Source organism: Nothobranchius furzeri, chromosome 2 (genome assembly GCF_043380555.1).
Source record: "Nothobranchius furzeri strain GRZ-AD chromosome 2, NfurGRZ-RIMD1, whole genome shotgun sequence".
Classification (NCBI taxonomy): domain Eukaryota; kingdom Metazoa; phylum Chordata; class Actinopteri; order Cyprinodontiformes; family Nothobranchiidae; genus Nothobranchius; species Nothobranchius furzeri.
Genome location: NC_091742.1, coordinates 54,591,631 through 54,734,661, shown reverse-complemented (window position 1 = coordinate 54,734,661; position 143,031 = coordinate 54,591,631). Strand labels below are relative to the sequence as shown.

The 143,031-nt window shown below is 42.7% G+C and overlaps 4 protein-coding genes across 6 annotated transcripts; all 4 read right to left on the bottom strand.

Moving 5' to 3' along the window:
- Positions 1-29,998: 29,998 nt before the first annotated feature.
- LOC139066386 (zinc finger CCHC domain-containing protein 12-like) lies at positions 29,999-35,557 on the bottom strand. The gene is made up of 2 exons (XM_070548914.1): positions 33,176-35,557; positions 29,999-33,078 (listed from the first exon to the last, which is right to left on the bottom strand). Exon 2 carries the CDS (start codon positions 31,634-31,636, stop codon positions 29,999-30,001), a length of 1,638 nt encoding a protein of 545 aa, XP_070405015.1. The 5' UTR covers positions 31,637-33,078; positions 33,176-35,557.
- Positions 35,558-72,014: 36,457 nt separating this feature from the next.
- LOC139063767 (golgin subfamily A member 6-like protein 4) lies at positions 72,015-142,556 on the bottom strand. Of its 3 annotated transcripts, none has more exons than XM_070546573.1 (2): positions 142,434-142,556; positions 72,015-73,365 (listed from the first exon to the last, which is right to left on the bottom strand). In XM_070546573.1, exon 2 carries the CDS (start codon positions 73,354-73,356, stop codon positions 72,343-72,345), a length of 1,014 nt encoding a protein of 337 aa, XP_070402674.1. In that variant the 5' UTR covers positions 73,357-73,365; positions 142,434-142,556; the 3' UTR covers positions 72,015-72,342. The 3 variants fall into 3 exon arrangements, with proteins under 3 accessions (XP_070402674.1, XP_070402670.1, XP_070402673.1); XM_070546569.1 differs by lacking the exon at positions 142,434-142,556 and adding an exon at positions 73,683-73,793 and having other exon boundaries at positions 72,015-73,521; XM_070546572.1 differs by lacking the exon at positions 142,434-142,556 and adding an exon at positions 73,521-73,647.
- LOC139066385 (uncharacterized) lies at positions 79,057-88,345 on the bottom strand. The gene is made up of 14 exons (XM_070548913.1): positions 86,668-88,345; positions 86,192-86,281; positions 85,680-86,060; positions 85,493-85,594; positions 85,159-85,391; positions 84,902-85,080; positions 84,721-84,814; positions 84,297-84,635; positions 84,096-84,213; positions 81,975-82,066; positions 81,787-81,901; positions 81,399-81,671; positions 79,803-79,979; positions 79,057-79,729 (listed from the first exon to the last, which is right to left on the bottom strand). The coding sequence occupies exons 1-14, from the start codon at positions 86,882-86,884 to the stop codon at positions 79,518-79,520; spliced, it is 2,622 nt and encodes an 873-aa protein (XP_070405014.1). The 5' UTR covers positions 86,885-88,345; the 3' UTR covers positions 79,057-79,517.
- Positions 104,614-117,079, bottom strand: LOC129165205 (uncharacterized). Its single transcript, XM_054747774.2, has 9 exons — positions 112,655-117,079; positions 112,322-112,468; positions 111,949-112,112; positions 110,295-110,431; positions 109,543-109,636; positions 108,457-108,795; positions 108,106-108,283; positions 107,754-107,881; positions 104,614-107,671 (listed from the first exon to the last, which is right to left on the bottom strand). The coding sequence occupies exons 1-9, from the start codon at positions 112,773-112,775 to the stop codon at positions 107,357-107,359; spliced, it is 1,623 nt and encodes a 540-aa protein (XP_054603749.1). The 5' UTR covers positions 112,776-117,079; the 3' UTR covers positions 104,614-107,356.
- Positions 142,557-143,031: the final 475 nt, after the last annotated feature.

Here is a 143,031-nt window from a genome sequence, read left to right as displayed (position 1 = left end):
CTGAACGCATCAATTTCTAATTGCTAACACTATTACACAAAGTCCGAGATGGTACGGCTCCCATCTACCTGAATCCTCTTGCAAAGGCTTACGTCTCGGCCCGGCCGCTCCGGTCATCACAGGATCGTCAGCTAGCAGTGCCTACACCACACTCAGGACAATCCAGACTCGTCTTCTCATGCATCGTTCCACAAATGTGGAATGACCTTCCAAGCACTACCAGAACAGCGGCTTCTTTTTCAATTTTCAAGAAACTCCTGAAGACCCTGCTCTTCAGAGAGCATCTTCTAAACTAGCACCCTCCCTGCACCCGTCCCCCTCTCTACTGTCCACTCCTTGTTCCCTTCCCTCCATGATTCATAATGCTGCCTCACTGCCACCTATGATTGACTGAATAGTGTTTGTTGTTAGCCTCAAGGGCTGCATGCTGATTGTCACTTGTGAGTTGCTTTGGACAAAAGCGTCTGCTAAATACATAAATATAAACTCCTCGGCATCCAGAATGATAATGAAGTGTGCATGCGGGATGGTCCTGCCCCCTAATGGTAGTGTGTGTGTTGGACCGGTTTCGGCCTGAGGCAGACCGCCTTGGGAAGGGGGCTGAAAATGCATCCGGTTGCATCCAGTAAATTCCCGGGCTACCAAGATTTGAACACTAATTACCCTATCTAGGCTGTGTAGAAGCCATGCTAGTGTGTAAGTGCAATAATACAAAAATTTCTTGGAAGGTGCTATAAATACTGGCCAGTTCTAACTATGTTTAAAACAAAAACGGAACAGGGTTTTGATTTGATTTATAATAAATTTGTGGTTTATATTGCAACATTCCTCACTAATCCAGATGCTGAGGTACATGTCAAGCTAACTGTTCTGCACTTTCTCTTTTTGTTGATACATTTTTGTATTTCTGTAACATGTTTTACTGTTAACCTGGCAGCAGCCAGATCTCTGTGTCCCCGTCCTGTGTCGAGTCTACACATTTAGATATAGAATCGCTGCCACGGAAACAGTCTGAAAGAGGGAGGGCTCTCTGGTAGCAATATTTTAAACTGATTGGAAGATGCACAAGTTAGTGCCTGGCTAGTGCTGCTGCCAGGTTAGGATGCTTGATACAATCTAACTCCCTCTCTACAGCTTAGTGCTGACACACAATTGGTTGGTCTACTTTGGCCCGGAGTTCGGACGGTTTTATCTGGAGCGGTATAAGATGAATTCTCCTGAGTTTAAGAAAACTCCAAATCTCACGAGAATTCATCTAGCAGCGCAAGGTTATTTTATTGTATCAGTTGGGGTTCTAAATGTCCTGAAAAAATTTGACTAAATACTCCATTAAAGGGAGCATCTTTATTTTATTTTTTTTATAAAGAGGGAACTTAAATGAAGACGTTGATTTCTGTTTTGAATGAAGAATGCAGGAAGAAATACTAACTTATTTCTACCTCCCTTTCACCATTATTTAACAGTTTTGTTGGATTAGACCAGCGGATCCCAAACTTATTTAGCTGCGCACCCCCTTCTATGTCCCGACCATGTCGACGCACATCAGGGCGTGGCTATATATATATATATATATATATATATATATATATATATATATATATATATATATATATATATATATATATATATATATATATATATTTACATATATATATATATATATATATACATATATATTTACATATATAAATATATATCAGACGTCACGCTAAACCAGGGTTCGGCAACCTGTTCCCATCAAAGAGCCATTATTACCCATTTCCCACAGTAAAGAAAACACTGGGAGCCACAGCAGCTGCGGCATTGTGGGCGGGGCCTACCCTCAGACAGCAGAGAGCTGCTCACAACAGGTGACAGCAGCCAGTACCGGTCGCTCGTGTACGTCAGAGTTATCTTTCATAAGACGATAATCATTAAAACGATTTATATAAAGTGGATCCAGAAGTTGTAGCCCGTCTCTGCCTACAATATTTTGATATTTTTCACCCTGTTGGTGGTTTTACTGAGCAGGTGCCACTTTTGTCATACGTTTCTTTTTAAAACATGTTTAGACTGTTCAGAATACAAATCCAGGCTCTGTCACGTTTGATTGTTGTAATTAAACTTTGTAGGTGGGGAAGGTCAGAAAAGGATCCGATCATTTTGTTTTTCCCTCATTTACGGTGATGGAGATAACGGCGCAGTGCGCCTGGCTCTGGTGTTAATCAAGTTAAATTATATCTCTTTGCAACAATTTTCACAAGTAAACAAAACAGATAAAAGCAGGGCTTGTGTTGTGTTGACCGGATAGTTCCCGTATTTGGCCTTTATTTTTGACGGAGAAAGAATAGAAAGAATTACCCCAACGCATGCAGACGAACTGACACTTTTTTCGTTATGCGCATCGCAGATGTAGCTAAATCACTCAAGAAAAGATTCCCATCTGAACATCTGAGCTGGACACTGCTCAGCACAGCTCACTGTCAGCGTGTACTACATAAGGTCCACAGCGAGCTGAAGATGTGGAGAGGGGCTTGGAGCGCGTCGCAGAACCAGAGCGCATGCAGGAAGATTCCTCCGACTGAAGCGAGTGTTTTCAAAACGCTGTCTCTCAGAGAGACTTGTCACTTAGAAAATGTTCCCTGATGAAGAAACTTTGGCTGAATAGTGGTTGTTCCTGTCTCCAATGTGGCGACGCATCCATGAGCCGTCTGAGGAGAATCCCAGAATCTCACATCCTCTTCAGCTCATAAGCGCATATGATTACGCACAAGCGTGACGCGCCAACCCAGTCTCACATTAAGACCGGGCTGGACCTGTTCAGGTTTATGCAGACAATCTTTACATTTAGAATTGGCATACAGATGTAAAATTAATGCAGTAAAATATAAAGCATTTTATTTAAATATCCATTCATTATTTTACAAGCACATAGAGCCGCATGGATGGAAGAGCTGCATGCGGCTCCAGAGCCGCGGATTGCCAACCCCTGAGCTAGGGCATATGCGGGACACACACACACACACACACACACACACACACACACACACACACACACACACACACACACACACACACACACACACACACACACACAAGCAAAATATACTTGTTTTCAATTGCATTTATTGGGCCCACTTACATTTTCGTAGGCCCACCCACAAATGAGATTCTGGCTACGCTAATGGTGACTTTTGACAGACTTCTCTGAGCTCCGCAGCCATTACACTTTGCACCTCGCGCACCCTCTAGCGGCAGCTCGCGCGCACCACACTTAGGGAATCCCTGGATTAGACCAAGCCAGTGAAGGAAGTGAAGAAGAATATGTACCAGACACCAGTGGAGAAAGCACAGACAGCGAGGCCAGCCTAAAATATCTCAGGAAAAAAAGATTCCAGTTCCACTGGGGTTCAGTGATGCATACTGGAGGTTCTTGAGCGATCTTATTCAAGACAAGATTACACTTGCTATCAAGCAGGATCATTGCATACTGGATTATGGATACAGATTGTTCAAAAAGAATGAGAAATTGGTCAACCAGCACCAGTACATCCACCAAAAGCTGAGAGAACTTGGCCGACTACTACTCGAAGCCAAAGCTGTTTCTCCTGTGAACAGTGCTAAAGATCTGATCAAGCCTGAAAAGTACAGTCAGATAATCTCTGCTACAAAACACCTTGCTGGATTTAATGATGAAAATGGCAAGTACCAGAAACCATCCCTGGCTAGAAAAGTTGGTCACAACATTCATTCTTTAGCCATGTTTGTTAAGACTGAAGGACTAAAGATGAAGGACAAACAAACTGTCCAAGATGCAGAAGAATTTATTCAACTGTATCAAGAAAGCTGGAGGTATGACATTGCTAGTCAAGCTTTGACTCAAATTGAACAGAAGAAGTGGAATTCTCCTCTCCTTCTCCCATTTACACATGATGTCCAGATCCTTCACAGCTATCTGACAGACAAACAACAGAAACATTTAAATGCATTGAAAGAAAAGCCTTCACACTCAACCTGGAAAGATCTTGCTAAAGTGACTCTCACACGTCATTCTTATCAACCGCCGGCGTGCTCGTGAGGTTTCCAGGATGCCGTTGTCTGTTAACTTGTCAAAGGATGCCTTAGAAACGCACGAGGATGTTAACCTGGCCCTCACAGCACTTGAACAAAGGCTTTGCAGCTACTTTGTCAGGATTACCATTGTGGGAAAGAGGGGAAGGAAAGTCCCTGTTCTAAGCCCAATTATGAAAGAATCACTGGATACCCTTACTGAAAATCGTGAAGAATGTGGAGTTTTGAAAGAAAACCAGTACCTGTTTGCATTGCCTCACTCCATCCACTACCTGAGAGGTTCAGACTGTATAAGGCAGTTTGTAAGTGAATGCAATGACTTGGAAAAACCCTGCAGCACTTACCTCAACTAAGCTCAGGAAGCATATTGCTAACTTTTCAACAGTTTTGAAACTCAAGACCACAGAACTTGACCAGTTAGCCGATTTCCTTGCGCACAACATTGCAGTCCACAGAAAGCACTACCGCCTTCCAGAGGGTACCCTACAGTTGGCAAAAGTAAGCAAAGTTCTCCTAGCCTTGGAACAAGGACGCCTAGGCGAATATAAAGGGAAGAGCCTGGATGAAATCCACCTAAATGTCAATGGTATTAACATTTAATCATTTCTATTTTAAGGAAAATAAATCCACTAGCCTTCTTATTCAAGATATTTATAAACTTGTGATTTGTGTAAGAGAGTATTTTTTCTTAACTTTTCTTGTATTGGTTCTGCAGTTCCTGGTCAATAACATCCTTTGAAACTTCTTATTACCATTTCAGAAACTGTTGATATGGATGGGATTTCACAAGAGAAAGGTATGCATTTCTTTTAATTCTCAAATTGAATTATCATTAGTTATTATTACACTAGACCAGTGGTGTCCAACCCTGGTGCCAGAGGGCCCCTATGAAGCAAGTTTTAGTTGTTTCCCTGTTCCAACATACATAATTAAATGGTTGAATCGGCTGTCCAGCAGGGCTGCAAGTTCTGCAGAGGCCTGTTAATCACCCAAGTAGTCAAGTGTAGTGAATCCATTTCTCTGCTTCAACACATCTGACCCACTGGGTGATTAACAAGCTTCAACAGAACTTAAGAACATGCTGAACAGATAATTAAAACATGGAACAAAGTATGTTGCAGCTGAGAAAATAGTAAATCATGCTAGACAGGGGCTCTTGAGGATCTGAAAATTGGAATGTTACATGACACCAATTTGAAAAAGCTCCCTCAATCTATAGAGCTCCGGACCCCACGTGACTCTCAGTTAGTGGACGCCATTTTGGCATGCAAAAAAGGTAAACAAACACGGATGTAACCATGAACATGAACGGGATCCGCTTGGATTTTACTTCGTCGGAGTTTACTTCACACTTTAAAACAGAAGAAATCATTTTATATAGTCAGAAATTAAATAGACTAAACATCTCCGACCCTTACCGTGCCCCTGGGATACTTTTTAAAAATGCCAGAAGATGTCGGAGCGGACATCTTACCGACACAACACCGGACCTGACCGGGGAACCCCTTGGCTTAGCCGGTTAATTGCTGTCATCATAAAACACGGAAATGGCAGCACGCAGAACTCACGAGGCATCGTTTTACGTGATGTTTACTTGCTGCTGTGAGTAATAAGACAGAAAAAGCCACGCCAAAATAAGTTTAGGAAGCCCACTAAGAATCATAATAAAAGCATTTAAAATAAATACCACACACAGTTGAGGAAACGTTGGTTTAAGTACCTGATATGAAGTGGTCGCTGCATAAGCGAAATCCTTTACTCTCGGGATCCCACAGTTTCATTTTAGCCCGGTCACTAGTGTGTTTTATTACAATGATCCAACGTTTGCGGCGCTCCGGATCTTGGGGAATCCTGTAGATGGCTCATTCCTTATGTCGTCCGTGTCTGTTCTGCATCCTGGGGCACAACAGGAATCTACCATATTTCCCGTTTGATTGAGTTTTCTGACAATAATAGTCCAGCTGCGGGCTTCTGCATGCCAATATGGCGCCGTTTCGATTTGAACTGTTGCATGCCGGGAGAAGTGACGTCAACCAGGGCCGGAGTGGGACACATTTTCAGCCCTGGAGTTTCAGACCCCAGACCGGCCCACTTAACGAATTATTATTAAAATCATGTTAGAACTTTATATTTATAGTCTACAAAAGCACACTACTCGGTAAAGCCTTGTAATTCAGTGCAAGAAAGAGTTGCTTTACAATGTAGGTTTATTTGAACATCAGTGCACATCTCCAACATTGTTCTTTACAACACATTCTCTAACAATATAACAATCTGCCTTCTGTTCAAACAGTTGTTCTGAGATGTTCAAACCTTTAAAATGAAATGACTCAGCACTCCCTTTCACACTTTTTCTAGTTTCCCTATACTCACCTGCACACAATTAAAATAATCATCTGTAAAGCTTTAGCACATTTGATATGGAAAACACATTTTTTGTAACCAATTAAAATATTTTCTATGGCAAAATATGCAGGCTTATTTCATTTTACTTTCATTCTAATAGCGATCTGTTGTGGGCTTTGTGCATTTACTAATAAAAATACAACAGGTCACTACTATTATATGGACATTAAAATTATTATAATGAAACTAATGTTTGCTTGTTTGCACATGAGTTGGCTAACCTTCTATCCCAACAGGAGCAATACCCTCACTGCTGGCTCCTGGCTCTTCTTCTGACACTACATTGTGTGAAAATTGTCACAATTCAGCATTCATTTTCCTTCTTTACACGCTTTCTGATCAATGCTGAATCATCTAGCATTTTAGAACACTTTCATATAGAGCCAGGATAGTTTTCATCATATAAATTTTAATAATATTCAGTTCACTGACTCAATAAGTAATCCTACTTGTACATGTCCGCTCTGGAATGGTGGGTTTCTGCCTGGTGCTTATTAGGCCTACTGGATCTTGTGGGCTACAAGACAGTTTGGTGGCATCAGTCACATCATACTGTTAACTATATTACATAACGTTATGTCATGACGCCATATAAATCATTATTGATGCTTAATTAACTTGATTTGCAGTCGGTAAAGTTTAACATCTTGACTTGCCTTACCCGTTTTATCTTCATTTGAAGTTAAAGACCGCACGCTTGTTTGAGAAAAAAAAAGGTGCTCATTTTTGCACATTTAGCTGCATCTGTTTCCAGCGCTTTCCTCTTTTTAATTCTTGCCTTCTCCGCGCCACCCTTGCTCTTTCTACTTTCCATCTTTCCGTCAACTGCGTGGTCACGTGGTGCGCACAGGCGCATATAGGGAAAAAAGAAAAAAAACGAGCTGCAGCCTGCAGGTAGAGACAGCCGGGAGGAGCGTATGAGATCAGCCCGGCGGCCTCAGTGCCATGACTGAACACCGGCACCAAAAAAAAAAAATAAATAAAATGATAAAAAACAAAAACGAGAGCACCGGCCCATGCGGCCCAAACATCGCGCGGCCCACCGGGAATTCTCCAGACCCTCCCGATTAGCCACTCCGGGCCTGACGTCAACTCCCGGATATGGCGTTTGAAGCGTGCCACAACCCGTGCACGCGGATTGGGTCCACAGTGCGCGTGTGAACGGGAATCGCGAGCGAAAATATACATGGCAGCGCGCGTGTGAACGGGACTTGCGAGCGAAAATATACATGGCGAGAGGTCATTTGTGCACTGAGAGGGAGCAAACTGTGTCTGTGAGCGCACAAGGATGTGCACAAGTGACAAACCTGCGTGCGCGCGTTGTCAACGAGCACACGGCAGAGGAAAACGTGCACGCGCGGCAGCCTCTGTGCGCGCGGCAGCCTCTCTGCGCGCTCGGTTTCTGACTCCTGCTCGCTCGGCTGTAAGGGCTTTTGGCACTCTGGAGGCGTGGCCTGTGGCAGATCTTCTCTGTCCTCTGATTGGTTAGTTTACCCTGCACTTTACCCTCTACCTATCTATATAAAAAAGTCTGATATTCAGTAGTTGCTGGCATAGCTCAGCTGGGAGAGCGGGTGACTCTCCCCCTGGAGGACCAGGTTCGAGTCCGGGCAAGGAAAATGCAGTAGACGTCATGTTAATTTTTCTTAATTTCAGGTATTTTACAGTTGTGACCGTTCAACTGTCATTAAACGTCCGAATGTTTGCTGGGCAGTGTTTTAAAAAGTGCACATAAGCTAGATGGTTTTAACCATATAAAATTACATTTTTTGTGATACTGGAAAAATACATACTGAAAAAAACTACTGATTGAAAACTTTATGACTGTGGTTGTACAATATATGACTCACTAATACACTGCAAACTCCCTTAGAGTGGGGCTTCCAGAGAGAGAGAGAGAGAGAGAGAGAGAGAGAGAGAGAGAGAGAAAAGTTCTTGCCTCATTAATGTATTGTTTATTTTTTCAGTATTTAATTGACAAATTATCCTTTCAAATAATTAATTGATGAGTTACATAATTGTCCATTTAGAATTGTTGAATGGACTGAGTCAAGTTTGGTGCACTTTATATATTTCAGAACATGTTTTTTTTATTTTAATGATGCATATAAATAATTTAAATGTTAATTTAATGAAATATTTCTATTTTTTCATTACCTCACCCTTGTTTTGACAAAAACGGGACCTTGCTGGATAATATCATGGAGAAACTATTTGTTCACAGTACATGGCTCAGTGAGGATCTGTGTTCCAAAGGAGGAGATACTCAGAAATCTGTCTGCAGATTGTTACAACCCAGACTGGAAGTGGTGGGCTGTAATAAGAAAGGAGACCAAACAGAGGAGTGGGGGTTCAACAACTGATTTATTTAACAAAAGTAAGGATTTACTAAAGCAAGTTAGTGAACAGAAAATGGCCAGTGAGGACTCTCCACCACACAGGAGAGACCCAGTGAAAGCAGAAAAACAGTAGGCTTTGTAGGCAGCACCACACCCTGAGCCCAGGTGCCTCCAAGGCTGCTTAACGAGCTGCCTACAACAGAAGAAAAACACAATTAAACACAAATGAAAACCCAATGAGACGGTGGGGGCATCACAACACGTTCAGGACTACCCAAACACCAGTAATTCTTGACTGCACTAACTTGCTTTACTAAATCCTTACTTTGGTTAAATAAATCAGTTGTTGAACCCCCACTCCTCTGTTTGGTCTCCTTTCTTATTACAGCCCACCACTTCCAGTCTGGGTTGTAACAATCTGCAGACAGATTTCTGAGTATCTCCTCCTTTGGTATACAGATCCTCACTGAGCCATGTACTGTGAACAAATAGTTTCTCCGTGATATTATCCAGCAAGGTCTTGTTTTTGTCAAAACAAGGGTGAGGTAATGAAAAAATAGAAATATTTCAATAAATTAACATTAAAATTATTTATATGCATCATTAAAATAAAAAAACATGTTTTGAAATATATAAAGTGCACCAAACTTGACTCAGTCCATTCAACAATTCTAAATGGACAATTATGTAACTCATCAATTAATTCTTTGAAAGGATAATTTGTCAATTAAATGCTGAAAAAAATAAACAATACATTAATGAGGCAAGAACTTTTTAAACTTGAACATACCTACACCCACAAGTCTATTTTTACCTGGTTAAAACCATATAGCTTATGTGCACTTTTTAAAACACTGCCCAGCAAACATTCGGACGTTTAATGACAGTTGAACGGTCACAACTGTAAAATAATATCACAGGAATTAGGAAAGAATAATTTGACATCAACTCTTTGTTCCTTGGCCAGACTCGAACCTGGATCCTCCAGAGTGAGAATCACCCGCTCTCCCAGCTGAGCTATGACAGCAACTGCTGAATCTCAGATTTTTTTATATAGATAGGTAGAGAGTAAAGTGCGGGGTAAACTAACCAATCAGAGGACAGGGAAGATCTGCCACAGGCCACGCCTCCAGAGTGCCAAAACTCCTCACAGCCGAGCGAGCGGAATTAGAAACCGAGCGCGCAGAGGCTGCCGAGCGCGCAGAGAGGCTGCCGCGCGCGCACGTTTTCCTCTGCCGTGTGCTCGTTGACAACGCGCGCACGCAGGTTTGTCACTTGTGCACATCCTTGTGCGCTCACAGACACAGTTTGCGCCCTCTCAGTGCACAGATGACCTCTCGCCATGTATATTTTCGCTCGCGAGTCCCGTTCACACGCGCGCTGTGGACCCAATGCGCGTGCACGGGTTGTGGCACGGGTCTGACGCGATACCCGGAGCTCTATAGTGGAAGCACAGTTGATTTGACACCAGCTATGGGGTACAAAGTCAATGCAGACATAGCTTCATGGTTGACCTGCAAAGCATTGCTGCTTGTTGCACCTCCATTAGTACCTTTGCACAGGTGTGGCCTTCTAGTCCAGGGGTTCGCAAACTTTTGGGTGTAGAAATTTTCTAGGGACCCCACCCTATAATCAAGCTGATAAGATTTTCTACACTGCCTTTTGTAGTCCCAGATACTGTAGACATTAATTTTATTTCATTTCATTTATTTTATTTTAATTTAAGATGATTTTGTTTGTCGTCTGACAATATTAGAACATGTCAGTAATGTCTGACGTGCTTTTAAAAACACTGTATAATTAATACTCCTGGACAGGGTATGAATTACAAAATTGCTTCTGGGGAGCCCTAAGATGGGAGTGGGGTAGGGGGGTTGCCTTAGCCCCAAAAATGACTTGAAACGCCTCCTGGGTGTGTGACTGAGTTTTGAAGGTGATCTGAATTGTATCAAATGTATAAATATTATGTGCTGCTTTAGAAAAACGTAATATAAAATATTCTGCCCCCTAGAAGAGTACCATAACCAGTTATAGTGGAATGTAGTTTTGTTATTTTAACGGCTGCACCAGCGTAGCATCCAAATATGTCAGAGCGGTGTTCTCAACATTCACCGGGTAGGAAACTTTGGTCCGCCTTTATGTGGTACTGCAGGGCTGAGCGCTGGAGTTGTAACCTGAGACCGAACCCGAACCGAATCAGCCCGATCGGTTCTGTTGGATTTGGGCCGTGAATTATGTTAACTGAGTGGGTTGTCTCGCGGCGCGCTCCGCTCGCTCGAAATGAGAGAGAGAGTGTCTGCTCACACAAGAGAGGATCGGAGGACGCTCCTCCAAATACGCCTTATCATTTTAATTTTCTCCTGGATGCGCTCAGTCAGACCGAGTGTTGTGATGTCGGGAGGTCCAGTCTTGGGGAGGGAGCGGGGTCAGAGCAGCGTAATCATCCGTCTCTTTTATTTAGGGACACGGAGAAGTTAAAAGGAGAGAGAAATAGAAGATAGAAGTTTTTGTTCCACTTTATTCTTTTGTTTCATGATGATAAACTGATGTTAAATTCAGCTTAAAGTGAAACTGGGAGGAAGCTTTGGTTCATTTCAAGTAATATGAGATCTTGTTACCTATCTACTCCTCCGGAGACGATATGGACATGAGGGTTACATGATGAGGGTCACACAGGACAGGTTAGTGCAGTCACACAGGAGGGAGACAGGTGTTGTTCTTCCTAATAGTGCAAGCTTGTGTGTTATGTACATTACGGCCAGCGATCCAAGCTGCAGCCCCCCCCCCCCCCCCCCATAACCCCCCCCCCCCCCCCGGGCCTCTTTGCTAAGGGTCTTTCTTTGTTAAATATGAGTAAAGTTGACCTTGCCTTACTTGTATATTTATGAAATAGTTATTGTCCCTGTAGATCATCACATTACAAAGTGTAACCTGTTTTTTTCTTGTTAAAAATCTTTCAGAAGAGCAGACACCAGAAGATGTTGAAGGGACATCTTTGTCCCTCACACCAAGTGGTCCAGAAAGCAAGTTCACAAAGAAAGGTGAGCTTGTGAAACCACTATTTAGAGTCAGTATTCCTTTCCAATATTAAATATTTCTTATCAACACTTATACATAAGCTAAATATTAAAAGTCCATTATCATTTCTATCCTCCCATCTATGCTCCCACCTGTTACTTGCTTAAATATAAATGGCAAACAAAAACATAAATTCTAGTGGAAAGACTTCATAAATTATGATTTTTGTGGCGCCACAATGAGGGGAGTCAAAGGTTGCTCCAGAGTTTTACGCCTTCCACTCGCAGCCTTTTCCAGTTTTACTCTGACAAAAAAACAGACTGAGCAGAATGTTCAAAATCACCAGCATGTCTGCCTATGTTGTATTTTTGTGACCTACTGATCACCTTGTGCTACCCAGACTTCCCTCTCCCTAACCACTAAAGCCGGGCGTACACTGTGCGACTTTTTCACTTTTTTGAGCCGATTTTCCACTCGTGCGAGAATCCAAGAGATCGGGGCGAGTTTTGCGCGTCGTGCACTCCGAGCGTCGTGTAGTGTACAGGGGGTTACGAGAGGCGATTAACACCACGTGACCAGCTACCGATCAGCAGTCGTGAGCTCACACAAACTTCTGGTGTGTTTGAAATTTTGCTCATCCCTCATGAGGGTATCGCACTGTTGAAGCGGCGCTGCATGCGGCTGAGACCCAAAATGTATCAGAACCGCTCACGGCGCATGCGCAATCATGTATCAACACCGCTTGCCCGCTATTTCCCTAATAATACACGTTGTTCGTTTTTATTTCTACACGTTTTTTTTTACTCACAAAGATTGCCAAGAAAGCGTGTTTGTTGTGTTCATGTCAAATTAAACTGATCACAAAACACAGATTTACTTTCTTTATTTCGTTTTCCTCATCCAACCCCCATAAATCCCTGTGTGTCCTCCTGCAGCACTCCCGAAGGACAACAGGCAAAACAAGACAAAAAAGTCTGACGTGTTGAGTAAAAACTGCTATTTTTAGCGTATTTTTAGGTCTGACGTGTTGCTACCAGACGTACAGTGTGAGCAGTCAGATCGCAATCGAGAACTGGGTCGTACAGTGTGAGCACACAACTCGTGAGATTTGCCCTGCGAGGAAGTCGTACAGTTTGAGCTGAAGCTAAGTGCTACGAGTGAAAAAGTCGCAGAGTGTCCGCCCAGCTTTAGGCCAGCTCTTCCGGGGGGATCCCAAGGCATTCCTTTGCCAGCCGAGAGACATAGTCCCTCCAGCGTTTCCTGGGTCTTCCTTTGGTCTCCTCCCAGTTGGACGTGCCTGAAAAATCTCACCAGGGTGGCGTCCAGGAGGCATCCTGACTAGATGCTCTCACCGAGCTTCTCACCCTATCTCTAAGGGGGAGCCCAGCCACCCTGCGGAGAAAACTCTTTTTGGCCGCTTTTATCCACAATCTTGTTCTTTCTGTCACTACTTAAAGGTTGCAACCATAGGTGAGGGTAGGAACGTAGATCGACCAGTAAATGGAGAGCTTCGCCTTCTGACTCAGCTCTCTCTTCACCACGACAGACCGGTACAACGCCCGCATCACTGCAGATGCAGCACCAATCCGCCTATCGATCTCACGCTCCAGTTTTCCCTCACTCGTGAACAAAACCCCGATATACTTAAATTCCTCCACTTGGGGCAGGACCTCATCCCTGACCCGGAGAAGGCATTCTACCCTTTTCCGAATCAAGACCATGGTCTCAGATTTAGAGGAGCTGATTCTCATCCCAGCTGCTTCACACTTGGTTGTGAACTGCTCCAGCGAAAGCTGAAGATCACGTTCTGATGAAGCCAACAGGCCCACCTCATCTGCAAAAAGCAGAGACCTGATCCTCAGGCCACCAAAACAGGTGCCCTCCACACCTTGGCTGTGCCTAGAAATCCTGTCCATAAAGGTTATGAACAGAATCAGTGACAAAGGGCAGCATTGGCGGAGTCCAACTCTCACTGGAACGAGCATGACTTACTGCCGGCAATGCGGACCAAGCTCTGACACCGATCATACAGGGACCTAACAGCCCACATCAGAGGACCTGGTACCTCATACTCCCGGAGTACCCCCACGGCCCCCCGAGGGACACGGTCAAACGCCTTCTCCAAATCCACGAAACACATGTAGACTGGTTGGGCAAATTCCCACGCACCCTCCAGGATCCCCCAAAGGGTATAGAGCTGGTCCAGTGTTCCACGGCCAGGACAAAAACCACATTGCTCCTCCTGAATATGAAGTTCAACAATCTGACGGACCCTCCTCTCCAGAACCCCTGAATAGACCTTACCAGGAAGGCTCACGAGATTGATCTCCCTGTAGTTGGAACACACCCTGCGGTCTCCCTTTTTAAATAAGGGAACCACCACCCCGGATATTATCAGAAGACCACTTCTGCAATGTCGTCAGTTCCAGAAGTCACCGGTATCAACTCGACGGAGCTTTTTACATGCAGATGAAATCGGGTTCCCAACAGCACAATTAGAGTTTGGCTTCAGCCAGACCAACATTGTTCACATGCATTTAAAAACGACTAGGGTCGACAGAAGGCAATCCTGTTTTCTGACGCTGACTGAGGAGACCCTGGGGCTGATCCTGAACATCTAGGTGAAATAAATCCTGTTTTGTCATGATGCCATGAATGTGCTAATTTATGTGTTCAAGACTGTAAAGACCCATTAAGAAAACTTGGTTCAGAAAAGGCCCTTTCTATTTTTCAATCACACACATCAACAAATAAATTAAATCTAACATATACTACGAATTAGTTTTAAACAATAAAACAGAGTGCATGTCTCAGCCTGGCTGTCGTGCTAGTTTCACTTGAAAACCACATAAGAATAGAAAAACTATTGTTCTACAGTGACAGTGTTCTGCTGCCACCTGCTGGTGACGTCTGGTGCCAACCAGCCTTATTTATTTCTGAGTCTTATTTGTGCCTTTGACGGTAACACTTTAGTTTACAGAACACAAATTAACCATTAATTAGCTGCCAGTTAATATGCATATTAGTGGACTACTAAGTCTGAACTAGTCATTATTAAGCTAGTATTAGGTGCTTACTACCAATGCTGTAATTCTAATATTAACAGGCCATAAATTAAGAGTTTCATCAAAATAAGCCATTCATAATGGTTTAACTGAAAGTAAACCGTTTGTTGCTGATTAACGCACATACCAATCAGCTCAAATCAATATGTGGCTTTTAAAGAAGTAAATCAAGGGGACTAGTTATTCTGCATTGATAACCAAAATATTATGTTCTGGTATTATGTAAATAAACACCAAACTCCACATGTTAATAGAGCAGGCGTGGGAAACCCTGGTCCTCGAAGGCCGGTATCCTGCATGTCTCTGCTCCAAGTGGTTGATTCACCTGTGCAGCAGCTCATCAGGCTCTGCAGAAGCCTGTTAATCACCTGCTGATTGAAATCAGGTGTGTTGAAGCAGGGTTGAAGCTAAAATATGCTGTACAGTGGCCCTCGATGGACCAGGGTTCCCCACCCTTGTAATAGAGCCTAAACAACAATCAATTAACCACTTGTACACAAGAATATGTTTGACCCAGAAAATCCCGTTATTTCACTCCACAAAGCATTTAATCTTTCATAGATAACACATTTATTGTAAGCTACAGTACACATTAGAGCCCTGCACGGGCCTAAAATCTGAGCCCGTGTCCGGCCCGGCCCGAGGGGGTGGAGCCCCAGCCCGACCCGGTCCGAAAAGGTTTTCAGGATTCTCTGGCCCGACCCGAGCCCGACTTTTGTTTAACCAACTAAATGAAAACAAAGTGCGTCAATCCTGACCAATGTGTTAAAAGACGTGCAGGATCCGATCAATTTGTTTTTCCCTCATTTACCGTCACGGAGATAACGGCGCACTGGCTCTGGTGGTAATCAAGTTAAATTTGATCTCTTTCCAACAATTTTCACAAGAAAACAAAACAGTAAAAAGCAGGGCTTGTGTTGTGTTGATCGGACAGTTCCCGTATTTGGCCGTTTATTTTGACAGAGAAAGAATAGAAAGAATTACCCCGATGCATGCAGACGAACTGACATTTTATTCATTACGCACATCGCAGATGTAGCTAAAAGATTCCCGTCTGAACATCTGAGCTGGACACTGCTCAGCGCAGCTCGCTGTCAGCGCATATGTGCACAGCGAGCTAAAGATGTGGAGATTGGCTTGGAGCGTGGCGCAGAACAAGAGCGTATGCGGGATGGTTCCTCCCACTGAAGCGAGTGTTTTCCAAACCCTGTCTCTGAGAGAGACTTGTCACTTAGAAAATGTTCCCTGATTATGAGCTCTACAACGGCTCTGCTCCGGTGCGGAGACCTGAGGTGGGCAAACAAGCATGCGTTGGACTTTCGAGATCTTGCGATACAGTACGAGCAATAAACGCGGAAGTTAGATCCAAACACCCGTTGTGTGGGAGAAGCATCGAAATGAACTGTTTAATCTGCCCATCATTTGTGTTGAGAGATCAGCGGTGTTTGGATCAACAAAGTGTGACTATTTTGATAGTGGAAACTGTATTTGGCTTATTTTGTGCATTTAAAGTTCAGCCGCCATTGATAGTTGTTAAAGGTTGTTAAACCTGTGCATATGAAACAAAAAACGCCTTTTGTTTATTGATTTATTGTGAAAAACGGAAGTTGTTCTTGCTCCTTTTCCTGTTGGGCAGTTGTGATTCCTGTCCATTGACTGCGGAGGTGCTCCGGCGTCCGGCAAAAATAGGATCGATTCTATTTTTGCCGGACGCCGGAACAGAGGGTGGCGCACTGCGCCGCACTGCCGGCGCACGGCCGCAGTAGTGGAATTGCTCTGATTGACTACAACGGGACCGATTTTGCTCCGGAGTTCGTGCCGGAGCGGAGCGGAGGTAGTGGAATTTGGGGGTGAGACCTTGAACAATATCTCATGCAGACGAGTTCTTGCTGAGGAGAGGGGGAAATGACTTTTAGGTGGAAAACAGTCATTTATTTTCATCCCGTTACGATGGATGGATGGATGGATGGGTGGGTGGGTGGGTGGGTAGGTAGGTAGGTAGGTAGGTAGGTAGGATGTACTTCCTGAGGCAGTTGAAGAAATTCAACCTATTACCACAGTCAATGAGGCAATTCTACACCGCTATCATCGAGTCCATCCTCACCTCCTCCATCACCGTGTGGTACGCTGGAGCTACCACCAGGGACAAGAAGAGGCTGCAGCGTGTCGTGTGCTCTGCAGAGAAGGTCGCTGCAAACTCCCCTCCATTCAAGATCTATACACCTCTAGGACATTGAGGCGTGCAGGTCGGATAATAGCTGGCTCGTCTCACCCTGGACACAGTCTCTTCAACTCGCTCCCATCTGGCAGAAGGCTCAGATCCATTCGGACCAGAAACTCTCGCCACAAAAACAGTTTCTTCCCCTCTGCAGTTGGACTTTTGAATGAACATCCTAGGGCAGCCCACTCAAGTTGATTGGTCCCAGTCACGTGACCCGATGCTGTGCTTGAACCATTCAACAAATACTCAGATTAATACCTACACGGAGTAGATAGCTGCTTCTCTAATTCCTGCCACTTTTTACATTAATAATTTTATCATGAGTGTTTTATTAGTTCTTATATTTGCTTATCTCTTAATTCATTTTTTTTCTATCTTACCTTCTGCACCAAAATACCGCAGCAATTTCCTAATGTTGTCACTTGGCACACATATGGCAATAAAAACTTCTGATTCTGACTCTCATTTTCCACGTTTATTTCCCTGGCGATCAATGATGTACCACTGTTGCGTGATATCACCAATCCTATGAATAATAGATTAAATGAAGCCACAAAAATGAGACTGAGCGAGCGGTTTACAGTAGTAACAAGCAACAAGTAAGGACTCGTAGGCCGCGAACAGGGCGGCGACGGCGGTGATGATGTCACGATCACGAGCCCTAATAGGCCAGTCTGTGACCCAGTGACCCTACACACAAATCTATACATCCTTGTCCGTAAGCCAGCAGAGCAGGTAGGCACCCCAACACTGACAGACAGGCTTGCACTGGAGCTCCTTGAGGTTCTCAACACCAGCCTCATGCTGTCATTATAAGTCCCGGTAAATTTTAGGATACTACTTTGCTTACAGTTTTTATTGTCAGTTCCAAAGGCTCGCCTAAAGACGAGAGGAGATAGGGCTTTTTCTGTGGCCGGTCCTACATTCAGGAACGGTCTTCCTCTGCAGATCAGGACCTCACAAAATCTGGATGTCTTGAAGTCCTTGCTTAAAACTCATTTATTCAACCTGGCTTTTATGTAGGATGATTTTATTTTGTCATTGTCATTATTTCTCATTTTTATTGATTTTATAATTGTGTGATGTAATGCTGTTTTTATCCTAACTTGCTAATTTTTATGGGTTTATGGTTTTTAGTTATATTTTCTTGCGATTTTATCTTCTGTGTTGTACAGCACTTTGGGTTGTAGAAGCAATAATAAGTGTGCTTTAGAAATAAATGTGACCTTGACCTTGACCTATATCTACACCACAGGTGGGCAGTATACGTTGGTGTACAATACGCTTTAAAAAGTGAGATCTTCACAGGTATGGAGCACATGCTGAACCTCCTTCCCAGTGTATTAGCCTGTGCATACAGTTTCCTCCACTGCTGAAAAATATCCTCCTCATTAGACAGTTCATCATCATTAACATGCTCAAGCAGGGGTGGATTTAGGATTGAAAAATATCCAGAGCTTCGCCCAGATTTTTACTTGCACATTTGGATCACCTTTTTTTTTATTTATTTTTTGATCACCTTAAAGAGCAAGTCACCCCCAAAGTAGGGCTGCATGATATCAGGAAAACCTGTGAAATTCGTTAACAGCGCTTAATATTGCGATATCAATATTACTTGCGATAAATGAACAAATACTAAAGTATGCAGTGTTGATGTCGTCTGGCGTGTGATGTCTGCTCTGGGTTCAAGGGGAAAAAAAACTAATATATGAATTCCATTACAACATAACATTTTTATTGAAAAAAATAAGCAGCTGCACCTGCTACTGTATTAGCAGCAAAACAACAAACTGCATGCAGAGAAAAATCAGAGTTTTAGAAATAACGGGACACTCAGTAGAGCCATTATATTATATTTTTTACAAGTGTATGTAAACTTCTGACCACAACTGTAGCTTAACAAAAGGACTAGCTTGCAGCTAAATACAGCATTAGCGGGCAACATATTGCACAAAAACAAAGTTGCAACTTATACTTTAAGTACATACCAGCGATACAACCATAAACAGAAGATGTAGACAGTGTTTTTTTTCCAACAGGATACCATAAACTGTGTGCCGATATGTTTCCTTTCTGCTTGCTCGCTTGCTTTGCTAGACTGAGTGGACTTCCTGTTCAATAAAGTTTTTTAAAAAATAAAGCCGTTTCTAAAGTGCACCACTCGAAGAAACCACAGAGGGTGCTGTAAACACATAATGAATAACAACTGACTGAGAATGATATTTTAGTGATACAACATTTTACAACTTTTAGTGAAAACAGAACACTCCCCGCCTGATGTAAATAAACGCCACGATTAAATATTGGGGAAAAAAAAAACATGTTAAGAAGGCACCAAAGGTACAACCTCTGAGATAGGTCTGGTTAACACCTTTGTACCATCTGATTTGGCTACCTTAATTTCCATAGTACGTATTCCACCATCTTTACTTGGGAACACCTTGATTATGAGACCAAGAGGCCATTCATTTCTTGGAACTTGACTCTCTTTAAGTACCACAACACTTCCTGAGCTCACGTTAGGCTGGCTTGATTGCCATTTGCGGCGTGGCTGGAGAGTAGGAAGAAACTCTTTCCTCCATTTGTCCCAGAAGATGTTCGACAGGTGCTGAACTTGGTGCCACTGATGTTTGAAGAGGTCTCCTGCTGTGAATTTTTCAGAAGGAGCCTGAAGGGGTGCTACCTTTTGAGTCAGGAGAACAGCTGGAGTCAAGATAAAGGGGTCACTCGGGTCTGACGAAACTGGGACAAGGGGTCTAGAGTTTATGATAGCAGCCACCTCTGCCATGAAGGTGACGAGAACCTCATGAGTGAGTTTAGTGATCTTAAGCTGAAAAAACAGAGTCCAATATTCTCCGTGCCAAACCTATCATTCTCTCCTTACTCTAAGGAGTCCTTCTTTGTCCAGATAGGGGTCTAAGGTTTTGAGAGGACTGGTTTTGGGTAGTTTTCCATGTTTTTGCACACACTTGATTTCTTCAGCATACACGTCCTGCTGTACTGCTCGAAAGACAAGGTTCTGAGCTTGGTTTAACTCATCCACAGTAAGTTCCGTTTCACAGTAATGCCAGCCATTACAGCAATTGGCGTTGCTTGGTGGTGATTTGAAGTTGTGGATGACATGTATTAGTCTAGAAAGAGCACGTGTGAGAGATTTCCAGGTAGAAAACTTGGTGAATCTGTCTGAGCCCAGTTCTTTAGTTGAGGTTGTTGGTTTGAGTGCAGTTACCTGAGGTCTTACATCTGAGTCTATGCTGGGCTCTACAAGGTCATAGGAGTTGTTTAGAGGACTCTGAATCTGATGTAAAAGGTCAGGGCCAGTGAGCCAGTTACTAAGCGGCAGCTGGTATGCAGGAACAGAACGAGTGGCGTGATCTGAAGGGTTCTGACTGCTAGCTACATAGTGCCACTGACGTGGCTGAGAAAATCTGTGGATTCTAGTCACATGATTACTGACATAGACATAAAATCTTCTAGACTCATTGTAGATGTAACCTAGGACTACTTTACTGTCTGTGTAGAAGGTAGTGTTATCTAGTTTACGGTCAAGTTCATCTGAGATAAGATCTGCAAACTCAACCGCTAAAACGGCAGCACTAAGCTCTAATCTTGGAATAGTCTGATCTGGGCGTGGTCCCAGCTTAGCCTTACCCATTACAAAGCCTACTTGACTGTGTCCTTCTGCATCTGTCACTTTTAAATAGGCCACTACACCTATGGCTTTGGTAGATGTGTCTGAAAAAACACAAAACTCTTTTCTCACAGCTGTTGAAGAAGAAATGTCTGTGTATGCTCTGGGAATGGTCATGTTAGGCAGGTCTTTGAGTCAGTCTTTCCACTGGGTCCAGGACTCTTCTATTTCAGGAGGCAGTGGAGCATCCCAGTCCCCATTTTCAGCTGTAAGTTCACATAGAATTGACTTTCCCTGTATGGTTACTGGTGCTACAAAGCCCAGCGGATCATAGAGGCTGTTTATTGTTGATAGAACACCTCGTCTAGTAATGGGCTTTAGCTCATCAGATACTTCAAAGGTGAAACAGTCTTTACTCAGGTCCCAGAGGAGACCTAGGCTGCGTTGCATGGGCACTGAATCAGCTTCAAAGTCTAGGTTTTTTAAGTTTTTGGCGTGATCTTGAGTTGGGAAAGCCTCTAGAACTTCCTTTCTGTTTGCTGCTATTTTATGCATTCTTAAATTTGAGTTTGCAAGTGCATCTCAGGTTCTTTGGAGTAGAGATATGGCTTTTTCATCAGTAGGTAGAGATTTGAGTCCGTCATCAACATAGAAGTCGCGCATGACAAACTGCTTCACATCTGCATCGCAGTCTGGTTTGACGCGTAGGACTGACTGGTGCAGGCCATATATGGCCACTGCTGGCGATGGGCTGTTCCCAAAAACGTGGACTGTCATTCTATACTCCACAATTTCTTTGGAAATGTCATTGTCACGGAACCACAAGAAGCGTAAGTAGTTCCTGTGTTGCTCTCGGACGCTGAAACAGTAGAACATCTGTTCAATGTCTGCTGTGAAGGCAACGGCTTCTTTTCTGAAGGACCCCAAGCAATAGGTTATTAAAATCTGGTCCGGTTAACAGAACGTCATTCAGGGATGCGCCTTCATACTTGGCGCTCCTGTCGAAGACGACCCTGATCTGCGTGGGTTTACGGGGATGGTAGACACCGAATAGTGGCAGATACCAACATTCCTCATCCTCTTTTAGTGGAGGGGCAATCTCTGCTTGTTTGTTTTGGAATATTTTGTCCATAAAAGTGATGAAATGTTCCTTCATCTCTTTTTTCTTTTCAAAGGTGCAAAGAAGAGACATTAAGCGATTCAGGGCCTGTGGTCTGTTGTTAGGGAGCTTTTGGCGTGGATTTTTAAATGGTAAAGGAGCTGTCCAACTGTTATCTGTGTTTTTTGTTAGTCCTTCCTCCATTATTTTTAAGAAGGCATTGTCCTGGATGGAAGGTGAGATGTAGTTGTCGTTTCTGGTTTGTTTGAACACATTACATCCTAAATGATCAGGCTCACAAGCACTGTCTGCCAGCTGAGCGCTGAAGTTGAGTGGAACTTGTATCCCACAATGTTTCTCTTTTATGTTGAAAACATTAGGACATGGCTCAGACGCTGTGGGACGTCCCCTTTCAGTTGTATTTGTGAACAGAGTCCTTACTGCAGGAGTTTTGTGGATGTCACCTAAACACACGTTTCCTACTATGACCCATCCTAGGTCCAATTTTTGAGCATAGGGTGCGTTGTTAGGGCCACTTATCTGTTTGCAGACTTTGTGAGCTCTAATAACATCCCGTCTAAGAAGCATTAGTATGGGGGCGTTAGAGTCCAAGGCAGGATTGAGGTGAGCCACTGACTTTAGATGGCTGTGGTGTCTAGCTGCACGGGGTGTGGGGATCTCGTCTCTGTCATTTGGGATATTTTTACTCAATTAGGCTAGGCAGTGGGATGTGGACTGAACCATCTAAAGCTGCCACTACATAACCTGTAGCTCTTCTATCCATTGTCTCTTTGGTACCTGCACATGTCTTAAGCGAGTAAGGAGAACTAGGGTCGCAGTCATTAAACAACTCGAAGAACTCAGGACGTACAAGTGATCTGTTACTTTGTTCATCATGGATGGCATAAAGCCTTACTGCTTGGTGTGGGCGGCCTGCTGGGTAGACATTAACGTGAAAGATTTTAGAACATGATCTGCCTGCTTCATTCACACCACAAACCTGAGTGCATTTAGAAGTGATCTCCTCGGATTCAATGGTGCCAGGCTTCCCGCCATGCTCTGCTGCCGGTTCGGTTTCTTTTAGCAAGGGAGCTGGTCCTGGGTGCAAAGCCGTGCAGTGTCTCTCATCGTTGCACTCGGCACACTGTACCTTGGCTTTGCAGTTCTTCGCTATGTGTGAAGATGAGGCACAGCATCTGAAGCAAAAGTCGTTTTCTTTTAAGAACGTTTTCCTATCTAACAGTGTTTTCATGCTAAATGCTCTGCACACTGAGAGAGGATGGGCTTTCTTGTGGATTGGACAAAGCTTTTTGCCATCTACAATTTTGTTCAGGGACCTCTGTGTGTCTGAACTAGAGCGAGAGACAATATCAGTTTTGTGTATGTAACCGGATTACAGGATACAATAAGATAATTAAAAGAAAAAATAAACAAATGGGCCAATAATTAGGTTCGGGGAGAATTGGAGGTTGTTTAAGAATGACTGGAGTCACGGGTATAGCATGAAACGGTTTATATACTAAATTTTAATAATAATGGGAAATATAACACATAAAGATAACACACAAAAACAGATGAAAACAATCGACAATAGTAAAATGCTCGGTATGAGATTTGATCATATGAGTCACAAGTCAGCCGGCGTCAAGTCAAATCCCCACGCTTGGGGTGAAAGTCAGAGTCCGGTGGTGCGATTTTTTCCTACCACACCGTTGAGATTGTTCACAGAAGAGAGCAGTCTGCTCTTCAGTTACTTGAGATGTCCTGGTTCGTTCAGTGGTTAAGGCTCGCCATCTCCCTCGTCAGGAAGAAATCCAGTTCTCGTTCCAAGTGAGTGATCATAGGAGTCGGGATCAAACCCAAGGAAAAAAAAAAACCCAGCCTGTAAACAACAGGACTGTTAGCGAGTTGGCATCGACCCTTCTCGTCACATCACAGCATAAAGTCTTACAGACTTAAACAAATGCTTCACTCTATTGGCATAGCCAATCATGTTTGGGTTCACAGTTCAACTAACATAACATCAATTTGATTGTCTATTAAAATAATTCTCAGTAGCTCTGGAAATATAATTACATATGACAACAATTGTTCAGCTCAATAGGCTCAGTTAGATTCTATTACTCTACACTATTCAACAAGAAATACATTCATGACAACAAGGATACATTTAGTTGTGTTTCTATACAGCATTGTGACACCTTGTATATCTGTAACACAATAAATAAATAAATAAATAAATAAATAAATAAAATGTTCTATAACAAAATTCAACAAAATATAAATTCTGGTCCTTTGGTCCACCTTTGTAAAATAATTCCTCCCTAATCAGTTAGCTTTTATTTATTTTTATTTATCTATTTTTTTTATTATTAAATGTTTGGTTAAGGGACGCATTGCTAATTCTATGGCGTTAGCTATAACGCCCCTGAGGACCTTGTACATCTAGGCCGTACCGCCGTTAACTGGCGGTTTGAGCCGTTAACTCCTATATGCCCTACCACCGTTAACTGGTAGTTTGAGATGTTAACTCCTGGGATCTAACGTCTAGCAGCCCACTGCTGTCACCTCGGTTGCTGTAATTAGCTTTTTGAATTTAATAATTTACTGAATTTAATCTCATTCACTCACCAACGCGCTCCAACGGTTCCCTCCTACAGAGGATTGGTTCACTCTGTCGTCTCCACACAAATCTATAAGAATGGAATTAATTTGATAAGCTATTTAAGTTTCCTTTTTTTTTTTTTAAGTTGCATCGTTAGCTTTTTCTCTTCTTTTTTCTTTACTCACCGCGTTGGTTCCAAGTTCCTAGCTCTTATTAGAAGGAGTCAAGTCCGCCTCTCCCTCTATCTATGCGGCACCCAAATCAGGGTTCTTCACGGCCTCGACCGTTGTTTTTTTTTTCTCTCTCTCTCTCTCTCTAACCGCTCAGTCTTTGCTTTCTGTATCTGCGTGCTGCACAGCCGTTTGTCTCTCCTCTCGCTCAGCTGCGTCGCACGGTTTTATTTCGCGGAGGCGGGACTTATTTCTCTCAGCCAATGAAATTTCAGATTCCCACCTGGACCAATAGTATACAGCTTTCCTCTTCTGTTTCTGTTAGGGATGTTCAAGATTCTTGTTTTAACCGATGTTTAATATTAAACTCGTTATTTTAGTTATTCACCCTTCCAATAATTCATTATGAAATTATCTATTAGTTAATTAGATATCTATTAATTAGTATTGTTAATTTCCTTAATTTATATTTTATATTTTATCTAAATTGAGGATGGATCATATTAGTAAGCCAATTAGTTAATACCTCATTAAGGTTCTAGCTTCTGGGTTACATCCTCCCCCATTAAATATCATGCACGTCCCTGTGCATTGTTTCTACGGGGTACACAACTTCTTGAGTAAGAGAGTCAATAAAAGCTTTATTAAGTCCTTGGAAAAGGGACCTAACTACGGTCACTAGTGGATTGCCCAATTGAGAGTAAGTTAGTCTTTGAGGAGGCTGACTACTTCGTTCAGATCTCCTGACACACATCTCTGGTTGCACAGTATCATGCTCATCCGTTTCTGTTTGATTCTCAACTGAGACAGGACGAAGTGAGCTCTCTGTTTCCGACAGAGCTGATGAGCTATTCTCTAAGACTTTGGTCTTTTCAGATGTATGTGTCTGATCGTGTATGATGGGTTCAAAACTTACATCACGTTGCTGCGACTTTAGGACACCATCCAATTGAGGTAGGTTTGTGTTAGTTTCATCCCCCGTTTCTACGTCAGGTAAGTATACTTCGTTTTTTTTCGTTTTTTCAGGTAAGTATGTTGCTGCTTCTTTCACTCTTTCAGGTAAGAATGTCGCAGTTTCACTCATTCTGTCAGGTAAGAATGTTTCGGTGTTGATGCCTTTGTCAAGTAAGGACAATTCAGCATTTTCATTACCAGCTAAGGTTGGTTCCTTGCGATCCCCTGTGTGTAAGGATAGTGTGTTTTGTTGTTGAATATTATTTACCGGTCCTGAATCTGCTATGAGTTCCCTATTTGGCAAGGTGACCGCTATTTGATAGGATGGTCGGTTTAGCACTTGTGGAAGATCAGAGTAATAAAACTCATCTACCTCTTCGTCAAGTGGCTCATCTGGGTCAGGTTCTAAGGCTGAACTCTGTCTTGTATGAGGTCTGCTAGGTTTCGTAACGCGTTCTGTTTCATTTTCTAATGAAGAGAGAAAACCACAAGGCAGTAAAAGATCTCTGTGGAGTGTTCTGTTGGGTCCTTCTCCGTTCTCTGGTTTTACAGTGTATACTGGCAAGTTTTCCATCTGTTTGAGAACTATATACACTGTTTGCTCCCATTTGTCTGCTAATTTATGCTTTTCTCTTAAGCGAAGATTTCGGACTAAAACACGATCTCCCACACCTAGTGTGGACTCACGAATGTTTCTGTCGAACCGTTCTTTGTTCTTCCTCGCTGTTTTTTGAGAGTTTTTTATGACAATGTCATAACTCTGTTCCAGATGACTCTTCAGTTCTTTAACATACTGAGAATGAGTTATAGAGGGCTTGTTCAAATGCGGTAACCCAAAGGCAATATCTATAGGCAACCGAGGCTGCCTACCGAACATTAGCTCGTAGGGAGAGTATCCCGTCATGTCATTTTTTGTACAATTGTACGAGTGAGTAAGTGGTTTTACAAAATCGCGCCAGTGATGTTTCTCAGTGGCTTGTAAAGTTCCCAACATGCTGAGTAATGTACGATTGTACCGTTCAACGGGGTTGCCACGAGGGTGATAAGGGCTCGTTCTGACTTTACGGATACCAAGTAAAGAACAAAGTTCCTTGATTGTACGTGATTCGAAATCCCGTCCCTGATCACTATGAAGACGCTCAGGAAACCCGTAGTGGACTAAAAAATGTTCCCACAGGTTCTTCGCGACGGTGGTGGCTTTCTGATCTTTGGTTGGGATGGACACTGCATACTTTGTAAAATGGTCTGTAATCACTAAGACATCTTTAGTGTTCTTACTGTCTGGTTCTATGGAGAGAAAATCCATGCAAACTAACTCCATAGGTCTGGTGGTGGTAATACTCACCATTGGAGCAGCTTTGTCAGGGAGGGCCTTCCGACGGATACATCTTTCGCAAGTTTTAACTTTAATTTCGATATCACTAGCCATTCTTGGCCAGTAAAAACGGGACCGAATGAGATCTGTCGTACGTTCAACCCCAAGATGCCCCATATCATCATGTAGGCTTTGCATGACTGTTGAACGTAATGAATCAGGCAAGACTAACTGCAATGATGTCTCTGGTCCTAATTGGCGTCTCCGGTACAGTAAATCATTTTGAAACTCAAACCGTTTCCACTCTCTCAAAAGGTTAAGAACCACCGGGGGTTCTGCAATAGTATCAGTTGGCGGTTTATTGTCAGTCATAAGCAGCTGAATGACTCGGCCAATGGTTGGATCTTTCCTCTGCAAGGAGACAAGGTCAGCATGGTTATACTTGGGCACAGCAAAGAAACTGTCACTATTGTCTTCCAACTGGAATAGGTCTGGAATGGCCGCTGCAGACATGGCAAGTGACTGAACTAAACCACAAGGAGAATCAGTCTCATCCAAGACCATGTGCTTTTGGCATGTTGCCTTCACTGCTTCGGCTTGAAGTTGAAGCTCGACTTCTTTGACAGAGGATAAAAGATGAGATCGGAACTCATCTAGTCGTTGGCATTCCTCAGTGAATTTTGAGTTGTCTTCAGGTTTATCATGCAGCCTCCTAGACAGGCCATCCGCGTCAACGTTCTGTGTACCTGCACGGTATCTGATGTCAAAATTATAGGTGGACAACGCAGCTAGCCAACGATAGCTCGTTGCATCGAGTTTTGCCGTTGTTAAGAGGTAAGTTAACGGATTATTATCAGTAATGACAGTGAATGTGTTCCCATACAAATAGTCATGAAACTTATCTGTTATGGCCCACTTTAAGGCTAGAAACTCCAACTTGTGCGCAGGGTACCTAGTTTCACTAGAGCTTAAACCGCGACTTGCATAAGCGATTACCTGTGTGACACCGTTTTGCACTTGGTATAGCGCTGCACCGAGTCCGGTCGTACTAGCATCTGTGTGTACTAGATATGGGAGTTTTGCGTCAGCGTAGCCAAGAACTGGCGAAGTGGTAAGTTTTTCAATAATAGTTTGAAAGGACTTCTCACAGTCTTGGCTCCAACGATTCCCAAAGGGTTCTTTGGGGTTCAAGTACTTTGATCTACATGGTGGTGTTTTAAAGTTTTTCCGTTTGGGTGGATAACCAGCCGTGAGAGATGTTAGTGGCTTGACAATATTTGAGTAATCTTTAATGAAGCGTCGGTAATAACCGGTAAATCCTAAGAAAGATTGGAGTTCCTTCAAAGTCTGAGGCTTCGGCCATGTTTTGAGTGCTTCCACCTTATCTGGATCGGTTTTTATGCCATCTCGAGATACTATATGTCCAAGATAACGCACAGATGTCTGGAAAAAACGACACTTATCTGGTGATAGCTTGAGTCCGTATTCTCTAAGCCGTTCAAGAACGTGAGAAAGTCTGGTTTCGTGTTCTTCCAAGGAGTTGGAAAAGACGATCAAGTCGTCTAGGAAAACTAACACTTCCTTCAGATTAAGGTCCTTCATACACTTTTCCATAACCCGTTGGAAAGTGCTTGGAGCATTTGTTATTCCTTGTGGCATACGGTTAAATTCATAAAACCCAAACGGGCAAACAAAAGCAGTTTTAGGTTTATCCTTTTCACACATCTCTATTTGATAGTAACCTGACTTGAGGTCCATCACAGAAAACCACTGTGATCCAGCGAGAGCAGAAAAGGACTCCTCCAAGTTAGGCAGGGCATATGCGTCGCGAATGGTTTGCAGATTAAGCTTTCTATAGTCTATACATAGACGTACCTCACCATTTTTTTTCCGAACTACCACTATTGGTGAGGCAAATGGAGACTCCGACTCTCTTATTATACCGGTTTCCAAGAGGGCTTCCAAATGTTTTCTCACGGCTTCATAATCATGTGGATGGATCGGCCGAGATTTCTGTTTGAATGGGGTCTCGTCTTTTAAGTTGATGTGATGTCTTATCTGTTGTGTATGACCAAAATCAAGATCGTGGTGCGAAAACACATCGGAGTAAGTGTTAAGTTTGTTGGTGATCCTCCCTTTCCATTCTTCGGACAAGGGCGAAGTACCGAAGTCAAAACTGAGAGGAGGGTTTGAAGGTGAAGTCTGTTGCTGCGAACTACACGCCGCAAGTACTTTCTGATCACTTTTGTCAGGTTCTGGATATGGCATAACACGATCGGCTTTAACTAACTCAGCGATCACACAGTTAGTGGGTAATGTGATGTCATGGTTAGTTTCGTTTCTTAGTACAACAGGTACTTTGTATGGACCATGTGAAGGTAAGGAAATGAGGCAACAGTCTACAATTATACCCCCTGGTAGAGAACCATTGGTGGGTTGTTCAATGAGTGCATAAGGCTCATGCTTGTTTTGGCTGGGTTGCATAAACCCTTCTAGTAACAGTTTTTTATTTGCAGGGAGAACTTCTTGGGTTCTCCCTCGAAGCTTCACCACACCAACTCGTCCATCTTTGCTTTGTTTTTTTCTGACTGCTAAGGCTTTTAGCACGTGTTGGTACCCATAAGAGAGTGCCTTGGAATCAGGTAAGTTATTGGCAGACAATTGCTCATACAAAGGATCGAGTGTGTTTGTGCCAATGAGTAGTGGTGTATCAGAGTTTGAGCTTATATCCTGAACCACTAACGCAAGGGTAGGTAACTCAAGTCCAGACTGATCGAGCTCTTTTGGAAATGTGACACTTATCTCTATGTATCCTAAATAAGGAACTGCTTGACCGTTTGCGCACTCGACTTCTAACAGATTACTGATGGGTTTAATTGAGAGGTCAGGTAAGTGTTCTTGGTAAAAAGAATTGGCAATGGTGGTTACCTGGGACCCTGAATCCAGTAAACAATTACATTCAACACTGTTAACTGAGACTGTAGCTGTGCATCGCCCACCCACTAATCTTTTGGGAAGTTTTGGCACTGAATGAGCATGAACTGGCTTGCAAAAAAGTCTCTCTGTCCTTTCCTTAGAGGGACTTGGTTCTACTTTAGCACCTATCTGTCCCACGATAGGAGCTTCTACCGGTTTAAAGGAGGAGACTGAGCAATTGGCTTTGACATCTCCCACTCGCGCTGCTTCTGTCTAAGAGCAAGTCTTTTAGTTGCAACTAGTGCTGGATTTGGCTCGTTGCTACAGCTAGAAGCTATGTGCCCATCTTCTCCGCACTTAAAACAGTATCCAGGCTTTGGTCTGGGCACCACTGCTGTTATCTGCTGAATCTGTTTGGGCTCATCTGGAATTTTAGTCCCCACACGGGGTTTTGACTCTTTTTGAGTTTTCTTTGCCTTTTTATCTGTGTTGTTAACCTTAAGCTGTGCAATTTGGCTCCTGAGCTCAGCGATTTGTTTGCGTAAGTCATCACAGTTATCATCTATTTCCAGTTCACAAGTGTTTTTACTCTGAGAGCATGTTGTTTGCACATTTGAATACACTCTAGTTCGTTGTGCCCCTAAGTGTTGTTTCATGCGTGCTGCTTTAGTAGCCTGTTTGTCTTCTTCAGTGCGCAGTTTGAGGAGAAGTGCTGTAAAATGAGGCGGGTTGTCTTTCTTTTGTTCGAGTTGCAGGTTTGAAATCAGCGAGCTGTCCCAACAGCCTCTGCAAAACTGCTTGAGCAGCTGCTGGTCGGCGTCACTGGAGGAAATTCCATTCCTCTGAATAACTAGGTTTAACAAGGTGTATAACCTCTGAAAGTAATCGGAAGGTTTTTCACCACTGTCCTGGTTTGTGTTTAAGAAGCGAGCAAAGAGCTCGTCGCCGTCTTCGACAGCTGCGTAAGCTGAATCGAGATGTTCAAGGTACGTTTCCGGGTCGGATTTTGGACTAAGAGCTTTAACGATGCTCGCTGCTGGGGCTGACAGACTCTCCACGATTCTTCGTACAATTTGGGACTTGGTGAGTGAAGGATCATTTATGCATAACACTACACTACTACGCCAAGTATCATAGTCAGTTTCAAAAGAAGGGTGTGGAACTCGCCCTGAGAACGGTTTTAGTCTGTATTGTGAAGTAGGCGGAGGGATAACCTCACTGCTTTTAACAATGTGTTCCACAATAACTCGCTGAACCTCAGGTGTGTTTAAAAGATTTGGTGGAATGCAAGGGTTTTGTTTTCCAGTCTCTGTAGGTGGACAATTGTCCTTTGAGTTGTTCATATAGTTAACTTCTGGTGTTAAAGGCAGGGAATATGTAACTTGGTCACTATGGAGCATTGGCTCTGGTTCAGTGACTGGTTCAGATGCATGGGTATCCCTTCCTAAAGATTCCCCAATTTTTGCCAGTTCCTCCATTAGAAGGTCTTTAAATGATTGATTGCTACGCGCAGCTATGTCCCTGAGCTCTGACAGATAGGCATCAGTGGCAGATGTGCTAGTTTCTAGACTGTACGCGCTGGCTAGGTCTTGAATATGAAAGAAAACATCTGGGTTCCTAGTACAAGGTTTGTCATAGGGTAAACATTGTTTCTTTAATTCCTTAACAGTGGCTTCATGTTGAAACTCCACAATAATCTGATCACAGTTTGGTAACTTAATGCGCCTGTTAACTGGTCCGAATCCTTCCATAAACCCAAAGACTTCGTTATCAAGGTCTGTATCAGTTAACCCACTGATTAAAACAGCATTTGAAACTTTGACCTTTTCTGTTTTCACAACTTCCATTTTAAAACACTCAAAAGTACCAATAATGCCAAAATGGCAAACCACTGTGACCTCCAGGCACTCTTATGATGTCAGTCAATGGTTAGCTAAGGTAACAACTCTACAATTCTCCTGGCTGGCTCGCCAAGTTTTATGTAACCGGATTACAGGATACAATAAGATAATTAAAAGAAAAAATAAACAAATGGGCCAATAATTAGGTTCGGGGAGAATTGGAGGTTGTTTAAGAATGACTGGAGTCACGGGTATAGCATGAAACGGTTTATATACTAAATTTTAATAATAATGGGAAATATAACACATAAAGATAACACACAAAAACAGATGAAAACAATCGACAATAGTAAAATGCTCGGTATGAGATTTGATCATATGAGTCACAAGTCAGCCGGCGTCAAGTCAAATCCCCACGCTTGGGGTGAAAGTCAGAGTCCGGTGGTGCGATTTTTTCCTACCACACCGTTGAGATTGTTCACAGAAGAGAGCAGTCTGCTCTTCAGTTACTTGAGATGTCCTGGTTCGTTCAGTGGTTAAGGCTCGCCATCTCCCTCGTCAGGAAGAAATCCAGTTCTCGTTCCAAGTGAGTGATCATAGGAGTCGGGATCAAACCCAAGGAAAAAAAAAACCCAGCCTGTAAACAACAGGACTGTTAGCGAGTTGGCATCGACCCTTCTCGTCACATCACAGCATAAAGTCTTACAGACTTAAACAAATGCTTCACTCTATTGGCATAGCCAATCATGTTTGGGTTCACAGTTCAACTAACATAACATCAATTTGATTGTCTATTAAAATAATTCTCAGTAGCTCTGGAAATATAATTACATATGACAACAATTGTTCAGCTCAATAGGCTCAGTTAGATTCTATTACTCTACACTATTCAACAAGAAATACATTCATGACAACAAGGATACATTTAGTTGTGTTTCTATACAGCATTGTGACACCTTGTATATCTGTAACACAATAAATAAATAAATAAATAAATAAATAAATAAAATGTTCTATAACAAAATTCAACAAAATATAAATTCTGGTCCTTTGGTCCACCTTTGTAAAATAATTCCTCCCTAATCAGTTAGCTTTTATTTATTTTTATTTATCTATTTTTTTTATTATTAAATGTTTGGTTAAGGGACGCATTGCTAATTCTATGGCGTTAGCTATAACGCCCCTGAGGACCTTGTACATCTAGGCCGTACCGCCGTTAACTGGCGGTTTGAGCCGTTAACTCCTATATGCCCTACCACCGTTAACTGGTAGTTTGAGATGTTAACTCCTGGGATCTAACGTCTAGCAGCCCACTGCTGTCACCTCGGTTGCTGTAATTAGCTTTTTGAATTTAATAATTTACTGAATTTAATCTCATTCACTCACCAACGCGCTCCAACGGTTCCCTCCTACAGAGGATTGGTTCACTCTGTCGTCTCCACACAAATCTATAAGAATGGAATTAATTTGATAAGCTATTTATGTTTCCTTTTTTTTTTTTTTAGTTGCATCGTTAGCTTTTTCTCTTCTTTTTTCTTTACTCACCGCGTTGGTTCCAAGTTCCTAGCTCTTATTAGAAGGAGTCAAGTCCGCCTCTCCCTCTATCTATGCGGCACCCAAATCAGGGTTCTTCACGGCCTCGACCGTTGTTTTTTTTTTTTCTCTCTCTCTAACCGCTCAGTCTTTGCTTTCTGTATCTGCGTGCTGCACAGCCGTTTGTCTCTCCTCTCGCTCAGCTGCGTCGCACGGTTTTATTTCGCGGAGGCGGGACTTATTTCTCTCAGCCAATGAAATTTCAGATTCCCACCTGGACCAATAGTATACAGCTTTCCTCTTCTGTTTCTGTTAGGGATGTTCAAGATTCTTGTTTTAACCGATGTTTAATATTAAACTCGTTATTTTAGTTATTCACCCTTCCAATAATTCATTATGAAATTATCTATTAGTTAATTAGATATCTATTAATTAGTATTGTTAATTTCCTTAATTTATATTTTATATTTTATCTAAATTGAGGATGGATCATATTAGTAAGCCAATTAGTTAATACCTCATTAAGGTTCTAGCTTCTGGGTTACATGTACAAAAATCTCTTTTTGTCTGTTTGCCCTCCAAGGTACTTTGTCTGGTCTGGGTGCATCAGGTGATGGTGTGAGATTAAAGCTGGGGTCGTTTCTAGCATCAGCTTCTTGCGCAACAAAGTCTACTAGAACACTAAATGGTGGGAAGGAGACACATTTTGTGCGTTTGTAGTTGGCGCCTACTGTGATCCACCTTTCTTGCAGGAAGAAGGGCAGTTTTTGAATAACTGGATTTACTCCTCTTGCTGTATCTAAGAACGCGAGACCGGGGAGGTCTCCTCCAGCTTTAGCACACTGCACTTCCATGAGCAGGTCACTAAATTTTCTCAGTTTTGCAAAGTCTTTGGATGAGATTTTTGGGAATGTATCAATTCTTTTAAATAGTGCATCCTCGATCACTTCAACTGAGCCGTAACATTGTTCAAGTCTGTCCCATATCATGTTGAGGCCATTAACTGGGTTGTTGATGTGTATGGCTCTGAATTGTTCTGCATGTTCAGCCGATTCCTTGCCAAACCATTTTAACATCAAGTCCATTTCTTCACTTGCCGTTAGATCTAACCCACTTATAGCATTTTTAAATGAGCGTTTCCAAGCTCTGAAGTTTTGGGGCTTGTCATTAAACTGGAGTAGCCCTGTTGCCACTATTTCACGACAAGCAAAGTATCTGATGAAGTCACTCGCATTTCATTCTCTAGGCTCTTTGATGGAAGCTAGATGCTGACACCTGATTTGACCAATTGGTACTGTAATTTTTATTAGCATCATTAGGAGAAGGGAAAATGACTGGAGAGTTTTGGCAACAGTCAGGATCATCTGGTAGACCAATTGGAAATTTTTGTGGGTCATTATCTTTTTTAGGGCTTGGTGGCTGATCACAGGTGAGCTCTGGTTTACTTTGTGTTACATTTTCCTTTTGCGATTGTCGAAGAGCATCATCATTTTCCTTTTTCACAAATGCAGAATGGCCAATGACATATCGTTCAGTTTGTTCTGCTGTTACTGAGGGACAGATATTGCTGCGTGTTTCTGTCTGTGTGGCAGCAGCTGCTTCTAATGACTCTGCTTCAGCAATGGCTGACGCTACATCTTTTTCATGCTGTAAATATTCGATGGATGCCTCGACTTTAGCTTTTGCTACTTCTATTTGTGCTTTTTCTACCTTCAAATCCATTTCTTTAGCTGCGAAGCTGAGACGTGCTTTGGCTGCCTCAGCTTTTGCTCTGGCTTTGGCTGCTGCAGAACCCGTAGAGGAGGCACACGAAGCTTCGGACCAGGTCTTGAGGGATGACGCCTTGCTGGACATGTTGGAGTTGACTAGATGATGACTGCTGGCTCACCGTTACATGCCGTGTTGCTCCGAGGCGTAGTAGTGGTCAGCTTCACTCTAGTGTGCGATGACTGCGTTATCTTTGTTCGTGCGGATGCCGCCGTTTTACTGTGCCGTTATGGGTGCATGTCTGATGCAGGGGCGTTAACACCTTTCTTATATCACCACTCTGAAGACCGATGAGCGTTGTCAACAGGTTTACTGACATTCAAAAGGGTAAAACTAAAAACAAGGCAAAAAATATATACAGTTATGATATACATATGTGCAGCATAATATGCATTTATATACCACACTGCTACTACACAGCATATGTCACAGGTCTAATTATGAGAACTTGTGCTATTGACGCTATCCAGATGACCTCCAAAATCGCGGGTAACTAGCTTAGCAAAAGGACTAGCTTGCAGCTAAATACAGCATTAGCGGGCAACATATTGCGCAAAAACAAAGTTGCAACTTATATTTTAAGTACATACCGGCGATACAACCATAAACAGAAGATGTGGACAGTGTTTTATTTTATTTATTTTTTCCCAACAGGACACCATAAACTGTGTGCCGATATGTTTCCTTTCTTCTTGCTCGCTTGCTTTGCTAGACTGAGCGGGCTTCCTGTTCAATAAAGTTATTTAAAAAATAAAGCCGTTTCTAAAGTGCACCACTCGAAGAAACCACAGAGGGTGCTGTAAACACATAATGAATAACAACTGGCTGAGAATGATATTTTATTGATACAACATTTTACAACTTTTAGTGGAAACAGAACAATAATAGTTAACATCACTTAAATGCAACAGCAAATCCTCTTATTGCTACTGAGCATTTTCTCCACTTATGTGATATACGGTTGTTGCTGCTATTGGGAAGAGAACTGTGCTGGGCCAAACTAGGAGAATATTAAGATTTTCTGAGGGAAAGAGAAAAACAACTGTCTACCTTTCAGAAGAGGAACTGACAAAAAAAACTACATGGAAAATATGTGAAAACGTTTGTTTTTAACCCCAAATTGAACAAGTTTACCTAGATCTTAAAAAGCAGCTCAGATGATGAAACTGCAACTATGATTCTGATAACAAGCTAACAAATTGAACTAGCTTCACTAACATAACCGGCTAGAAGACCTTCTGACTGAGTTTATGTGCAGCAGCAAATCAACTATCCGGATTAATAAGGTTATAAAAGCTCATAAAGGAAAAATCACTTTGATGTGTGGGGGAACTGTTCCCGGCCCTCTTTAGCAGGGTGGGACTGGGAGGAGAGTGCTGTAGCCTTTTAGCTGGAAGCTAACCGGAGCCTGGGGCTAACATCACCACCCGGTGGAAAACTAGCGACGTGAAGGTGGGTTGGTTCACCGGCACGTGTCGTTGTCAGCCTGGTAAAAATGATTAACGACACCGAGCGGACTCACGTTCACGTTTGAAAGCAGCGCTGATTCCAGAAACCTCAGTACAAAGTGAGTGCATTGCTCTGAACCAGCATGACGAACAAGGGAACGGCGCCGCTAACTCAGTTTGGATGTTGCTTCCATCCTAAGGGTCCATGTAGGGGGCGGGCGTATTACGTGAACGGACCCATCTGATTGGCCGCATATCAGAAGGGCTACATTTGATTGGTCAAATAATACTTCTGCGTAAAAAAACAGAGCTGGTTTACAAAAAGTTGACCTATGACATGGATGGAAATGTTTAAACCAAACATTTATCGCCATTTTTGACGTGCTTTGCGATGGGCCTATCGCACGTCCTGTTATCCCGATGACGATAAGTTTTCGATATATTATGCAGCCCTACCCCAAATCAACTTTTTTTTCTGATAAACTATATAAATGTGTGTCTAATTGTGCTGTAGACACGTGTAGTCAATAGTTTAGCACTTTAGTGCATTTTAGTTAAAAATTTTTATTTTCTGCCTAAAACTGTCAGTGTTGTGCCGTTGTCAGGTAAAAACTCTGCACTGCATATGAATTTAAATCTGCCATCGCTATTGGCTGAGGTATCCTAGGACGTTAGCTGGTACCATATGATGTCACAATGTCGTTGTGAGCCTGTGTGTGTGTGTGTGTGTGTGTGTGTGTGTGTGTGTATGTGTGTGTATTTGTTAGCGGCTCTGCCCAACAGCATTTGTTGCATTTTTCAAACAGGAAGTGGGAGTGGAGTAAGACTCTGGTAGGAGGTGACTTGCTCTTTAACGATGACAAAAAGCACCAGATTACACTTATGAACTGATATAATAAATATATTGTTAACTTCTATACAGGGATATGAAAACAAATCCTCTCTTAAATCCTAACCCTAACCCCAAAACACAGCTAGAGTTTAGGACATTTTTTCTAAGTCTTCAGTTTGTTTAGGATCTGAAAGGTAGGAGGCAAGCATTTTCCGTTGTCTCCTTTTTCTACTTCTCATCAAGCAAACAGCAAAAACAATTAAAGAAAGTAAAGAAAACTCTTTTATATAGAGACTTTCAAGATAAAAATCACGAGATGCTTCACAGGAATAAAAATAAAATCTAAAAAATTATTAAAAATATAACGGAGAAAAATGAAAAAATGTGATTGAAAAATGTGATAAAAGTGAAAAAAAAAAGATTAAGAAAGGTAATCAGTGGATCCTGGAAAAGGCAGAATTGGTAGAAAGTAAAGGATTATATTTAGAATTATTTAACCCTTTGATGCATAATGGTCACTACAGTGGACAGGTACTCAAAATAGTTATTTATTTATTTTTGCTATTAAGCACAGCTGTTGAAGACTTTATTGCATGTGAGCCCCTCCATTTGGGCTTCAGCAAGTCAAGCCAACATATTTCATGTTCAGAATGCATGCTGTCCACTGAGATGGACATGTAATAAAGTATTTGTAAATTAACAAAATGTTACAAAAAATATTTGTTGAAATTTGTTTCATTCACACCTAAAGATGAATGAAAAAAATTGTTTAAAAAATCATGGTTGAAGATTTCATAATTCATGCATCAGAGGGTTAATAAAAAGCTATATTAAAAATGTTCTTGGGGCTTTTAAAGGCCTCGTGTGTGAAATCCATTGAAATCATGATGAAAAAATGCGACTCTTTAGCGCCGTGCAGTTCAGAGAAAGTATTGCAGCTATGGTGGCTCACTCATGAGTTTGACTGTATAATCAATTTCCAACCTGCACAGCCTAACCCACACAAAGCTTAAAACAAGCTACTCGACCTCCTTAAAAAAGCATTTATAATTACGACTGTTTTGTCAGCCTACCAGTTCTGAAGGATGCAAGCTAGTTCTATTAAGCTGTCACGATTCACACACGGTGGAGGGGTGACGTCAGCCGGGAGGTCTATGGAGCTAGGATTGGGACAATATTCAGCGTAACTTGTACCAAGTTTTGTAACTTCGAACATGTTTCATCACATGTAACATTGGATTCGTAACTTGTAACTTTGGATTTGTAACTTGTAACTTTAGTTTTCTAACTTGTAATTCTCAATTTGTACTTGTATTTCTTGTTTTGTAACAGGAACGTTGTATTTTGTAGATGTATTTTTAATTTTGTAAAATCAAACTTTTATTTTGTACATTTATTACTCATTTTGTAACATCAAACATTCATTCAGAAACAAGAAACTTTCGTTTTGTAACTAGCAGACTTCCAAAATACAAAAATCAAAGTACAAGTTTGAAATCAAAACTCTAAACACACATTTCATTCTTCAGGTACAAACCTCAAATCTACAGTGTTACAAATCATTTTGTCTCGATTCTAGCGTCAGTGGGAGGAACTTGGGTGGAACCAATGAGAGCACGAGTCTTAGCTACCAATCACGTTTCTCGAATTCCTGTCCAATCATTGGGAGAGGAGGGCAGGGTTTTGTCAGAGCTGTAGAGAGTTGAGAGAGAGGGAAAATGGCCGCGGGTAGGATGGCTGCTTGATAGCAGGGCTCTCACATCGCTTCAGCCTTTTTATGCTTTGGGGTCACTTTCAAGCCTTTTTTTATTGCTCTCAGAGGAGTTTACACCAGTTTTAAACAATATAAGTGTGGATAAGATGCCGAACTACAAGAAAAGCACCTCAGGGACGCCACTGCAGCAGACGTTGCTTAATGCTACTGCTAATGCTAGCTCTAAAACGGCCCAGCAGACGGGCCCGGTTGACGACTTCGCCATGGAACCAGATGCCAGAATAATGCAACTCCTTGAGAAGTTGGCTGCGGACCAGTCCAAGATCTTGGAGGATCAAACGAAGAATTTCGCCGATATCAGGAGCCAAATGGTGGAGACGAGGAGTGCGGTTTCAGACATGGAAGGGAAGCTAGCTGATGTGCTAACACGGGTAAACAGTGCGGAGGCTCGCTTAGATGTGCTGGAGGAAACTGAGAAACAGCGGGGAGATTCCCCCTGGCAACAGCGACTGATGTTGAAGCTTTAACGTGGAAGCTGGCTGAGTTGGAGGATAAAGAAAGGCGTCTAAATCTCCGTATCTTCGGCTTTCCTGAGAAGGCAGAGGGCAAGGATGCTATTTCCTTTCTTCAGAAAGTGCTTCCAGAGATTCTAAACATTCAGTTTGAAGGGGGCCTGGAGATGGAGCGGGCACACAGATCGATCGCACCGCTAAAGCCTGGAGCTCCCCCGAGGCCCCTGGTGGTCCGCTTTCTGAGATTCCAGGAGAAGGAGCAGGTGAGGAGAGCTGCCAGAGAGATGGGGGACGTGCGTTGGCAGGACCGCAAAATCAGCTTCTACCAAGATTTCTCCAGGGCAACGCAGGAGCGTCGTCAGTCCTTTGCTGAATGTAAGCGCTTGCTCCATCAGGCTAATATTCCATTCGGGATTGGATACCCGGCCACGCTGTTCTTCACAGCTCCTAACGGGACTAAGCATCGCTTTGAAGACCCAAGGAAGGCAACACAATGCATCAAAAACCTGAAATGAGCGTGGTCTAATGGGTAATGTGCAGACAATGGGAGGGTTGTTTCTTGTTTGTTTTCTATGCCTTAAATGAAGAAGTTTGCTGGCTATTTCGAATAAGAATCCAAAGAAATTCCTTTGTCTCATTTTGACATTGGGTGGGGTGACATTTGCAGGCTGATCTTGACACCAGTTTTGCATGATGTGTGGCGATGTGGGTGGCTGTGGGTATGTGGGACTTATTTTTTCAGATTTTGGCCCAAATAGAGTTGATGGAGGTTTTTGCTTACCTCCACTTCTCTAAGTTTTGTTCACAAGGTTTAGTTTTTGTTCTAAAAAGTTCAGCTGGGGTTATTTTTTGGGTCCGGAGCTTACGCTTTTACTTAGGAGGTTATCACACAAACTTATGGATAAGATGACAGGTCTCAACTGTATTTCCCTTAATGCCAGGGGCCTTAACATTCCGTATAAAAGGGGCATAGTGTTAGATTTTTTGCGGAAACAAAATACAGATTTTGCCATGATTCAGGAATCTCACTTGCTGTCTAAGGATGTAGGTCGCTTTGCGAATGAAGTGGAATAAAGGCTTCTAAAATGATGACGGACGACAGCGTCTTTATCTTGAACATTTAATGCTCATTTCATAACGTGAGCAACATCCAAACCTTTCAACGTCTCTTTTTTCTCGCCAAGTACAACACAATCAGCGAAGAAAAGTGCATTTCCTGAAGGTTCCCTTCAAAATAAAATACTTGCACAAATACATTTTCAGTGCTAACAACAGGACTGTATTTCTTTAGTAACTAAATACTTAAATGACAAATAAGTCACAACACACTCCCGTCCGATGAACAGATGTTCATCAACAGTTAGCCGTCCTTAACATACCTCTAAGGGATATAGTAACTGTACAGGTCTTCTCAAAATGGTACCTGTAGAACTGCAAACCTTACAGGAACGAATCAGTCCATCTCTGCCTGGAAAAAACTCTGTTATTCTACCCATTTTCCAGGTCTGTCTGGGTGTGTTGTCCTCTCCTATTAGAACAACATCTCCCACCTTTACTGTAGTGGGTGTTGTGGTCTCAGATGTGTGGGCTGATCTTAAGTCCATCAAATAGTCTCTGCGCCAGCGCTTCCAAAATCTGTTCAAAAGTCTCTGACGGTATTCCCATCGTCGTCCCAGCTCCTCTTTTTTGACAATGGGGGTGTGAGGCTGGGAAGATTCTTTGGTGGTAGAGAAGTTAGTCGGTTTCCAACCAGGAAATGAGAAGGGGTTAGTGGCTGAGGTTCTAGAACATCATTATATACATAAGACAATGGTCTAGAGCAGTGGTTCCCAAACTTATTTAGCCGCGCACCCCCTTCTATGTCCCGACCATGTCGAAGCACACACCCCCCCCCCCCCCCCCCCCCCCCGAGCCCCCACATCGGGGCATGGCTCTATATATATATATATATATATATATATATATATATATATATATATATATCAGATGTCAAGCTACACAGACAGGGTTAAAAAAAATCCCCATCACTTTCATTTTTTAAATAGTAATTAATAAACATTCGATACCATTACAATTTCCTTTGATTTAATTTTAAATAAATATTTAGAGTGCCCAGGTAGCACATAAACAATGCAATTTAACGGTTTTCTTAAAGTAGGAACGTTTAACCTGTGCGGCCAGAGCGCTCTCCTTCCTTCTGCTCTGCATAAGCCTGAGCTGATCACCTACTTGTGCGTAATCAAATGTCAATAGAGTCAAGATATAGCCATGATGTTCACTTTTACCTCAGACCGACTTATTGCTGTTTTATGGTGTGGCTGAATCTGCGATCCGCTGTCATGTGGACCGGAATAACAAATGCTGCAGTAACATGAGATGTGGTCAGGTTCATGAGGAGTCACTGGCTGGAGCGGACCGACTCATCCCAGAAGCTAATATCTTAATTTGACCTTGAATGAAAAATAACCTCTTAAAAGTTTTTATCACGGTGGAGGCAGCGTTCATTTCTGCCTTCAGTCTGACGGCGGGCCGGAGTTAAAGCAGCGTGTGCGCTTATTGAATCTGTGTGTGTGTGTGCGCGCGCGGCACTGCCGCTCAAGTCACCACGTCTCGCGCTATTTAAACCAATGTTGTAAAATGACTTCTGCCCAGCCCAGATGTGCTCACTTGTGCACCCGTGAGCCGTGGTTCAGCCGGAACGCGTCTGACCTCTGACAGACGCACTCTGAACTTCAGATCTTCAGCGCGCTGTTAATAGCCTGAATGGGAATCATTTCTTGTTATTTTGTTACATCCACAATGTTCTGTGTGTGAGGTTTACAACGTCAGAACACCTGCATGAGACAGTTGTTAATTACAATCTGCCAGAATGACTCACCACCTTCAGATTCCTCCAACACCGTTAAAAATGATCAAATACGGAACATATCGGCGTGCGCAGGCCAGAGTGCTGAAGCTCGGCGCATTGTTATTATTATGAAGTTAGGGCACATGTGGAGGACACGCATGCGCGCGACGAAACATATCGGCGTGCGCAGGCCAGAGTGCTGAAGCTCGGCGCATTGTTATTATGAAGCTAGGGCACATGCGGAGGACACGCGCGCGCAAAAATATACTTGTTTTCAATTACATTTATTGTGCCCACTTACTTTTTCTTTGGCCCACCCACAAATGAGTTACTACGCTAATGGTGACATGTGACAGACTTCTCTGAGCTCCGCAGCCATTACACTTTTCACCTTGCGCACCCCCTAGCGGCAGCTCGCGCACCCCCAGGGGTGCGCGCACCACACTTTGGGAATCCCTGGTCTAGAGTTCAACACTGCTTCAACCTCTGTCAGCACAGTTGTTAGTTCCTCAAAGTTCAATGAGGCCCTCCCCAGCACTCTTTTCAAACATGTTTTTACAGATCTCACAAGCCTCTCCCAGAAGCCCCCCACCAAGCCGCCCGCTCAGCAATGAACTTCCAGGTGATTCCTTTCTCGGTAAAGAACTTAGTGAGTTCTGAGCCTTTAATCACCTGCCACATCTCCTTCAAGTCCTTATCTGCCCTTCTAAATGTTTTAGCATTGTCAGAATACATGATCCTACATAGCCCTCTTCTAGCAATAAATCTTTTTAGGGCTAACAGGAAGTTTTCAGTGGTCTGATCTGATACCAACTCCAAGTGTACTGCCCTTGTTACAGCACAAGTGAACAATACAATGTAAGCCTTTGTCGGTTGACTCTTAGTTTTAACATACAAGGGTTCCGCAAAATCCACCCCAGTAACTTCAAATGCAGCTGATTCTGTTACTCTATCCTGAGGTAAAGGAGCAGTAATCTGCTGCGCCGCTTTAACCTTTAGCTTCCTGCAAATAAAACATCCAGAAACAATGCTTTTAACGAACTGTCTCCCTCTCAAGATCCAGTATTGCTCCCTCACTTGGATTAAAGTGTCTCTAACACCAGAATGCATCACCCTTTCATGACAAGAACGAACCAATAGCTCAGAGTATTTATGACTGCTTGGTAGCACCCAGGGGTGCTGCTCTCTGAAACTAAGATCAGAGTTCTGAAGTCTCCCTCCAACACATATCAGTCCCTCTTCATCCAAAAATGGTTTCAAATCCTTAATCTTAGAGTCTCTCTTCACATTCTGTTTCAGCTGTAACTGTAGGATTTCTGAGCTAAAGCTACTCTCCTGTGTCTGCTTCACCCAGTACCTTTCGGCAGCCCTGATCTCGTCCGCGGTCAACTCTCCTTTCAGTTTCTGACTGGATTGTGTGTTTGTCACAAATCTTTTAACCCATGCAGTTACTCTTAACACTGTCCTAAGTCTACTGTATTTTTCAATGTCAAACAGTGGTTCAACCTGCTCAGCATGTGTCAGTTGTACTACAACCTGGTGCTTAGTTTTAAGTTCACAGTTCACCTCAGTTGACACATAGTTCTCATCCACCTGTTCTCTTTCATCGGCTGCTGGCAATGATTTAGGTCCACTCCACCACAGCTGACTATCAATGAGGCTCTGGACATGCTGGCCTCTTGTCGGTAGGTCTGCAGGGTTGGTTTTGCCCATACAATGGGACCACAGCTCTGGATTTGTGAGCTCTTGTATCTCGGTCACTCTGTTGGCCACGAATGGTTTCCACTGCTGAGCAGAGCTATGAATCCAGTGAAGCGTGATCATCGAGTCCGTCCACATGTGAAGCTGATTTCTTTCCAGATCAAATGCCTTTAGAAGACTGTGTCCCAATCTGGCTCCAATAAGTGCACCCATAAGTTCTAAACGAGGCAAAGTCATTTTTTTTAATGGTGCAACTCGTGACTTGGAAGCAACAAAACTTGTCACGGTCTCTCCTTCTCTGTTTTTTCCTTTCAGATAGGCCACAGCACTGTAAGCCTTTTCACTTGCATCGCAGTAAACCTGTAAGCTTACGTTCTGTGAATCTGGATGCTCAATGTGATGCCACCTAGGAATGACCACTAGGTGGAGCAGTGGTAACTCAGCACACCACTGTTCCCATTTCTCCTTTAACTTAGGGGGTAGTTGTTCATCCCATTTAAGCCCACTTTCCCACATCTCTTGGAAAAGGCACTTGGCTCTGATGGTAAATGGTGTGAGAAAGCCAATGGGGTCAAATATGCGAGATGACGTCTGCAAAACACCTCGTTTTGTGTTTTCCTTCCCCTTTACAATGTCCATAAGTCCTCTTTGATCAAACAAAAAGTCATCAGTTCCAGATCTCCAGACTAGTCCTAGGACCTTGAGTACATTTCCACTTAACTCACTTTCTGTTGGGTATTTTTATAAATGTACCTTTTTGAGACCTAAAAGATGCCCATTACACATCATGAATCTCTGTGTTGGTATGTTCATAAAAAGGTTGAGTAAAGATGTTAAATGAGAGAACTCTGTACCTCTGTAATTTGAGAAGGTCCGCCTTCTCCCCTCACCCGTTGCTTGAATAAAACCACTGAAGGCTCTGGAGGACGGGGGGAGTCACCTGGCAGCTAGCTCTGGAGAGAGTTATGTGTCATGGTGATCTCCCCCCCATTTGGCTAATTCAGTGTAAAATGTCTTCCTTGTTGTCATGTGTGTTTTTTTCAGGTTCCAGGGTTTTGGAGGTTAAATATTATCTAACAGATAATTGGAGAATGCAGGTATGCAGAGCTGGTAAGAGCAGAAGGCTGAGGCTGGAGCAGAATGGGGCCTGGTTGAGCCACACACATGGACATTACAAATAATCAATTTACTCTCTCTATCAAAGGGTGTGTCGTCCTTTAAGGTAATATGGGATAAAATCAAATTACCTAACACTTTCCACACCATGCTCTAGTCCATTCTCCTTCCACAAGGCTCTGAGCTCGGGGGAGTTTGTAACCCACTTGCACAAGTTCATCCCGGCTTGGGACAGAATGTCTTTTGCTTCTGTTGTCACACAATGGGCTTCTTGCACATTTGATACACTGACAATAAAGTCATCAACGTATAAGGAGTCTCTCAGTGTCTGCACTGTTTTTGTCTGCTTGGTTTCATATTGTTTGAGATGCTTTCGGATTGTGGCGGCAAGCAGGAATGGGCTAGGAGACACTCCAAATACAACTCTGTTCATTCTGAGAATACGCACCTCATCCTCGCAGTCTTTGGTTGGGGGTCCATGGAGCCACAGGAATCGAACTGCATCCTTGTCTTTATCCGTCAGGGATATCTGCAAAAAAGCCTTTGTGATGTCTGCAGTAAAGGCTATCTCATGCAATCTGAATTTAATCAGCACATCCAGTAGATTTGGGTTCAAATTGGGCCCAGTGTACAGTCATTTAGGGATGGGGAATTTTTCTCATGTGATGATGCATCAAAAACCACTCTGAGTTTGGTTGTTGCCTTGTCTTCTCGCACAACAGCATGGTGTGGCATGTAATATTTGACTGAGTTCCCTGTCGACCATGTGTCCTCTGACAGATCCTCACAAATCCCTTGCTGCAGGTAGTCTTGTATCACATCATTTTAACTGGTATACAAAGCGGCGTCAATTCTCAGTTTTTTCTTTAGGCTTTCAAGACGTCTTTTGGCCACCTTTAAGTTGTCTGAGAGTTGAGTTCTGTCAGGTCGCCACGGTAACTCAACTTGGTAGCGTCCATTTTTGAAGGTTGTTGTCTGCTCGAAACTTTGCAAAACCTCTAAGTTTTCTGTGCTCTCTGCTGTGTCGTTAACTATGCCCAATGACTCCACTTCCCAGAATGCATGAAGTTGGTTTGAAATCTGAGTGTCTTCAGATAAGCTAATGTGCATACAAGTGGTATCTGTTACACTGGAGCTCGTCACTGGACCCTGGAGAGTCCATCCAAAAATGCTTTCAACAGCTACTAATGTCTTTGTGACTCTATGAACATTACCAGAAACAGCTTGCCAGTAGTAGTCAGCTCCTAATAAAACTTGCAGCTCTGCATCATTAGCACCTTCTAGTGGACAGTCTGTGAGCTGCAGCTCCCTTCTTTTCAGCTCTGCTTGAATCAGTCCACTTGGAACTTTAATCACAGCTGTGCATACCTGGGGGTCTCTATTGCTTCAATCTTCAATTTTTGCTGAGTGTTTCACACGTTCTCCAGCTCAACTCTCACAATGTTGCGCTTCTCTGTCACAGGAGTAGTGGATCCAAAAACATGGAGAGTTAGCATCTCTTGTCTGATAACTGGTAGTCCAAGGGCCCTAGCAACATCCTTGTGAATGAAGCTTCGCTGGCTGCCTCCATCCAAAAGACAGCGAGATATTTTTCGGTCTTTGGGGCCCACTGCCCATGCCTTGACGGTCTGAAGCAGTACGGTGTTCTGAGTTTTTATCCTTGATTGCGCAGGACTTGTTACTGAAGATAACACAGCATCTGTATGTACACTATTATTGCCATTGTCGACCTCAGGCTTCACTTCAGATTGCTCACACCAGGGACGAAATTTTGATTTCAGAAGTGGGGGGGACACAGCAGGCTTGTGCGGATTTGGGGTGGGGGGTGTTATGTAAAGACCCCTTGACACTAGGGTTGTCACGGTAACCGGTATAGCGGTAAACTCCGGTAAAAAAGTTGAAAATAAAAATAACCGTCCAGTTTTTAAAAAACTAAATTATCTCGGTGGGTTTACCGTGGCCGCGGTTTTGGCGCGGTGACCCTTACCAGCCACCGTCGCTTCAGCTGAAGTTCCTGCGGCGCGCACACGCACTTTTTAGTTTGCAACGGCACCAAAACTTTGAAGCTGAAATAATGGCGGAAGGAGGAGACGGCAGCGCCCAGGACATCCATCAGCCCTCAAAGAAGACTAAATCGGAAGTATGGGCATATTTTGGATTTCTGAAAACGCTGAGGGACAGTTAATAGAAGACGGCTATCCCGTTTGCAGAACGTGCAGGAAACAAGTGTCTGCAAAAGGCAGTAACACTTCGAATCTAATGGCACATCTGCGTGACCATCACCCACGTCTCTACAGCCAGTGCAAGGTAAGTTAACATTAGCATTTTAGCTTAAATGCATGACGTGAGGACTTTTGGTAGAGGGAGAATGCAACGAGTCACTATAAACTGCAGCCGCAGCGTCCTCTGCCAGCATTTAAACCGTGTCACGGACACCCTGTTGCTGGATGAAGCATCTTATTTGTTGATGATGAAGAGAAATATACAATTAGTTCCTTGTCATTGATTTGTTTACTTATTCAATGCCATTTATACTTGAACATTTGGATTTGATTACATAGTGTAGTAGTTATTTTAGTAATTTGTTTAAAGTGGCTATTTATTTTAAAGACATATTTTTTAAGGTTGACTTGTACAGTGCTCAAGTCAAGTGTGGACTGGAGTTTTAGATTTTCATTTTGATAATGAAGAAAACAAGTATATGAGAAAACAAGTGGTGTTTCTTTGATTTGTTTACATATTGTTTATGTTTCGAATGTTTGGATTTGTATAATTTAAACCTGCACTGACTACTGTAACATGTTCCAGAAAAAGAAGCTATTTGTTCATTTACTTGTGAAAAGTTGCACTTTTGCTAAGACTTTGTGTTATTTTAGGTTTAATAAACAATATTAAACCTTTTCAAAACTATTTCAGTTTGTGTAGAACAGGACTATCAATGCTTTCTGAACATATGCAACACCGTTTAAAAAATACCGCGATAATACCGAAAACCGTGATAATTTTGGTCACAATAACCGTGAGGTTAAATTTTCATACCGTGACAACCCTACTTGACACGTCATATATATATATATATATATATATATATATATATATATATATATATATATATATATATATATATATATATATATATATATATATATATCAAAGTTAAAAAGTGTACAACTCTATTATTATTTTTATTTATTATCATTATTGAAGTGCAGTTTTGGCTGTTGACAATGGATAGGCCATTGTATTTATTGTTTTGGGTCTTTTTTGTTTTTGGTGCAACATTTTCTAACAGGGAGTGAGATTCCTTTTTTATTTAATTTTTGTTTGTTATTTTTATTCATTTAGAAGTTCTGGTTCTGGACATTTCAATGTTAAATGAAGGTTTATTTGTTGCATTTTAAAGGGTGTACTTGCATTTTTATGATATATTAACATTATATTAAGTGGTTATTTTGGTCTAGATAATGTTGACAATGATATCGTTTATCATCAACAATTTGTTGGACAAAATATCGTCCAGATAAATGTGTTACTTTCCCAGGCCTAGTCAAAAGTATAAAAATTATTTATACATAAACGGTCCCTCCTGAGATCTGGCCGTTTGTTCATTTGCTGTGTTAGAGGACATGCTGAACTAATGTTTTACACATGATCATCACCCTAACATTTGAGTGTATAAAAACATATTAAATATGTTTTTTCCCTTAAAAGTGTTTAAACAGTTGTTGCATTTCAACACACAAAAAATAAATGGAAAAAATAAGATAAATCTAATGAAAAGTGTACATCTTTGACATTAAGCTTAAAAAATCTGTTGACGATGATGATACTGTTCATTTTTCAGAGCTTTTTAATGTGAAAATATGCATTGCAATAGATAAGTTTACAATAAAGTTAAATGATAAAAGTTTTGAAGTTACACTTCTACTACTACTAGTAATAATAATTATGATGATAATAGTAATAATAATAAAAATTATTATAATAATACGAATAAATTGTGTCTGAGGAGTCAGTTATGTGGAGGAGATGAGTTTGTAAAAGTTAGTTTTGAGTATGTGTGTGAAGGAGGAGGTGAGTCTGAGCTTAATGCAGGTCTGTCACATGTTCCAACTTACGTTTTGACTTTGAAAGAAGTCTCTTATATCCACTTTTCGTTTTCTTGACATGCTGCCTCCTGGCTGTGCCTAACTACCAAAGACTCACAAATGAACACTTATTCAAATGTTATGTAATGGAAGCTGAGCTGAGCTCTGATATTACACAGCGTCTAGTTGACGATGTGACTCAGTACCGGTGTTCCCTAGCGGCTCCAAACTAGCAAAACAACGTGAGCACGTTCTGACTGTTTACAACTTGAGTGACAGCAGCAACAGCCAATAATACGTTAGCAAGTATCAGCAGAGCCAATAGATTAGCTTTTGGGCGGGTCTAATAGTAAACCGGTTTCCGTTTCGGTCCTAGTGCTCAACCAAATCCATTTAATGGAGCGTAACATTGTTTTTGGACGGAAAAAAGTGCAGGGGACCAAAACTGCCTTTTGAAAAAGTGGGGGAGACATGTCCCACCCGTCCCCCCCAAAATTACGTCCCAGGCTCACACACTGACTGATGGTGTCTATGTCTACATAAACCACATGAAATTTTTGTTCTGCAAAACTTTGCTATGTGTTTTGGACCTAAACACACATAACATCTTCCAAGTTTTCTCAGCTTTTCTTTACGTGCACTTACTGAATGTTCTGGGCAATTTTCAGGCTTGTGGTTACTGCTGTCACAAAACACGCAGGTCTGGGGCACAGTGTTTGCTGTGTGCAAGGCAGTAGCTGATGGGGTGCTCCACCTTCTAGGTTTAACATCAGAATCATAGAATGGTTTACCGCCCTGCTTTGGGGTAGCATCCTTAACATCATGTCCAGGTCTGGTTAGCTGTAGCGTCCTTTCTCTGCTTTGCACCTCATTCTGCAGAAGCTCGATAAGCTCTGGAACCTTCCATTCGCTGTTGGAGTCTGATCGCCTGGTGTAGGCTAAGGCTATATCCTCTGGGATGAGCTGCAGCACCACTGGACATAGCAGGCAGCCATAGGTGTCACTGTGCACCCCCAAGGATTCCAAGCTACGAATCTGAATCTCACACTCATCATACAGGTGTCTCAAAGATGCCACATCAGATGATTTCTTTACTGGTGTCATAATTTGGACATATGAGCACTAATCACAATGTCCGTTCTCCCAAATCGACTCTGGAGTAATTCTATTGCATCATCATAGTTGTCATCTGTCATGGTGAGTCCTGCAATAGTCCGTGCAGCTGCTCCAGTTAGGTAGGATCTCAAGTATGTGAACTTGTCTGTTTTACATAATCCATCATTTTTGTGAATAGCTACTTCGTACTGAGACCAAAATTCTTGCCACTGACTTATTTCACCATTGTACTGGGTTATCAGTAACTTGGGAAGTTTAACAGTTTGTCTTGACTGTGATGCAAATGAACCAGAACCCACATCACTGACTCGCGCTCTTGTGGACTCACGTGACCTTTCAATTATTCCAGGAGCACGAAACTTCCATGTCAGAAGGCGGTCCATATAGTCCTGTGTGTTTGAAATCTCCGTCTCCAGTGCATCTGTAGGCGTCTCCTCTTCTATGCCCTTATCCAAATCTATTAAACTTTCCTCCTTGGAGATCAAAAGTGTCCGAAACTCACGTATCTTGTTATTATCTGGTGTCTCCTTGCCCACCTCACTCTCCAGGCGGGATAACAGCTTTGTCACCGAGGTCCGTATTGTAGCACGTTTCTTCTTCATCCGCTCGAGCCGGTCCGTCATCTTGGCTGCTAGCAATAGCAGTTAGCACTTCACTCAATTCTGAAATTTAGTGTAGTCCTTACACTTCTCGGATTTTCGGCACCAAAAACTGAAGTGTAATAAAGGCTTCTAAAATGATGACGGACGACAGCGTCTTTATCTTGAACATTTAATGCTCATTTCATAACGTGAGCAACATCCAAACCTTTCAACGTCTCTTTTTTCTCGTCAAGTACAACACAATCAGCGAAGAAAAGTGCTTTTCCTGAAGGTTCCCTTCAAAATAAAATACTTGCACAAATACATTTTCAGTGCTAACAACAGGACTGTATTTCTTTAGTAACTAAATACTTAAATGACAAATAAGTCACAACAGCGAATAAGTTTTACCGTGTTATTGCTAGCTCTTTGGCAATAACAAAATCAAAAGGTGTCTTATTGGTATGTAAAAGGAACTTGAAATTTAACTTTATTGACTCTTGGGCAGATAATAAAGGGAGGATCACGATTGCTAAAATATGTTTAAATGGAATTCGAATCGCCCTTGTTTCAGTTTATGCTCCAAATGTTTACGACCCTGAATTTTTCAACACCCTGACTCAAGCTATGTCTGGTCTGGCTGATTACGGGTGTATATTGGGAGCTGACTTTAATGTAGTTTGGGATAAAAACATGGATAGAACGGGGGACGCAGAATCCAGGGATCAACATCAGGCCACTCAAGCGCTACGGCAGTGGGCCAGTGACACAGGCATGTATGATATTTGGCGAAGTGTACACCCTTCTCTGAAGAATTTCTCCTTCTTTTCAGGCAGACACAAATCTTTTTCAAGATTAGATTTCCTCTTTGCTTCGAACAGATCACTTTTGAAAATTCATGATGCTTCTTATATACCTGTGACTTGGTCTGATCACAAACCCATTTATTGCTCAATTGTTTTTCATCCTGGGCTTACCAAAGCAATAAGATGGAGGTTCAATGTGTCCCTTCTGCAGGACAGGGAGTACAGGACCCAATTCGAGACGTGTTTTAAGGAATTTTTAGGTTTTAATGAGGGTTCGGTGTCTGATCCCAGGATACAGTGGGAGGCGGTGAAGGGCTTTATAAGATCAAATGCTACCTTCTATGCCTCATTTAGGAATAAGGAGAGAGCTAAGAAACTGGCTGCCTGGGAGAGGCAATATGCTTCTCTCGATGCCTTATTACAAAGGAAATTTAATGACAAATTGTACACTCAGAAAATGTTAGTTAAAAAAGAGATCAATAATATTTTAAGGCGCCAATCTGAATTTACTATGTACAAGACAAGACAGGTATATTACTTTCAGTCAGCAAGGCCAAGCCACCTCTTAGCTCTCAAACTCAAATCTGATGAGTACTTCTCTGAAATTTTTTGTGTTAGAACAGCAGATGGCACCATCCAGACTGACGCTAAAGCTGTTAATTCCACGTTTGCCTCCTTTTATCATTCATTGTATCGCTCAGAAGAGTCTTTTGTTCAGCCTACGTGTGACAGCTTTCTTAATACAGCAAATTTACCCTGTCTCACAGAGGACGAATCTGCCGACCTGGAGCTGGCCATTAGCCTACAGGAGTGTGAATTAGCACTAAAGGCAATGAATATGGGTAAATCTCCAGGGCCTGACGGGATCCCCCCAGAGGTCTATCGGACATTCTGGCCCCTTTTAGGCCCCCTAATGTTGAATATGATTCAGTTTTCAATCTCAGCAGGTAATTTTCATCGTGATGTAAACACTGCATTGATTTCGTTACTACTTAAGAAAGGTAAGGATCCGATGGAATGCTCCAGCTACAGACCCATCTCACTGTTGAACGCGGACATAAAAATTTATGCTAAAGCACTAGCCACGCGAATGCTAAAGTGCATAACAAAACTGGTGCACTGTGACCAAAAAGGGTTTATTCCCTCAAGATTGGCCTCAGATAATTTGCGGAGGTTATTACATGTTATAAAGTTCAAGACGCAAACGGTCATGCAGCCGTGTTATCTCTGGATGCTATGAAATCATTTGACCGTCTCGAGTGGCCTTTCCTCTGGGTTTTGCTCAAGCACATGGGTTTTGGTCCCTCTTACATCACTGTGATTAAGGTTCTCTATAAAGGTCCGTCGGCTGCAGTAGTGACTGGTAGGTCGTGCTCTTCTCCGTTTCCGGTTTCAAGGAGTTCCAGACAAGGATGCTCCTTAAGTCCTTTGCTGTTTGCTTTGTCTATGGAGCCCCTTGCTCAGGTTTTGCGATTATCAAATTATTTTTCACCGATTGTTATTAATAACACCCAACATCGCGTATCTTTATATGCTGATGACCTCCTGTTGTATATTGATAACCCAGTCAGCTGCATGCATAATATTTTATCTATCTTTAGTAAATATGGTGAAGTCTCTGGTTTCAAAATCAATTGGCAAAAATCGGCCTTGATGTGGCTAAGCGGAGCCCCAGATGTGGCTCAGGTTCCCCTTGCGGCTCCAGTGGTGGAACACTTCATTTATCTGGGCATAGATATTTATCCATCAATCTCAAACATCATAAAATACAACTTTGAAAAAACATTAACGAAGGTGATCTTGGATTTGGAGAAATGGGCTAAATTTAAAAATTCACTACGCAGCCGAGTCTCAGTCATTAAAATGAATATTTTGCCACGGGTAAACTTCATCAGCTCGATGATCCCACTACCTCCTCCCCGGCAATATTGGGCCAAACTACAAGCAGCTATCACGAAATATGTTTGGAATGGCAAAAGACCTCGGATTAAGATTCAGACGATGTAGCGTGAAAGGAAAGATGGAGGACTAGCTCTCCCAGACTTTAAATTATACAATTGGGCTTTCACGCTTAGACCTCTGTCGGTCTGGTTCCAACCGGATGTTAAAGTGTCCTGGCGGGAGTTGGAAGAAAGCTTGGTGAGCCCCCATTCTCTTCATCAAATCTTACATCTGTACCCAATGGGCTCCCGATCAAGTTCTTATGGCCAGATTATCACATATCTGCTAAAGGTCTGGGAGATTGCTGGAAAGCTTTGTGGTGGGCTCTTCCCATGGGATCCTGGGATCCCACTTTTTGGTAACAAAAGACTGCAAATAGATAAGCAACCACTGAGATGTGTGGCCTGGGAGGAAAGGGGAATTTCTGTTTTTGGAGATATATTCAGAGCTGATGGGCTATTGTCTTTTGCTGAGCTCTGTGCTAAGTTCAATCTTCCTCGCACAACATTTTACTTTTATCGACAATTACGTTCGGTTCTCAAAGCGCTTGGGGATCCCCTGCAGGGGTCATTGCCCTCTCTACCGGTCAAAAAACTATTATGCACACAAACACAAGTGGTTTATGCTATGCGTCCAAGCTCTACAAAATTTTACTACATTCCCTTTACAGACCTTTACAGACCTTTGGCATTGGCATCCCTATGGAAGGCAGATTTTAGTGATCTTAATCCTGATTTATATTGGTGTAGGCTATGGGAGAATGTTGGCCTGTCCTCCAGAAATCCTGACCACCAACAAATCCACTACAATTTTATACACCAGCTTTATCTTACTCCTAAAAAATTGCATGCGATGAAAATTATTAGAGATCCCAATTGCAAACTCTGTGATATGGATAGAGTTGGCACATTTAAACACATGTTTTGGGAGTGCCCCCCAGTCATGGATTTCTGGAGACATGTCGCAGGTAGGCTGCCTGCCTTGTTGGGTTGCTCGGTGCCATGCTTGGCGGGGGTACTCATCCTAAATGATTTTTCACAAATAAAGCTGAAAGTGGCGGTGCAGAGGGTGCTGTTGGCCGGGCTTACGGCAGCAAAGAAAATGGTGGCTGCACGTTGGAAACCACCACATTGCCTCTCTGTGTATGCCTGGACGACATTGTTTTTGGACATAGCATATTTGGAACTTTCTGTAGCAAGGGTACACAGGGCTGGGAGCGCTACAGTTGAGGCCTGGAGAACTGTTAATGATCACCTCCGGACAAATTTTGAGAGACAGTGTGCAGCAACTGAGGCTCTGGACTGATTTCTTCTTTTTTTTTTCGGGGGGGGTAAATTTTTGTCCCATATTTTTGTTTACTTGAATAAGGGGGTGCAGCTATTAATGTATCTTTAAATAAGCGGGATGTGACATGTCATGCTTGTGATGGGGACAGACAAATATATGTGCATGTTATTGTTATCTTTGGTTTATGGTTCTGATTTAAAGGAAAATAAAAAAAAGTTGATCCAAAAAAAAAAAAAAACAAAGAGCTGTAGAGAGTTACGACAGTCTTTGAACTCACCGACTCGCGGTCACGTGGTTCACGGAGCTCCCAAACATCACAGCGCCGTAAGTCAGTTTGAATGGCGTATGGTGGGACAAATCACAAAAATGTAATATAACCACATTTCCCTTGGCAATTTGTGGTAATTATTGAATAATACTATATATTATATTATATATTATGTCCTAACTCCTTCACAAAGTAGCCTATTTATATTTTTCCGAGCATTTGTAGGAAGACAAACACCCGTGACATTCATCTACATTACAGGAACACGACAGTCCACTGTAGAACACATTTAGACCACATACATTACTATATTATAGCAATAAATTTGATGTAGTAATGCAACACACTGCTCTAATATAAGTGTAGCCCTGTCTGCAATTATTCAGGTTTGCAGTATAAAGAAAAAGAAAAGTTTACAGTTCAAAAAATAACAATAATAATAAAAAAAAGATGGGTGAAAATATAAATACGTGATAAAAGGTTTAAAAATCATATGCTTGGGTACCCATGTATTTCATTTACAGTTAGAGTCCAAGAAATAAAAGGTTTTCATGATTTAGAGTTCACTGACTGTGCATAAGCAATATGTTTAAGTGTAACCCAAGTTGTCAGTTATCTTAATGTTGTATTGCCATTGGTTGTTGTGCTGACGAGCCAGTCAATGTCCATCTTCTCTGTTATGGGGGCGGGACTAGTAGTGAAATTTGTGTGAATCGGCAGAGCGGACAGACGTTGTGTGAATCGGCAGAGCGGACAGACGTTAAGTCCGAAGAGAGAGATGTGGTAATGCGAACGTGGTGTGGATGTTTGCATCTAAGTATATCATTGAGGTCGACTACCCGTGGTCCAGATATGACTTATTGTTTGAATGCTGTTAAGCATTCAAACTATTGTTTTCCTGTTTTTCTTTCTTCTTCTTCTTCTTCTTCTTCTTCTTCTTCTTATTCTGCTTCCGTACACTTTTTGAACCTCTTCTTCTCCTTCAAAATTTGAGCTATTTCAACAATTTTATAACAAAACGTTCAGCTCGTTAAGCTCTTTCCGGCTATTACTTTTGGCATTGATATCTTTAAAATTTTTCGAGTTATTAAGCTTTTTCTGCGAAAAATTTCCCATTGAAATGAATGAGATTCGTCAATTTTCAGCAAATTCCTATCACTTTTTTGACCTAAAACTGTATTGGGTTCCTTTTAACTTAGAGACTTCATTCAAAGTTTAACAAACTCACAAGACTTTCCTGTTTAACATATTAAAGAGGCTTTTTGATATATTTTACGGTTTTTCTAAAATCGCAGGTAGAAGTTGAGGTACGACATGAAATTTTCAGAAAAATTCACAAAAGTTATAATGGGGAAAGATAGGAGCAGTGACCCTCCCTTGCTCCATTTCTGGCGTTGTACCGAGAGAACCGTAGGTCCGATTGAAATGAGACACACACTGGCTTACAGCTAACAAAAATACCTTCGTTTTGAGCTATAATTCATGACTGTACTCCAAACATTGTGGTCGTACGGTTCATTTGTTTGAGAAAATTCAAATAAAAAAAAATGTCTCTCCCCACTCTAAACTGAAAATTCCGCACTCTAACTTTTGAACTTCACATCTTCTGTGAACAACTCTTAACTACCCCCAGACCGTTTGGACTACCAAAACAAATTATAACTCAAAACGTAGGAATTTTTGTCAGCTTTTCGGAATGGGTTTCATTTTATCTGTAAGTGTTACCGTTCTTTCGCTACAAGCCTCAGAAGGAGGAGAGACCCAAATTCTGCCTCAGTAGCCACGTTTACATGCGCATATTTAATCGGATTGAATGCCCATTCAGATTGAAAGTTCTGCATGTAAACATGTCAATCAGAATATTCTGATCCGATTCGGCCCGATCGGATTGAAATTTCAATCCGATTGAGAGAGGTGGTTTATTCCGTTCTTCATTCCGATTGACGTGCATGTACACAGCCATTCGGATTGTTGGGGTAAAATAATGCCCACTGCGCATGTGTGCAACAGCCAGCGGGCCTCTCCGCTGTCATTTGGACTGCCTGACTTCAAAAATGACGGTGTAATTAACGAGCGGCGGCTTTTAAATCCGACAACAAGCCGTCCCGTTTCAGTAATATTTAATTCAGAACTTGCATTTTGTGGAAGTAAAATAAAAATCTGATTATTGCACAAATCATTCGACAAAGATGTTCAAATCTTTACTGGAAATACGCAGGTTTATCGTGGGGGTTGCAGCGCACGGATCCCCGTTTCTGTCAGCTTTGAACACAGCAGCTTCTGCAGCAGGTGATGGAGACACGCTTGTAAAGAACACAGGATAATCTGGGTTTTACAGACCTGATTGGAGGCTGATGTTGGGTAGGAAAACGTCCTCGGTTGAATACTCTGGACGACAGTAAAGTCCGTGTTCGTTAAAAGCACGTAAACGCAGATGACCTGAGATGCGGTTCGTTAATGATGAACACAGGCTTCTAAACTTTCTGAACATCTTCTGTTATTTTGTTTGAACAGATTTTTCTCAACAGTTTCAGCTGATCGTCACATGTTATTAATAATAAGCCACAACAGAGCTCAGTAATAAAACATGAGGCTAACCCCCCCCCACCCCCCACCCCCGCTCTGTGCCGCAGCGCAGCGCAACAGCTGTCAATTCAGACCTGCGGACCAGCTGATCAAGAGGCAGACATAACCCTCCCTTATTTTAATCAACAATAAAATGCAGCAAAGCATATATCTGCAGTTATTCACTGAAGAAAACGTAACTTCTATGAGCTAAATAAAAATATTAAATTGAATAAATGGATCAGGAAAGCAGGAAGAATGGTTATTTCTGTTTTTACATTTTTCTTTTCGTTTCATGGCGTTTGTTTACAATTTTTCTTTCGTGAAAGGCAACTCTGCGCATGCTCAACCTATTTAATCGGATTAAATGCTTGGTGCATATGTACGCACGGCATGATCGGATCATTTCAGTTCATGTCCATGTGAACAGAGATTCGGAAATTCCGATCAACCAAGATTTCAATCGGATTGAGGAAATTTGCCACATGAAAACGCAGCTAGTGAAACCCATGTTAAAGGAGCAGAGATTTTCTCCTCTGATTGACTTTAGACAGCTAAAATGTTTTTGTCATAGCTTCTAGACAATTCATGGTAGGCACATAAAAATACACACAGATGAACATCAAAGCCTTCTGCCGCTCACGCTTTTTGAATTTTTCAAATCGTGCAGTACTTTTCGAATGGTGATGAGAAGTTTGACAGGTCCAATTTCACTTCTGAAGGACAGATTTAAAGGCTTCTCTCATTAACAGGAATACAGCTGCAGGCCTCCAACAGCCAGTGGAAAAGGCGGGAAAACAGTGCTGCTCTCTGATTGGTTGAGAGTGTTCAACCATTTTCTGTCCAATCAGGATCCAGCACCCACACACATGACACATCAAATCGACCAGTTTGGTCTCAGGAATCTTGTATTCAATTTTAAATACATTATCGGTTACCATGGCAACACAAGGAACAACATATCACTTTAACCAAGGAATGCATGTTAAAAAGCTGAATAATGAGCCAATAACAGACTCCTTTTTTTGATCTTTTTGAACTATCTGTACTTCAAACTATAAACAAGTTCAATTTGATTGACCATCAGAAGGTGGGAAAGTGCCCCGCTCCCACCCAGCCCCCTGATTGGTTGAGAGATGTCAATCGTCTTCTGGCTAAATTGAATTACACACCCACACATGTGTGGGTTTTTTTCTCAGCCTTCAGAGAGTACAGACGCTTTTTTCTCAGCTCCCTTATCGGCTTCCCCAAGGCTCTTGTCCCGTCTGCCTACAGAGCACTTCTCTGCATTTCTCCTGAAACCACTACTCTTTTTTGGAAATATGGACTTAATTAACTGGTCATTCAACGCGATTGACAAAATTTTTTCTACGATGAGAACGGAGAAGGGGGCTCCCACCTGTCCCGAGGGGACATTCGCATCGGGATATGCACTCGATTCTTGGGAGGTCTGGCGAATCGTGTGCCTCTCTCAGCTGTCCATCGAGGACGTGAAAGATTTGTGGATGTTCGGCCTGATGATCACTGGATTTCTTCTGATTGGAGTGGGAGGATATCTGGTTTTCTGGAAATGTGGGAAGCCGGGAGCAATTGGAGTGCGACCCGTGCCCACGGAATGTGCCGCTCGGGCGGTGACCTCACAAACTGGGACGTTACTCGAGGTGAACCGCAAGCTGGATAATGTCCTTGCGGCATTGGCTGTGATAGTACGTGTTGAGGGTCTGACCTCATGAGGAAATTACTATGCAGTGATTTTCTCCAAAATGACTGTGCTTAAATTGCTTTGAAAAGCAAATAATCACATCAGCGCCAAGAAACTTCATTTCCCATGATGCTTTGCACACGGAAGCATTGTGATGACGTCACCGCCTAATACCAGAAACACATTCTGTGCATGTGTGGGAGTCACAGAGCTTTCCCGCGAACTAAGACCATAAATCTTCAGCAGAGACAAAGAAACCTCGTTCTTTTGCCCAGGATACCTGGCGGTAAGGACACGCTTGTCGAACGCTCCGACTCCCTTGAGCACGCGGAAGCTCTAAGTGCCCAAGTTGAGCCACGCAACCGCTGGAAACCACTCCAACTCCATCGGGACCTGACTGGGAACGAGCGGAGCTCCATCCAGCTCTCAGAGACGCTGTAAGTTGTCAAACTCAGCACAAAAGAAACTTCGTTCTCTTTGTGTCCAGCCCGTGGAGAAACACTCACGGAGAACGCCAAACAACGGAGAAAGCGACAACTCCATCAAACCGACGGACGACGCCAAACTGCGGAGAAACACGGAGAACCGTCAAATCAAAAGAGGGAGGGACGCCTCGCTCTTCTGGTGATCAGAAACTCATCTCTTTCTCTCATTCTTTCCTTCTCCCGTTTCCTCTATAGTCCAGAATAAGCAATAAACCGCGTCTATTGCTTAAAAGTAGCTTCGTGTTTTTCCTCTTTCGTTCCCAAACACGTCCGTCGGGTCATTGTGAAAGAATAAACTGCTTATTGATCATTGTTTGGTATCTTTAAATGTTTTCTGCTTGGCCACGTGGTTAAACTAAAAGATATTATTCGTGATTAATCTTTTGTGTTGTTTCATGATCCTTTGAAATGTTTTGAGTGAATTTAAGGTTAAGTTACTTATGATTCTAAGTGCCTTGGAAGTTAAAGTGCAAGTTGCCACCCACACTTTAGCCAGACAAAGGGGTCAGCCATCTTGCATACAGACTCCATTTTAGAAACACACACACACATACATACACACAAAACACCTTGAACATTATTTTGAATATACATCCTTTTATTATATCACATGGTTATTATTCATTTATGCCACTGTTTATTCATTTGACAAATTGTTAATTAAACGTTATAAAATTCAGATTTTCGTCTCCAGTAGCTTTGTTGTGTCGAAGAGAAGTCTCTGCTCCGAGGATTCTACGAACTTCAAGAAAGACTGATAAGAGTTTTGGATTCAATTTTTCCCCCGTTAAAGGGGAATGGTGCCCCGTATATCTAAGAATATCTTAATTAATTAATAAATCAGTAAATATTCCCATATTTACAGAATTTATTGAAGAATCCAAAAGTAATTAATTAATTACTAATTACTCGCTCCTAATAACCCCAACATACGCAAGATGGATTTGATCTCGGAGAGGGTCGCCGGATGATGCAGGGATGTTTAGAACATAAAATTGGCTTCACTGGTGGACATGAATGACCACTTAGAGACTCCAAGGCGGAGAGGAAAATTATCTCTGCCTGCCCCAAACAAAGTCATGTTTATCCTTATCTGACGCCAAAGCAGCCTCTCAAGGCTGCTTCAACACACCCCCACGAGAGGAGGAATGCCGACAGATGCTGTGTCCCGACCTTCACCCTCTTCCTTCAGATTGAGAGGTCTGCGGCAAACTCAGTGTGGTCTCTGGTCCTTATCTCTCCCTCCCACCTGTTGGTCTGCAGCTGGTCGATGCGCCGCAGTGGCAGCTCCCATTGGAGGCTTCAGGATCCCGCCCATCCCCGCCTCCCCATCAGACTCTGATGTTGTATCTGTGCTGTTTGTGCTTCCATGTTAAAGGAGGTTTTTTTGTATAATAGAGTTACTCCCCGCTGGGGCTAACTCTGCTATGCCTTTTTTACCTACCCCCACTTATCCTCATGTAACACCCTTTTCATCTATCTATTAAGGTAGCGCGACTCATGTTGCGAATGACCGCAGTCACCAATTCTTGTCATTTGTCTTACCCACGTATGTCTGATCTTTGAATTGTGTGTGCTGAAACTCAATTTCGTTTCTCTGTATGTCCTGCACATGTGGTAGAAATGACAATAAATGACTTTGACTTGAGACATCAAATCGATCGGCTAGGCCTAAGGAATCCATCCATCCATCCATCCATCCATCCATCCAACCGACCGACCGACCAACCGACCCCATACACTTAAAACTAAACTAGCAACATAGCTGACATTTTAACACTAGTCAGAAGGCAGGAACCGCCCCCTCCTCCTTTGCTGCTCTCTCATTGGCTGAGAGTTTTCAATTGTCTTCTGCCTAAAAGGAAATGTGCACCCACAGATGGTACATCAATTCAACCTGCTTGGTCCCAGGAGTCTTGTATTAACTTGATATTGTGTTCTGCGTTACCATGGCAACGTGCTTAGCAACAACATTTAACAACATTTTAGACACAACTGTATCAACATACTTTAATATAGAAATGTTATTCAAAGTTTAAAAGAGTCATGTGACATTGTACATTGTTTTGAAAATGCAGACTCCTGTCATCTGTTACCATGGCAACTTAAGGAACTACAAATCACTTTAACCAACTCTCATAGGAATGAATATAAAAAGCAGACTATTGAGCCATTAACAGACTCCTGTTTTTGATCTTTTTGAACTGTTTGTACTTAAAACTAGAAATAAGTTCAATTTGATTGACCGTCAGAAGGTGGGAAAGTACCCCGCTCCCTCATTGGTTGAGAGAGGTCAATCATCTTCTGGCTAAATGGAATTACACACCCACGCATTTGAGACATCAAATCGATTGGCTTGGGCTAAGGAATCCATCCATCCATCCATCCATCCATCCATCCATCCATCCATCCATCCATCCATCCATCCATCCATCCATCCAATAAACCATCTAACATCCATCCAACAATCCATCCGTTATTTCATTCATCCAACCATTTCATCCATCCCATATCAAGTCTGAACATATGTTAATCTATCAGTTTCAGATATCAGCAAATATTTCTAAATTCACAGTTCACCCAATTGTAAAAATGTACCCGTTAAACTATTCTCATTCAAATGCCAGCCGTTTAACATTTCAAATTTCGAGGTTTTAATAAATGTTCAAAGATTAAAGTTTTCTGCTGTTTAGCATTTTTTATCCATTCTTCACCTATATTCTGAGCTTTATTACACTTGTTGGTGATTTTTGCTTCTAAATCTTCGTCTTCTTCGTCTTCGTCTTCCTCCGCTTATCCGGGTCCGGGTCGCGGGGGCAGCATCCCAATTAGGGAGCTCCAGGCCGTCCTCTCCCCGGCCTTGTCCACCAGCTCCTCCGGCAGGACCCCAAGGCGTTCCCGGACCAGATTGGAGATGTAACCTCTCCAACGTGTCCTGGGTCGACCCGGGGGCCTTCTGCCGGCTTCTAAATCTTTAAATTCATTCAGCTCATTTTGACAGTTTAGCTTAGTTTCAGCTTACTTCAGCTATTCAACAACTTCAGCAATCCGTTTCTGAATTCGGCTTATGCTACTCATTTCATAGTTCAACTAAATATAAAAATGAAACTGTTAAACTAGTCCTACTCAAACAACAAGTGTTTAGACCTTTTTGCTGTCCAGATTTTTAAATAATGTTCAGATTTCAGTTTTCTGAGTTTTAGGATTGTTTTGTCCATTCTTCACTTTTTGTGCTTTATTTACATTTTGGTGCTTTTTGCTTCTAAATCTTTCAAAACATTCAGCTCATTTTAACAGTTTAGCTTAGTTTCAGCTTCAGCAATTAGTTTCTGAATTCAGCATATGATGCTAATTTCACAGTTCAGCTAAATGTAAAAATTAAACTGTTAAACTAGTCCTACTGAAATAACAGGTGTTTAGACATTTTAGCTGTCCAATTTTTTTAAACAGTATTCACAGATTTGAGTTTTCTGCTATTTAGGATTAGTTTTCTTGATTCTTCACTTACTTTTTTTGCTTCTTGTTGCTTTTTGCTTTCACATCTTTCACTACATTCAGCTCATTTGACAGTTTAGCTTAGTTTCAGCTTACTTCAGCTATTCCACAACTTCAGCAATCAGTTACCAAATTTAGCATATACTGCTAATTTCACAGTTCAGCTAAATGTAAAGATTAAACTGTTAAACTTGTCCAACTGAAATAACAGGTGTTTAGACATTTAAGCTGTCCAGATTTTTATACAATGTTCACAGATTTAAGTTTTTTTTTTTTTTTTTTTTTTTTTGCTATTTAGCATTATTTTTCTCTATTCTTCACTTACTTTTTGTGCTTTATTTGCTTGTTGGTGCTTTTTGCTTCTACATCTTTCAAGACATTCAGCTCATTTAGACAGTTTTGCTTTGTTTCAGCTTCAGTTAAGCAGTTCAGCAGCTTCAGCTTACAGTTTCAGCTATCCAGCAATCAAACAGCATTTGTGCAATAAATGCAATTTTTCTAGTTTGTGATCTGCAAGAGGTAAATGAGACTGTGCGACTTGACATTTGTACTGTAACTATTCGTTATAGTTGTAAACTGGCGTGATATGTGATACTAATTAACGGCTTGTTAGTTAGTGTAGCTTACCGCGTTATGTGCTGTGATACCATGTTAATGCTAAATCGTTAAGTGGTAGCATTTGGTATTGTAGCTCAAATATTTTAATATGTTTAGAAGCCGACGGACGCTCTGAAAGTCGAGGGAGAGAGAGGTTTCTGCCTGGATGGACCCTGCTGTTTTCTGGCCCCTGATTTGTCATCGCTACGGTTGAACAAGCTCCTAACGGCCAGTTTCTGATTTGTGCACTAACGGACTCATTGGACTCGTGAGTACTAACTGGAACTAACGTGCACGTATTTTGTTTATTTCTCCATTGGAGTGAAGCGGCCATCAGTTTTAGGCCTCACCGCACCCGAGCTTCGAATCAGGCCTGCAACAAGCACTGTGCTATAGGTGTAGTTTGGATAGGGTAAAGGTGTGTGTGAGAGTGTGGGCCCACTGTTACAAGTTTGATTAAATTGTAAGTGTGTATTTGTCATCAAAGGTATTTAAAAAGGTTGAAATTCATTTTCTTTTAAATGTGTGAACGGTTGTAACCGAAATAACATTAGGCACCTAAGAAAGCTATATTTTGTTTTGAAAATCTTTTATTATAACCCATGCCGTCACCTTCACCGTGGTTTTGTTTGTTTATTTAAATTCAATTCATTTCATTTTATAAAAGTAAGTGTTTAATTTATTTGTTTCTGTGTTGTTTAAATAAATACCCAGTGAGAGATTTGAATTTGGGTAAAATACAGTGTGGTGGTCCTTATTAACTAATTTTAGAGGGTATCCGATACCATTATTTATAGCACTACGAACCCAGGCCCAGTCTCATTGTACTATATACTCTAGCTTTACCATAGCTATGTGGGACCAGGGTTACATAAGCATATTTAATAACTTTAAGTCCTACAAGAAGCCCTAAACTCGAGTTGTAATATCCATTTTAAAGTGTTATTGAAAGCTAGAATTCTGCTCCAGCTTACCTTGATGAAAATATGTATCTGTTTATGCTTTGAATGATGATCTGTTATGTTCAGTAGAATACATTTTACAGTCATTACTTTATATTTTTATGTGAAGACAGTACATCTATAACCCAGTTTATCTGGCTTCTATAGCAACTAATTTAAAAGAAATTTTCAATAAAACTGTATGGTTCATCACAGTAGATAAAAAGTGTTATTTGTGAAAAAATGAACACCAAACTTGTATAATAGCATTTTTAATAAAGCATTTTACCAACATTATGTTTAGTCATTACAGATGCACAAATAAGCTGAATCAATAAATTTGAGCAATGTACTCAAGACCTAATGAAACTCTTTTGAATAACTTTTTGATTATTATCAAAATAGAATGTGTCCGTGGGTTAAAATGTGAAATGACTAATTTTAGGGTTGGATAAAATTTTAAAATGTAATTTTACATCTCTATATTTTTGGTTTAGTTCAATATTTCTATATGTACAAAAATAGTATTTTAATAATCCCTTTCTATGTTGATTATCTTACATGGTAGGCTACCCTGCATATAGCAATCAGTCTGAGGGAGGAATCAGAATTATGGCTTACCCAAAGACGCAGAGAGAAGAAGAAAATGGTTGGCTCAAGTCAGCAGGAGCAACCTCACCATGACCAGAGATCACAATAACAAAAAGCTGTGTGCTGTGAGTTTAATGTGCACTCTCAAATGTTTTCTATCAAGGCTCTACATGTTCTGCTCTCAACTGCACAAGGCTGCAATTAAACTGTTAAATGTGGCAGGAAATAAACTAATACACCACTCTACAGGCACATTTTGAGGAGGGACAGTTTACTAAGCTTAGGCAAGGCAAGGTGAGACTCAGGGCTGATGCTGTGTTTGTTCATCACCCTGAACCAAGGAGGAGGAAGGACCCCACAGTGAGAAGTACAGCAGAACCACTGCATGTTGATCCACTGACCAGTGACCACACATGTTGTACTCAAGTAAACTGTGGTACGAATTTTTTGAAATATTAGACATTTGAATTTATTTTATTTTAAAATGATTCTTTATTCTAACAGTGTCATTATAATTTCAGAGAATGAGGAAAGCAGCAGCAGCAGTGAGGCAAATGAGATGAGGGAAAGTGAGGGGGGGCATGAGATGGTATCAGGAGAGAGGGACATCCCAGGAAGCCATGAGGAGCCGGCGTCAGGGCCAGGAGGAGAAAGGAACAGGTGATGCAACCAGGGAACCCAGCTGGAAAACCTAAGGGAGGAAACAGAAAGTCAAAAAGGCATGAAAAACACAAAAGGCATTAAATGGAGTAAACAGACAATCAAAGAGTCCGTACAGCTGGGTTTTTCAGTGGGTTCAACAGGCTACAGGTTTCTTCAGGACACGAGTATCCCTCTGCCTGATGTTAGAACACTGCAAAGACAAATGCAGCCCATTAACTGGAACCAGGTGTGTTAGGAGAGGTGCACAGCAAAAACTAATGTGTTAAAATTTCAAGGTTAAACATTTGTGAGTTGATTTTAACTCTCACAGTGTTGTTTTAGCACTTTTGGATTAAAATGGAGTCCAGTGTTTGAGTTTTTTTTCCCAGAGTTAAATGTACTGGTGTTGGATCTACTTTGCTAAGAGTATAATAAGCTCCTCCCCATCTGCGTCTCAGTCTACCCTGGTGCAATTTGAAAACGGGTCCATTTTGTTCATCTCCCGCTGTCTAACCTCGAACACGGTAAGTACAATTGTTTTAAGTTTTACCCAAACACTTTTAAAAGTGTGTGATGTAACTATTTCTAAAAGCTAGTACCTAACTGAACGGTCGCTGAATGTATGTTATTTTTGCAATAACTTCACAAACTGTATCTGCTAGCTAGCAGCCCACGTGAAGAGCTTGCTAGCTCATGGCAAGTTGGCAACTGTTAGTAGGGTTGAAAATGTTAATGCGTTATTGTGTGTCGACACATTTATTAATGCTAACAACTATATAACCGTTCGCTGACCCACATTTATTGAAGGCCGTTGCTCACCGGCTCTTAACCGTGTTGTTTCTTAATAACCCGCTAAAACCTTGGAGCGCGCGCCGCGCACGGTGCTTAAAGAACGCGCGCGCTCACCATCAGTTATTTCCGCGCGCGTGTGTTTCAAAGACCGTGCGCGGTGCGCGCACTCCAGTTTGGACCGCGCGTGCTTTAAGCACCTTGTGCGTCACCTTGATCAAAAGCTCCTGAAAAAAATGCTTCATGAGAATGTCAGCACTGAACGATCGAGTATCTGCATGGTGTGCAGAGAAGCTTGGTGAAAGACATCTGAGAAAACCATGCTGAACTAACCCAATTGGAAATAAAAGCACTGATGTTGATGCAGTTGTTCAGTAGTTATTTTAAATTAAGTATATAATGTGTCAAGCAACACGTTCTCACACCCTAAGCGTCGGAAACAAACGCTTGGTCACTCACTTTCTGCGTCAGATACCAACGCAGAAAGTGCCCTTTTTCGTATATATGTGACAAAAAGGAGTCTCCGTTGATTCTAATGCAAATCCCAGTGCAGCGACATAGTGACGAGTTTGGATGTTCTCTTGCGCTGCACTGAACACGCATATTTCCCCATCATTTGGATAACTTTGAGTATTTTTCTGACATCTGTGGAGCCACATTTAAACACGGACTTTGCGGCAGCTTATGCTTACATTTATATAAATTGTGTGGACTTCTGAACGTGACTACGAGTCATCTACGTCAGAATCGATTTATTTACAATAAAGTTATAAAACACCGGTATGTTTATTCAACTGCTGTAGACAACAATTTTCATTTATTTGTCAGTAGTAAGCCGTGTTTATTACTTCTTTGTTGCGTTATGGCAAACATAGCAAACTATGTTTCCCACAATCCTCGGCTGCGGACAGAGAACGAGCATCTTTTTTACCTAATGAAACGAGACTCGTGTGTTTCCGTTGTTTCTGCAGCAATCTCGTACGCGTGGCTGTGAAAGCTCTGCAACAAAAATGTTAAATTGTTATTATTTTTATTTTCAAGTCCCTGAAATGGAACTATTCCTCATGGATGTGACAGAAGAGCCACGTTTTTCCATTTATCAAGGTAATACAAAAACACCGTAACTGTTTTTTTTCCTTTGGGAATGCAACAGGCTCAGCCGTAGAGCTTAACAACACCTCTGTCTGTTTTCTGTCAGCCGATTGCCACTGACAGCTTTGTTTTCATATAGTAGAAGACTTTTAGCGTAGCATAGCATCTTTGTTTATTTTACAACAAAATCAACCATACGTCTCATCACACAAATAACGTGCTTCTGTTAACTCCTGGAAACAAATTCTTCCTTTTTTTATTTGTGTCAGGCATTCGTAGGCTTATTGAGTTGTAAGTTTTTCTTAAATTCGCTCATAGTAGATGCCCATAAGCCGTACCTTCTGACAACCAACGCCTAGCCGATCGCCTAGCCTCCACCGCTAGCTTCCAAATTCTAACTACTTCAACGTGAAATTATGTATTTTGGTAATTTCATCATTTGATTCAGTGTTGTCGCACTGTGTTGGCAAGATAGTAATATTTTCCTCGTTTTAAAATAAAAATTATTTTCACTGTAGAAAGTAGCTTACGTGCGTATGACGTCAGACGTCATTACAGCAACAACATTCACGCCTTGGCCCGTCCTTCCTTGGCGGCCTTTTGGTTAATATCGTGTGGCTTCCCTCTTTTCGGTAAGTCAAATTAAATTTACATATATAAAATGTATTATAAAAGTAGTATAGTTAGCTAATTCAGATACGATTTTATTGGAGGATGGTACAAACATTATTTCATGACAAAAAAAAGCAAACACTTTCTCGGAGCATAATTATTAAGGCTAGTACTGTCAAAGTAGCCTAGTAAACTAGACTGTCAGTTGTCTTGCTAGGCTACTCACCCTAAAATGTAGCTTAATAATGTACCTTCTTTCTGGACATTTGCCCAATTAAATTGTCAAAACGTCTATAATACAAATACAAATATTTAGAAGAAGACTTATTTAAAATATGCATTACTTAAATTGCATACATTTTCAAAATTATTGCTAGCTCATTATTTCCCAAACAGGCGCGCGCCCCATGGGAGGAAAGCGGTGCATTTGCAGTAGGATGAATAAAAAGTTGAAAAGTAAAATGTTAGGAGGCTGCTAGCATAATAGACTGGCTTTCGACATGGCTGACACAAAAATACAAAGATCTGCAGTAACAAGCAGGCTCACACCAGTCATTATTGAGAAGATGAGATATTAAATATGTCATTTTAGTTTAATTAAACCTTTACCATTGTAATTTCTTTCATGACATTGTGCAATAAAACCGATTTTGCACAGAGACATGTTTTAGTTTACTTAGAGCTGTGGTTAGTTTCTTGTTTTTAAAAAAAGATTGCCGTTTATTTTATTGTAATCTTTAGTTTATTGCTGTTACTTTTCGTTGTTCAAATCGTCAAGAATGTTTGCAGTGTGTAATAAACTGTAATGTAGTTAGAAAATGAGGTTTGTCTGTTTGGAGTGTGTTGAGAGGTACAGAAACAACATTTAAAATCAAGGATGAGGCATGTTTGGTAACCACTGAGCTAGCCTATTATAGTCTTCAATTAATCTTTTTTAATAAGCTAAATTATAAAATGGCTTGTAAAAGTGTAGTTCACATATTTTTATGCATTCCAGTTTGTTTTTTTTTACTGGAATATTGGAGGTTTTTTTTGTTCCTGTAAATCTTTAGAAGTAGGCCTATTTGGACAATTGGTCATAACTTATATTTACCACATGTTGTCATTCTTTTCAGACCATGACGAAGCCCAAACTTTTCAACTGCCCCTCCTGTGGGGGGAGTAATTGAGTCGGGCAGCGCACCTGTGGGCACTGTCTCGCCACCCTCCAGACCCCCAGAATAAGACAGCAACAAAGCCGCATCCAGGCCTGTGGATGGGCCTCAAAAGTAAAAAAAAACCGCAATGCTGGCCGAATTCTGGGTTCAGCAGAGCTTTCTGTGAGTTTATATGACAGTACTGCGGTGAGAATAGTTAAGGGGGAATTTTGAAAAGTGAGAGTACATTTTTTTATAATTGTAATATGTTGTTTTCTTTTAGGTCCTAAAACTACAGGAGCTCGGGATGTGCCCTGTTCTGTTTGTGGGAAAGCAGGGCAGGAATGGTCAGTTGACAGCGGATTTGCTCCAACATTTCCCAGATTTGGACTCTGTGGGCCAGGACATTCTGAGGAAAATGAAGAAGCTCTACGAGCATCTTCTGAAAAGTGAGATGACTTGTCTGTTTTTTTATTTATTTCCCTATAACTAAAGTGTACTTTAAATAAACGTACAATGTGAGTTACAGTCGCTATGTTTCTTAGACTTTGACAACAATATGATAAAAATTTAGTAACACTATTTTAGTAAGCCAAGATTAAAATGTAGCTTGATCAGTTTTAGTTAAGTTAGGCTCTGCAGCAGCCTCTTAATCACAAGCGTGCTGGATAACGGCCCTCAAGGGCCAGGCTTGCCCACCCCTGTTCTAGCGCATGTGGGGTTGTCAGGAGAGACACTAGTGATGCTGAACAAAAACTGAGCAAAATAATCCCATTGTTGTACAAACTGTCAGAACTTTGCTCATGACATGACAAATCAAAGGTCTGCATGAGGCTTTTACTCACAGACATCCTCTACCTCACTGTGCTCAGTCACGCTCATGCTGCTGTCCACTCTCCTCCTACAGAACGTCGTTGCCATGGCGTACCATCTTTGGACATTTAACTCTATAACTCTGTATTTCCTGGCTGCCTGACAGCTGTTTGATGGCTCTGCTGCATTGACCGCCATCATCTTAAAATTAATGTCAAAAGTCTGGTTCAGTAGTCTGATCATTTGCCCCACTTTTGATCCGCTCACCTCTGGACTGTTCCGTCTTTACTAAAAGCCTGCGCCGTTTGCTGTTGCAGTCTTGTAATGATCCAAAACAACTATCAGCATCTGTCACAGTTTAGACCCCAATCAAAGGTTGATCTCACATTTTTGCATTATTTTCAACCCAAAAAAAAATGTTGTCCTATACTTGGGTCAATACAGTATTTTGGGGGATTATTTATTTTTGAAACCCCATATAGTTAGTACATATTTACCCCACCTTTGCAATAGTGTTTTTCTGCGTACCTACATCCACATTTTGGGACTGCCTCTGTTCTTGTTGCTGTGGCACACTTACTGCCCATTGGCTACTGGTTGCTATGCTCTCTCTCTATGGTTCTGGGAAGGGCTGGGCAATAAATAGAAAATTTATCGTTGTCGAAATTTCTGTGAGGGAAAGCTGGAGCATGAGATCGATAGGCGGATTGGTGCTGCATCTGCGTTGCACCGGTCTGTCGTGGTGAAGAGAGAGCTGAGTCAGAAGGCGAAGCTCTCGATTTACCGGTCGATCTACGTTCCTACCCTCACCTATGGTCACGAGCTTTGGGTAGTGACCGAAAGAACGAGATCGCGGATTCAAGCGGCCCAAATGAGTTTTCTCCGCAGAGTGGATGGGCTCTCCCTTAGAGATAGGGTGAAAAGCTTGGTCATCCAGGAGGGGCTCAGAGTAGACCCGCTGCTCCTCCACATCGAGAGGAGCCAGTTGAGGTGGCTCGGGCATCTGATTAGGATGCTTCCTGGACACCTCCCTGGTGAGGTTTTCTGGCTCATTCAACTGGGAGGAGACCTAAAGAAAGACCCAGAACACACTGGAGGGACTCTGTCTCTCACCTAGCATGGGAACGACTTGGGATTCCCCCGGAAAAGCCGGCCCAAGTGGCTGGTGAGAGGGAAGTCTGGGCCTCGTTCATGCAAATGAATTACTGCCCCAAATACTGAGGTTATATTCATTATTATACTTATCTGAGGTCCAATATTTCTCTATTCCAAATCCTTGTTTTCTTCATTTATTGTAATTTTATATTATTGTTATATTTAGACTTTGAATGTAAAAAGTATCTAACATAAATTAGTTTCACCTCTTTGGTTGAATTACTGAAATCTGTGAACTTTCACCTGTATAATTGTTATCAAAAATCTTATTTTAAATCAAATGCTATTTTTCCAGTTATTAGGAGAAATTATAGTATATATTAATACATTTCCATAAAAAACATGGGATTAGGTGCTCGCCTCCATTTTCTTTTCAACACTATAGGATTATGTAATAAATATATTGAGTAACCCAGAAATAATATTAAGTTTCTGACAATGTAACTTTGTTGGTCAGAGCTTATCGTAATTTATTTCTTTGCTTTGTGTTTCAGGGTTATTTGTTCCTCAATTGCTGCAACCGTCTACTTCAGTGGCTCTTATTCCCCCCGTCGTTCACGCAGCACCAGAGCAAGAATTTGTGCTTCATCTGACAGCTGTTGACCCTCTTCCTTCATCCTCTCACCCTCAGCCTGCAACAAACACTCTTCCATCATCCTCTCACCCTCAGCCTGCACCACACACTCTTCCTTCATCCTCTCACCCTCAGCCTGCAACAAACACTCTTCCATCATCCTCTCACCCTCAGCCTGCAACAAACACTCTTCCATCATCCTCTCACCCTCAGTCAGTACCACACACTCTTCCTTCATCCTCTCACCCTCAGCCTGCAACAAACACTCTTCCTTCATCCTCTCACCCTCAGCCTGCAACAAACACTCTTCCTTCATCCTCTCACTCTCTGTCTGCAACAAACACTCTTCCATCATCCTCTCACCCTCAGTCTGCACCAAACACTCTTCCATCATCCTCTCACTCTCAGTCTGCACCAAACACTCTTCCTTGAACCTCTCACCCTCAGCCTGCACCACACACTCTTCCATCATCCTCTCACCCTCAGTCTGCACCACACACTCTTCCTTCATCCTCTCACCCTCAGCCTGCAACAAACACTCTTCCATCATCCTCTCACCCTCAGCCTGCACCACACACTCTTCCTTCATCCTCTCACCCTCAGCCTGCAACAAACACTCTTCCATCATCCTCTCACCCTCAGTCAGTACCACACACTCTTCCTTCATCCTCTCACCCTCAGCCTGCAACAAACACTCTTCCTTCATCCTCTCACCCTCAGCCTGCAACAAACACTCTTCCTTCATCCTCTCACTCTCTGTCTGCAACAAACACTCTTCCATCATCCTCTCACCCTCAGTCTGCACCAAACACTCTTCCATCATCCCCTCACTCTCAGTCTGCACCAAACACTCTTCCATCATCCTCTCACTCTCAGTCTGCACCAAACACTCTTCCTTCATCCTCTCACCCTCAGCCTGCAACAAACACTCTTCCATCATCCTCTCACCCTCAGTCTGCACCACACACTCTTCCTTCATCCTCTCACCCTCAGTCTGCACCACACACTCTTCCTTCATCCTCTCACCCTCAGTCTGCACCACACAGTCTTCCTTCATCCTCTCACCCTCAGTCTGCACCACACAGTCTTCCTTCATCCTCTCACCCTCAGTCTGCACCACACAGTCTTCCTTCATCCTCTCACCCTCAGCCTGCAACAAACACTCTTCCTTCATCCTCTCACACTCAGCCTGCACCAAACACTTTTCCTTTATCCTCTCACCCCCAGCCTGCACCAAACACTTTTCCTTCACCCTGTCACCCCAGCCTGCACCAAACACTTTTCCTTCATCCTCTCACCCCCAACCTGCACCAAACACTCAGCCTTTATCAACTATGCCTGTACTATCTTTGTGTCACCCTTCCTCATCAACCCTCTCTTGTTCTGGTTCTGATCTGTGTTCCTCCTCCTCTTTTGTACTTTCTGCTCCAACTCCAGTTTGCACCCCTAATCCTGGTGGCTCTTCAAGAAAAAATAAAAGACCTCGAATGAAAGGTAAGATGTTTCCCTGTTTGACTTTGTTAAAACGGTTGCAGCTTTCAATTTTCTTTTTTTTTTTCTTTTTTTTTTTTTAGAGTGCCGAAAACACAGGAGACAAACGGTGTTCTTGTATGAAGAGGTGGTGGACAAGAGAGTTATCAGTGTAAGTTAAAAAGTAAACATTGTATTTACAGTCTTTTGCATTTTTCTTTCTAAGATATGAAGTGTCGAGCGTGCATTTCCAAATTACAGTTAAAAAGTAACCACAAAGTGTTGGTTGAACAACAAGTATAGAAAACACTTAAGACATAAGATGAAAAGGTAAGTCAATACGATGAAAAAATACAGCAAAGATGTCCAGAGCAACATTTTGACCAGACATTCAAAGGCACAATCCCAAATACTATGGGCCTTAGAAAACTAACACTTTGGAGAAGGGGCAGTTTTTTGTACAGCTGACATACAGCACAGGCTGAAAGTTTGGACACACTGAATTGGTTGTCTTTATTTTCATGACCATTTACATTGGGAGATTCTCACTGAAGGCATCAAAACTATGAATGAACACATGTGGAGTTATGTACTTAACCAAAAAAGGTGAATTAACTGATTTTTTTTTTAATATTCTATTTGCTCCAAAATAGCCACCCTTTGCTCTGATTACTGATTTGCACACTCTTGGCATTCTCTTGATGAGCTTCAAGAGGTAGTCACCTGAAATGGTTTTCCAACAGTCTTGAAGGAGTTCCTAGAGGTGTTTAGCACTTGTTGCCCCCTTTGTAAATGCTCATGGTCATGAAGATAAAGAAAACACATTGAATGAGAAGGTGTGTCCAACCTTTTGGTCTGTACTGTACACAAACAACCATTCACTCTCACATTCAATAACTAGGGGCAACCTACACAGGCAAATCTTCCTAAATAAATCTGCTTGACTAACCACTGGCACAGTGGTCTAATTTCTGAAATATTTTCCAAGTTTTACAATATATTATGCAGTGACTGTATTACTATATTATTTCTACAAAATGCTACGTCAGTAGTGGTGTAAATATTGATGACGCAACTGGGGGAACTGGAACAGGGCTCAGATGCCGTTACGGCCCATTGACATCGCTCACATAACAGGCATTAAGCAGTGTGACAAAGTGAGAGCATTGATACAAAACTCATGTCCTTTTTAATGGAGTATATTCTATTATTGCAGCAGTAATGAACAAAATGGGGCTAACAGCCTAGACGTAGGCCTAACATTAGCATAAATTTAGGTTTCTAAACTGGAGTCAGTCAATGCCTATGTGCTTGTCTCTCAGCAATGTGACACAGGGGCATCTCCCAAGAAAAACAACTGCACACAGACACATTAGGGAGCCAGTCGCGCAGATGACACCACAGATGTGCAGCTTTTCTCAAGTTTGATTCCTTTGACAATTTTCCTTGATACAAAGATAAAGTGCACCCTTTACCGGCTTCAATGATCAGTAAAAACTAGTCTCGTCTCTCTTTTTTTCAGTATACTAGTGCAGACTGGTCTATTTTATTACTTACGCCAAGATGGTAATGTGATTGTGCTTGCTTGCAACAAATTACTGATTAGATGTTGGGATCAATGGTATTAGGAATGACTGAACATCCTCTTACATCAGTTGAAAAACAGACACTTGTCCTAAAATACTTGCATATGAGCGGAAAAATCCAAAACTAATGAATGTCTTTATATTTTTTTTACAGAAGTCCTTATTAACTTTGTGAAACGCACTGGGGTTGATGTATGAGCTCCACTGAGTAATTGTTATTCCCAAATAACTGTGTTTCAGGGAAAAAATGAAGTCAAAATCAGATGGGCACCATGCACTACATGGTAAATTCAGTAGAAGCAATGTCTGGATATATTTAAAATTGTTGAAATCAAACATAATTTCAACCTTTTTTTTCTTTTTCCTCCTAGTGGCAAACAGTGGGATGATACCTGGGAGCCAGCTGAACAGTATATGAGTGTATTGTGAGCAGAGGTGGACAGTATTCTGTTTTTCTACAAATGTTTGTAAAACTTAAAAAAAGTGAATGTGTATGATGTGTGAGCCTTGTTATTTTTATAAGGTGGAATGTAATTCAAGCATATTAAAAATTTTCATTCAAATAATGTCATTTTGGACAGTATGGTGGTTAATTTGGGTTTTATACACTAAGATTTATTGACGTTTAAATATATTAATATATGTGTGTGTGTGTATCTACATATATATATATATATAAATATATACGTGTATATATATATATATATATATATATATATATATATATATATATATATATATATATATATAAATATATATATATATATATATATATATATATATATATATATATATATATATAAAATATATATTATATATACACAGCTGTCTGTAAGCATTTATAATGCATTTACAAAATACAAAGGTCTTTACACACATACACAGACAAAAAACAGGGTTGCTTTTGGGACTAATGTACAAGGCAGGTGAGAATGTTTTTTTTTCAGGTCTTCAGATGTGGATATGAATCTAACCTGTGATTTGCATTCAGCTACTGATGGTCCATTACACCCTTCAAACAATACAGCAGAAACTGGTTAGGAAACAAAAAATGCAGTTTCTCATCAATTCTAACTCAGCATCAACTAAAACATAATGTATCCACAACACAGGCATCATCTCAACTACACGATTCATATTGTTAACCTGTTATAAGAACAAAACTCCTTCATGCTGTGCATGTGGTAACTTTGAGTTTGAGCTTTAGCTTAGAGTAGGTACTATCCAGTGGGGTGTGAAAGTTTTGGCAGCATAATTAATCATCTTGAGTTATCTTTATAAATCTATGGTTGTTATGAAAAAAAATTACATTGGTTATATATATCATATAGGAGGCAGTCATATTTAAGATATTAAGTGAGGTTTATAGGATTAACAGAAAGCATGCAGTAACTTTTTTAACTAAATTAGGCAGCTACAGTAATGTTGGCACTGTTGTCATTTTGTATATTACAGAATCTTTAGAAATAATTAGTGAAGTTCAGCATTGGTTTGGTAAGTTCAGTGACCCTTGACCTCCATACACAAGTGAATCTAGTTATGAGAGAGTATTTAAGGGGCCAATTGTAAGTTTCCCTCCTCTGAATATTGTCTGAAGAGCAGCAACATGGGGTTTCTAAACAACTCTCACATGACCTGAAAACAGATTGTTCACCATCATGGTTTAGGGGAAGGATACAGAAAGCTGTCTCAGAGATTCCAGCTGTTTCTTTCTACAGTCAAGAACATATTGAGGAAATGGAAGACCACAGGCACAGTTAAAGTGACAGGCCAAGAAAAATCTCAGATAAACAGAAGAGAAGAAGGGTGAGAACAGTCAGAGTCAACCCACAGAACAGCACCAAAGACCTACAACATCATCTTGCTGCAGATGGAGTTTGCATCGTTCAACTCTTTGGTACAGTTTACACAAGGAGATGCTGTATGTGAGAGTGATGCAGAGGAAGCCTTTTGTCCACCCACAGCACAAATGGCTGCATCGGGTATGCTTAAGCACATTTGGACAATTCAGCTCTGTACTGATGGAACAAATATTGAGGTATTTGGGCATGACAAGGGGCGTTATACATGGAAGAAAAAAAATCTTAGCATTACACGAAAAACACATGATACCTCCAGTAAAATATGATCATTTGATTCTCAATAGAAACATAATCAAGACTGCTAATCCCTCCACAAAACAGTGACATCTCTTTCTGTTTCCCATGGAAAATTTATTTGGAGCTTTTCATCTAGCCTATAGGGTGCATTGTTTGAGGTAAGTCACATAATATGGTTAGATATGTCTATCAAGGTTTACATGACATAACAAGCTCACACAGAGTTCCACTCAAACACATTTCAGATCTGTAGCCCTCTGCCCAGCTGAACAATGGCCAAAAATGAAACACTTGACCTACAATGATAAGGACCGTAGCTTCAGCTCTGGGTAAATTACAGACATTGGACCACCATCTCAGGACAGTCCTTCCAGAGCACTAATATATATGTATGAATGACATATGTTAAAATGCCAAAAAAAATACTTCAGCAAGCAGATGTCTGAAAATCAAACAAAGTCGAGGGAATCCAATTTTTTGTCCTGAAAATGTGAACTTCTGAACTGCTAAGCGTACAGGTTTGCTTGAGGGCTCTGTGGAAAGGTCTCGCTGAGCGGAGCACTACAGTCTAAATATTGTCTCTACGATTTTACATTGTATGGCTGGAGTGCGCTAAAAACCTTTTTTTGCAACTTGTTCAGCCCCATAACTCTGCCCCTGAAAGGCGTGCAGGGATGATACATCAGTAGAAAGCTGTCACTAAGATGTATAATATATGTGAGCCTCCTGTAGGTAGTGTTCTTACTTAGCTATGAACTAAATTTTCTTTTCTTTTTTTTCAGTTGCTAGAAAAAAAATCCAAAAGTGCCCAAAATAGGCAGATACAATTGTGTGTCAGCACTGTGCTGTAGGGTAGGAGTTAGTTTTGATGACAGTATCAAGTGGCCTATCTAGCTTGAGCGAGTTGTTGTTTTCCAGGTGCACATTGGTATACATAATTTCAGTTGTTAATGTGATTGGCTAAAGACAATTTACTAGCCCAATCAGTGTATTAGTCATTTTTTTGTTCTGTGGGAGGAAGCCAGAGCACCTGGAGGGAACCCACACTTGCATTGAGAGCCAAATTTTACTGTTCCAAATTTTGTCCTTGATTTGTTTTTGCCCATTTTGTTTGACTGTGGAATCCCCTCAGATATTCTGAAAGCTCTACAGGGTTCTTCAGGGAGTATATTTTATAGTTAAATGTTTCTTTTGGCAGAGTGCATTTTCCCTCAGCCATCTTCCAAACTAGGGACTTTTCCATCCACATGAATCTAAAAGCAGTTTTTAAAGTCATATAAAGGTGTGGCAAAGATGTTTAGTTTACAGTGTTTGGTAATTAAACTGGGGGCTTTGCCACTCCAACATTTAGTAGCTCACACAATCAAAATGCATTTGCCATAATCTTTTCTAAAGCCCTTTCACACTAATAGTATTATTTGAAATATCCACAATTAAAAATTGGAAATGAAAAAACACAAGTAGAAATTATATAAATGTTTATTGCAGAACATCTTATTTAGCAGGCATTGTGTTAAAGTGCAACTTCATTTTAAATGTACAGTATTGTTCAAAACAAACGCAATGTGACTAAAAAAATTAAGCCAAAAAATCAAAATCATAGTTTTATTTACATTTTTCTTTCCGATTACAGAATGACAGTCCATGTTATATCATTAATCCCAGCATTAAGTTACATAAAATGGAAGAGAAGCTAAAATGTAAGCTGTACATAAAATTTTTTTTGTGTTTCTGCACGTGTCATTACAAACTGAAATTAGTACTGTATAACCACATTTCTCAATGTGAATTTGCTTTCTCGTGAATCTGCAGGTTTAAGGGAGCCAAATTTAAGACTTTTTAAGACCTTTTTAAGGACCCGCGAATACCCTGTATCAGCTAAAAACACTTTCAGAGAAACGCTTCACATTTGCGTAACATTGTCGGCCAACTTCTGGGTGCAATACAAGTAGGCTGTGCTTTTATAACATACGCATTTTGCGATCTCATAACATATCATCAGACATGTCAGAGTCACTGTCAGAGTTGTCTGAAAAGCTTTGGAGGATATTGCTCGTCTCTGCTTGACTGAAAACTTTTAAGTAGCAGCTCCTTGCATGTGCCACAGCTTTTCTGGTGTTCTGCCTTTTCCTAAGAAGTAGGCTTTGAAGACCTTTTAACACCTCAACTGGTAGGCCCCACAGTGAAGTAGCAGTACCTGGCAAAAAAAAAGCATATTAGTAACCCTGTCATCAGTAATACCCATTTTCAGATTGGACTTAAGAACATACTTTTGAGAGCAGCATTTGAAACTTCCTCAGAAAGCTCCTTCAGGGAATCCATTTGATGCAGAAGGTACTTCCAGTGTTGGTTCATCTCTGCCATGAGAATCTTCTTCTCCTCTTGCAGTCTTTTCACTGCCATGACAAGGTCAAAGGCTCTTCTTTTTGTCCTGAGATCTACAGAGCCTGCATTCAGTTAAAAGATACAAATCAAAATTAGGAACAAAAACAACTGAACTGAAATGGGTTTGTGCAATCAAGCCATTAGGGTTCAAACAATCTGTACAAGCCATGGCTAACTTTACAACATGCTCCTTGAAAATAGATTACCAACAGTTTTGTAAAGGAAGGTTTAAGGCATATCACCCAGTACTATTATTTGAAATCACTGGAAAAATATAGTTAAACAATATGGCACTCCTTAGCCTAACTGACTAGCAAACCTTTACGACCTGAAATCCTCTTTAAATCTAATTTAAAACCTCAGAAAAAATGTATATATAGGATTTTGAATAAAGAAATGTTGGACCTCAGAAAAGTATTATACATATGTACTCAGTACTTGTCTGGGGCACCACTTGCATGACTTACTGACTCAAAGCAGCGTGGCATGAATGCTATCAGCCTGTATTATTGCTGAGGTGTTATGGAGGACCAAGACGCATTTATAACAGCCTTCAGTTGTTCTGAATCATTGACTCTCATTTTTCTCTTAGGGCTAACCCATAGATTCTCTAAGGTCAAGTTAAAGTCCCATTAGTTGTCACACACACTGATGTGTGTGCGAAATTTGTTCTCTGCATTTGACACATCCCCTGGGAGAGCGGTAAGCTGCAGACACAGCCACGCTCAGGAACTATTTGGTGGTTTAACCCCCCAATCAAACCCCTTAATGCTGAGTGTGAAGCTGGGAGGCGTTGGGGTTCAGGTCACGCTACTTTGCTGGACAATGAAGTCAGCATCTCCATAAAGGTCTGCAAAAGGAAGAATGAAGTGCTCCAAAATTTTCTGGTGGAAGACTGCATTGACTTTGGACTTAAATCACAATGGACAAACACCAGCAGATGACATGGTTCCCAAAATCCCTCAGCACTTCAAGCATCTGCAATTCTTCCAGACTCAGGGAACTTGTCTTCCAAATGAGATGCTAAATTGTCTCATCAGAAAGTAGGATTTTGGAACACTGTTGACATTGTTGTTCAGGAGCAACTTAACAAAAGGAATAGAACATTTGAGGCACATGTCCAGCATTTGTCTGTGTGTGGTGGCTCTTGATGCACTAACTCTAGCCTCAGTCCAGTTCTTGTGAAGGTCCTCATCAACTTTCCAATGGCCTTTCCAGACAACTCTCTCCAGGGTTTCAATGTATCTGCTTTGATTCATAACTGGCATAAAATCAAAATGAATTTGCAATGAACTTTGGAGGCTTTCACTACTTATGCAGGGATTCAATGATGATTTTCTTCAAAACTGCCTGATTGTGATTCCTACTGAAACAGACTGAGAGCCCATTTCATGGCTAAGGAATCTTTAGCAGGTGTTTTTGGATAATAAGCTGATTTGAGCAGTTTTCACAGCTGTTTTTGGAGATGCACAAGTACGTACCACTTTGAAACTCTTGCCATGGCCATGCTGTATCTTCAGACAGTATGGTTTCTATGCACAGGCACTCATTGCTTGGAACCATTTTGTTATACTCGTCGACCACTGACGTCAGGATTCTTTTCTCCTCTCTGATTTTGTGGCGACCCCTGGCTCGGCCTTTACTGCCATCTGTGTCTTTGTACAGACGTTGTGAACGCCTTTTGATGCTTGCCACAAGCCCCTCAATCTTACTTCCAAGATTAACTGCAGCTTCATCAGTCTTGTTGGATGTCTCTGTAGAAAAAGCATGGAAGTTGGTAACTGCACACTGACATACCTATGTATGTAAAAAATATATAGTACACCATGCATTATAATTATTAGGTAATTATAATATTATCATATCTACCTTCTGCCCACTCCTTCACATCAGTTACCCACTCCTCCAACTGCTTGTCAGTTACACCCCACTCGGATTTTTGGGACTCCAGTGTTTCAAGCTGACTCTCGAGAGTACTTGTGGTCTACAAGTAAAAACTGATATTGAATTTAACATACATAAACTATTCATAGAGGACAAATTGATGCCATTATTACTTTCAAATATCTGTGAGACAGGAAGACAGCCAAATTGGAGGTCTTTTGCTGATTCCAGCGCATGGCCATTAATGTCAGCATGTCTGAACGTCCTGCAACAGAAGGGAGGCTGCAATCATTTTCAATACAATGCAGTATACAATACACAGTTTTGTGTAGACCAAATAAACCCGACAGATTAGAATTTGCCTTACAAATTATTTTGAAAAAGACAGCCCAGTTTTGAAATTGCCTTCTATGTATTTGTATGCACCAGTCTTTAAGAATGTTGGAGAGAAGTATGAAGAAGGTTTGGAAAAGCCCTGGATCTAAAGCACAACATACATGTGAAACATGATGGAGGCAGTGATTACATGGGCATGCGTTGCCTCCAGTGGTACTGGAAGCCCTGTTGCAACCCGAACAGGCCTAGGAAACCCTGATGGGATGAACACAGCAAATAGATTGGGAGGGAAAAAACCAGAAGGTTCAAAACAATAATAAACCTTTTTGTAATAAAAAAGTTTATTACAAAAAGTGTCCCAACCAAGATTAAAAACTCTCTAGTTGGGAGAAGACTTACCTAAGGTAAACAATGAAAAATAGAATAAAATAAAAACTAAGCAACTCAAAAAATATTCATAACTACTCTGAATTAAATTAAACTATCTTACCCAGGGTCAGTAGTTCATAAGGGAGAGACTAAATAGAGTCTAAACCAAACATTTGCAACTCAAATCCTCAAAAAAGGCTTAAGACTGAGATAAGTAACAAAATGATTTAGGATCATTAACACTGAGTCAATCTCCAACTGCAGCAATATCCCAATCCAAGTTAATCTCAGGGCCTTATGTCTTAGTGTGCAGCAAACTCCTGCTATCTGGTTCAGGTAACTCTTCTTGTTTACCTCTCAAAATCTTCCTTAGAGCTCTCTTGCTACATTTCTAGCCCCTCTGCTTTATCTCTATGCCTGTTTCTCCTCATCTGGCTACAAAAAAACCTGTCCTGAATAGGCTGCGGCTGAAGGGAGTTCAGGGAATGTCGCTCTTCATGGTGCTGAATGGAAGAACCCTAGCAGGTACGGTGTAGTGGAGTTGTCAGACTGGTGGTAAAACCAGGGGCCGTAGCAAGCAGTAGAGTATTTTGGTCATTTAACAAAATACACACATTAAGTGAACATGTAAATGTAAATGTAGGTTCGGGAGCAGGACCACGACTCAACTACATCTCATAAACACCTCTACTTCAAGGTTTACCACATCTCAGCCACATTTGCTATCTTCACAAACATCTCCAGCTGTTTGTCTGTGTTCTCTCAACCACCCTCCCTTCAGGGTTATGTTTTTGTCTTCCAGTCTCCAGCTGCTCTCAAGTAGACTGTAGTAGGGGGGTCTCCAGTCAGCCGGCTATGCTATTCAGATACGGAACCCCCATCCTGAGTCTGCTCATAGCCATCACCTTCCACACCTTCATCCATCACTGTGTGTTTTTATAAAGAACATTTCAGGCCCTTCATCCGTGGTCCTTGCTAGTGAAATACTATACATTTATACTAGATCTACAGTATCTCACAAAAGTGAGTACACCCCTTACATTTTGGTTAGACAAGGCACACTGGACAGCAAATTTACACAAGTTGTACACCGACTAATTGCATATTGTCATATGTTCTGATATTTCCCATAAACAGTTAAAATGACATATTTACAAAAACGTGAGAGGTGTACTCACTTTTGTGAGATACTGTAAGAATATTAAAAGAGAGATGCACCAACCAGCCTTTTCAGTCCTGATATCGATATTTGGGCTTTTTGGATCAGTTGATACCTGATATCCACCAATACTAATGCAAACATTAAAACATTGTTATATAACACATAATAAACCTCTAACATGATATAACTTGGGACAGAAAATAACTCATAATGTGGAAATAATTTGTCAGTGGCAGTGTAAAAAGTTATGTAGTTCGCCACATTATTGCTCTGCTCATTATTTGGATAAAGTGAAGTAAATAATATAATCCGGTATCAGCCATGTTCACCTCTCCACAAATCCAGCTACAAAGCCTGGATCGGCAACAACATCCAATACAGTACTGGTATCGGTGCATCCCTAATTAGAAATACCGTGTTTTCATACCTGCTTTTGACATATGCTTCGTGGTGACTGCAATGCGAGACAGGAAGGCATTGACCTGCTCCACTTCTTCACCCAGAGTTAACCCCGCCCCTTCCTGATATGCTCCACTCCATTTCACCTGTTTCAAAAAGAAACTATGTAGAAACTTTTCACCTCTTGACAATGATTTTTACAAACACACAGTATAATCATTTCACTCACTTCACATTGGAAGTTATGGGCTTTGGCATGAAACACAGAGAGGAATGGCTTCATATCAAGAAGAGGCTGTAGCTCTGGGCAGCTTTTGGCCAGCCTCTGGAGGTAAGGCCAATATTTGCAGGTCACATCCATGCAAAAAAACCTGCTGTTGGGCAGCTTTTGTTGCAAGTACAGGGGATACGCAAAAATTTCTCCCCTGTACATATTAAGGGCCCGCAGGAGCACTCCATGCCGGCACACTGCAAGCTCAAGGCCCTCCTCATCAAGCTTGCTGGTAGACCTTAAGGAGGTTTCTCTGGCCGCTTGCCACTGACCACCACATTTACCTTTCCCAGACACCTAAATTTAACAGGATGAAAATATTAGAGCCTACCTCTACGTTACGATATTTTACATTTATACAGTAATTACAGTCCCATCTTACATGTTTTGCCTTGCTTTGAATGTGGTCCACAAATTGTGTAACGTCCTCATCGTCAGCAATAAAGACACCCTCAAAGATGGCCTTTTCCTCACATCTGTAAAAAGCAGAAATGTAAATCTATAATTAACTAAGACCTGTGATTTGTAATGTGTTTGATCTTTATGCTGACATTTTATTGTACCTGGCAGAATTATTAAAACGATAATGTTTGCGGTTTCCATCAACAGAGACCGCAAGCATCTCTGGGCTGCAGGCAGGACAGGCAAAGGGCTCGGATTTGCAGTGGCTGTCAACTTCATATCTCACAGCCTCCCACTCAAAAAAACTTCTCATGAAGCTGTCTGCTGAGATCTTTCCAGTCTATTAAAAACATTTAAGAAAACATAAAAGAACTCTATTTCATACACTGTTGAGATAATTAAAAAAATATATACTCACACGACCAAAGCGAACGGTTCTTAGATCCAGCATTCTTATAAATGCCTGACAAGACAATCCGGGCGCTACCATTTTCATTTCTTCAAATGTGAAGAAAATATCACATGCAAAGATTGTTTCATAGTGCATGGTAGCTGGCCAGAAGTCATTTTTTATCAGGTCTTCAATCAAAGCAGTCCATGTGGCATTGCACATCCCACAGGTCAGCTTTGGGATATTGAGGTCATGACGTCCTTTAAGAAAACATAAATGCAACATGAATTTCACATATTTTCTATTGTCAGATCACAAACACAATAGAAAAATATTTTGATGCACAACAATATACTTGTACCGTTCATAGTGATCACAGCCACAACCTTTCCGGCACTGAGCTTCAAGTACTCAGCTGGACAGCTGCAGATTTTGGAAGGGACTTCTAGAGGTACAACTCGTTCTAGAAAAAATAAGTTCATGTTATATATGTATATACTAACAAACTGTGTGCACAATAACAGCATGTATGCTCAAAAAGAACTCACCACAATGACAAAGAGCTTCATTTATAATAACTTTGGTTGGGGGCAATGGCTCAAAGAATCCTCCTATAGTGGCCTCTCTATTGTGGAATGGATGTTGGCTGTGTGCATTTAAATCACATTCTCCACAGAGGAACGGCCGTGGACGACAATCCCGACACCGGATAGCAGCTGCATTGCTTTGACACTCCTGGCATAAGTTGGGTTCCACCTTCTCCTTTGATATCAGGGTATTGACTAAATAAGGCCTCACAGATCTCCAGTTTTCCAGCTCTTTCATTTTCCTTAAGCCCCAGTTTGCTGATGTCACAGTGGGAACCACTGGGGATACTTCTTCAGTCTCAACATCAGCAAATGAATGCTGGAGGTCCCGCATGAACTCGTCTGATGAAATTAGAGAACAAATGATGTTCACTGTTCAGATAATGTTTAAAATTGATCTGATTTTATACATATACTAATACACAAATCAAACAAATGAAATAACACTAGTGGATAAAGAAAGAAAAACATACCACATGTCTCAGGAGCAAAGACAACATCAGGAGCTGAGACAGGAGCTGAGACGGGAGCTGAGACCGTGTCAATCAACAGACTGTGACCAGCTGTTATCAAAATAAAAATACTAATGATACTCATATAATGAAACAAAAATTTTCTGAACATTACCAGCACATTATAGTGATCAATAAAATTATATAGAAGGTTGACAAAAATTTTTGTTTGCAAAGCATTGTTATAAGCCTTTGGATAGGGTTAGGTTGAGTTTAGTTATATTTAACCCTCCCACTGTCTTCATGGGTGACCCCGCCAGGAAAGTTGACCATTGAGTATTGATGGTTTATCATCGGCACGTCGTATTTATCAGCACTACCTCACCCCTGCCACGTGGACCTCAAGGGATAAACCATCAATCCTGCTCAATGGTCAACTTTCCTGGCAGGGTCACCCATGAAGACAGTGGGAGGGTTAAGGAAAGAATAATGCTCACCCTGAGTGCACTGGTTCCTTAGTGCCCGTGGTCTCCTGTGGATGAGGTTTCCACCACTGTTTCTCTTCTTCCACCTCACTGTTGGCATCGGTGCTGCAATTGGTATTGCAGTTTTCTCATTTTGCAGCTGACTGAGGAAGTCATCGGCGTCTTTTAGGTCCTCAGTGACCTCACCCTCAACGCTCTGCAGTAAATCCTGCAGCTCACTCTCACTCATTGTTAATGAGGAATACCTCTCTCTCTCTCTCTCTCTCTCTCTCTCTCTCTCTCTCTCTCTCTCTCTCTCTCACACACACACACACACACACACACACACGAATGCACACAGGCTATATTTCCCACACAGACAGAACAACAATTACAGTAAACAAACTAAACAGTCAGACACAGAAGACGAAACCAAAGGAAAACAAGTGTGACAAACAGAAGACAAATTACGAAAAACAGACGTGGCTCTAAAAAGTGCCTTTGTGTTGATGAAAAGTTGGGGTTCAGATAGATCAAAATGACAGCAGCTGTTGAAAGAGAAAACAAATGTCGGTTGCACATCAAAGTCTGACACGGTAAAATTTTGCATAGCTTAGTTTACATGTTATCTGGATTTTCTTTAAATACCTTTTTCTTAAAATGTGATTGAAAATTATACACGCGTATTTATAAAGTGTACATATAATGATAAGAACGGCATTTCAAAGTGTTTTTGTGTAATCAATCATAACGGATTAGAAAATGTTCTACTTACCGAAAGGAGAGTAAACGGAAAGACCGGAAGACCAGTTTACGCGGGACCTGTCGCATTCTATCACGTGATATAAGCACGTTTGTAAATAATTGTGTATTTAGATTGAAAATGTATTTAGATGAAAAATAATTATATTATATGTAGCGCTATATTACAACAGTCAATAAATAAATTGTTTTGGTTAAAAAAGGAGCCTAAGTCACGCCCATCTACTTCCGGACCATGGGTGCCTGGAAAAACGAAAACAAAAATTGTGAACTACTATTGCAATCACTTTAAAATGTATTACTGTACTGTAACAAATATTTGAGATTTAAAATTTAACAACCGAGTGGGTTACAGAGCTGTCAGAAACAATAAAACTCGTTTCTTGACGTAAAACCAGCTTATTACTACTAAGTGCTTCTTCTCTGCCCGCAGCCGAGCATTGTGGGAAATGCAGTTTGTTATGCTTGCCATACCGCAACAAATAAGTTTATAAACACGGCTTATACTGACAAATAAATGAAAATTGTTGTCTCGAGCAGTTAAATAAACATGCCGGTGTTTTATAACTGTATTGTAAATAAATCGATTCTCATAGATGACGTAGATGACTCGTAGTTACGTTCAGAAGTCCACACAATTTACTTGTATATAAATGTAAGCATAAGCTGCAGCAAAGTCCGTGTTTAAATGTGGCTCCACAGATGTCAGAAAAATACTCAAAGTTATCCAAATGATGGGGAAATATGTGTGTTCAGTGCAGCGCAAGAGAACATCCAAACTCGTCACTATGTCGCTGCACTGGGATTTGCATTAGAATCAACGGAGACTCCTTTTTGTCACATATATACGAAAAAGGGCACTTTCTGCGTTGGTATCTGACGCAGAAAGTGAGTGACCAAGCGTTTGTTTCCGACGCTTAGGGTGTGAGAACGTGTTGTGTCAAGACATCATCCCTAAATTAAAAAAATGCATCTTATTTATATTCCAGAAAAACAAGACATGGATTATTTGTTTATTTTCAGCATTAAATTATACTTTTATATTATAAATTATTTTTGTATATTTTCCTTTTCTTTTTTTTACTTCATTAATTTACTCCTCCTTGAACCGTCACCTTATCGTGGTGGAGGAGTTTGAGTGCCCTAATGATCCTAGGAGCTATGTTGTCTGGGGCACTTAGTGCCCCTGGTAGGGTCTCCCATGACAAATTGGTCTTAGGTGAAGGGTGAGACAAAGAACGGTTCGAAGGATCTTTCATGGCGGTTAAAACGAAGAGTCGGAGTGCCCGGCCCGGAGGGTTACCGGGGTCCCACCCTGGAGCCAGGCCTGGGGTTGGGGCCCGTGAGCGAGCGCCTGGTGGCCGGGCTTTCGCCCATGGGGCTCGGCCGGGCCCAGCCCGAACCGGATACATGGGCTCGTCCAACTGTGGACCCACCACCCGCAGGAGGAACATGAAGGGTCCGGTGCAATGCGAATCGGGTGGCAGACCAAGGCGGGAGCCTTGGCGGTCCAATCCCCGGACAAGAAAACTAGTTTTTGGGACATGGAACGTCACCTCGCTGGCGGGGAAGGAGCCGGAGCTTGTGGCAGAGGTTGAGCGGTACCGGCTAGATATAGTCGGACTCACCTCGACACATTGCATTGGCTCTGGAACCCGAGACCTGGAGAGGGGTTGGACACTCTACTTTGCTGGAGTTGCTCCGGGTGAGAGGCGGAGGGCTGGGGTTGGCTTTTTGTTAGCCCCGAGACTCTCTGTCTGTGTGTTGGGGTTTACCCCGGGGGACAAGAGGGTAGCTTCCTTGCGCCTTCGGGTCGGGGAACGGGTCCTGACTGTTGTTTGTGCTTATGGGCCAAATATCAGTTCAGAGTACCCACCCTTTTTGGAGTCCCTCGGACGAGTGCTAGATAGTGCTCCATCAGGGGACTCCATTGTCCTGCTGGGGGACTTCAATGCTCACGTGGGCAATGACAGCTTGACCTGGAGGGGTGTGATTGGGAGGAACGGCCCACCTAATCTGAACTCGAGCGGTGTTTTGTTATTGGACTTCTGTGCAAGCCGCAGTTTGGCCATAACGAACACCATGTTCGAACATAAGGATGCCCACTTGGTACCAGGGCAGCCTAGGTCACAGGTCGATGATAGATTTTGTAGTCGTATCATCTGACCTGCGGCCGTATGTTTTGGACACCCGAGTGAAGAGAGGGGCGGAGCTGTCAACTGATCACCACCTGGTGGTGAGTTGGATCAGATGGCAAGAGAACATGCCGCGTAGACCTGGCAGACCCAAACGCATAGTGAGGGTCTGCTGGGAACGCCTGGCAGAAGAACCTGTCAAGACGGTCTTCAACTCCCACCTCCGGCAGAGCTTTGACCACGTCCCGAGAGCAGTGGGGGACATTGAGTCCGAGTGGGCCTTGTTCCACTCTGCGATTGTCGAGGCGGCTGTTGCTAGCTGTGGTCGTAAGGTGGCCGGTGCCAGTCGTGGTGGCAACCCCCGTACCCGCTGGTGGACACCAGAGGTTCGGGGAGCCGTCAGGCTGAAGAAGGAGGCCTACAGGGCGTGGCTGGTCTGTGGGTCTCCGGAGGCAGCAGACAGGTACCGGATAGCCAAGCGGGGTGCAGCAGTGGCAGTTGCCGAGGCAAAATCTCGGGCGTGGGAGGAGTTTGGTGAGGCCATGGAGAAAGACTATCGATCGGCTCCAAAGAGGTTCTGGCAAACTGTCCGGCGCCTCAGGAGAGGAAGGCAGCAACTCGCTCACACTGTTTACAGTGGGGATGGGGAGCTGCTGACGTCAACTGAGGCTATAGTAGGATGGTGGAAGGAATACTTTGAGGAGCTCCTCAATCCCACCAATGCGCATTCCGAGGAGGAACCAGAGCTGGGAGGCCTGGGGATGGACTGTCCGATCTCGGGGGCAGAAGTTGCTGAGGTAGTCAAACAACTACACAGCGGCGGAGCCCCGGGGGCGGATGAGGTTCGTCCTGGGTATCTCAAGGCTATGGATGTTGTAGGGCTGTCATGGTTGACACGTCTCTACAACATTGCGTGGTCATCGGGGGCAGTTCCTAGGGAGTGGCAGACCGGGGTGGTGGTCCCCATCTTTAAGAAGGGTGACCTGAGGGTGTGTTCCAACTATAGGGGGATCACACTCCTCAGCCTCCCTGGAAAGGTCTACGCCAAGGTACTGGAGAGGAGGGTCCGATCGATAGTTGAATCTCAGATAGAGGAGGAGCAATGTGGTTTTCGTCCTGGCCGTGGAACTGTGGACCAGCTCTATACCCTTGCATGGGTGATGGAGGGGGCATGGGAGTTTGCCCAACCAATCCACATGTGCTTTGTGGATTTGGAGAAGGCTTATGACCGTGTCCCCAGGGGCACCCTGTGGGGGACGCTCCAGGAGTATGGGGTGGGTGGCTTTCTGTTAAGGGCCATTCAGTCCCTTTACCAGAGGAGCGTGAGTTTGGTCCGCATAGCCGGTAGTAAGTCGGACCTGTTCCCAGTGAGGGTTGGACTCCGCCAGGGCTGCCCTTTGTCACCGGTTCTGTTCATCACTTTTATGGACAGAATTTCTAGACGCAGCCGTGGTGTGGAGTGTGTCGAGTGTGGTGGCAGGAGAATCTCGTCTCTGCTTTTTGCGGATGATGTGGTCCTCCTAGCTTCATCCAGCTCTGACCTTCAGCTCTTGCTGGGTAGGTTCGCGGCCGAATGTGAAGCGGCTGGGATGAGGATCAGCACCTCCAAATCTGAGACCATGGTTCTCGACCGGAAAAGGGTGGCTTGCCACCTCCGGGTCGGGGGAGAGGTCCTACCTCAAGTGGAGGAGTTTAAGTATCTCGGGTCTTGTTCACGAGTGAGGGTAGGAGGGATCGGGAGATCGACAGGCGGATTGGTTCGGCGTCTGCAGTGATGCGGACGCTGAGCCGATCTGTCGTGGGGAAGGGGGAGCTGAGCCAGAAAGCCAGGCTCTCGATTTACCGGTCGATCTACGTCCCAATCCTCACCTATGGTCATGAGCTTTGGGTAATGACCGAAAGAACGAGATCGCGGATACAAGCGGCCGAAATGAGTTTCCTCCGTAGGGTGGCCGGGCTCAGCCTTAGAGATAGGGTGAGGAGCTCGGACATTCGGGAGGGACTCGGAGTAGAACCGCTGCTCCCCCGGATCGAAAGGAGCCAGTTGAGGTGGTTTGGGCATCTGGTCAGGATGCCTCCTGGACGCCTCCCCGGGGAGGTGTTTCGGGCATGGCCTGCCGGCAGAAGGCCCCCGGGTCGACCCAGGACACGTTGGAGAGGTTACATCTCCAATCTGGTCCGGGAACGCCTTGGGGTCCTGCCGGAGGAGCTGGTGGACAAGGCCGGGGAGAGGACGGCCTGGAGCTCCCTAATTGGGATGCTGCCCCCGCGACCCGGACCCGGATAAGCGGAGGAAGACGAAGACGAAGACTTCATTAATTTATATTTGAGACACACTTATTTCTTTATTGATCCCAATAAAAATGGGCAATGTGAAAATAAAATAAAAAAGAAATTGGTAAACTAACAAATGTGTTTTTTTTTTTTTTTATGTTTATTCTATGCACAAGTGAAATGCTGATCCAGGTAAAGTATGGTGACCGGCACAAGTATGTGAAATTGGATGAGGCTGAGGGGCAGTTCGACTTTCATCAGTTCCATGAGAAAGGTTTGTTATTTGTTTAAACTCTGTTGAAGGAAACAATAGACATTTAAGTGTGTTTGAAGTGCAGTTAGTTTTATTAATCCATGATGAGTAAAAGAGGAAAACAATGTATTATAATTTTTGTAATGAGTACACCATTCTAATCGTATAATCAACATAAAATAAAAATTCTATACTCAAATAAAGCAAATTTTAACATCTGGCTAATTAGACAACTTATTTTTCAACTTCCCATTTAAACAAAAAATTTCCTTTCTACTTTTCCAGTCTTGGAAAGATTTTGCCTGCCACCTGATGCAAGCATTACATACAAGGATGCAACAGGAACTGAAGTTGATGGAGAAATATTCAGTGACCTCATTATACAAGGCAATGTGCTGCTGATAGTCTTGTGCAATGAAGGTGAGCTTTAAAAGCAAATATATAATTCTACAGCTCTTCAAATACAGTAACATTACTGATGTTGTCTTTTAGAGCTCTCGGATTGGTCTTCTGCTTCAGAATTGTCTGAATCAAGTTTCAGCTCCAATGCATCAACATCAACAATATTGATGGATGAGATCCCACGCAAGAAGCAAAAAACTGAGAGTGCTAATGTTGCAGTGTCAGCTAAAAAGGTTTACCCAGATTTCTGTGTGCCTCTAAACTCTTTGCCATGTTTAGGTAATCTGCATAGCACTGTGTAATGGCTCTTTTATCTGTTTATCATTTGATAGCTGGTTGAAGGTGTCCTACGAAGCAAGTCTGGCGGTGAAGAAGTACTGCAGGAGTATGAAACAACTGAAACCTTAACTGATGCCACAAGAAGACAAATGGTGAACATATTAGTGGCTCACATGATTGATAAACATGGGTAGGTGTGTTTTTAGACATATTATTGTGAGAATGGACCATTTGTTCACTAACTTAATATCTTCTGTCAGGCATCTCCCTACTAAAGCAATCCGAGAGGAGTATGCCCTGGGGATAGTGACACTCTTCCCATCCCTCAAGGATCCATATACCAAGAAAGGCTATGTAATGTTCTTTATCAATTGCAAACTTGCTTTCTGAAACCACACTTTGTCCAATGGCATTTAATTTTACGTAAAAAAAAGTATGAATGTTTTATTAATTTCCTTTTTCAGGAACACTTTTATGATGCAGCAAGCAGCACAGGATACATTTCGTGGCGCCTTAAAACGGTCAAAAGGAAGATTCGAAAAGGGTCACCTGTGCCACCAAGTAGCTCCAGTGAAATTTCATCTGGAGGCCCCAATGTCCAGAGAGCTGTTAATGTTGAAATCCAGCTTTTTGGGGATGCCTGCCAGGAGGCCATATCTCTGCTTAATCACACCACTGACAGGACCCTGGTTTTTCAGAAGATGAGAGAGACTTTTCAGCATCGTCAGAAGCTTATCAAAGATACCAACGGAGGAACAGATATTCTGAAAACCTTCCCACGGTTCCTGGATACAAAAGGACTGGTAGGTGTTCATAAGTTGTTAAAGTCTTCAAATGTAAATTTTTGCCAAATAATGATAATTTAATCTCTGCTTTTTGTCAAAGGTTGAACAAGACTTCAGTCTTCTGTTTAATGAAGACACCTCCTCCAGACTGTTGCAGAAGTGGGATGGGTTCTTCAAGCCAAATGTCATCAAGGAGGCAAAGCGGCTCACTTCAACACCTGAGTTAAGAAGTTTGGTCCAGTCAGCAGAACGATCTCCAGGAGATGATCAAGATGAGGCATCTGGTGAGTACCTAAGTAAATCTGAATTTAATTGACAGTTTAAACTTTCCAATACTGCTCAGTGTTTTCATAAAGTTAAGAGATGTTTCGCAAGTTAAGTTCATTTTGATTTTGTCCTCAGCATATGACCAAGAAATGGCCTCCTTGTTGCTGCTCATACATCTCCTTCCACCACCACCAGGAGGACAAAGGTCTCCCAAAATTAGTGCCTGTGATGCAGTGGAGAGACTTGTTGTCTTTCATAAGGTAACTGATAATATACAGTCATTTTTCACTTCGCATTCATAAACTTGAACAAAACAATAGGTTGAAAGGATTTCTTAAAGAGATTAAATTATTTCACTAGCAAGTATGAATCTTTTGATTTTTTATGATGGCTTTTGCTGTGTTTCTTATGTTCTTATGCTTTTAATCTTAGTCCTGCTGCAGTTTGGAGGAACATCTCCAGAGTCAGCTGGGTCGGCAGCCATACCTCCTTGCTGTTGGGCGTCAGAGGAGCAAGATTGAAAGCTTCTACATTGTCATGGATAAGAGCCTCATCCCATGCCAGGCAAACCGATCTCTTGGAGCATTTGATGAGTTATTCAAAACACACTTTGTGTTTAATGTCTCTTATGATGCTGCACTGGTGAGTTTTTATACATTCATCCAGACAACAGTGTATAACATTGATGTAGGCAAAATGAAGGAGTCACCCAGAGTAAGGGACTTGAGAGCGAGGCTGCTTAACCAGCCAGTTGTGCTCTTCTGTGAATAAGTCAGGCAAAAAAATATGTTGACCTGTTTTATGTGTCAGAAACTGATTCCAAGCAGTCAGCTGTTGATTTCCCATTTAAGAGTTGAGCATAGCTACTATCCTGGACCAAAGTTTAAATTATTTTGCTCTCAGCAAGGCTGCAGGCATCAGTTCCTGACATATGCAGGTTTTCGCAGGCATCTTAATAGTGTTCATAGTGATGTTCAGCAAGTTTCACAAAGTTCAGCTATTGCAGGTTCATCATCTAGTAATCCAGTTTTGTCAGGTCAGGCAGATGCTTTGGACACCCAGGTAATCCCCGTAGATAACTTTTGTTCTGATGACACTCCTAATGAGAGTACTTCTCCGATTTCTAAAGATCAAACTAAAGAGATGTGTGCATCCATAGTGGCCAAATTACAGGGCAGTGGGATCTCTGGTAGTTTAGTTTCCTCAATTGTGGGGGATTTAGAAGAACTAACTAGAGAGATTCATTTGAAAGCAACGCAAGCAGCTGTTTCTGTATTACCCGTGACTGATCCCAACATTTCTGTGATAAATGAATCATTCGAAAAATTTGAAAACCCATTCACAAATCTTAATACAGAATGGAAACGAAACAAATATTTCAACCAAAAATGGGGTGTTGTTGAGCCAATAGAAATAACATTAGGGATAAGATATGACAGCAGGCGAAATAAAAAAAACTGGTACTTATGATCAAATTCCAGTTAATGATACTTTTGTATATGTGCCAATATTAGAAACATTACAGTTCATGTGCAGAAACCCAGAAATATGTGCCTTACTTAAGAGAGAACATCAATCTGAGCAGGACACTTATGCAAACTTCTCTGATGGAAGCTATTTTAAAGCACATCCTTTGTTTTCAGCTAAAAAAGATGCGTTACAAATTTAGATTTTCTATGATGATTTTGAACCAGCCAATCCCCTGGGCTCTAAACACGGAATTCACAAAATTGGTTGTCTTTATTTTGTTCTAAGAAACCTCCCTCCTAAATTTAATTCAGTTTTGATGAACATTCATTTGATATCACTATTTCATACTCAAGATCTTCACAAATATGGTTTTGATGCTATTCTGGAACCTTTGATGAATGATATAAAAATTCTGGAAAGCCAAGGGCTTAGTCTTCCATTTTCTGATGAGCCAGTATACGGTACAATCTCTCAGGTCACTGGAGATAATTTAGGGATGCACACAATTCTTGGATTCAATGAGTCTTTCAGTAGTCGTTACTTTTGTCGGATGTGTTTATTAGAAAAAAGTGACTGTCAATCTGTCTACAGTGAGGATGATCCTAAGGTAATCCTTCGCTCAAAAGAGATATTTGAAATGCATTATAGATCTTTACAAGAAAGCCCACAGATAAAGTCAGCATATGGTTTAAAAAGACAATCCTCACTTAATTCTTTAAAGTATTTTCATGTATCAAATAACTATTCCTTTGACATAATGCATGATCTTCTTGAGGGTGTTGCTCAGTATGAATTAAAGTTACTTTTTGAATATCTAACTCAACATTTCATATCAGAGCAGGAGTTGCTTTCCAGGATTTATAGTTTTGATTATGGGTATTTAGAAAGAAAAAACCGTCCGACAAAAATTATTTTGGAGAGTGCTGGTAATAGTATAGGTTTGAATTCTATTCAGACGTTGTGCCTTTTAAAAAATATTCCACTTTTGTTTGGGGACATTATTCCTGTTGGAGACCAAAATTGGTACATGTTACTTTTGTTACTAGAAATAATGAACATTGTATTTTCTCCAATCCTGACTTTGGGTATGACGACATATTTGAAGTATTTGATTGTTGAGCACCACAGACTCTTTAAGTTATTGTATCCACAGAGGAACTTGATACCTAAACATCATTTTATGATCCACTACCCATCTGTTATTAGGAAAATTGGTCCATTGTTACATATGTGGTCTATGAGGTTTGAAGCCAAACACAAGTTGTTTAAAAATTATTTAAAACATTTTAAAAACATTACTAAATCACTTGCTAAAAAGCATCAAAAGGCCATAGCGTATCATTGGGAAACAATAACCATTAAGCAAAACGAGCACGGGCCTGTCAAACCATTTACCCTTACAGATGAAGATTTGGCAAATAATGAAATGCATCAAATAGTGTCAGACAATGTTTGTTCAACTAACTGGGTTAGAGTAGATGGTATTGAATACAGAGCTGGACTTGTCATTTGTAGTGCAATGCATGAAGAAATGCCTGTGTTTTGTCAGATAAGTGATGTACTTTTAGTTGACAATAATGTGTTTTTGTTAACAAAACAGCTTTTCACAGAGACTTTTGATGCTCATTTTCATGCTTTCAGAGTTGTTCAGAGTGAGAATAGGCACCTTGTACAAGCCACAGAGCTGAAATTTTACAAGCCCTTTGATATTCAAAACTCATATGGAGTTGCAAATGAATATTTGTACATTTTGCCGCAATTTGCACTGTTTGATTTACAGTTTGCAAAATAAAAGAATGTTTAAAAAGTGATTTGCTTGTTATTATATTAAACAGAATCATAAAAATAACTTTTTTCCGAGTTGATAACAAACACTTGAAACTGTTAAACTAACACTTACAAAGTAAATAATGTTTGTTTTTAATGATTCAGAACAGAGTTAATTATGTCATCCCACAGTGTTAATTTAACTCTTAACTTTTAACTTTTGTGAGTTAAAAGAGAACTCTAGCACAGTGTTAAATTTTTAACTATTTTGAAAGTGTTAAATTAACTCTGTAGAGTGTGTATCTATATAAACCCTGAAAAAGTGTTAATTTAACTCTGTTTTGTGAGTTAAAAGAGAACTCTAGCACAGTGTTAAATTTTTAACTATTTGAAAGTGTTATTTTAACTCTGTTTTGTGAGTTAAAAAACAACTCTGACACAGTGTTACATATTTAACTATTTGAAAGTGTTAATTTAACTCTGTTTTGTGAGTTAAAAGAGAACTCTAGCACAGTGTTAAATTTTTAACTATTTTGAAAGTGTTAAATTAACTCTGTAGAGTGTGTATCTATATAAACCCTGAAAAAGTGTTAAAATCAACTCTGTGCGAGTTAAATCAACTCTAGACTTTTTGCTGTGTGTGTGACATGCTCAGTTTGAAGGTTAAAAGTCTGACAGGCATGGAAAGAGAGTGTGCACTTACTGTGGATGAGATGGCATTCACTCCAGGCGTGCATCACTCCATCACAGACCCAACTGGGTTTTGCCACCACCGTTGTTCCTGGTCAGCTCTCCGCTCAGCCACTATGAAAACATGAAGATGGACACACAACACAGTTTAACCTTTAATGGTTACATAAGATTTTTGTTTGATTAACTCTTTGACATTTATTTATTGATAATTGTGTTATTGTTAATTCTTTTTTCTTGCCATTCCTTAATAACAAAATTGCAAATGCTAATATTATAAAGCAAGTGGAAATGAACAGTTTTATGGAAAAGGTCTAATTTTTAAAAGTTATTGTTAAATTACTGTTCTTGAATTATCTTAATTCTATTCTTATTACTTGAGTCCACAAAACAGAACATATCTTCTTACGTTCGTAATCCTGTTTGTCTCATGCTTCAGTAGTTTGCTGCAGTTGGTGTTATTAACTGAAAAATATTCAATAATTACTTGTCTTCACAATCACATTTTCTTTATTATTGGTCTCTCCATTTGTGCTTCCATTTCTGATGCATGTTCATGTTGATACAGCAACCAGCAACGTATTGTAGAAAAAATACCAAATAAAACTAATAATGTAAAAAGTTTATAACCTATTTCAAATTGGGGGGAATATTTTTAAAACGTAGAATCAAACAACCTGAAATAAACCCGTCTACAGCTCGTCAAGCTTGTCTAAACCCTCCTGCTCACAACCCCCGACACGCCTGAAGCAAATAAACTTTCAGACAACTGTAACAAAATACCTGTTCTTACACAGCAAATTGGGAAGTGTATATTCAACACTTTAAGAGTAAATTTTACACCAAACTCGGTGATCATTTGGGTCCAAGTTTCCAGTGTTAAAACAACACTGGACACCGGAGTTAAACAAATAACACTAGAAGAGAGTATAATTTTAAACACTTTGAGAGTATAAATGTACTCAGTCAAAAGTCAAATAAAACCTCCCAAAGAGTTAATTTATACTCTCAAAGTGTTAAAGATTCCACACTATTCTAGTGTTATTTGTTTACCTCCGGTGTCCAGTGTTGTTTTAACACTGGAAACTTGGACCCAAATGATCACTGAGTTTGGTGTTTAATTTACTCTTAAAGTGTAGAAAGAACTTTAGGTTACTATCGTAAACCCTGTTCTCTGAGTAACATGAGTGAGATGTCTCACTATGGGATACGCCCCTCCGCGGATTCCTCAGAAGCACTTATCTCAATACGCCAATCCTGATTGGCCAGTGACCGTGACGTACGCGTCCCCCTGCTACTATAAGTAGCAAGCGTCCCCACGTACACACTATTCAAGATAAACACCTCTTCTCGCTTCGCCCAGCAAGAAGGGTTGTCTGGTGAGACATCTCACTCATGTTACTCAGAGAACCGGGGTTACGATAGTAACCTAAAGTTCTCTTTCTTAACATTCGTTTCGATGTCTCACTATGGGATATGGAGACTCCCGTATTGCCAGACAGCTTATCCAGCGATCACCAACCTACAGGGATACGTCTTGGCCCGCCAAAGACCCCACACTCAGAATCGTGTGAGTCATTGCAGGGACCGAAACATCAAGCTTATAGAAGCGTGCAAATGCAAGTGGAGAAGCCCAACTTGCTGCAGCACAAATCTCCTGGATTGACAGCCCCCGAAAAAAGGGCCCAAGAAGCAGACAGGCCCCTAGTAGAATGGGCCCTGAGCCCAACAGGAGCCTGAATGCCCTGACAGGAGTAAGCCATAGAAATAGCCTCCACAATCCAGTGGGAAAGCCTCTGCTTTGTGACGGGTTTCCCCTTACGAGGCCCACCCCATGACACAAAAAGCTGGTCCCCCCTGCGAAGGTTCTCCGTCCGATTCACATACTCCTTGAGCGCGCGAATCGGACACAGCTTGTGCCACCGCTCCTCCTCAGGAGAGGAGAAGGGTGGCGGGTAGAAAGCTGTGAGGATAATAGGAGAAAAGGAGCCCACCACCTTAGGCACAAAGGCAGGGTTGGGCTTCAGGGACACCTTCATGTCACCGGGTGCAAACTGGGTGCAGGATGGGTGCACAGAGAGGGCCTGTAAGTCACTAACTCGCTTTGCAGATACCAAAGCCAGGAGTAGCACCACCTTAAGAGACAGGATCTTAAGGTCCAGGCCGTCCATAGGTTCAAATGGAGGCCCGGAGAGGGCCGACAGCACCAAGGACAGATCCCATGAGGGCACCAGGGGTCGAGACACAGGGAGAAGCCTGCGCGCGCCCCTCATGAAGCTACACACCAGGGGGTGTTGACCTGCCAGTTTCTTCCCAAAACCCAAGTGTCGGGAGGAAATGGCTGCTAGGTACACTTTAATGGTGGAGAAAGCCTTCTTCCCATCCAACAAGTCTTGCAGGAAAGACAGAATGACGTTCACCGGGCATTGGAAGGGTGAGACCTCCCTGCCCTGACACCAGGCTTCAAACACCCTCCATTTACAGTCATATAGGGACCTAGTGGAGGGGGCCCTAGCATTCTGAATGGTTCGAATGACCGCCTGGGGCAGCTCTGCTGACACTAGCCCGCACCCCTCAGGAGCCAGGCCCACAGGGCCAGCCGTTCTGGATGAAGGTGGAAGATCGAGCCTCCCGCTTGGGACACCAGGTCCCTGCGAAGCGGAAGTTTCCAAGGTTGGCCCTCCAGGAGCTGGAAAATGTCCGCCACCCAATGCATGGCTGGCCAGTATGGGGCCACCAGAATGAGAGTGTGGAGCTGGGTTCGTACCCTCAGCAAGGTGGGTGGTATCAGGGCCACTGGGGGAAAAGCGTAAAGCAGTCCCCGTGGCCAGTCGTGCGCCAGCGCGTCCACGCCGAGTGGAGCGTCTCGGTCGCGCAGAGGACAGTGAGCATTCTCCTTGGAGGCAAAAAGATCCACTACGGCTGTGCCGAACCGGATCCAGATCTGTTCCAACACTGCTGGATGCAGGCTCCAATCCCCGTACAGGGGTGTCCCTCTGGACAACAGATACGCCCCCCGATTCAGAACACCCGGGACATGGGTGGCTCTGATTGAGAGGAGATGCCTGCTGCACCATAGGATCAGTCTGCGTGCCAGCGTGTGTAACCGCATGGAGCGCAGCCCCCCCTGGTGGTTTATATAAGCCACAGTCAAGGAGTTGTCTGTTCTCACTAGGACATGATGGCCGGAGAGAAAAGGCAGGAAGCGCCTCAGGGCTAGAAAGACCGTGAGGAGTTCCAGATAATTTATGTGTGTCCCCCAGAGCCCTCTGCTCCACACACCCCTGACAGAGCGACCCTCCAGGAGCCCCCCCCCCCAACCTGACAGGCTCGCATCTGTCGTGACCACTTTCCTCACGAGAACCAACCCCAAAGGCACCCCCTGTGCCAAGAGGGAGGGGTGACGCCAACAGCGGAGCGCCGTGACGCACGCTGCAGAGACCGTCACCCTGCGCGCTCTGTGGCGCACTGGAGAGAGACCCAGAGAAGCCACCCAGCGTTGAGAATCTCTCATGTGTAGACGGCCGAGTGGTACCACTGAAATAGCCGACGCCATGAGACCCAAAAGCCTGAGGCATAACGCAAACCGCACCGAACTGTGTAGGCGGAAGCGCGCCAGGCAGAACGAGAGCGCGTTCACGCGCGGTGCCGAGAGACGGGCCGTGAACGCCCCTGAGTCCAGATTCAGACCTAGAAAGGTTATTTTCTGGGAGGGGAGCAAAGCGCTTTTCTGCCAGTTTATTCTGAAACCCAGACCACACAAGTGAGGGATCACAACCAGCGTGTTTGACACTGTCTCCTCTCTGGACCGTGCCAGCAGGAGCCAGTCGTCTAAATACGTGGCCAGCCGAATGCCCCTTCCTCTCAGAGGGGCGATCGCCGCCTCCGTACACCTGACAAACACCCTCGGGCTCAGCGAGAGGCCGAATGGGAGCACGGTGTATTCGTAACACACTCCCTGAAAGGCAAACCTCAGAAATGTCCTGTGTGGAGGGTACACGGGAACATGAAAGTATGCGTCCCTCAGGTCGATTGAGGTGAGCCAGTTGCTCTGGTGAATAAGACGCAAAAGGGATGAGAGCGTGAGCATTTTGAATCTGTACTTTCTGAGGCATCGGTTCAGGGCCCTCAGATCCAGGATCGGGCGAATCCCGGTCCCTCCCCGCTTCGGGACCAGGAAGTACCTGGAGTAGAAACCGCTCTGAGACCGATCGGGAGGCACAATGCATATCGCTCCCTTCTCCAGCAGGGAGGAGATTTCTCCCTGAAGGATGTGAGCTGACGACCCCTGGGCGTGGGAGAACACTACGCCGGAGAATCGAGGAGGAACAGAAGCGAATTGGAGCCTGTAACCCCTCGAAATTGTTCTCAGCACCCAACGTGAAGCAGAAACCGCTGTCCATTCCTCCCTGTGAGTGGAGAGCGGTGACACAGCCGTGACACACGGAGCACCAGCTCCCTCCAGAGGTTGTGGGGCAGCGGTGCTCGTGGCAGCCACTGCGCATGCGCGGGGGCTTTGTGCTTTGACGGCCCAGGCTTACGGGGACGACCCGTGGCGCCGCCCCCGCCTGGAACCGCTCATGGGTGACATTTATATTGATTTTTGCTGCGCCCTTGACATCTTGTCTGGATGCGACAGCGAACCTTTTAATGCTCCTTGAGCGTGACATGTTTGTGAAAAACAATGTGAGTGCTTGTGACGTGTGCTTTGAGCCGGCACCGCCGGCTGCACGTCCTGGCCCCACCCTGGACCGCTCGGGAACTCTGCCGGAGGGGTTCCGTGAGGGGGGGGAGAAAGCACCATGGCAACATCCAACAGGAGGAGCTGGCGAACGGGGAACCGCCAGCTGCAGCGTCGGGAGGGAAGAACTCCGACAGGCTGCCCACTTCTTCCTCCTCACCTGCTGACCGCCGTGTCTGGTGGATTGTCCCGGTGGCGGAGCAGCTTGGTTGCTGGATCCCTGAGGCCAAACTGGTCGAGGCTCTGAGCCCGAAGAAGCTGGTTGGACAGCTTGAGGCTTCGGGCGCTTTGGGATCCGGAACTGAGGCTGGGCTCGGGCAGCTGCCTGAGGCAGGTTCGGCCGAGCCGGCAGCACCGGTGAGGGTTTACGGGGAAGGCAGAGATGAAGGGCTTCATCCTCTTTCTTTTTAGCCGCACACCGTTGCTGCATTGATGCCAGGGCAGAGCCGAAAATGCCTTCAGGCACGATTGGCATGTCCAAAATGTCCTCCTTCTCTCTCTCAGAGAGGTTGGTGAGGTTCAGCCATCGTGCATGTTCTTGAAGCACCATCATGCCCATAGCTTTAGCCGTAGCATGGACCGCGCAGCGCTGCACACGCAGGCAGATGTCGGTCAGTACGGTGATTTCCTCCCGCACCTCCGGGTCCGGCTTCGTATTCATGTCCTCACAGAGCTCGGCTTGGTACGCCGAGAGCATGGAGGAGACATTCAAAGCTCGGACCGAGATGGCGGCAGCCTTGTACGCCGACTGGAAGCGGTCCGCCTTCGCAGGGAGAGCGGGAGGCCTGGAGGAAGTCGCCGAGAGCCGTGGGTGCAGGTGGGCTGCAACCAGCGGTTCCATCGGCGGCATGCGAAGCATGCCGGCCATCTCCATCCCTTCGAAGTCCAGCGAGGAGGCTTCTTGGACAGGAGACCTGGAGCTGAACGGGTGTTTGTCCCAGGAGGACCCCACTTCTTGGAGTAGCTCCGGGAAGGCGGGGAGGAGGGGCTTTGCCGCCCTCGTGGCCTGAGGCAGCTTCTTTCCCTCATAGCGGGATCTGACAGCCTCAGTGACCACGGTGGGCCAAGGGATGTTGAGCCTGGTCGCAGCGCGTCGGCAGACTGACTGCATGTCCAGGTGGGCGGCCGGAGAAACCGCTCCATCCCTGGGAGAGGACGGAAAGCTAGGCATGGAGGCCTGAGCGATGGGGAGAAAGACGTCGTCCTCCTCGTCCTCCTCTGAAATGAGGAGTTCCGAGGTGTCCTCGTCGTCTCCGTAGTCCAACTCCAACACGTCCTCGGCGGGGTGGCTCGGACCGGCCAGTTCGAGCTGTGAGCCCCAGCTGAGTTCGGCACACGGTTCCGGCTCCGGGAGGACATGTTCGCTGGCGTCCCCAGGCGGTGGCCCAGGGGCCGGCAGGCAAGGGTCCTTCCCCGACAGGCTAGCTTGGCGCGCTAGCCGCCGGCGAAGGCTCTTCAGGGTGAAGCAAGCGCAGCTCTCACATGACCCGGGGACTTCCAATGCCAGCTGGGCGTGTTCCAGCCCAAGGCAGCTCGAGCAGACCCTGTGCGGGTCTTTGCTTGAGATTTTGTTCCCACAGGTACAGAGGCGAGCTCCTGCACCGTCGACTCCTCTGGTGGGAGGAGCGGCTTCCATGTTGGCTAACTGGTGTGTTAGCATAGAACGAACAGATGCACTGGAGTGTGAAGCTGCTCGTTATGCCCCGAGCCTATGGTGAAGGTCAGGACAGAAGGACGGTAAGTTAACGTTCGGCGACGGAGAGAATATTAGAAGGCTCCGTCTGTGAACAGTTGAGCTAACTTACCTCAGAGATAAGCGACCACCGAAGCGAGAAGAGGTGATTGAATAGTGTGTACGTGGGGACGCTTGCTACTTATAGTAGCAGGGGGACGCGTACGTCACGGTCACTGGCCAATCAGGATTGGCGTATTGAGATAAGTGCTTCTGAGGAATCCGCGGAGGGGCGTATCCCATAGTGAGACATCGAAACGAATGTTAAGAAAGAGAACTCCAACAGTGTCTAATATGGACCATAAGGAGTCCAATAACATCCTGCAAAGGGAGTTAATCACTGAAATAGTCAATTTTAGCATTTTAATTTGAAATCAAGAGCACTTTAAAGATAATTGAACATCAATAAGCAACTGACCACAGAATTTTCAAATATTTATTTGAAAATGGAAACACTAAAATGTGTTACAATTTGTCACAAAAATTGTGAGAAAACAAAGGACATCCTTCAGTCACTTAAGCATATAGTCTTCATGTTTACTGTACAATGAATCTCAAAATGAGGAACAAACGATGCAAAGAAGCAGAATCTGTTTCATAAACAGGTGTTGTGCAATTGTCTCTAAAACAAAAGTGCTTTTTCACCCACCAAACTGGACCTATCCTAAAACAAAAATATCTTTTACTTTTTTGATGTCTGCTATAACAGCACATGCACAAGAACCACGAACAAATCATTCCTCTCAAAACCGTAAGTTGTCTGAAGATCAAATGGTTTGAAAAACTGCAACAAATCAACCCTCAACAGAGAAGTATCAAACTCACTTCCCTTTGCCACATGGTACGAGTGAAAATGCTCAGCAAATCCTAGCGTCTCAAAGTGTTCCACTGCCAGAAAATATTTCCCAGCACAAACAATAATTTCACTTATTTGACTGAATACTGGTATTCCCCCTTCAATCTTTGAGCACACAACAAGTCCAGGGCGATACTCAGTTCCATAACATGCAACCCAAGATACCACATCAACCTCTTAGTTCATGTTAACGTGCAGGTTATCAGCCACCATGTCACCATTTCTTAACTCGCTTATTTTTACTGTGTTAACAGGTCCAGAATCAATGCTTTTCAAAGGCAATGACTCCCAGTGGTATGCTATTGCCATTTGATGTTTTTGAGCTAAAGTCTTGGTAATGTTTTTGAAATTTTTTACAGTGTTTTTAAAAAACCTGTGCTTGGCCTCAAATCTGGTTGACCAAAAGTGAATAATTGGGCCAATTTTTCGTATGATTCGAGGATAATGTGTCATGAAGTGGTGTTTGGGTATGAGGTTCTGTTGTGGGTACAGCTCTTTGAATAGCGTATGATGATCAATAATGAGATGCTTCAGATATACAGTCATGCCTTCTGTAATGACTGGTGAAAACACAAGATTGATTATTTGAAGAAGCAGTAGCAATAGTCTCCAGTGTGCATTGCCTTCTGGAACTACATCTCCAAATATCAGTGGTACATTCCTGATCAAACAAAATGTCTGAATAGCATTTAGACCTATTGAGTTACTCATTTGCTCTAGGTTTATTCTGCTGGGACGGTTTTTTCGTTCAAGAAATCCATAGTTGTACGAGTACATTCTTTCAGTTGCCTCATTTTTGGAAATTATTTTGTTGTCTGAGAGGTATCCAAACAGCAACTTTAACTCCAGCTGCCCTACTCCCTCCAATATGTCATGCATAATATCTACAGCATAGTTGTCAGAAACATTAAAATACTGCAGATCATTGAGTATGCACATTCTCTTCACCCCAAATGATGATGTTACTGCAGGGTCCTGTATATCACGGCAATGCTGAACATGGAGTTCTTTACTGCGAAGGGTCAAGTCTGGGTCATCATCAGTAAAAAGTTTTTGACAGACCTCTTTGTCAGTCAAACAGAAACGGCAAAAATAGTTTGCACTGAAAGATTCAACATATCCAAGCAGTGTATGCAAACCTAAATTGTCCCCGGTGACTTGCGCAACTGTTCCATGAACTGGACTTTTGGAAAAAGGAAGAGTGATTCCTGAGGACTCAAGGATTTTGAGATCATGTACCAGGGGCTCCAAGATTGCATTAATGCCATATTTTTTCATATCTTGACTGTGAAATAGTGCAATGAGATGGATATTCATGAGAGCAGAATTAAATTTTGGACTCAGGTTTCTAAGAACAAAGTAAATACTTCCAATTTTATGAATGCCATGCTTTGACCCAAGTGGATTTGCTGTTTCAAACTCATCAAAGAAAATCTGAATTTGGAGAGCATTTTCGTTGTTGGAGAAGAGGGGATGAGATTTAAAATAACTTCCATCACAGAAATCTTTGTACACAAAATGTTGATTTGAAGGCTGAACAAAATTGCTAAATATCTCTTTGTTGGAAAAAATGAATTTTAACGTCTCTAATATGGGAATGTAGACAAACTTATCTGTTACTGGAACCTGATCATATGTACAAGAGGTTTGATTTCTTCTTGCATCATATCGGACACCAAGGGCAATCTCAATGGGTTCGATAACCCCCCATTTCTCTATAAAATGTTTCTTCCATTTTGCCTCTGTGTTAACATTACTGAATGGATTCTCAAGATTTTTTAAATAATTACCCAACTGGACATTCAAATCCTCATTGTCAGAACATATGTTTAGAAGATCTTCTTTGATATTTGTTTGAACTTCATCTACAAGTTCCTCCACATTTTGAACAACGGACTTTATTATACTGGTTGCAACACCACAACCTAGAAGATTTGCAATCACAGATGCACACATGTCTTGAGTATTTTTTTTTTCCATTTCACTGCTAGTTGAACTTTGTGGTTGTTCTTCAGAAGAACAAGATGGCTCTTCAAAAGCACAAGATGGCTCAAATGAGTGATTTACTGCTGATTTAGTTTTTTCCTCAAAATTATCTACAATTCTAGCTCTGTGCTTGTTCTGAAGGTGTTTTCGAAATCCTGAAAAGGTGCAAAACCTCTGACAACATCCATCTTGGTCACATAACAGTTTAAATTTCAAACCAGGGTAAAATCCATGAGAAAACTTCAGATGCCGAACCAAGCCTTTGACAGTGCAAAAGGTAGACTTGCAAACAAAACATCGAAGCATCTTTTTGTGTAGCTGATTCAGTTGAGGAGCTTTGCTCTAAGATCCTTCACCCTAGGACTTTCATGACACAGACCAACATCTATATTATAAATGGTGGTCTGCACAAATGTATACATATTGTGCAGGGCCTGATCGTAAGAGATGCCAAACACATAGTGCGCTTTGAAAAGTTTGTCAAAGGCTGAAATAGAGGACTTAGCCTTGCAGGGAATGAGCTGACCATCCACCACAATGTAGTAGTCATTGATGGTGCAACGTGTTGTTCCAACCGCCAGAATGTAGGGCTGCCTCCCCTGGACTGAACTGGTCGTCTCTTGAAGGTTGCGGCATGACTGAAAGAAAAATATCAACAGAAAAATCAGATGATTACTTTCCAACTTCACTCTGAAGCACTTATGAGTTTGAGCCACTTACTTTGTGAAAGCGGACAACATGGCTCAGAGCTTCTCGAACGGTGATCTTTACAGGTCTCTTCTTCCCACCGGGTGGTGGAGGTAGGAGGTAAACCAGCAATAACAGAGCTGCCATGTCACTGTCCCAAGCTGGCACAAGATTTAAATAAACAGTCAGCTATGCATTTCATGCTTTTTCTAGAACAACACTGTAATAAAACAGTTATTCACACTAAATTCATTACTTGAGCTTACACATTTCAGCCAAGTAAGTTTTGATATTTTGAAATAAAAAAAATATGTATTTCTTCTTTTTGCATTCCAAAATGAATGGTGGTGGTGGTGGGGAAGAGATCATTCAAATGTAAACTTACTTGATTCATCATTTCCTTCTGGGCTCTCCTCTGCAGACTGAATGAGAGACTCCAGTACCGGTGTCTTTGTGAGGTTGTTGGCTTCTTTGATGACTTTCACCTTCAAAGAGGTTCCCCATTTTTCCATTAGTTTTGATGAGACTTCTTCTCCAAACATCATCTGGAAATCCTGTACCACCTTAAAATCAAACAAAACCACACACACAAATTTGGAAACTGCACAGTTCAGCAAACAAAGACATTTTAAAGTCTGCTAATCTTTTTGAACTAATTAAAACAGTCATGACCCACTATTCTGAAATAAGACGACAAAGCCTGCAGCTTAAGACGCTATATCCAAAGCGGACTTACCAGGCCTTTTGTGTCCAGGAATCTTGGGAACACACTAAGGATGGTCTCACACTTCTCTGAATCCTGAATTAGTTCTTGTCTGTGCTTAAATGTTTGTTCCATTTTCAAGAAGATCTGGCTTTCATCTGTGCTGTGTCTCAGCAGGGAAATGGCCTCTCTGCACAGATCGCCCTCCAACTGATGCTCTGCATTCACGGGTCTTCCAAACTGTGGTCCTCTGTTGCTTGATGGATCTCTACTTGTGCTGCTCCTTCTCCTGCCACCATGGAGTTCACGCTGCATGTTTTTTAGTTTCCAAGCGATGTAGCCTTCATTACTTTTGGAATCAAAAAAGTGCTCCTACAGAAAATAAAATAAGTCTTAACATATGATCAATTCATCCTGAAATCAAGTTTTTTTTTTTTGCAGATAACCTGTAAATAACTGTCTAATAATGGTGTAGACATGTGTAGTCACTATTTTGGCATTTTAGTGAATCGAATTTAAAATATAAATATTCTGCGTAAAACTGTCAGGGTAGCGCCCTCTTCAGATAGTTTGTACATTTGAATTTGGATAAGCAATTGCTATTGGCTAAAAGATACCCTGTGACATTACTGTTTCCATATGTGGTCAGCGGCATTGCCGCTGTGGAGAATAGAAGCAGCAGAGTCTCAAGCTCAGCCAATTATACATAGCAAGTTAGAATGGGAATAGCAAGTGAGTGTTTATGGCTCTGCACCAGTAGCCTGGGGCAATACAAGCCATCGGTACAAAGCGATATAGCTCAGGGCTGCTTGGCTCCTCCAAAATACCTTTTTCCCTCTTTGATAAAGGAGGTGGACAGATATCATCGAACTCCAATGGCTGCTCATGTGAATGTGTGTATGATAGCGGGGAATCTCAAAGTCTGGGGCAGTGTGGGCATGCAATTTGTGTCTTGGTTGGCCAGGCAACGACTCCTCATGGTGCATTTTTTAAACAGGAAATATGTGCAGGGTAAGACTCTGGTGGTGGTGAGGTGCCTTGCGCTTTAACTCGTCTAAAAGGGACACCACAATACCAGTTTTAAAATATTAACTGCAGGAACAAATACTTAATACTCACATATCCTTTTTCAGAGTATGGGTCTTTCAGACAGGGAAACAGGGTGACGATTCCTAATGCATAACGTGTCCTTACATCCATTGGTGGAGCAGTCCTAAACAGGAAAGATGACAGAATTAATCTTCTGAGGTTACACTTTTTTCTTTGCTCGATATAAATTACGATTTGTGTGCATATTTCATCAGGGTCTCCGCCAGAGATCGTCCCTCGTCTGTGAGAGGGGGAGGTGGGTGCGTGCACAAATTGTTCTGCTGTAGATTCTCGTTAATATGATCCGCACTTGTATAGCGCCTCTCAGAGTAAGGACTCCAAAGCGTTTTACACTACAGTGTATCATTCATCCATTCACACACACATTCACACACTGGTGGTGATGAGCTACGATGTAACAAAAGCTGCCCTGGGGCGCACTGACAGAGGCGAGGCTGCCGAGCACAGGCGCCACTGGTCCCTTCGACCACCACCAGCAGGCAAGGTGGGTTAATGTCTTGCCCAAGGACACAACAGCAGAATTCTCTGTCCGGAGCCGGGACTGAACCTGCAACCTTCAGATTACTGGACAACCCGCTCAACCTGTTGAGCTGCTGCTAATATCAGCGGATGGAGGGCCCGTGGTTCGTTTCACTGCCCCCTAGGATGGGGGCGGGCATGAGACAGCCTGGTGGGGGACCAAGTGGCCCGCCAGGCTTATAAAGCGCTGGGGGTAATCCTGTGCATCATCCTATTTTTGATTGCATATGAAAACTACTCACCCATACTGCTCAATCATCGCCGATACAACCATGTTGACCAACTTCCGCCGTAATGGGTCCTTAACCTCTCTTGTTTGTCTGTATTCTTTGAGTATTTTCTCACCTCCTGGCTTGGTTTGCAGAAGTTTTTCAACAAGCTTCAGAGTGAAACAACAAAAATAATTAAAGTACAGACAGTGCACTTGAGAATTATTCACCGTGCATCACTTTTGTTTTCCCACATTTTGTTTTCTTACAGGCTACAGCCTTGTTTTTTCTTAAACTTTCTTGTTTTTTTTTAACTAAACTTCTATACACAACCCTCCATAATAATGTGAAAAAAGATTATTGGGATATTTTGCAACTGTATTAAACATGGTAATTAATTACAAAAGCATAAATATTCACTATTTTTGAGATAAAGTGCAAAATTATGCTATGGCAATTTTCTTCAGCAGGAGGAACTGAGAGAAAACTCAGAATAGATGGAAAAATTAATGTAGAAATGCACAGACCCCCTAAATAAACACCTGAGTGCACCCTTGACTTCGGACTGAAGCGACGGTAATCTTTCAGCAGAACGTCTTTAAGCACACAGCCAAGATATCACAATGTCTGTGGAGACTGTGTGTTTGGTCTCAGTTTGGACACAGTGGTGTCATTTAATGAGACTTTGAGTGTGTTTGCATTGTCTGTTCCTTTTCAGTCAATTCAGCTCCTTGTATTAGTTTCAGTTTCTGTGAATGTTTAAGCCCGACGTCAGGAGCAATTTTTGTTAAATTATGTTTCTTATACTGTACTGATTTTTACCTGTGCTACGTGTCCTCAATGTTACCCCAGATCTCCTAGATGCTTGGGTTGTAACAAGACAAAATATGGAAAAAGTGATGCGATTACTTTCCAGATGCACTGTATAGAGAGCCTAAGTCTCCTCCCTTTCCGGTCGGCTCATGGGTCCCCAGAAGAATGAAAACATTGAATGGAAGTCAATGGGGCTAAAACCGCTATTTTCTAATCTGCTTTGCCTTACGCCCTGGATCGCACACGTTGTACTGCAATTTAAATGAAAACTAATGATGGGTGTTTGGACCCCACCAGTCACGTACTTTATTTATCAGCTTGTAAATGTTCATAATTAGAATGACTGCAAATCAAACATCAGCACGTCGCATTTATGACGTCACCACAGAATCTCTTCTCCCGTAGTGTAGCTGCTACTTACCAAATGGCCAGATTTATGGTTTTTCTCCATCTGAAGGAATGATTTGAAGTTTGCTGAACTTACAGCTATTTTCCCTCTGTTTTTCTCCCGTGTCTGGTTCGATGACGTCACTTTTGTGAAATGTATTTGTAGTCTTGGGCTTATTTTCACACAAAATCTAAAATAAAGTTTCCTCCCGTTAGAAAATAAGCACTTTGTTGGTATCAAAATGCATCTTTAAAATTCACGGACATCATATATGAAATCCCTGGCACATAACAAGCGGAATTAGAAAATTGCGGTTTTAGCCCCATTGACTTGCATTCATTTTTTTGTTCTTCTGGGGATCCGTGGTACAGAAGTAGATGGGCATGACTTAGCCTCCCTATTAATAACAGCCTCCATTTATAAACAAATTCACACAAAATTAAATCAAATAAATTTAAATTATTTAAATGAATTGAAAAATGTCACCTCTTTGGCTTGAAAAGAAGCGTCGTCATTTTGATCTCTTCTTGGGGACATCATCGTGGTTTCATCAATGCGACGTCTTTTAGGGGACAGAACAGATAACTCGCTGTCTGATGAAAAAGATGACAAGGAGAGCGTGTCTGTGCATGAGGACTGCACCGAAGATTCTAAGGAAAAACAGAAATACAGATCAGTACTTGACAACCATTAAATCATTTTAGCCAAAATTAAGAAACTAATTATGTCTGTCTGTGGCTTCAGAATTTCACTGAAACAAGGGGGAATTAAAAAAAAACATGAAGTGTAAGTAATAACCTTTAACTTTTAGTTAGATGTATAAAATAAGATGTAGCTAATTTAACAGTGCTACTGTTACCTTCTACAGAAGAGGCATCAACGAGGGTCCAGATAATGTCTGATTTCTCCTCCAGAACATCAGTAAAGACATCCTCATCTACTTCTGTCCCAGTTTCATCCACAAGATACATCCTTTTATCATCTTGGATGCCAAACTTCTCCTTGGCTGTAAATTCATATAAAATTATTTTAGAAGCTTAAATTATTCAAGTATACAATTTGTAGTTTAATTATATTTACCTAATATTTAACACATTGCCTACTCAAAGATTAAGAATTTAACTTGTATAAAAAAACATAAAAATGCATAATTTTAAGCAGATGAACCCAAATGAAAACAAAAATGTAATACCTTGACTGAGGAATGTAGAATATGAGGCTCCATTGAGCTTGATGTAGCGTTTTTTCCCTATATACTGCACTTTGAAAAGCATCGTCTGGAAAAAAAGAAAAAGAATCACAGCAGCCAGCATATAGCAATAACCTTAATATGCATTCCTTTGCACAGTGGAAACCTTCTCATCTTTAGTCCAGATTTATTTTGTTTCCCCAACTGAAATCGATTGCTCCTACTTAGCTTTTCAAGGCTCCTTCCAAAGAAACACCCAGTTTTCAGTCTTTGAGCCGGATTTATACTTCTCTGTCTGCGTCGGTATTGACCCTTTGCATGTGACGTCACGCCACACATGGGATCGGCTCGTTCACCATGATGGATGGCAAAATAATAAAGTATCTTTGAATTGAATGAGACCGTTTATACACGTTGAAACTCCGGTGAAGCTAAGAAGCCTGTCTGTTGCCTTTTATTGCTTTTATTTAGTTGATTTTACAGTAAAATGGTAACTACTTGCTGGGTGGCTGGCTGCACTAACAGACAAGGATGTAAAACTCGTTTTTTTTTTTTTTTTTTTTTTTCCAAATAACTTTGATGGAGACTGAGGACGGAGAACTGCAGCGATCAATCATAATGGTGGCAGGATTCTTCAGAAAAGCGCAACGCCCTCTGTTGTCCATGGTGGGGAATTGCTTTGCAACTCTTGCTAGCTTACTAAGTCCGAAGGGAAAATGTCACCATTTAGGCGGAAAATAAAGTGCCACTCCTGGGTTGGATGATTTGTAAACGTGCTCGCCACTAGAGTGTACACCGCCTGGGTCTTCAAGCTTTTCTTCAATGTTTTTAGGATTAGCTTTATGAAAAATTCTGGGAATAAACACATTCTCCACGATTGCTAAAGCATGTAAAGGCGGGAGTCAGCAGAACTGCAATTCAAAAAGAAAACTAGTATTTCGGGGAAAAAACTGCTACGTTAAATTAGCTCGTCCCATCACTACAAAGCACATTTTCCATTACTGCTGGCATACAACATAAAGTATTCCCTGGGTTTCTTGCTAAATAGCTTCAGTTAAAGACAGCTTCCATGGCATTTATTTACTGCATTTTAAAATTGAGAGTTGTGTATAAATACATATTTTGCGTCGTCTTTAGTTAGCAACAGCAAATTAGTTCCTCCTAAACTAAAAGCCAGGCAATAATGATGACAATATGTACCAGTTCTAGCGGCCAGTTTATTAAACGTTGTCTTCGAAATTAAAATTCCATCAATATATGCCTTACCTGTAAGCTATGTTGTCTGGAAAATCACTGTTTCTTCCACCGCTCCGTAAACCAAATGGAGGACCGTCCCGCCAAAAACTTTCCTTTGGCCGCCTGCAGGCGTCGGCGTCAACAGACACACATGACGTAAACACGCACGATACGTGAAATGAGAACCGTGGAGACTCAATCACAAATGAACACCAAGAGAGCTAGTAAGGACAGGAAAAACTCTTCACCAATCCTGCTTAAACAACTGACACCAGTAGGAGTCACTCTATCAACACGGGAAGTGTATTAAATTATTAATATACTCTGCAGTGTAAAAAATATAACTCTACATACTCAAACTCTGGAAAAGTAACACTTTTCAATTTGCTGTGTACTGAGCTATAACCCACAGCTAATGGGCTTCCATTGTGTTCATTTACTGCGTAGCTGATACTGTATCGATAAGCTAATTTTAACCATTTTGCGGGTTTGTTATTTTCCTCGTTTAAAAGACTGAAGGACGCGACTCAGCGTCCGTTACATAAACACAGCTGCACACAGTTAGCTCATTAAAGGTTATCTAGCTAAAACTTGGAACATAAAATATCGTCATTGGCTTATTTTGGTACGAAGCGGTTAGCTAACGCTTCACATTGCAACAAAATGATGACATTTTGTCAACTTACCGGAGAAAATCCTTCAGAAACACTGAAAATGAAATACAGTCAATGCAGCAGCGGGACTGTTTGGAACTATTCGAAGCTACATGAACCACGTGACTTCCCCGTTCCATAGGAGTCTATTGGAGTGTCGTAACTCTCTACAGCTCTGACAGAACCCTGCCCTCCTCTCCCAATGATTGGACAGGAATTCAAGAAACGTGATTGGTAGCTAAGACTCATGCTCTCATTGGTTCCATCCAAGTTCCTCCCACTGACGCTAGAATCGAGACAAAAAGATCTGTAACACTGTAGATTTGAGGTTTGTACCTGTAGAATGAAATGTGTGTTTTGAGAGTTTTGATTTCAAACTTGTACCTTGATTATTTCAGTTTGGAAGTCTGCTAGTTACAAAACGAAAGTTTCATGTTTCTGAATGAATGTTTGATGTTACAAAATGAGTAGTAAATGTACAAAATAAAAGTTTGATTTTACAAAATAAAAAATACATGTACAAAATACAATGTTCCTGTTACAAAACAAGAAATACAAGTACAAATTGAGAATTACAAGTTAGAAAACTAAAGTTACAAGTTACGAATCCAAAGTTACAAGTTACGAATGCAAAGTTATATGTGATGAAACATGTTCAAAGTTACAAAACTTGGTACAAGTTACGCTGAATATTGTCCCAATCCTAGTTCCATAGAGGTCAGGACAGTGTTGTGAGAAATTGTGTTTCCCTGAAATGTTCTGTCCCCCGTGTTGGGAGATCGCACTTCTGGCTATTTTCACAACATTTGTGATCAACTTTTACGGGAAACTGATGTAATGTAATGTAATAATGTTATGCTTGTGATTTTTTATCTGTATTTCCTCCTAAAAACAATAAAAAAAACATATAGTAAAAACATTCTTGTTCACTCTTTTGCAGCAAGCTTATTTATAATTTTTGGAAGTTATGTAAAAAGATGTAATCTCACTCAGTTTAACATCTTTTATTTGAGGTACCGTAAATCCTCTAATACAGACCGGTATTCAATTAGAGGCCGGGTCTCCAATTCTGGCCGGTGTCGGAGTCAGCGGAGGTAAATAATGGCCGGTCTCTTATTGTGGCCGGATGAAATGTGGTAACAAGCAAGTACGAGCGTCCCAGGGGCAGAAGTATAGTCCCCAAATTAACCAGCAGGAGGCAGTGGAAGTTCACGCTGACGTTTTTTAGGCTTTTTCTTCAACGCTTTGTAACGCTACAGATACGATCCTCTATCACGCTCCTACCACACAGAGTCACGGTGTCAGTTAACCATGCTAATTCAACCCGCTCCACAGAACACACATCACCTTCCCTGTGGCTTACATAACGCTCACACAACACGCAAATCAGCACATAGGAACTAGCAGAACGATAGGAAACACATATAACACAATACCCAGAATGCACCTGGCTTACAACCCCAGCCAGGTCATTACACTATCAAGTTCAAAGAGAACGTGCTGATTATGCTGTAGAACACTCTGGGGAGCAGCAGTAGGGGGTGTATGAACTACAGTAATCCCTCGTTTATCGCGGTAGATGCGTTCCAGACCTGGCCGCGATAGGTGAAAATCCGTGAAGTAGGGACTCCCAGCATGCCCCTCACGGGGATTCCCTAACGTTGCACCTACGTCACAAACCGCGGCTATAAACGGAAGTCGCCTTTCCAGCTCACCACTCAGTCATCGTTTCTTCAGATTCACGATCAGAGTTTCCAACGTACCGATCAATCCAACGAACTATCAGCTCATAGTAAGTTATCTTACTTACTTCTGGAAAGCCCGGCATTTCCGTGTCACTTCGTTGACGCTCGAACGCTCGGGGGTTTCCTAGAGCACCGACGCTATCACTTCCGCGTCTGTGAAACCACGCTCCCTATTGAATTATCGTATGATCACATTCTCCTTTTTGGGGGTAAAACTCAAGTGCCAGACCGTAGGTACTGACACGCGATCGTTCATGTCGGTTCATTTCCTTTAATGTTTTCTGTCTTTTATTTGCGCCTGATGTGTATCGCTGCTGTGGAGCGGGGCGCATCAACTTGTCCTCCGACGCACAGATCACAGCAGGGAGCGCTCCGCTGTTTTCGCGGTCGGTAGGTCTGCCTCCTGAGCACGGCCACAGTAACAATCAGGTGTCGCCACCTCAAAAACTAATTTAACACGCGATCGTTCATGTCAGTTCATTTCCTTTAATGTTTTCTGTCTTTTATTTGCGCCTGATGTGTTTCGCTGCATGCTGTGGAGCGGGGCGCTGCGCGCATCACCTTCTCCTCCGACGCACTGATCACTGATACGGCCGCCAAACAGCAAGCGCTCCGCTGTTTTTGCGGTCGGTAGATCTTTTAGAACTGCAGTTCAAAGGTAACTCATGAGGTGAATATATATGAACCCAGGTAGCAGTTTCTCTTTAGGATTGAGAGGAGATGCAGGAAGATAATAAACAGGCAGGACAGAAAAATAGTCAAATAAAAACAAGTTAGTTTTTGTACCTGCTGTTGCAACAAACAGACACCATTGAAGGTAATCAGAAGTGAGGAACAGAAAATGAAATAAATATTTTAATGTTTAGAGCAGCAGGAACTCCGAGAGGCTGCAGGCGCATCAGTGAGTTTGCGGCCGCTGCGCAGGGGGAGGGGGGAGAGGGCTGAAGCAGGAACTACCGTTGTTAAAAGAAATGTGTTTAACTTTGAAAATGTGGGCGCACTTTTAATTGTCAAAAACTCCAGTGAACCATTAGTTCATTTTGCTCAAATAGAAATAGAGGCCTGCCTCTAATACTGGCCCTCCTTCCAATAAAGGCCTGGAGCTTGATGAGCTTGAGTCAAATACAGGCCCGAGCCTGTATTAGAGGATTTACGGTAGTTCAGTCCTCCATAATGGACAATAAGTTCAGTGGATTTGGAAATATTTGCTCTCGACTGCCTAAGGGAAACAGAATATTTCAGGTAGGGCTGCAGCTATCGAATATTTTTGTAATCGAGTACTCCATCGAATCTTTTATCAATTAATCGAGAACTCTAATAAATTACTCTTTTGCGTTTTTAAACCATTACATCAAATAGCATGTTATAAAATATGAAAGACCTCTTGAAATGAGAAAGCAATTGCCAGTTATTCTTCAAGTTTTATTCAAAATTAGTTTTCAAAACTTCAGCACTTCAACTTACTTCACAGTAAACAAATGCGGGCGGCTGCGGCCCAAACAGAACCAGAACCGCTCACGGCGCATGAGCAAACTTGGCTCGCCAGCTGTTTCCCTATTAACACACGTTCGTTTTTATTTCTACACTTTTTTTGTTTCACAGTAACAAGGATTGTCGAAAGCATGTTTGCCGTGGTTATGTCAAATTATACTGATCACAAATCATTTATTTACTTTCTTTCGTTTTCCTCCGCCGCTCATAAAACCTGTGTCCTCCTGCAGCAATGCTGAGGGACAACGGACATCGATAACACAGTAAAAAGTCCGACGTGATGTAAAAAATGCTATTTTTAGCACATTTTAAGTCCGACGTGTTGCTACCAGACGTACGGTGTGAGCTGAAACTGAGTGCTACAAATGAAAAAGTCACACAGTGTCCGCAGAATATATAGAAATACAGGCTAAAATGCATCATCTTGTAGAGGCTCCGAGTCCGCTTGCAGAAGTGACGTTCACATGTGGATGTTTCCTGGTCAGGTTGCAGCATTGAGGATGTGGTGTTGTGGTAGGCTAAATCCATTTTACAGTTTTTACACTGGACTACGTTTTCCGCCTTACGACGTGAAAAATGGTCCCACACCTTTGACATTTTGTGTCTTTTTCGCACTCCACCGGGGTCCACGTTGTCCGCCATGGCTTAAGAGAAAGTTAAGTTACATTCGCTACTCGCGTGTGCATTCTGTTCAGTGTGTATGTGCGTCACTTATGTTGGTCCGGGTGAAACATGACCACGGGCGATTGCAAAGCCATGAATTAATTAAACATGAATTAAACGAAGCCTCGAGGCAGAGAATTTGACTCAAGGATTTTTTGTACTCGAATTATTCAAGGTACTCGAGGAATCGTTTCAGCCCTAATTTCAGGGGAACATAATTTCCCACAACACCCATTTCACGTGGATCATGGAGCGCACCGCTCGATGTAAACAAACTGGCTGTTGCTACCAGCTTATATGGATGTGGAGCGATCACTGACTGATCATTAACTACGGCTGGTTCAGGAGTGTTGGTGAGCCAGGGACATGCTGGAGATCAAGTAAACAAATGGTAAATGGCCTGTATTTGATATAGTGCCTTCTAGAGTCCTGGAACCCCTCAAGGCACTTTACAGCACAATCAGTCATTCACACATTCACACACTGGTGGGGATGAGCCACAGCTGCCCTGAGGCGCACTGACAGAGGCGAGGCTGCCGAGTACTGGCGCCACCAGTCCCTCCGACCACCACCAGCAGGCAACGTGGGTTAATAGTCTTGCCCAAGGACACGACAGCGACAGACTGAGCGGGGCTCGAACCTGCAACCTTCCAATTACGGGGAGAGCATTTAACTCCTGTGCCACTGTCGCCCCAACAATGCTGACTTATCCACCAGCTAATCGTGGCTCATGGCTGGCGTGGTGGAGATGGGCGTCACGAGCTACCGAGCTACTAGTTAGCCATGGCTAGAGCCGGGGAGACGCCGTGTACGCTGCGTGTAAACTCACATGGATCACCAGCATAAGGAGACCAAAGCCTAAAGGTAACGTTTGAGAAGAAACCCTCTGTGTCAGAGCGTCTCAGTAACACGTGGAGAACTACATCGCCGTTAGTAAAGTGTTGTGGGGATAAAGTAAACAACACTGATTAGCCACTGGCTAGCGGACGAGCGTGTTGGGCGAGACGGCAGGCTGCAGGAGGAGAGGAGAGTAGAAGTACTTTGGAACAGACATGCTGGGACTGGATCGGGAGTTCTGGCACTAGGAAAGACGTATGAAATACTTGAACTGAACTGAACTGATGTCACTAGTTACCAAAGACCCAATCAGCTGGAAGAGCTCGTGGTTTTATGTGTGATCGTGCAGAACTCCTCTCTAGCCTGGCCGGCCATGCCGATGCTGTAGAACAGACAGAGGAAGAGTCTGGCGGACTCCTCTCATGACAGTGTAAGGAACAAAGCACAATCAGCTGCTGTTATTTACTTGTTGTTGGTGTGCATAGAAACAAAATACATCTGCAGGGCTTTAGGCCCAGGGCAGAGTTTTATACCTCAGCCCTACCCACTTTAGACCCTGACCTGTTATTAGTAACATCACATGTTCTTTTCACCAATCAGAAGCTGCTGTAAGGTTCACAGACATCCAAACCTAGAAATTAATAAAACCAATATGATGTATTTATATAATTAATATTCATTTTTCATTAAAAGATTAGTTATCTGTGAATATTTTTAAATATTTAATATTGTCCAGCTTAAGCAGACATCTTTACTTCTATCAGAGCTGAGCTGGAGGAAATAGTCAGGCTTATTGTTAGTTTGCATCACCTGTGCTGAGGGTTTGGTGCATTTATTAACTTACTATTAATTATAAAATTATACATAACAGCTCACTGAAGTCTTCCTACTGGAACTAAAGCGTGTTGGCAGCATCTCTCCTCTTCCTTCCACACTGACAGGAGAAATCCTCTCATCAGCAGCAGGTGAGCAACAGACACGTGACTGAACACCGGCTAAAAACACCGACCTCAGACCGGCTCACCGGGACCTGTGCTGAACTGGGCCCGGTTACGCCCGCCGTTCCCGGTACAGGAGCTGCTCAGCACCAGAGCCTGGCTCCGTCGGCGCTTATTAGTGCGACTAGATTCTACGTTTTCACGAATAAATGCGCTGAAGAAGCGGAAGGGCGCTGAATATCACCGACCTGTTATTAATTACGCTATTTGCAGTTACACAACGGACAAAAACAGGAAATGCAGAGTGAGCGTCTGGGTCGAATATCCAAGTTCGACTACCTTCGCCGTGGTGAAGCGTCAGCGTAGTTGGAAGCCATGAGTCGGTCACGTGACGCACGCCGGCACGACAACCGTCCTTGTTACGTAATCGAGTAGTACTTCAGCGTTCCTTTGATGACGTCACATAGTGTTAGCGACATGCACACAGAGGTGGGTTTTGAGAATCTCGTCACCACACAAGAAAATATGAGAACCCTGGACAGCCCTGGACAAGTAAACATGGAATCTGAAGATGGATTTGATCCGGACAAAAGAACAAAAAATATGCAGAAGGCTTTTATCAAGCAATTTATCGAAATGTTTCTTCGAAAGGCTGTTAAAAGTGCAAATTACGAAGTTGGGGACTTTCACTTGACGAGCATGCGGCTGTTTAATGAAATTTGGCCTGAAGTGAAGGGTCTAAATAACTGACCCAGAAAACATGAAACAGTTTGCTGAAATTTTGTTTAAACGTATTTGTAATGAAGTTAACTGTTCAAAAGAGGATCTTTTACATGTAATGGAAAGTGGAAACGTTGACTTTGAGTACATATTTGGAAAGGGTTTCATGAAACAGCTCCTGAACCAGAAGCCGTCCATCGCTGCAAGTTCAGTTAAACCAGTTGGCAGCGTGTTTTCCAAGTCCGGCACAAGCTCAGAGGAGAAAGCTAGTGAGCCAGAAATGAGCCTTTCCCACAGCACACCTGGAACGGCTGTGAGTACAGAGAAGGAAGATTTAGAACAATTTATTCGCCAGCTTTTTGACTCTTTTCTTGACGTAGCGTATGAAAAGACATCTTTCAAATGTTCCTCAGAAGACAAGGAGGTGCATTTTCCGTGGCTCTTTGAGACAATCTGGCCTGAGGTGAAGGGAGAAAGTGTTAACATCACAGGAAGAAACCCGAAAGAACTGGCCAAGAAAATCTTCAATCACGCTTGTAAGAAGTTACGCACAAATAAGAAGGAGTTTTTAGCGATAATAGAGTTTGGATCCTCTCAAGAACAGCGTGGATTAGTGAACTGTTTTAAGGAACAGCTCCTGAATGCGTCCCCAACGACGTCCATCGCTGCAAGTTTAGTTAAATCGGTTGGCAGCGTGTTTTCCAAGTCCACACCTGGAAAGGCTGCAAGTACAGAGAAGGAAGATTTAGAACAATTTATTCGCCAGCTTTTTCACTCTTTTCTTGACTTAGTGTTTGAAAAGACATCTTTCAAATGTCGCCCAGAAGAAAAGGAGATGCATTTTTTGTGGCTCTTTGAGACAATGTGGCGTGAGGTGAAGGGAGAAAGTGTTAACATCACGGGAAGAAACCCCAAAAAACTGGCCAAGAAAATCTTCAATCACGCTTGTAAGACGTTACGCACAAAGAAGAAGCATTTTCTGGTGAGGATAGTGGAGCGTGGATCCCCTGGTGAAAAGTGTGCATTGGTGAACTGTTTTAAGGAACAGCTCCTGAATGCGTCCCCAAAGCCGTCAATTGCTTCAAGGTTTGTTAAATCAATTGGCAGCGTGTTTTCCAAGTTGGGCTCGAGCTTACAGCAGAAAAAAACTAGTCATAAGTTCAGATCAACGAATGGCTCTGTACCTAAAGTGTCCACTGTCCCAGCTAAGCGTGACTCTGATTGTGACTCTGAGGAGACCCCAGAGATCTCCTCAGTGGAGTCCAATAGTCAATGGTTTAGTCCATCGTTTAAATTCACACCCAGGCCTGACCCTAACCCTGATGTTTATGAACAGATTCCAGCCTCAGTCTCTGAATCTTTAAGGCTTTTTCAAATTTATTATGAAGACGCATCTGAGGATGAATCTGATGAAGACCAGACTCCTACTTCAAAGTTTTATTCACCAACGTGGTCCAACGAGGACACTATCTCTCCTGAGCTTATCTCCATGAATGGGCTCTCTTGTCAAGATCTGGAGCTACGTGACTCTGAGGAGACCCCAGAGATCCCCAAACCCGAAAGTTTTCAGTCAGGTGTCACCTGTGAGGTCAAACCTGAATCTCCTCCAAGTGGAATTGGAGACACCCCAAAACAATATGTTAGCAGGCTTGTTGAGGAGTTTATTGAGCTAGTTGCTAAACGATCGTTTATTCTGCCTACCCACACATGCACTGAAGAGTTACACGACATGATCTTTGACCAAATCTGGCCCGTTGTGGAAGGTGAACCAATTTGCTCCACAGAAAGCTGGAAAGAACTTCCCAACCAAATCTTCAAGAGCACTTGTGAGAAGCTTTTCTTGCCAGAGCACTATATTCTGATGTTTTTGCAGAGAAGAGACACAATTACTCAGGAAATAATTGTGGAATGTTTCAAACAACATCTCTTGAGACCTAAGCAGGAACCTTCTGTCCCTGCAAAGCCCCTTTCATCTGAAGGCCAGACGTTTTCCAAACCCGGACGTTTTCAGTCAGGTGTCACCTGTGAGGTCAAACCTGAATCTCCTCCAGGTGGAATTGGAGACACCCCAAAACAATATGTTAGCAGGCTTGTTGAGGAGTTTATTGAGCTAGTTGCTAAACGATCGTTTATTCTGCCTACCCACACATGCACTGAAGAGTTACACGACATGATCTTTGACCAAATCTGGTCCGTTGTGGAAGGTGAACCAATTTGCTCCACAGAAAGCTGGAAAGAACTTCCCAACCAAATCTTCAAGAGCACTTGTGAGAAGCTTTTCTTGCCAGAAGACTATATTCTGATGTTTTTGCAGAGAAGAGACACACTTACTCAGAAAACAATTGTGGAATGTTTCAAACAACATCTCTTGAGACCCAAGGAGGAACCTTCTGTCCCTGCAAAGCCCCTTTCATCTGAAGGCAAGACGTTTTCCAAACCCGAAAGTTTTCAGTCAGGTGTCACCTGTGAGGTCAAACCTGAATCTCCTCCAGGTGGAATTGGAGACACCCCAAAACAATATGTTAGCAGGCTTGTTGAGGAGTTTATTGAGCTAGCTGCTAAACGATCGTTTATTCTGCCTACCCACACATGCACTGAAGAGTTACACGACATGATCTTTGACCAAATCTGGCCCGTTGTGGAAGGTGAACCAATTTGCTCCACAGAAAGCTGGAAAGAACTTCCCAACCAAATCTTCAAGAGCACTTGTGAGAAGCTTTTCTTGCCAGAAGACTATATCCTGATGCTTTTGCAGAGAAGAGACACAAATACTCAGGAAATAATTGTGGAATGTTTCAAACAACTTCTCTTGAGACCCAAGCAGGAACCTTCTGTCCCTGCAAAGCCCCTTTCATCTGAAGGCAAGACGTTTTCCAAACCCACCTGCAGATCAGTCAGAACAATAGATGACATTGATCTTGACATGATTGAAAACACACCGCTAGATGAACTTGTAGATATTTTTAATGAATTAGATAGAGTATGTAAATACTCCAGAGATAGATAGATAGATAGATAGATAGATAGATAGATAGATAGATAGATAGATAGATAGATAGATAGATAGATAGATAGATAGATAGACAGATAGATAGATAGATAGATAGATAGATAGATAGATAGATAGATAGATAGATAGATAGATAGATAGATAGATAGATAGATAGATAGATAGATAGACAGATAGACAGACAGACAGACAGACAGACAGACAGACAGACAGATAGATAGATAGATAGATAGATAGATAGATAGATAGATAGATAGATAGATAGATAGATAGATAGACAGACAGACAGACAGATAGATGATAGATAGATAGATAGATAGATAGATAGATAGATAGATAGATAGATAGATTTAAATATTTGAGGACGTTCGTTCACGTTTCAGCGAGCCCGCTGCTGCTGACCGGAGTTCTCTTTATAAGCAAGACGGGCCAAACCTTGCCAGTCAGTCAGAAATCAGATCCAGAGAGCAGTGAGGCCCAAATAGTGGGAATGTAATTTTGAACAGTGGATGCAAATACATCTTAAATTTAGCTTAACCTGATAGATTTTTATTCTCTAGGAAAGAAACAATTACTGGTAACATTGTCAATGATAGGATATGAGCCTCCCCTGTAACGGGGTGACTCGAGCGGGGCGAGAGTTTGGATGTGGCGTGGCTTTTAACCCAAGCGCGGAGTGACTGACGCCAGGTTGAATGGACACGCTGTTTAATCTGGGAGCCGGGTGCGCAGCTGTATGGTGACACAGCTGAACACGGCGACTCCTGGTCTGAAGCTGATCTGTACGAGCAGGCAGGATTCTGAGATCTGGCTGGTCTGATCTGGTTGGTCTGATCTGAACAGGCTTCGTGATCTGAGCTGATCTGGTTAAGACTCTAGGTTAAGTTCGGTGAGAACGATGACTGAGTGAGCCGGCGTTGTGCGGCACTTCCTTATATAGGTTTGGCGGGTGACGTGAAACGGAAGCCTGGCGCTAGGGATGTTGGGTAATGGAGTCTGAGCGGCTCTGCGGTGCCTCCCTAGAGGAGGTTGACGGCTGAGAGGGAGGTTGTGTGACAGGACCCCCCACCCGAGGGATGGCCCCAGAAGTCCCAGAGCGGCGAGCCCAGAAGTCCGTTATGAGAGAGGGGTCCAAGATGACCCTCGACGGTTCCCATGACCGCTCCTCCGGTCCGTAATCCGCCCAGTCCACCAGGTATTGCCATCCCCTGCCACGGCGACGAGCATCCAGCAGGCGGCGCACAGCATAAACACCATCATCGCACACCCCACAAGGTGGTGAAGCGGGCACAGGGGGGGGGGGGGGGGAGCGAGAGGAGAGGTCCTGACCGGTCTCAGCTGGGAAACGTGGAAGACGGGGTGAACCTTGAGAGACCTGGGCAGGCGGATGCGGTAAGCCACGGGGTTAATGACCCTTTCCACGGGGTAAGGACCCAGAAACCGTGGGCTGAGTTTCTTGGAGCCGGCGGGCAGACGCATGTTACGAGTAGACACCCACACGTTATCGCCCGGCTGAAAGGTCGGACCAGGCTGGTGGCGGCGCTTATGCTGGCGTGAGTACTCCGTGTTAGCTCGTGTGATGGCAGCCCGAGCACGGATCCAAGCAAGACGGCAACGTCGAACTAGGAGCTGGGCCACAGGAACCTCCGTCTCCGGTTCCTGGTGAGGGAACAGAGGGGGCTGGTAACCATTACACAGCTCGAACGGGGAAAGACCAGTAGCCGAGGAGACGTGGAGGTTATGGGACATCTCCGCCCACAAGAGATGCTTTGGCCATGTGGTCGGTTGGGAAGAGGCGAAGCAGCGCAGGTACCGCCCGAGCTGCTGGTTGGCGCGTTCAGTCTGTCCATTGGTCTGGGGATGGTAGCCAGACGAGAGGCTGCTACTGGCACCAACCAGCCGGCAGAAGGCTTTCCAGAACCTGGACATGAATTGGGGCCCTCTATCCGAGACAATGTCCTGAGGGAACCCATGGAGACGGACCACCTGCTCCAGAAGGACTTCGGCCGTCTGCTTAGCGGTGGGCAGGCCGGAAAGAGCCACCAGGTGGACCGCCTTGGAAAACCTGTCCATGATGGTCAGGACGGTGTCGAGCTGGTTGACGGGAGGCAACCCCGTGACGAAGTCCAGGCCTATGTGGGACCAGGGTCTGTGGGGAACAGGAAGAGGGTGGAGGTCGCCAGCCGGGGGTTGGTTCGGAGTCTTGGAACGGGCGCAGGTGGAACATGCAGCCACGTATTCATGGACATCCTTAGCCATGGAGGGCCACCACAGGGCCCGACGTAGGAACTGGAGGGTGCGGGTCTCCCCCTGGTGGCCAGCCAAACGGGAAGCATGTCCCCATGCTAGGGCCTCAGACCGGCAGGTGGATGGCACATACAGTCGGTTGGAGGGTGTGTCAGCCGGTGCAGGCTCGGTGGGTAGAGCAGCTCGGATGGCGTCCTCCACTGGCCAGTGAAGGGCTGCAACGAACCTCTGGGCAGGTAAAATAGGCGGTGGTTCCTTGACCGGTGCAGATTGGGCGTGATGGCGGGAAAGGGCGTCCGCCTTCAGATTCTTAGAACCAGGGCGATAGGCCAGATGAAAGTGGTAGGATTCGAAAAACAGAGCCCACCGGGCTTGACGGGGGTTGAGTTGGCGAGCATTCTGGATATGAATTAGGTTTTGGTGGTCTGTCCATATGGTAAACGGGTCCTGGGCACCCAATAGCCACTGCCTCCACTCCTCCAGCGCCCATTTAATAGCCAGGAGCTCCCTGTCCCCCACCCCGTAATTCCTCTGGGTTGGTGTGAATTTCCTGGAGAAATAGGCACAGGGGTGGAGTTTGGAGTCTGGACCGCGTTGAGATAGGACCGCCCCTGCAGCCGCCTCGGACGCATCCACTTCCACGATGAATGGCTTTGTTGTGTCCGGATGAACAAGGAGGGGAGCGGTCGTGAATCGGAGCACCAGGGTGCGGAATGCCTGTGTGGCCTCAGGAGTGAAACGGAAAGGGTGAGTCTGGTTGGATGACTTGGTTAAGGCAGTGAGGGGCGCGGCGATGGAACTGAAACCGCGAATAAAGCGGCGGTAGAAGTTCGCGAATCCGAGGAAGCTCTGGAGCTGTTTTAGGGAAGTGGGTTGCGGCCATTGGGCGACACCCTGGACCTTCTGGGGGTCCATTGAAAATCCTCTTGACGACACGACGAAACCCAGGAAGGAGATGGTCTCCTGATGGAAGGCACATTTCTCCAGTTTACAGTAGAGACCGTTCTCCAGCAGCCGGGAAAGAGCGGCTCGCACGTGTGTGATGTGTTCGTCCAGGGTTCGGGAGTAGATCAGGATGTCGTCGAGGTAAACAAACACCCACCGGCCCAGCATGTCCCTCAGGACGTCAGTGATTAGCCGGTGGAAAACCGCAGGACTGTTACACAAGCCAAAGGGCATGACCAGGTACTCCCAGTGGCCTGTCGGGGTGATGAAAGCGGTTTTCCACTCCTCGACTTGTTTTATCCTGACCAAGTTGTAGGCGCTGCGCAGGTCCAACTTGGTGAATATGGCGGATTGGGACACTACATCCAGGGCGGTGGACATCAAGGGCAGAGGGTGACGGTCGCGGACCGTGATCTTATTCAGACCCCTATAGTCGATGCAGGGTCGAAGACCCCCCTCCTTCTTCTTTACGAAGAAGAACCCCGCAGCTCCAGGCGAGGTGGAGGGTCGGATAAACCCCTGTTGGAGAGCCTCCGTTATGTACACCTCCATGGCCTGGGTCTCAGCCGGGGATAAGGAGTACAGGCGACCCCGGGGTGGAACTGTGCCAGGCTGGAGCTTTATTTCCAGGTCATATGGTCGGTGAGGAGGCAGGGTGGTGGTAGGTATCTTTGAGAAGACCCGGGCCAGGTCATGGTAGCAGGAGGGGATCTGAGAGACATCGACATCTGGGGGTTCAGGTTCAGAGTCAGGTTGAGAAGGTACATGGGAATGACAAGCCGCTCCCCAGGTGAGCACCCGCCCAGTTGACCAGGAGATCTGGGGGTTATGACGTAAGAACCAGGAGTGACCCAGGATCAGTGGAGATAAAGGGGCTGTGATAATCAGGAACCGGAGGGTCTCAGAATGGGGAGGTACGTCCATACGGAGGTCCACCGTCTCCTGGTGGATGGGATAGGGCTGGAGAGGAGTACCATCCACGGAGGTAACGGGAATGGTTCGGTGGAGAGCGGACAGGGGAATGTGTAGGCGGGCCGCCAGATCCTTATCCATGAAACAGTCCGCTGCTCCAGAATCCAAAAGCGCCTCCAGCTCAACGGGCCCCTGGGCGAGATGAAGTGTTACTGGGAGCATGGTGCGGGTCGAGGGGGTTCCGGCCGACCCAAGTAGGGCCCCTCTGCTGCTGCCTACTTGGAGACGGCGTTTCCCGGCCGGGAAGGACAAGAGAAGCGCAGATGGCCCGGTGCGCCGCAATAGGCGCATAGCCCCTCCTCATAGCGCCTCTCCCTCTCCTCTGGGTTTAAGTGTCCCAGCTGCATGGGCTCATCAGTGAGTGGGCTGACTGAGCGGGACCGATCGTTGGTTGCCGCTGCCGCGGGCTCAGCAGGTCGGCGCGTAAAGAGGCGCAAATCCATTTGGAGAGCGAGGTCGGCTGCCTCGTCCAGGGTCCCGGGGGTCTCCCGTCCGATCATCCCGTCTCTGATGCGGGAGGAGAGCCCCTCCAGGTAGATCGCCTTTAGCGCGTCGTCTCCCCATCTCAGCTTGGCCGCCTTGGTCCGGAACCGAGACGTGTACTGCGCTACCATCTGGTTTCCTTGCCGGAGCTGGAGGAGTTGCGTCTCCGTTGACGTCTCGCCACTGGGGGGAACGAAAACCCTCCTGAGTTCGTTCACGAACATATCATAGTCATTGCAGACTTCCGATTTCTTATTGTACATGGCGGCTGCCCACTCCTGAGCTCGGCCAGTGAGGAGGGAGACCAGCATTGCCACACGGGAGTGGGGTGTGGCATATCGGTGTGGCTGACATTCGAACGTCATGGCTAACGTGGCTAACAGTCCTTCAGGTGAGCCATGCGTTCCATCCCATTTCTCCGGGAAGCTGAATACAGGTTGGTCTCGGTCTCTGGAGGTCTGCTGCTGCTGCGCAGCAGAGAGCTGGAGAACCACCGTGGCGATGGAATCCACCTTGGCGGCCAGGCGTTCCACCGTGACTTCCATCCGGTTGACCTGAGCACGCAGGTTATCAAACTCCGCTGGGTTAACTGTAGACTCAGTCATCCTGTAACGGGGTGACTCGAGCGGGGCGAGAGTTTGGATATGGCGTGGCTTTTAACCCAAGCGCGGAGTGACTGACGCCGGGTTGAATGGACACGCTGTTTAATCTGGGAGCCGGGTGCGCAGCTGTATGGTGACACAGCTGAACACGGCGACTCCTGGTCTGAAGCTGATCTGTACGAGCAGGCGGGATTCTGAGATCTGGCTGGTCTGATCTGGTTGGTCTGATCTGAACAGGCTTCGTGATCTGAGCTGATCTGGTTAAGACTCTAGGTTAAGTTCGGTGAGAACGATGACTGAGTGAGCCGGCGTTGTGCGGCACTTCCTTATATAGGTTTGGCGGGTGACGTGAAACGGAAGCCTGGCGCTAGGGATGTTGGGTAATGGAGTCTGAGCGGCTCTGCGGTGCCTCCCTAGAGGAGGTTGACGGCTGAGAGGGAGGTTGTGTGACATCCCCTAGATGGGGTTTAAGTGATATAGATAAGATAAGATTTATATTCCTGGTTTGTGAAATAGGATTTATTTAGAGATGAGGTTTCAAGGTTATTTTGTGGTAAAGCCCACATTAACAGAACACAGATGCAAAATGTGCAGTATAGGTTTTCTTTGCAACAGTTACAGATGACAGGTGATGCCATTGTCTCAGTTTGTCACAGCAGCAATTCGAGCACCCTTAGGCTGCACGAAAGTCAGGCATGTTGACCCTCAAGCTTCACAATTAATTCAATTCAATTAAATTTTATTTATATAGCACCAAATCACGACAAGAGTCATCTCAAGGCACTTCACATAATAAACATTCCAATCCAGGTCAGTTCATTAAGCCAATCAGAAATAATGTTTCCTATATAAGGAACCCAGCAAATTACATCAAGTCACTTTACAGCAATCCTCATACTAAGCAAGCATATAGCGACAGTGGAGAGGAAAACTCCCTTTTAACAGGAAAAAACCTCCAGAGGATCCTGGCTCAGGACAAGCAGCCATCCATCACGACTAGGGATGCAAATTATTGAGTAATTCATTAATCGATAGTTGTTTCATCTTATCGATCGATGATCGATTAATTGATGAGCGGCAATTTTTCTGAAAAATTGAATTAACCTCTGAATAGGTTCCATCTACTATATATGCTACATAAAATGCCATCTTCTATATGATATAAAGAAAAAATGCAAATAATATTCCTTAATCAAAGATTTATTCTGGGATCCAACACGTTCTCACACCCTAAGCATTGGAAACAAACGCTTGGTCACTCACTTTCTGCGTCAGATACCAACGCAGAAAGTGCCCTTTTTCGTATATATGTGTCAAAAAGGAGTCTCCGTTGATTCTAATGCAAATCCCAGTGCAGCGACACAGTGACGAGTTTGGATGTTCTCTTGCGCTGCACGGAACACACATATTTCCCCATCGTTTGGATAACTTTTTGTGTATTTTTCTGACATCTGTGGAGCCACATTTAAACATGGACTTTGCAGCAGCTTATGGTTACATTAATATAAATTGTGTGGACTTCTGAACGTGACTACGAGTCATCTCTGCGTCATCTATGAGAATCAATTTATTTACAATACAGTTATAAAACACCGGCATGTTTATTTAGCTGCTCTAGACAACAATTTTCATTTATTTGTCAGTAGTAAGCCGTGTTTATTACTTCTTTGTGGCGTTATGTCAAACATAGCAAACTACGTTTCCCACAATGCTCGGCTGCGGACAGAGAACAAGCATCTTTTTTACCTAAAGAAACGAGACACGTGTTTCCGTTGTTTCTGCAGCAATCTCGTACGCGTGGCTGTGAAAGCTCTGCAACAAAATTGTTAAATTGTTATTATTTTTATTTTCAAGTTCAGTTCAGTTAATTTATTTATAAAGCACTTTAAAACACCCAGCACAGGAACAAAGTGATGTACAGAAAATACATTAAAACAATAGAATAAACAGAAAGCAGCAAAGAGAAATAAATAAAACACAGGAGACATAAAATTAAAACAGCCCAATAATAAGAATAAAAACTAGATAAAAACAGCATTGGAACACACAAAAACAGCTAAAATAAGTCAAAACTAAAAAAAAAAGTCCCTGAAATGGAACTATTCCCCATGGATGTGACAGAAGAGCCACACGTTTTTCCATTTATCAAGGTAATGCAAGGTAATACAAAAACACCGTAACCGTAATTACTTTGGGAATGCAACAGGCTCAGCCGTAGAGCTTAACAACACCTCTGTCTGTTTTCTGTCAGCCGATTGCCACTGACAGCTTTGTTTTCATATAGTAAACTTGTAGCAGACTTTTAGCGTGGCATAGCATCTTTGTTTATTTTACAACAAAATCAACCATACGTCTCATCACACAAATACCAACATGCTTCTGTTAACTCCTGGAAACAAATTCTTCCTTTTTTGATTTGTGTCAGGCATTCGTAGGCTTATTGAGTTGTAAGTTTTTCTTTAATTCACTCATAGTAGATGTACTACATTTCCCATAACCCTTACCTTCTGACAACCAACGCTAGCTTCCAAATTCTAACTACTTCAACGTGAAATTATGTATTTTGGTAATTTCATCATTTGATTCAGTGTTGTCGCACTGTGTTGGCAAGATAGTAATATTTTCCTCGTTTTAAAATAAAAATAATTTTCACAGTAGAAAGTAGCTTACGTGCGTATGACGTCAGACGTCATTACAGCAACATTCACGCCTTGGCGCGTCCTTCCTTCGCGGCCTTTTGGCTAAGATCGTGTGGCTTCCCGCTTTTCGGTAAGTCAAATTAAATCGACATATGTAAAATGTATTATAAAAGTAGTATAGTTAGCTAATTCAGATATGATTTTATTGGAGGATGGTACAAACATTATTTCATGACAAAAAAAGCAAACACTTTCTCGGAGCATAATTATTAAGGCTAGTACTGTCAAAGTAGCCTAGTAAACTCAGTGGTGGGCAGTCAGGGCCAGCAAAGCCTTCTCTGCTGGCCTAAACTTACTCAAAAACGTAAGTGTATTTTTTTTCCTTTGGTAAATATTTTTTGAATAAAAATATGTTCACTGGTCAATTTTCTTTTTATCCTATTATACCCACTTGGTTGCACTGCTTCCAGTGTTGAAATACCAAGGCTGGGTGTTATCCAATCAGATTTAAGCTAGCTTGTGTTTTCAGGCAGATTAAGTCTGCTCTAGGCCTTCAGAATCAATTGAGAAGCCCACTGTCGCTGTAAGTGAACGGAGACGATCTAGTTGCGATAGCCAATCAGCTCACGAGTCAGCGTGGCCCGGGCCAGCTAGCTGGCCTCAAGCAAAAGTTGACATGAACGCATCCTGTGATTGGATAAGCAGTAGTTTGAACTTATCTAGCGGCATTAAGCAAAATATCAAAACTAAACACGGAGATTTGTACCTATAGGCAGCTATCGGTGTAGTTTTGTACAAATGATGGCTGAAAGAGGAGAAGGGACGGGCTTGGTGGCAGATTTACTTGCCACACCATTTTCAAGATGGACCTTTCAAGAAAAAATGGATATTGTGAGAACAGGTCGTCCGACTCCAATGCTAGCTGGCTTGTCCCAGCAGGGGAAAGGATTTGTTCTTCATTTTCAGGCAAGCAACTATGAACGGTACCCATGGCTAACAGCTTCAGAGAACCGCTGCAGGCTATTCTGCTGGGAATGCCTGTTGCTCGCATCAGATCCATAGGCGTCATTTTAACCGGGGACACCGGGGACATGTCCCCGGCAAAATTTGTGATTGGCAGCTGTGTCCCCCCCACTTTAAAAAATGCCTGCTGATGAGGATTTTTGTTTTACCAGCTCAGATCTTATACCAGGGGTCGGCAACCTGTTCCCATCAAAGAGCCATTATTACCCGTTTCCCACAGTAAAGAAAACACTGGGAGCCACAGCAGCCGCAGCGTTGTGGGCGGGGCCTACCCTCAGACAGCAGAGAGCTGCTCACAACCAGGTGACAGCAGCCGGTACCATGGGCGTCGCACCCGTGGGGGATGCAACACCCACACTTTTCCAGCTGTTTTGCTCACCTCCACACCAGTCTGGTTTCTTTAGGTCGCACTCACTCTGTTTACCTCATCTCCTTCTTCACCTCCCCTATTCTGACAGCCGATGTCGGGTTCAAGGAGAGCAGGAGATGGAGGGACGGAAGAGGTTGACTGAATTCATAATTTTACATCTTGACATTAGCTGTACAAAGTCTGAGATTGATAAAGTGAAGAACAACAATTTGCAGAGGTTTATAACAGGTGCGGTGCCAGGTTTTCATTTTTGGGTGGGCCAAGGTAATTTTGGACGGACCTTAATAAGCAGTGACTTAAGTGAAGCAGGCAGGTCGCGCTAGAAAATTTCGTTTAAAAAGACGTCATAAATGTTTTCCCCCGTCATTTTTATTTCTAAAATATGAAGTAAAAACTCCCAATTTAATTTTCATTCATTTGTCATTAATATGTAGTCGACACCCGTGCGTTAAGTGGACCATTTTCCAGTAAACGCAAAGCATCCAGCCCACCTCTCCAAATGCGTAAAATGTGCATCAGCCGCTAGTTAGGTGCGCCGCGCGCACCATCAGCTGATCAGCCCAGACAAGAGCAGAGCAACTAGAGAAAGAATAGAGGATAATTCTGTCTGGATGTGGATGGAGATTACATTTTACAGCAGCCTGATCATCATTTAAATACGTAAACCATCACCTGTCTTCTAGTCCACGCTATCAGCATTATTTTAATTGGTGTGTGCGTGTGTGTGCGTGTGTGTGTGTGTGTGTGTGTGTGTGTGTGTGTGTGTTTTCCACTTCCAACACTGGTCTAACCAACCAGACCAGCGTGTCCAGTAACATATTAATGTTACAATTAAACAGTTCCACTTCATGTAGGCTAGGAACATTTCACCTGCCGTGGCCCGGCCGCTTCTGCTCCACATAAACTTTGTGCGTAATCAAATGTCTCTACAGGAGCTTTCTGCGCTGCTATTCTGCCTCAGACTGGATGCGTCATGCGTCTCCATATTAGAGACGGGAAAAAGCGCTGTTCAGATGATCCAGAAGTTGTAGCCCGTCTCTGCTACAATATTTTGATATTTTTCACCCTGTTGGTGGTTTTACTGAGCAGGTACCACTTTTGTCATACGTTTCTTTTAAAAACATGTTTAGACTGTTCAGAATACAAATCCAGGCTCTCAGAACCAGAGCGCATGTGAGAAGGTTCCTCCCACTGAAGCGAGTGTTTTCCAAACCCTGTCTCTCAGAGACTTGTCACTTAGAAAATGTTCCCTGATTATGAAACTTTGGCTGAAAAGTGCTTGTTCCTGTCTCCAATGTGGCGACGCATCCAGGAGCTGAGGAGAATCCCAGAATCTGACATCCTCCAGCTCAGGAAGCGCCTATGATTACGCACAAGCGTGACACGTCAACCCGGTCTCACAGTAAGACCGGGTTGGACCTGTTCAGGTTTACGCAGACAATCTTTACATTTAGAATTAGCATACAGATGTAAAATTAATGCAGTAAAATATAAAGCATTTTATTTAAATATCCATTCATTATTTTACAAGCACAGAGCATCAGATGGATGGAAGAGCTGCATGCGGCAGAGCCGCCGACCCCTGTGCTAGCCTATATTGTCCCCAGCAATTTTTAAACCCCACTCAAGTGTATGGTTATTGTCCCCAGCAATTCTGAAAACAAACTGACGCCCTTGATCAGATCGATTTGGTATTTGGAGTTTTACTGGATTTGCCAATTTAAGTTGTTTCACCAAGGCAGCAAAGAGACACCAAAGCACGGCTGGCCACTTACAAGCTACGGTGCTTTTAAAAACCTTTGGGGACACCCAGGTGGATCTGCAGCTCAGTGAACAGGCGCGCAAGGACACGGAGCTCCACAACGAAAAGGTGAAGAAAAATAGGGAGATATTGAAAAGGCTGATGGATTGTGTCATATTTTTGTGTAAACAGGAACTTTCATTTAGGGGACATGATGAAAACCCCCAGTCATTAAATAGAGGGAATTATGCGGAGCTTCTATCTTTTCTTGCTGAACATGATGCCGACTTGCATTACCACCTGACCACCAACAGGGTCTTTACTGGGACATCAGGCAGAATACAAAATGACCTCATTTATGCTATTGCTGAAGTGATGGGAGATGAGATCAAAATGGAGATCAGAAGAGCCCCTTTTGTCGCCGTCATGGTTGATGAAACCTCAGACGTGGGTAACGTGGCACAGCTGGCACTCGTCCTGCGCTATGTGACAGCCACAGGTGTCAAGGAGCGTTTTGTCAAATTTGTGGATGTAACGAGTGGCAGGCGAGCTGATGACCTTGCCGCGCTTATTTTCCGTATTCTTGAGGAATATGAATGCTGTTTGGACAAAGTTGTTGCACAGTGTTACGATGGTGCAGCAGTGATGGCATCTGGACTAAACGGGGTGCAGGCTAAAATTAAGGAAAAGGCACCTATGGCCTTATTCATTCACTGTTATGCACATCGTCTTAATTTAGTGCTGACTCAAGGGGCCTCAAAGCTTAAAGAGTGCAAGGTCTTTTTTGCCAATCTGAATGGCCTCGCTGCGTTTTTCTCCAGATCGCCGAAGCGCACACAGTTGCTGGATGATGTGTGCAAACGGCGTCTTCCTCGTGTTGCGCCAACACGGTGGCAATATTCATCAAGACTGGTGAATGCAGTCTTTGAGAATCGAGTTGCTCTAAAGGAGTTGTTTGGTCACATATTGGACCATCACGACGAGTATGATGAGGACACCGTGCTTTCTGCAGATGGATTTAACGCACGGCTGGACGATTTTGAGTTTTGTTTTTTGCTCAACACATTCAATGGGCTTTTTGAGTATGCTGATGTGCTTTATGGAATACTGCAGACCAATCATTGGATGTGCAATTCTGCATGGCCAGGCTGAACGAGTTTTGTGACAAAGTTGAGCAAGAGAGGGGCAATTTCAGTGATATATATGAAGAAGCAATGCGCGCCTCCGGTGGTCCAAGTGTGCGCAGAGGCCAACGGACGGCGCAAGGTGATCTCCGTGCACATTACCAAAAACTCCACAACAGCATTCTGGACAACATTCTTTCCCAGACAAGGAATCGATTTCAGGACCATGAAATGTTGATGTTTCTCTCCCTTCTTGACCCCCAGCACTTTCAGACATACAGAAAAAAATTCCCGACAGCAGCCTTCTCCAGCTTAACAAAGAGCCACGGACCACTGTTTGATCTTCCCCGACTTAAAACAGAACTGACCTGGGACGTAATTTTGGGGGGGGACGGGTGGGACATGTCCCCCCCACTTTTTCAAAAGGCAGTTTTGGTCCCCTGCACTTTTTTCCGTCCAAAAACAATGTTACGCTCCATTAAATGGATTTGGTTGAGCACTAGGACCGAAACGGAAACCGGTTTCCTATTAGACCCGCCCAAAAGCTAATCTATTGGCTCTGCTGATACTTGCTAACGTATTATTGGCTGTTGCTGCTGTCACTCAAGTTGTAAACAGTCAGAACGTGCTCACGTTGTTTTGATAGTTTGGAGCCGCTAGGGAACACCGGTACTGAGTCACATCGTCAACTAGATGCTGTGTAATATCAGAGCTCAGCTCAGCTTCCATTACATAACATTTGAATAAGTGTTCATTTGTGAGTCTTTGGTAGTTAGGCAGAGCCAGGAGGCAGCATGTCAAGAAAACGAAAAGTGGATATAAGAGACTTCTTTCAAAGTCAAAACGTAAGTTGGAACATGTGACAGACCTGCATTAAGCTCAGACTCACCTCCTTCACAAACATACTCAAAACTAACTTTTACAAACTCATCTCCTCCACATAACTGACTCCTCAGACACAATTTATTCGTATTATTATAATTATTTTTTTATTATTATTACTATTATCATCATAATTATTATTACTAGTAGTAGTAGTAGTAGAAGTGTAACTTCAAAACTTTTATCATTTAACTTTATTGTAAACTTATCTATTGCAATGTATATGTTCACATTAAAAAGCTCTGAAAAATGAACAGTATCATCATCGTCAACAGATTTTTTTAAGCTTAATGTCAAAGATGTACACTTTTCATTAGATTTATCTTATTTTTTCCATTTATTTTTTGTGTGTTGAAATGCAACACTTTTAAGGGAAAAAAACATATTTAATATGTTTTTATACACTCAAATGTTAGGGTGATGATCATGTGTAAAACATTAGTTCAGCATGTCCTCTAACACAGCAAATGAACAAACGGCCAGATCTCAGGAGGGACCGTTTATGTATAAATAATTTTTATACTTTTGACTAGGCCTGGGAAAGTAACAAATTTTGCTGGACGATATTTTGTCCAACAAATTGTTGATGATAAACGATATTGTCAACATTATCTAGACCAAAATAACCACTAATATAATGTTAATATATCATAATAATGCAAGTACACCCTTTAAAATGCAACAAAGAAACCTTCATTTAACATTGAAATGTCCAGAACCAGAACTTCTAAATGAATAAAAATAACAAACAAAAATTAAATAAAAAAGGAATCTCACTCCCTGTTAGAAAATGTTGCACCAAAAACAATAAAAAAAGACCCAAAACAATAAATACAATGGCCTATCCATTGTCAACAGCCAAAACTGCACTTCAATAATGATAATAAATAAAAATAATAATAGAGTTGTAAATTTTTGAACTTTGATATATATATATATATATATATATATATATATATATATATATATATATATATATAGAGGATGGAAAAATTATTAAGATGGGCACGTGACGTGTCAAGGGGTCTTTACATAACACCCCCCACCCCAAATCCGCACAAGCCTGCTGTGTCCCCCCCACTTCTGAAATCAAAATTTCGTCCCTGGAACTGACTGTAATGTATGCTATGGCTGATTTTGAAGGAAAAAGTCCCGCTGATCTACACAATTTTCTTCTCAGCAAAAACCTGAGTGAGAGTATGGGACAACTTTACGCCCTGGCCTGTTTGGCTGTGACTATCCCGGTGTCCACTGCCTCTGTTGAGCGCTCATTCTCAGCATTAAAGCGCGTAAAAATGTACGCCAGAAACACGACCGGACAGACACGGCTTTCAGCATTAGCCTCCATGTCCATAGAAAAGGCTCTACTCATGGACCTGAAGCGCACAGATAAACTGTGCCATTGAGGTTTTACTGAGGAAAGAAAGGATGGATTTTATTTTCAAATGAGCAGGAGAGGAGGAGATCCATGCTGGACATTTATGTTGGTGAGTAGAAACATTTTATTAGTATTTTTTTATGTTTTGTCATTTTATTTCGTTAATAATCAAGAAATGGTAACGAAATAAAATGGCTAAATGAAATTATTCTGTTTCTATGCCATTAATGTTGTGTACAACGTGGTGTGCGCAGCTGCGCCAACATTGTTTCGCGGTGCCATTTTCTCCTAAACAAATGCAAATGTGTTTGCTTTACTTATTTATTTTATTGTCTCATCTCTTAAACCTGTCTTTCATTTTTGAGATTTGACAGTATCTGTGGTCTTAGCTTCCTACCCTCAATTGGGAATGCGAGTTTGATTTCAAAGGCTCCGGAAATTACATGTCTTGACCAGCCACTGGTGTGTGTGTGCGCGCGCGCGCGTGTGTGTGTGTGTGTGTGAGAGAGAGAGAGAGAGTGAAAGAGAGAGGTTTCTCCAGCTGTGATGTCATATTGATGGTATTTTAAGGTGTATTAATTTAGATTGGATTGAATAGGAAATCACCGAAGGCGCAGGGGTGGAATGCACCGCCCGCCACTGAGTAAACTAGACTGTCAGTTGTCTTGCTAGGCTACTCACCCTAAAATGTAGCTTAATAAATGTACCTTCTTTCAGGACATTTGCCCAATTAAATTGTCAAAACGTCTATAATACAAATACATATATTAAGAAGAAGACTTATTTAAAATATGCATTATTTTAATTGCATACATTTTCAAAATTATTGCTAGCTCATTATTTCCCAAACAAGGTGCGCGCCCCCTGGGAGGAAAGCGGTGCATTTGCAGTAGGATGAATAAAAAGTAGAAAAGTAAAATGTTAGGAGGCTGCTAGCATAATAGACTGGCTTTCGACATGGCTGACACAAAAATACAAAGATCTGCAGTAACAAGCAGGCTCACACCAGTCATTATTGAGAAGATGAGATATTAAATATGTCATTTTTGTTTAATTAAACCTTTACAATTTTAATTTTCCTTTTTTCATGAAATTGTTTGTGCACTAAAACCGATTTTGCACAGAGACATGTTTTTTGTTTACTTAGAGCTGTGGTTAGTTTATTGTTGTTTTTTTTAAAAGATTGCCGTTTATTTTATTGTAATATTTAGTTTATTGCTGTTACTTTTCGTTGTTCAAATCGTCAAGAACATTTGTGATGTGTAATAAACTGTAATGTAGTTAGAAAATGAGGTTTGTCTGTTTGGAGTGTGTTGGGAGGCACAGAAACAACATTTAAAATCAAGGTGGAGCCATGTTTGGTAACCACTGAGCTAGCCTATTATAGTCTTTAATTAATCTTTTTTAATAAGATAAATTATAACAAAATGGCTTGTAAAAGTGTAGTTCACACATTTTAATGCATTTCTGTTTTTTTTTACTGGAATATTGGAGTTTTTTGTTCTTGTACATCTTTAGAAGTAGGCCTATTTGGACAATTAGTCATAACTTATATTTACCACATGTTGTCATTCTTTTCAGACAATGACGAAACCCAAACTTTTCAACTGCCCCTCCTGTGGGGGGAGTAATCGAGTCGGGCAGCGCACCTGTGGGCACTGTCTCACCACCCTCCAGACCCCCAGAATTAGACAGCAACAAAGCCGCATCCAGGCCTGTGGATGGGCCTCAAAAGTTTAAAAAAATCGCAATGCTGGCCGAATTCTGGGTTCAGCAGAGCTTTCTGTGAGTTTATATGACAGTACTGCTGTGAGAATAGTTAAGGGAGGAAAAAAATCATAAAAGAATTTTGAAACGTGAGAGTAATTTTTTTTATAATTGTAATATGTTTTTTTCTTTTAGGTCCTAAAAACTACAGGAGCTCGGGATGTGCCCTGTTCTGTTTGTGGGAAAGCAGGGCAGGAATGGTCAGTTGACAGCAGATTTGCTCCAATATTTCCCAGATTTGGACTCGGTGGGCCAGGACATTCTGAGGAAAATGAAGAAGCTCTACGAGCATCTTCTGAAAAGTGAGGTGACTTGTCTTTTTTTTTTTTTTTTTTTTCCCTATAACTAAAGTGTACTTTAAATAAACGTACAATGTGAGTTACAGTTGCTATGTTTCTTAGGCTTTGACTTAACAATATGATAAAAATTTAGTAACACTATTTTAGTAAGCCAAGATTAAAATGTAGCTTGATCACAGTTTTAGTTAAGTTAGTATTTTCTCATACACAGAAGACTAATGCTTAATAAAATTATTGTAACAAGAAAGATAATGTACAACCAATCAAATGAACAATTTTAACTCTTTACTACACTTTTTTAAATTAATATGTTCACTGGCATTATTACGGTAAAATTGACAATGAAAAGCAGAGCACAAATTAATGGACAGTATTATGCTTCAACAATCTTCCAAGATTAATTTATATATTACAATTCTATTTTTGTTATCACCATAAAGCCCACTCTTACTGTGAAATAACTTACATGTAGAGTGGTTGTCATTTTCTAAACCATCTCGATTAGCAACATTTTGTGGCTATTGCCAAATTTCTGAGTGTAAGACCATGATACATTTTCAATGGAGAAAATAGCTAAATGACAGTTGTTTATTGCAGATGTTGTGGTTTAGTCAAAAGATATAAAAGGGCAATATGGACCTTGTTCACCGTATTGACCCAAATATATGATGACCTTAACCCTTTGATGCATAATGGTCACTACAGTGGACAGGTACTCAAAATTGTTATTTATTTATTTTTGCTATTAAGCACAGCTGTTGAAGACTTTATTGCATTTGAGCCCCTCCATTTGGACTTTGGTAAGCCAAGCCAACATATTTCATGTTCAGATTGCACGCTGTTCACTGAGGCGGACATGTAATAAATTATTTGTAAATTATACAATTTTACAAAAAATATTTGTTGAAATTTGTTTCATTCACACCTAAAGACAAATGAAAAAAATTGTTTAAAAAATCATGGTTGAAGATTTCATAATTCATGCATCAAAGGGCTAATTATAAGACGACTCCCGCTTTTCAAGACTAATCTTAAGAAAAAGACCTCATTCACTTTTTAAAGTAAACATTTTAATTGAAAATTTGAGAAAGTAATTAAAATGATTCAGTAATTACTGAGTGCTTTGATATTTGACTATTAATGCAATCACAAAAATCTGTAATGTGTATTCTAGCGCAGGGGTAAGTAATCCTGGTCCTTGAGGGCCAGTATCCAACAGGTTTTAGTTGTTTACCTGCTCCAACACACCTGATTTCTCAATGACTCACCTGTTCAGCAGCTCATCAGACCCTGCAGCAGCCTCTTAATAACAAGCGTGCTGGATAACAGCCCTCAAGGGCCAGGCTTGCCCACCCCTGTTCTAGCGCATGTGGGGTTGTCAGGAGAGACACTAGTGATGCTGAACAAAAACTGAGCAAAATAATCCCATTGTTGTACAAACTGTCAGAACTTTGCTCACGACATGACAAATCAAAGGTCTGCATGAGGCTTTTACTCACAGACATCCTCTACCTCACTGTGCTCAGTCACGCTCATGCTGCTGTCCACTCTCCTCCTACAGAACGTCGTTGCCATGGCTTGCCATCTTTGGACATTTAACTCTATAACTCTGTATTTCCTGGCTGCCTGACAGCTGTTGATGGCTCTGCTGCATTGACCACCATCATCTTAAAATTAATGTCAAAAGTCTGGTTCAGTAGTCTGATCATTTGCCCCACCAAACACTCTTCCTTCATCCTTTCACCCCCAGCCTGCACCTCACACTCTTCCTTCATCCTTTCACCCTTAGCCTGCACCAAACACTCTTCCTTCATCCTCTCACCCTCAGCCTGCACCAAACACTCTTCCTTCATCCTCTCACCCTTAGCCTGCAACAAACACTCTTCCCTCATCCTCTCACCCTCAGCCTGCACCAAACACTCTTCCTTCATCCTTTCACCCTCAGCCTGCACCAAACATTCTTCCTTCATCCTCTCACCCTCAGCCTGCACCAAACACACTTCCTTCATCCTCTCACCCTCAGCCTGCACCAAACACTCTTCCTTCATCCTCTCACCCTCAGCCTGCAACAAACACTCTTCCTTCATCCTCTCACCCTCAGCCTGCAACAAACACTCTTCCTTCATCCTCTCACACTCAGCCTGCACCAAACACTTTTCCTTTATCCTCTCACCCCCAGCCTGCACCAAACACTTTTCCTTCACCCTGTCACCCCAGCCTGCACCAAACACTTTTCCTTCATCCTCTCACCCCCAACCTGCACCAAACACTCAGCCTTTATCAACTATGCCTGTACTATCTTTGTGTCACCCTTCCTCATCAACCCTCTCTTGTTCTGGTTCTGATCTGTGTTCCTCCTCCTCTTTGGCACATTTGTCAAATCTACTTTCTGCTCCAACTCCAGTTCTCACCCCTAATCCTGGTGGCTCTTCAAGAAAAAATAAAAGACTTCAAATGAAAGGTTAGATATTTCCCTGTTTGACTTTGTTAAAACGGTTGCAGCTTTCAATTTTTTTTAGAGTGCCGAAAACACAGGAGACAAACGGTGTTCTTGTATGAAGAGGTGGTGGACAAGAGAGTTATCAATGTAAGTTAAAAAGTAAACATTGTATTTA

Excerpts from the sequence above, each read along its gene's own strand:
- LOC139066386 (XM_070548914.1), bottom strand. The coding sequence starts at position 31,636 with ATGGAAGTTGTGAAAACAGAAAAGGTCAAAGTTTCAAATGCTGTTTTA.
- LOC139066385 (XM_070548913.1), bottom strand. The coding sequence starts at position 86,884 with ATGAGTGAGAGTGAGCTGCAGGATTTACTGCAGAGCGTTGAGGGTGAG. Across the intron at positions 85,595-85,679 it reads TGAAGCTCTTTGTCATTGTG|AACGAGTTGTACCTCTAGAA; the intron begins GTGAGTTCTTTT and ends TATTTTTTCTAG. Across the intron at positions 79,980-81,398 it reads ATGGCAAGAGTTTCAAAGTG|GCTCTGTAGATCTCAGGACA; the intron begins GTACGTACTTGT and ends AACTGAATGCAG.
- LOC129165205 (XM_054747774.2), bottom strand. The coding sequence starts at position 112,775 with ATGCTGGCTGCTGTGATTCTTTTTCTTTTTTTCCAGACGATGCTTTTC. Across the intron at positions 112,113-112,321 it reads TGATGCCTCTTCTGTAGAAG|AATCTTCGGTGCAGTCCTCA; the intron begins GTAACAGTAGCA and ends GTTTTTCCTTAG. Across the intron at positions 110,432-111,948 it reads CTTCTTTTCAAGCCAAAGAG|CTTGTTGAAAAACTTCTGCA; the intron begins GTGACATTTTTC and ends TTCACTCTGAAG.
- LOC139063767 (XM_070546569.1), bottom strand. The coding sequence starts at position 73,512 with ATGAAGGAAGACTGTGTGGTGCAGACTGAGGGTGAGAGGATGAAGGAA.